The sequence below is a fragment of the Pelobates fuscus genome, chromosome 9 (genome assembly GCF_036172605.1).
Source record: "Pelobates fuscus isolate aPelFus1 chromosome 9, aPelFus1.pri, whole genome shotgun sequence".
Taxonomy (NCBI): domain Eukaryota; kingdom Metazoa; phylum Chordata; class Amphibia; order Anura; family Pelobatidae; genus Pelobates; species Pelobates fuscus.
Window position 1 is genome coordinate 86,357,596 of NC_086325.1, and position 144,179 is coordinate 86,501,774.

At 41.6% G+C, this 144,179-nt stretch overlaps 1 protein-coding gene and 1 pseudogene across 1 annotated transcript; one reads left to right on the plus strand and one right to left on the minus strand.

The window, feature by feature from the left end:
• Positions 1-34,022: 34,022 nt before the first annotated feature.
• On the minus strand, positions 34,023-39,702 carry LOC134573658 (uncharacterized; annotated as a pseudogene).
• Positions 39,703-54,790: 15,088 nt separating this feature from the next.
• On the plus strand, positions 54,791-116,407 carry TMEM164 (transmembrane protein 164). The gene is made up of 6 exons (XM_063432148.1): positions 54,791-55,291; positions 88,286-88,335; positions 90,749-90,815; positions 109,739-109,817; positions 113,004-113,104; positions 113,819-116,407. Exons 1-6 carry the CDS (start codon positions 54,884-54,886, stop codon positions 114,023-114,025), a joined length of 912 nt encoding a protein of 303 aa, XP_063288218.1. The 5' UTR covers positions 54,791-54,883; the 3' UTR covers positions 114,026-116,407.
• The last annotated feature ends 27,772 nt before the right edge of the window (positions 116,408-144,179 follow it).

The following is a 144,179-nucleotide window of genomic DNA, read 5'->3' on the forward strand; positions in this document are numbered from 1 at the left end:
TCAGGCCGTGCATGCGCATTCGGAGCTGACATCGGCAGAGGAGGAGAGGTCACCAGCGCTGAGGGAGCCCGGTGCTGGATTAAGGTAAGTGGCTGAAGGGATTTTAATAGTGCTCCTTTAATAATTCAGAGCACTGACTGTGGGGCTCTGAGCCATGGAGAAACGCCAGAGGTCTGCAGAGGAACTCCTAAAGTGATCTGTACCTGATAGAGTAACAGACCACATTGCTCCCTCAAGCATGTGAGAGAGCTCAGGGTCGAGCATAGTGCTATTTTTGATCTTCCTGCTTTATCAAGAAGGGAACCCTCACAGCCAGAGCCAGAGTTTAAGGTCCAGACTTCCAGTTACAGACAAGGGCCCAACAGCCGGGCTCCTGTCGGAGTCCAGGCTCTAGGTTGCCACGCCCCGCCGCCATCTTATGGACAACCTGGCTTGGTAACCACTACAGTCTCCCAGTGTCGGCAGGTTAAGGTCACCTGCCGCAACTTCAATGGGTGAAGTTGAAAAAGTGCATAATTTAGCATAGAAGTGAAAGGAAAAAATAAATGTTAGTATTAGGAACTATACTTTAACAGAGGTATAAAAATACATACTTGAGTCTGATTAAAGCCATACAGTCAGAAAAGAAAATGTTACAATCCTTAACAAAACTACCAGTTTGAATACATTTCCAGAAAAAAAAAACAAACAAAAAAAAAAAACACTACTAAACCACTACTGCCTAAACTACTGGAAAAGATTAGAACAGCAAGATATTTAAAGAGATCACAGAAGATCCAGCAGAGGGCAGGCTTGAGCAAACTCTTTGGTTGTCACTAATAAGTCAAGTTAAAAATACTGATAGGTCTACTTACCAAAGTGAGAATTGAAAGTGAATTTCAAATTTAAGGGCAAAATAACTAAACTGGAAAAAAAAAATTCAAAGTCACCTATGCTTTCAGTTCAACTACTCTGGCCTTAAATTTGAAATTCGCTTTGAATTCTCACTTTAGTAAATAAATCTATATGTGTGAAATTAAGAGGAACAAGGCTGATTTGAAGAGATGGAAGATATACTTAACTATAAGTATTTCATTACTGGTTAATGACAAAGAGGATTTCAATAATCTACTACATAGCTGATACAACAGTTCATGAAAAGAGCTTTAATTGGCTGGATAAGTATTCACAGGTTTTATTTTGCAATCTGTTCAATTATAGAAAGAGAAATTAACCCACGGGTGGCCCACAATGAGTAGGTTTGCGGCCCTGTGAGCCGCTAGTTTGACATGCTTACTAAGGCAGGTGCCTACTCGGCTAAAATGTATCCGGCCAGGGAGGAGAGGTCACTGGCGGCAGCAAATAAGTCTTTCTGCTCCTCACACACGCCCTCTGTAATGATGCCGGAATATGATGTCATTCTGATCTGGCATCACTAAACTGCTTGCGTGAGGAGCAGGAAGGGAGACCCCAGAGAGAGGCCCCAAACCAGCTCCCAAAGGTAGGGAGCAATAAATAAAATGATGTGAGTGTGTGCAAGAATGTGTAAATGTGTGTGTGTGTGTGTGTGTGCCTGTCAGTGAGTGTGTGTCTGTCAGTGTGTCTGTCTCTCAGTGAGTGAGTGTGTGTCTGTCAGAGAATGAGTGTGTGTCCTGTCAGTGAGTGAGTGTGTGTGTCTCCCAGTAAGTGTGTGTTGGTCAGTGTTGCGATGGCCGCGGCTGGACAGTGGAGGACCTGGAGGTGCATGGAGGCACGCATCGCCACATCACATTCCGATGTAACATCAACATGCTCCACTTTCACAGTGTTTCAAGGAGTAGCGTGAGGTTCCGTTTTGGCTCAGGGTGCAGACGGCGGCATTGGGAGTATACCAGAGGCTGGACTCCGGAGTCGCATACTAGCAGCAGCAATGTGAGTATAGTCTGCTTGTTGGCTAATATATATATATTTTTTTTTAAACAAGGGCCGGGGTTTAGTAGAGGGGGGTGCTGGGATTTAGTAGAGGGGAGGGACTGGGAATTAGTATAGAGGGGGAGACTGGGGTTTAGTGGAAGGGGGTGCTGTTTTTTTTTTATATACTGCACTTTTCAAAAGAAACCTATGTTTCTATGAAAATGTTTTTTGTTTTTTTTTGCAGCCCAAATGAACTTAAACCTTGTTTATTTGGCCCACGCTAGCCTTTGAGTTTGACATGCTTGCTTTAAAAGAACACTCCACTGCCTAAATGTATGTTGTTTTTTTAACTATTCAGTAGATATACCTGTGACGGACAGCCTGGCACCCCGACTGGGTGCCTCTGCCAATCGATGCTCCTAGTGCTCACCGAGGACTCCAAGCACTTCACCAGACACCATAAGCACCGTATACCCCACAAACCGACGCAGATTGCTTGGGGTTTTGCCGTCCTCCACCCACCCTGGACCCAAGACCAGAATCCAGCTTCCAGTGGGTGAACCTCTCCTACTCCAGAGAGTACCGCAGGAACAGCATTTATAAGAGCTAGTGATTATAATCCAAGGAAGTATAATGAGTATAGCAATTCCCAGAGTGATTATAGCTGTCCCCTCCACACATGAGACAAGGCTCTATGTTGAGGGTGAAGATTAACTGATTTTAATGGTGCCTTTTATGACAATCCCCATGCAAGGGTCACTCCCACATGGACCTTGTGGGGAACTCCGTTACAAAGTCACAGACCAATAATAACAGTGTTACAATGCATGACACTCCAATATACAATACAATAAGCCTTCCCCTTTACTTAGGAGATAATTGAGTCAAGCACTATACTAAACTCAATTATCTCCAAACACAAAAAACACTTTTTTATAAAAAACCCAAAATACATTAAAACACATACAATCTCTACAACAGTTACATCCCCTGATAACCCTGATCTGGGTGACCAACATAAAATTCTGTCAAGTTTAAACAATTAATAGCATATTCAGTGGGTTTTCAAAATACAATTTTATTGTAAACTTGTAGCCTGAATGGAATTTTTTCCTAATAGGGCAGAAAAACACTGGCCATATTATAAAGTTTGATTAGGGGATGGATTTTCATAGGTTTTGAAACCCAGAGAGACATGATAGTAATTAAAGTGACAATACATCGTTGTGATCTAAATACAAGACATCTCTAGAGTAGCAATCACAGGATATAAGGGATAGCTTGAAAGTCATCATTCACATAGATCACCAATAACTATTGGGCTTGCGGCGACTGTGGAACAGGACGCTGACAGGCTACATTTTCCAAAACACGCAGCACGAACAATACGTGCTGTTACAACACAGATTAACAGTCACAACGAAATATGTCATATGCTTTATTACACATCCACGTGGCCTGATGTATGGTGGGAAACAATTACATATACGCAATCATTAAGCTTTTTGATTTTGGTGAAGTGAAGGTGAATGTATTTAGACTGAAGGAAGAATGGGAGTGAGTGCCTAATCACCTCTGATGGAGCAGGGATTCTGTGGACCCCTGCATTGTTTTTTTTAAAACCACCATCCCTATAGAATGGGGACAAGAGAGGAGTGATAATTGGATACTCACTGGTGTATATGGGAAACTGGCAATGATATAAATTTGTAGTTGTAGTCATGGGCGTCCGCAGGAATTTTTCCAGGGGGGGGGGCATAATTGTAATGACATCTATGCTTGGCCCCTTTTGGACAGTGTCATGAAGGGGAGGAGCATAGTGATTATCCCATAAAGCCAGGGTGAATAGCGTTTTCACAACTATGGTGTCAGGAATACATGTTTGTATTCCTGACACTATAGTGTTCCTTTAAGCAAATTAAAGGAACATTCTGGTCACCATAACAACTTCATCTAAATGAAAATGCTATGATGCCAGGAAGCCCCTGGGTGCTCTTTCCTTAAAGGCTTCCTCCAGCTCCAGGTCCCTCAGTGGTATTCGGCATCTGAAATGGAGTGTCAGGAAGTGCAGATTGACGTCAGGAATGGGTGCCGCTGATTGGCTAGAGTTGACAGTTGACGCTCTAAGCCAATCGCTAGTTCCCGGTTCATAATTTTTTATAACTTTTTTATGAATGGGGAGCTACTGATTGGCTTAGAGTGCCAGCTGACCGCTCTAGTCAATCAGCAACACTTCTACCCAGCGGCACTCTGTGCTTCCTGACACTCAGTAAATAAAAGTGAACACATTAACACTGATATTTTTTTTTTACCTGGGGAGATGAGAAGGTCCAGAGTTTCCCGGCCAGGCCCAGGTACCAAAGCCTTATGATGTGGTGTCCAGAATAAAGTGGAGGGTTCACTTCATTTGTCCTTCCTGCTTCAATCTCCTTTTCTTGTCCTTCATTTGACAGTCTTCTTTTTCTTCTGACACTGTCTTCTATATTTGGCTCCTTCTGCTTTCTGCTTATTTTGCACCCTTCTGCTCCTTTCTCATTCTGATTCCTTTCTGCTCCTTGCAGACCCTTTCTGCTCCTTGTTCAACTTTACCTTTGTGCTCCTTCTGATTCTTTATGCTCCTTTACCTTTGTGCTCCTTCTGTCCATTTCTGCTCCTTGCAGACCCTTCCTGCCCCTTGCTGCCCCTGCTCCTTGCATACCCTTCCTGCTCCTTGCTGCCCCTGCTCCTTGCATACCCTTCCTGCTCCTTGCTGCCCCTGCTCCTTGCATACCCTTCCTGCTCCTTGCTGCCCCTGCTCCTTGCATTCCCTTCCTGCTCCTTGCAGACCCTTCCTGCTCCTTGCTGCCCCTGCTCCTTGCTGACTCTTCATTTAGCCCCTCCCCCCATGCCTCACTTGTCTAATCTATAGGCTGCCCCCCCATGCCTCACTTGCCTAATATATAGGCTGCCCCCCATGCCTTACTCCCCTAATATATAGGCTGCCCCCCATGCCTTACTCCCCTAATATATAGGCTGCCCCCATGCCTTACTCCTCTAATATATAGGCTGCCCCCCATGCCTTACTCCCCTAATATATAGGCTGCCCCCCATCCCTTACTCCCCTAATATATAGGCTGCCCCCCCATGCCTTACTCCCCTAATATATAGGCTGCCCCCATGCCTTACTCCCCTAATATATAGGCTGCCCCCCATCCCTCACTCCCCTAATATATAGGCTGCCCCCCATCCCTCACTCCCCTAATCTATAGGTTGCCCCCCATCCCTCACTCCCCTAATATATAGGCTGCCCCCATCCCTCAATCCCCTAATATATAGGCTGCCCCCCCCCATCCCTCACTCCCCTAATATATAGGCTGCCCCCCATCCCTCACTCCCCTAATATATAGGCTGCCCCCCCCATGCCTCACTCCCCTAATATATAGGCTGACCCCCATGCCTTACTCCCCTAATAAATAGGCTGCCCCCCCCATCCCTCACTCCCCTAATATATAGGCTGCCCCCCATCCCTCACTCCCCTAATATATAGGCTGCCCCCCATCCCTCACTCCCCTAATATATAGGCTGCCCCCCATCCCTCACTCCCCTAATATATAGGCTGCCCCCCATCCCTCACTCCCCTAATATATAGGCTGCCCCCCCCATCCCTCACTCCCCTAATCTATAGGTTATTTTAACACCCCCCCATCCCTCACTTGCCTAATCTATAGGTTATTTTAACCCCCCCACCACCACCACCACCACCCCAGCCCTCACTTACCTGATCTGTAGGCTGTCTCTGGCTGCATGTGTTGCTCCCCTGCGGTTTCAAACAGCAGAGAGAAGCAGGGATAGATGCAGCTTCCTGTCCCTGTCTCTCTCTTGCAGTTCATTTTAAATCTCACACGGAAAATAGCAGAACAAGCTGAAAAATCCAGGGGGGGGGCAAGTGCCCCCCCTTGACCCCCCCTGCGGACGACCATGGTTGTAGTAGTTATAGGTTATGCCCTATTAGGGTATGGTGGGGCTAGGTGGTGGTGATGAAAGTTGAGTGTGCCAAAAACCAACATGATGAAGCATGGAATGTGACGGCAGATAAGAACCATTTGGCCCATCTAGTCAAATAATTATATAGATCTAAAAGAGGGCCGACTGGCACAAAATTAGTCAAGGATCTAAAAAATGGAGAGAATACTGTTGCGGTCATATCTGCCTACAAGCTGACCTCATAGAAAGCAGGCAATTAGACTTGAAACCTACAAGTAAATGTTTTGGTATGTATTTCATTTTCTTTTAATAAAACATACCCACTGCACCATAAAATATTTGTTTTAAATTAAATCTTACCCGTGATATATATTTATTATTTTTGTTAGTAAAACCAGTCAGTTTGTTGGAAATTGAAAGTGCTGAATGTATAAACAAACAGCTCTGACCACTTCACCTCTGTTTGCTTTAAGAAGCATATAATGAATGATAAGGATGATGGTAATTCATATAATCTGATTAACAGAAGATAAGTCTCTGAACTGATGACAAGAACATGTTGAGTTCTAATGTCAGCGATTATCAGCTATAGGTGTTATCAGTTGTTTTATGATACATTTCACAAGCACACCTAGATAATCTGGACAGGTTCCAAATAAAAAAAAACAAAAAAAACAGACAGGGTCTGTATAGAAATGTAAAGGCAGTAATGTATGCTATTTACCTTCACCGTGAATATGTTGTCAGATTAACCATTTCAATGCTTTGTTTTTATAGAGAGTTAAGAATAAGGTTAAGAATAAGGAAAATCAAAAGGCAGGAAAAAAATGAATTTTAAAGCAGAATAATTTTCCTTTTAACAGAACAATTGCAGATCGGAAAAAAATATATATAATAGAATGCTCTCCCATGGAACATTAGTTTTAGCAGCAGTGTTTTATGGGGGAGCATTCTGTCCCACATCCGGTAGAGTACACGCAGAATTTGGTTAGTTTCCTGACGTGTAACAATATACAGCTATAATAGAAAATTAATGTGTATGCTTCATATTGTACATATTTCAGACAATTATTGAATAGTTGATATTTTTTTTTTTACCAGATTTCAGATTTAGAAAATGATCAGACTGTCTCTCTGTGAGCTGAGAGAGGCTGGGAAAGTGTAAATAGTGTAAAGTTTAAACTTGCTAATCCTGGTTAAATATACCTGGCCTGTATATTTCGGTAGCACCAGCGTATACTATATAAACAATGCATAATGCTTTAGTAAAATCTAACAGACATGGTAAACCAATTACACATAGACAGCATAGGGATTGTACAGATAGTGATGAGTTGGTGCGCAGTGTACCAAATCACAACTAGGCAAAATATAAAATCTTATATATCAAGTTTAAAACTTAAAGTGCCCATAGTGCTCACTATTTAGTGAATACGTGCCCAAGTGGTAATGTCATATGGGTGTATCTTAAAACAATATAGTGATAATTGTGACACCCTCAGACACTAACACACAATGGTATACTTGCACAATAATCGCAATAAACAAATCTAGAGGATAAAAACAAATAGTGCAATATTGTCCGGAAAGCATAAATACCGTATATACTCGAGTATAAGCCGACCCGAATATAAGCCGAGGCCCCTAATTTTACCCCAAAAAACTGGGAAAACGTATTGACTCGAGTATAAGACTAGGGTGGGAAATGCAGCAGCTACTGGTAAATTTCTAAATAAAATTAGATCCTCAAAAAATTATATTAATTGAATATTTATTTACAGTGTGCGTATGAGTGCAGTGTGCGTATGAGTGCAGTGTGCGTATGAGTGCAGTGTGCGAGTGCAGTGTGTGTGTGTGAGTGCAGTGTGTGTGTGCAGTGCGTGTATGAGTGCAGTGCGTGTATGAGTGCAGTGTGTGTGTGTATGAGTGCAGTGTGTGTGCGTATATATTAATTGAATATTTATTTTCAGTGTGTGTATATAATGAATGCAGTGTGTGTGTATGAGTGCAGTGCGCGTATGAGTGCAGTGCGCGTATGAGTGCAGTGCGCGTATGAGTGCAGTGCGCGTATGAGTGCAGTGTACGTGTATGAGTGCAGTGTGCGTGTATGAGTGCAGTGTGCGTGTATGAGTGCAGTGTGTGTGTGTGTATGAGTGCAGTGTGAGTGCAGTGTGTGTGTATGAGTGCAGTGTGTGTGCGTATATATTAATTGAATATTTATTTCCAGTGTGTGTATATAATGAATGCAGTGTGTGTATGAGTGCAGTGTGTGTATGAGTGCAGTGTGTGTATGAGTGCAGTGTGTGTATGAGTGCAGTGTGTGCATGAGTGCAGTGTGTGTATGAGTGCAGTGTGTGTATATGAATGAAGTGTGAGTGTGTGATGCAGTGTGTGTTTGTGTATGTGTTGGTGGGGGTGGGGGTGGGCATTTGATATATTATTAATTATAATTTTTTTTTATTATATTATTATTTTTTTATTATTATTATTTATTATTTAATTATTATTCATTTTTTTTTAATTATCTTTTTTTTTCGTCCCCCCTCCCTGCTTGCTAGCTGGCCAGGGAGGGGGGCTCCTTCCATGGTGGTCCAGTGTCATTGGTAGGTCAGTGGGGGGAGAGGGGTGCTGGCAGAGCTGTACTTACCTTTCCTGCAGCTCCTGTCAGCTCCCTCTGTCAGCTCCCAGTGTAAGTCTTGCGAGAGCCGCGGCTCTCGCGAGACTTACACTGGGAGCTGACCGAGGTGCTGAACGGACGGCGCGGAGGAGGAGAGAGCTGACAGGAGCTGCAGGAAAGGTAAGTACAGCTCTGCCAGCACCCCTCTCCCCCCAGTCTGTATTATGGCAATGCAAATTGCCATAATACAGACTCTGACTCGAGTATAAGCCGAGTTGGGGTTTTTCAGCACAAAAAATGTGCTGAAAAACTCGGCTTATACTCGAGTATATACGGTAATTATAAAAGCTAATGCAAAAGCACTCACAAACAGAGAGTGGGTAAAGTACCACTCTGAACTATCCAGCTCAGGCGGCTGGAAGTGTATCGATAGGATCCTACGCACACCAGGGACCAGTCCATGGTGTACGTAGCATCCTATCGATACACTTCCAGCCGTGAGGTACAATATGAAAATATTTATAGTAAAAATACAAATTAAAAACTTCTCAGCATCAGTGAGTGTCCCATCACAGCTCACCAGCCTTGTCTGCACTTAAGAGAGCCTCCAGGGGTGTTATCACGCCGCCTGCTGGGTCCACTCCTGCCAGAGAGCGGCATTGGTCCTGGCGGGCGCGCATCGTTGTGGCGGCATTCCCACACGTCAAGGGTGATTCTTACCTGTCCTGCAGACACCCGCCGGATCCGCTCATGCCCGGGCATGAGCGGACTGGGACGCGGCGGGCACATCTCGGTCTGGCAGCATTCCCATTTGGTAATGGGAATGCCGCCAATCACTCACCTGAACTCTTGGTGGGAGCTCCTCCTCCTCACACAGAGAAGCCTAAAGAATCCTTTGGTGGGGATGATACCACCCGAGCGCCTACATTGAGCAGTACAAGTCTGCTCTGTATATTGTGAGTAGTATATTTATTCTCTTTTTATACCTTTCAACTATTATACAGAGAGCACTATATACTTTATTTTTCTTCCCTGGGTCGTATAATACCAACTTGGACGTCGCATTTGAGCCAGATACTCGCCAACTAACATTACTCCGCATATCCTTGAGTGGGGATTATTCCACTTCACGTGCGTTATATCAGAGCTAGGATTTAGCTCTGAAAAATGTGAGTAAGACTACTTTTATTCTATTTTATATACTATTTTATTCATCTATATACTGTGCCATTGGAGTTCCTCTTGTATTTTTCTCCACATATTACTTCACTGGATTGCAAGTACACAATTGTGACGACACACCTCATTTTACGCCTCAGGATCCCTGTTTTTATACATGGCATCTACCATTACGGACTTATGATAAGTGTTTTGGACTATTGCCAATTATCCATTTATATTTCATTTAATATTTGATATTAAATTGTATTATTTTATATTACTTTTTATATACACTCTTATATGTTTTACTGTATATTTTAGGCGCAACCTTATTTTGTTCTATTTTATAACTGAGGAATGACTACAAGGTCACAGCAGGCTCCAGTGTTCCATGGACCCTTTAATTGTGCCATATTTCTTACAAATGTGAGTCATCCTATAGCAGTTAGAGATGTTCCAATTAGAAGCTGTTACATTCAGGAATAACCCAACACTCAAAACTTGAGGAACGATAAGAGAATGACAGAACAGGGTGTAATACCCACTTCTGTTAGAATGGCAGAGCTTAACATGGATAACCAAGGCAGGAAACAAGATATATGGACATGTGGTGGTTTAAATAGATAGGAAAGTTTCCCATTGGTTGGCATCATGTTCCTGCACCAATGTGTACGATCATAGTGACTCTGGATTGAAGCCATGGAGACTGGCTTCTTAGAATGACGCAGTGTGCAGGCGTCTATATAAGTATTTTGAGTTAAGTGAGTAGAGTCAAAATTGATACCAGACTGAGTAGGTGTACTGGTGTCATTTGTGTAACTGAATCTAGCATCTCAATTACCACTGGAATGTCGCAAAGCCATGGAACAAGGAATGCTTAGGGGGTGCAATATGGCCTTTTCTTATTCCATAAACCAGGTCCAGCAGTAGTAGTTAATCCCTAAATAGCAGTTCCCTTCACCACATAGGATGAGTGTAAGTGTTCGGTAGAGCATGTATAGCATATCATGGCATCTCTCAGTTTACACAAAGTACTGTAGAGCAAGCTGGACTATTGACAACCACTGACCATGGACTGCTGAGGCCCAGCTTTCTCTTCAGGTAGAACAGTCCAAGTCATGTGTGCAGCAAGTGAGTACTGTAATTCTAAGACACTCTCAGAATTGAGAATAGGCTGAGCGTGTGCTCCATGCCCCATCATTTTTGCAATAATGCCAGGATGTTGTGGTATTTAGAGTGACCTTTTAAAGTGGAGCATATTAATGGCATAATAGCTTCATGAACATGCTTGAAATACCTTTTCACCCCACCATGCCACCAAATTTTTGGTTGTCTTGTAGCGCATAATTTAAGAGGTCTTCTACTTTTTGAAACCAAGATGTGGTCATAAAATACACCAAAAGGTTATTTATTTATTTCTTAGAGTGGTGATGCATTTAGCTTTTTTGCTTAGTTTGAGAATATTTGTATTTTGAGACCCAGCCCAAATCACCTGACTGTTCAAATGTCCCATTATTGTTAACCTATGACTAAGCAACCGGAGCGCCAATATTAGCTTTTTGCTGGTATTTGTTCTATTACATTTTAAAAGTTTAAAATAAATATTGATTGTATCCAACGATGGAGTCCCAGAGCTTACATCATGACATTAGAATATCCTCTTATTATGGAAACTGACAAAACCTTCAGTTCTCCACATCTACATAATATACACAAGGAAAATGCTTTCTTTACACAGAGACACAAAGGTATTTGATGACATAAGTCCAATTAATACCGTCTGTAAATGATAAATACAAATCTAATCTGTTATATAAACATATTTTTAAAAACAACATCAGATTGCATTCTTTTTATTGTTAGCATTTACAGAGCACCAAAATGTTCTGCAACGCTTTACAAATTACAGAATGGGAATATGTGACAACGAGTAATTCAAATACTGAATATAACCAAGACAGAAGGTGAAGAAGGCCCTGTTCAAACAAGCTCACAATCTATAAAAATGGGGTTAAGACACACAAAAGGAAGAAAAGCATGTCAGAGGGGAGGAGGGATTCATGGATAAGATACTTCCCAAATCCATAGAATTGGGACGCTGTTCGGGGCTAGTGGGGACAGATCAGTGACAAGGCGGGTAGAGGGGTGGGCGGACCTGCCTATCTTGTTAGGTCAGTCCACTCAGGGGCGCAAAATCAGGCTGACCGGAAGGAGGGAAGCGCACTGCGCTCCCCTCCAGCGGGTTAATACTTGTATCGTGGCCGAGCGCAGCCCTTATCGTTCCGCCCGCAGATCCCAGCCTCCGCCCGCCCACCTCTTACCCTGCTGTCTGCCACAGGCTGTGTGGAGGGGGCGGGGATATGACATCATATCCCTGCTCCCTGTGGATCACACAGCGCGGCTGGCGCACAGTGATGAGGCTGCGCTGCAGGACAGGACTCCAAGGAGCCGGACAGCACGCACCCCAGGGACACGCTTTAACAGATGTAAGTATGTAATTTTGTATGTATGTTTGTATGTAACTGGATGTATGTTTGTATGTAACTGGATGTATGTTTGTCTCTGAATGTCTGTATATATGTCTCTGTATTCATGTATGTAACTGTATGCCTTTATGTTTCTGTATGTTTGTATGTATGTGTATGTATGTGCCTGAATGTCTTTGTATCTATGTTTCTGTATGCCTGTCTGTATGACGGTATGCCTCTGTATGTATGTATCTATATGCCTGTATGTCTTGTACGTATGTTTCTGTATGTCTCTGTATGCATGTATGTAACTGGATGTATGTTTGTCTCTGAATGTCTGTATACATGTCTCTGTATGGATGTATGTAACTGTATACCTTTATGTCTCTGTATGTACGTATGTGTGTGTCTGTGTGTCTCTGTATGTCTTTGTATGCATGTTCTGTATGTATGTATGTATGTGCCTGTATGCCTGTATGTCTTGTACGTATGTTTCTGTATGTCTCTGTATGCATGTATGTAACTGGATGTATGTTTGTCTCTGAATGTCTGTATATATGTCTCTGTATGCATGTAAGTAACTGTATGCCTTTATGTCTCTGTATGTACGTATGTGTGTGTCTGTGTGTCTCTGTATGCCTGTATGTCTTTGTATTCATGTTTCTGTATGTATGTATGTGTCTGTATGACGGTATGCCTCTGTATGTATGTATGTGTCTGTATGCCTGTATATATGTATGTGTCTGTATGACGTTATGTCTCTGTATGCATGCATGTATCTGTATGTGTGTATGTCTTTGTATGCCTGTATGTATGTATGTATGTGTCTGCATGCCTGTATGTCTCTGTATGTATGTTTCTTTATGCCTGTATGTCTGTATGTATGTGTCTGAATGTATTTGTATGTATGTTTCAGTATGCCTGTCTGTATGTATGTGTTTGTATGACGGTATGCCTCTGTATGCATGTATGTCTTTATATGCCTGCATGTCTCTGTATGCATGTATGTCTCTGCTTGTATGTCTCTGACTGTATGTGTCTGTATGTCTCTGTATGATTATTTCTGTCTTTGTATGACAGTGTACCTGTATGACTTTGACTGTGTGACTGAAAAATGATGCCTGTGTGCCTGTGGCTTGGGAGGAAAGACACACAGGTGAAGATGCATTTTTTTTTTTTAATGAGGGTTGGGGGCGCCAAAATGCATCTTCGCCTGTGTAACTAAAAATCCTAGCACCGGCCCTGAGTCCTCTGATGGCATACTGCGCAGTAAGCACTGTTTGAGAGCTCTCTGCAGGGTCCTAGAGCCCTGAACACAAGCCTGACTTATGATGCACTCACACTACGCTTGTTAGGGACAGTCCCCTGATGTCCCAACACTAGGCAGGGACAGAGGGGCAGGACCCAGAAATTGTGACTGTCCTGCCGAATCAGGACGGTTGGGAGGCATGCAAATGAGATAAGCGTGCCCTAGGAAGATAATAGCCTATCTCACAGAGGTGTGTTTACAATGTTTTCTGAAAGGACTGCAGGCTAGGGGAGAGTCTGATGCCTACCGATATGGGAATTCTATGGGAATGGGGCAGCCATTGAAGAATCCAGCAGATAGGAGCTAGCAGTGCATGAACCAGCAGATGACAGAAGAAGGTCGCTGGCAGAGTGAAGGGAATTAGAAGGGTGCTGGATTTTAGGCACCTGTTAGCAGTGAGTCAGTCTGAAACACCTGAACTAGAGTTGACACCTGGCTGGTATTTTACCAGCATAGCTGGCACATTATATTGCATGGCCGGTTCTGGTATTGCAAAAATACCAGCAAAATACATGCTAGTATTTTTTGCTGGCAACAAGAGTAGGGGTTATATATATCTAGCCAGTGGTCAATCAACTGCCCCTTTGTAAGCATGTGAGAACACAGAGACCTACTGAACTATCAGTGCTAAGCTCCATATTCTCTTATATTATATTTATATATATTTATATATTGTAATATACACTGATAAAATTATGAACGCAACACTCTTGTTTTTGCCCCTATTTTTTATGAGATGAACTCAAAGATCTAAGACTTTTTCTATGTATGCAAAATGCCTATTTCTCTCAAATATTGTTCACAAATCTGTCTAAATCTGTGTTAGTGAGCACTTCTCCTTTGCCGAGACAATCCATCCACCTCACAGGTGTGGCATATCAAGATGCTGATTAGACAGCATGATTATTGCACAGGTGTGGCTTAGGCTGGCCAAAATAAAAGTCCACTCTAAAGTGTGCAGTTTTACTGTATTGGGGTATCTAGAGGGGTGAGGGTGGCAACATTTTAGCTGATACCAGCAAGGTGATTTGTATGTTTTATAGCCCTATTTAAGATTAATAAGTATGTAGGGGTTTATAAAACACCTCTTCATGTCTCATTTGAGATGTTTACCTTTGTCTAATGCCAGCAACGTTTATTGTATGTGTAGAAGCCCTATAAAGGGTTAAATGTGAAAATGTTTAAAAAATACCCCTTCCTGTCTCATTGGAGATTCTTGGTTGATATCAGCAAATCTAATGGCAAGTGTAGGACTCACCTATTGAGGCTTGCCTTGACGTGGCAGGTGAGCTTATATTCAAATGGCCATTGGAATGAAACTAAAGAGCCTCCATTTTGTTTAATTGTACATAGGGATTTAAGCCAGAGCGCAGGTAACTTTCTCTTTGTTTTTACACCTGTGCAATAATCATGCTGTCTAATCAGCATCTTGATATGCCACACCTGTGAGGTGGATGGATTGTCTCGGCAAAGGAGAAGTGCTCACTAACACAGATTTGGACAGATTTGTGAACAATATTTGAGAGAAATAGGCCCTTTGTGTACATAGAAAAAGTCTTAGACCTTTGAGTTCAGCTCCTGAAAAGTGGGGTCAAAAAGAAAAGTGTTGCGTTTATAATTTTGTTCAGTGTATTAATAAAAAAAAAAAATGTTTTATTTCTGGTTGCATGCATTTGGTAGATATCTACACACTGTCTACATACCTGACCATATAATGACATAATTATGTTTCTGTTACCTAAAATGAACATTGAAATAATATCGGGTGTATATCAATTATATATGATTTGCATTGGCACAAACACATTGACACACACTGCTGTAGTGTACACACATAAACACAGTACACACATTGTTTTATGTCACTAGTACTAGAGATGTTCCGAGCAGTTCACCGGGAACATAACTTGTTCGCGGTCGCCGCGGCGGGCGAACATATGCGATGTTCGGTCCGCCCCCTATTCGTCATCATTGAGTAAACTTTGACCCTGTACCTCACAGTCAGCAGACACATTCCAGCCAATCAGCAGCAGACCCTCCCTCCCAGACCCTCCCACCTCCATGACGAATAGGGGGCGGACCGAACATCGCATATGTTCGCCCGCCGCGGCGACCGCGAACAAGCTATGTTCGCCTGCGAACAGTTCCCGGCGAACTGTTCGGGACATCTCTAGTCACTACCTGTGATGTTATGGGACATCTGGTGACATCATGTCCAGTGATGTCATGTATGTACAATTAATTATGCAAATTAGCTTAGAATTTTTTCTCTCATTGCCATACACCGTATACTGTCAAAGTATGTAACTTAAATAAAAAATAAAAATACATCACAAAAAAAAGGTTACCACAGTCAAAAAATAGTTAGCTGCCATAAAAGGAGAAGTAACAGTCCCTCTTTAAAGGTACACTCCAAACACCATAATCACTACAGCATGCCCTGGCAACCCCTCCCTCTCCCCTCAGTATAAGTAGTAAAACTGTTTTCCAATGGGCACAGCCTTCTGCCTCTTTGACTACTTATATTGTGGAGGCAACCAGGGCACTCCTGGCACCATAACCACTACAGCAAGCTCTATCATTTTTGGTATTAAAGTTTTCTTTAAATGTGGCAACGCGGAGGGGGCGGAGCCTGAACGCCGATGAAGACGGACGTGTGATCTCTGAGCTCCCTCACCCCGAGCACTCAATCAGCCAGCATCAGCGGTAAAACTTAGCCATCCGACCCTAAAAACGAACATTATACATCGCATACACTGCCCCCACAACCTTTACACCATGGGTGGCACTAAAAAAAAGAAGGAACAAACCCCTTCAGTAGCCACGTTGTTCCGCACCTCGGAACAGGGGCGGCCATCTTTGACTCAATCAGCACGACAATCCGACTCTGAATCGGACGACAGCGATGTCCCTGCGGACACCGCGGCCCCCATCACGATGGGCAACCTAAGACGACTCCTTAAGGAAACGTCCGAAGACATCAAGGCCCACACAGCTGCGGAACTTGAGAAGCAAATGGCGGGCCTCAGGACAGATATGGACGCACTGGCGGAACGCACTACACAGGCTGAGGCCGACATCTCAGACCTAACAGCGACCACTAAATCGTACGATCATGAACTATTGCTCATGCAGGACAGAATAGTCAAACTGGAAGATGGCCTGGAGGATCTCAACAACAGATCCCGCCGGAGCAACATTCGAATCAGGGGCCTTCCAGAAACGGTGACCGCGGAGACCATCCTCCCAGCCGTCCAGGAAATTTTCTCCAGCCTCTGGCCAGAAGCCTCGGCCAACGACCTCCAAATAGAGAGAGCACATCGAGCGCTTCGGCCTCCCACGCCAACCCTTACTAGGGATGTAATCGTAAAACTGCTCCTATTCACCACGAAAGAGAAGCTGATGGCAGCGGCCCGCACAAATCCACCAAGGTACCAGGGACACCAACTACAACTATTTCAAGACCTGGCGCCAGTAACTCTGCGCAAAAGGAGGGAACTTAAACCCCTCACAACCGCCCTAGCACAAAACGGTTGGAAATATATGTGGGGCCACCCCTTCAAGCTAATGGTCCGAAAAGAAAACCACTCTTACACACTCCACTACCCAGCCGACATGCTAGACTTCGCCAAGCACATCGGGGTGCCACTTACCCACACAACAGCTCCTCATACCAGAGCCGCCTCACAACAAGGCCGCCAAGCAATGGAAGACGACACTATTACACATCGCCAGTCCCAGAGAAACCGACCGATGCAGACACCCAAGAAGTGAGCAAGAAAGGGCTCATGAAGACACAGACCGGGGACACCGGTAATCCTGCCTGGACTTTCCTCCACACAGGGCCGCAACACAGGTTTGAAAACCCCACGGAACAATTTCCCTGACATTTGGTCCCCCCCCTCTTTCCCGCTTTCCTGAACTTCCAACCCTGTTGGGGACACTCACCGACATAGGGGATCCAACCCTCCACCCAACAGGGATCACTCAATGGGACCTAATGACCCTTTCCCTAAACACCACTTGCCTGAAAGGACAACCAACAGGCTGTACTAAGATCTCCTGGGCGAGCCTGAGAAGTCACGACACCCCCCCCCCCCCCCCCCCCCCCCGTTGGTTATCTCACCATGGACACTGAACAAGAAGGCAACGAAGACCCACGGGTTCCTGGCCCTGACGGCACAGGACCGCTGTACTTCGGTCTAGGGACAATTTATGTTAAGATGGACCTGCATTACCTGTATACTGCTAACCTTATCTGCCGGCCCTTGGTCTAACCTTGAACCGCCTGCCTAACCTTCGTTTTTGGTAACTGTATGCTATTGTTTTCTGCATGTCATGTAACAGGCTAACAGGGCCATAGCGACATACGGCATATAACCTAGGTGATACTAGACAGGGGACGGTAGGCCCGACGCACACAGTAAGTGCAGATACAAAGGGGACTGGACAGGGGAGGCTCCCCCCCCGACAACACTAATCAATAATGTAGCCTCACATTGAATGCATACCTCACCCCGTTGACCTACAGTTGTATAAACAATAGATGGGCCCCTAACTATGTACCCAGGAGCAGGGGGCACACAATTAGCAGTATGCCAGCCCTTCGCCTACACACCAACGACCTGCCAACCCGATAGAACCCAGAGCAACATCAGCGGGTCCGGGAGTTGGCACATACACAAAACAAAAGTTAACAGGGACCACCCACACTTACTTAATGGGACGTGATCTCTCCCTTTTCCTTCACTAGAGACCAGGTATCACTCAATTAGACTACGGAGATATAGTTTATAATGTGTTTTTTTTCTCTTTCATGTTTTTTCTATATTGTTGAAATGCTAATATGTTACTATGATATAATGATGAACTGTCATTTTGTTCTTCTGCACGTGTACCATATCACAGAGATAGGCGCTGCCCTCCATCTGCCACAGACCGACCGCCCACTACTACAGGGACACCACAGGTCCTCCCGCACACAACGCTAGCGAGGGAAACCCATCCTCACAGGAAGGGAACACCGAACAGAGATGCTACACTAAGACAACAAGTAAGCTACACCATTGTCCCCTCCACGCCCACACCACCCGACACCCAGAAGTACGTCCCTAGCTACACCACCCACACCCCCACAGACCCCTTCTTTACCCTGAGTAAGCACTGACAATCGCCCTTGAGGCTAAGATCCGCTCCCCCACCTGACTCTTAACCCCTCCCCACAGGACTACTCAGACAGACTCATAGGACCCAACCCGCTGCAAACACCGCACTGCCATAATAACACCCAATAACCCCATCCCCACCTGTGTCAGACATAGATCACTTTGGCTCACATCTGGGACGAACATAGACCTCCAGGAAGCCCCACCACCGATGAAACACATAAAGACCCAACACAAATATAGTAATAAACAACCGAGGAACATGACCAAAACACATAGACCCACGACAAACCCCATAGGAGATAGTAAGACAACCTAACTCCTCCCAGTATTATGATCACAAGGACCGCGACTACACACCAATACTCATGGACACTACTCAAGCAATCAATCAAACCCACAGTACACTTAGGTGCTCGGGGGAAGGCTCGAATCCTACCGACCTTCTTGACCCCCACCACCACCAAACCCGGCTCCGACACCTCACCCTTGACTTCCCACTCCCTCAACGAGTCAAGGGGACTAGCTCCGCTCTCCACACTCCTGGCTGGCTACTTGTAAGACCAGGAATTCCCCAATACCTTCCATACTCACACACTCCTGAATAACACTACCACCCACACCAGACACACCACCACATCCCAACACTACATCACCCATCCCAATCCTCCCCACCCCAACCACTGGTACGGCTCGCCCGCCAGGTCCTCACGCGCCTAAAATCTAGACCGTCAGACTCCCATCACAATCGTAAGAAAGGGAGTAATAACAATGTCACCTCCACTAACATGTATCTCGATCAATTGCAAAGGACTTAATAACCCTCTCAAAAGGCACCAAACGATGCGCTGGGCAAGCAGAACCCACGCTCAAATTATTCTGCTACAGGAAACACATTTCCCACACAATAAGACATTCCCGCTGCTTAACCGGAACTTTAACAGATATTTTTTAGCAAATTCGCCGACGGGAAAGCAAAATGGGGTTGCAATCCTACTCCACAAAGCATGCCCTCTCACAGTCAACAAGACAATTGCTGACCCCCAGGGGAGATACCTCACGGTCGCAGGAAATATGGGCCCCCAAAGATTCGCATTCACATCGCTTTATGCCCCCACGGTCCCATCAGCCTCCTTTTGGCAATCACTACAGGCACACTTAGCGCTTTTCTCCTCACACCACCACATCATGGGGGAGACTGCAACGCCACACCTTCCCCGGCGATAGACAGGCACAGAAGGGGCACAAACCCTCGAAACCGTGGACAGATTTCACAATCCGACAAACTGCTCCAAAACTTCCTCACACGCACCCGCTTAGTCGATGCGTGGAGAACCCAAAACCCAACCACCCGGGACTATACTTTCTACTCCCATCCTCACCGATCCCACTCACGTATAGATTTATTCCTGACATCCCCATCCACTCTACCTTTAATCACAAACACCTCGATTGGCTCAATCACATGGTCGGATCATGCGGAAATCTCACTCACACTGACCCCACCTCTAACCACCCGCCAGTGGTCATGGCGCTTGAATCCCAAACTACTCCATGACCCCATAATTAGAAACACCACGTCTCAAGCCATCGCAGATTACTTCGCCCTAAATACGCACTCGGTTACCTCACCGGGCGTCCTATGGGCAGCACATAAAACAGTGATTAGGGGCACCCTAATTAGTCAAGCCGCCCATCACAAAAAACAACGCTTAGCAAAACTGGAACAGAACCTTAAAGAACTTCGCCTCTTAGAAGGTGACTTCAAAACCCAACCTACCCCAGACCTAGAAACCAAAATACATCAACTCCAAATCGCGATAAAAGACTTCATGTCCACAGACACCACCAAAGCCCTCCAATGGACACGCCAACTCTTCTATGAAAAATCCAATAAAGCGGATACACTACTCGCCCACAAACTCAAACGTAGAACAGCCCATAAAAATATTACTAAACTCAACGCTAAAGACGGGACACCACAAGAGTCACCAGATAAAATTGCCACCATATTCCAGGAATACTTCACGGACCTATATGACCATAGCCCTCAGCACAGACGCGATCCCACCCTCCTGACCACTAAAATTAACAAATATCTAGACGCACTTACCCTACCCTCACTAACACCCGAAGGAGCTCAACGACTATCAACAGAAATCACAGCAGAAGAAATTGCAAACGCACTCAAAACCCTCAAACCTAACAAATGCCCAGGTCCAGACGGGTTCACAGGCCTTTACTATAAAACCTTTGCGACAGCGCTCATCCCACAACTAAGTAAACTCTTCAACTCACTCATGCGTGGAGACCCTCTCCCCCCCGACATGCTACGAGCAAACATATGCCTTCTCCCAAAACCTGGTAAATCACACCTAGACCCAGGTCACTTCAGACCGATCTCCCTACTGAATGTTGATGTCAAACTATTCACAAAAGTAATGGCCGAAAGACTAAACCCCCTACTCCCCCTCCTTATACATCCGGATCAAGTGGGATTTATCCCCCACAGACAAGCCAGTGATAACACCCGACGCACCTTCGACCTCATCTGGTATGCCGACCACAATCGCCTCCCGACCCTCCTACTATCCCTTGACGCAGAAAAAGCCTTCGACAGACTACTCTGGCCCTTCCTTTTTGCGACATTACATAAATTCGGCTTCCCAACACCCTTCATTGACGCACTAGGATCCCTTTACTCATCACCCACAGCCACCCTCCTCCTTCACTCTACCACACCCCCCACCTTTCCCATTAAGAATGGAACAAGACAAGGATGCCCATTATCCCCAATACTATTCGCCCTTTCGCTCGAACCCCTCCTCCAGACCCTCAGACACCACCAAGACATTCAAGGACTTAACATCAAGGGGGAAACATACAAAATCGCTGCATATGCAGATGACGTTCTCCTCACAATCACGGACCCACTACAATCCCTCCCACCCCTATCGACCGAATTAACGAACTACGCTGAAGTCTCGGGCTACAAACTTAACCTGGAAAAAACAGAAGCCCTCCCGATCCAAATGGACAAAACTACACTACAAATACTCAAATCGCGACACCCTTTCACTTACCAACATACAGCCATTAAATATCTGGGCATCACACTCCCAACAGACCTCGCACAAACCTACAACCTTAACTACTCTCCCCTGATAGATACCGCCTCACAAGACCTTGAAAAGTGGAATACCATGGCAATATCATGGATAGGCAGAATGACGTCCATTAAAATGAACCTACTGCCTCGGTTCTTATACCTGTTTCAAACGCTCCCGATCCCGATCAATATCCCAGACTTCAAACGACTGCAAACCAAAATAGACAAATTTATATGGGCAGGTAAAAGAGCAAGGATAGCTCGCAAGACTCTATATATCCCAAACAAACAAGGAGGACTCGGACTCCCCAACCTCACCCAGTACTTCCAATCCACCCAAATATCGCAAACAATCCAAATCCACGCCAACCCGGGTAGTAAGAGATGGGTGGACTTGGAACACATCATATTTGGATCAGATTTTCCCTCCTTGCGAATATGGCTCCCAAAAGAAGCCAGACCACCGATCCCCCCCACCTCCCCAGCGATACTAACCATGTTCAAAACATGGGACAAAGTCACTGCAAAACACAAACTTATCTCAAACCCCTCCCCACTAATGCCCATCCTCAGGAACACAAACTTTGAACCAGGTATGTCCCCAAGGGACTTCTCCCATTTCGAGGACAATAACCTGACGCGCATCCACCACTTCTACAAAAATCAAACCATCGTACCCTTCGCTGACCTCCCCCAGCAAACTCCCCTCACAACTAAAGACCTGTTCCGCTATCTACAAATCCGCAGCTATGTAGAAACCCCACACATACGACAAGCAAGTATTACCCCACTCACACCACTAGAAACTGCATGCATTAACCACCCACTCCAGAAGGGACAAATATCGAAAATATACTCCTTACTGAGCAGACATTCAAGAGAAGGCTCAATGCCTTATGTTGCCGCCTGGGAAAGAGACCTAGGCCCCATAAGTGATCAAAGCGACTGGACAGACATATGGGAAGCCACCGCGACAATATCCATATGTGTCCAACACAAAGAGCAAGCCTACAAAACCCTTTTTAGATGGTACCTCACCCCATTACGCTTAAAACAAATGAAACAAACAAACTCAGACCTATGCTGGAAAGGCTGTGGAAGTAAAGGCACATACCTACACACATGGTGGGACTGCCCTAAAGTAACCATAGTATGGCAGCAAATGGCACAAAAAGCGACACAAGCACTTCACACAACCATTCCGATGGACCCATGGCTTTGGCTATTATCCAGACCCCTACACGATATCCCTAGAGCTCAGAATAAACTCATAGCCAAACTGGCACTAGCCACCAGGAGAGCAATAGCTGAAAAATGGGGCAGTCCTGACACCCCCACCATGACCCAGAATACACGAAAAATACATGAAGCCATGACCATGGATAAACTCACAGCCCTCGTACATGACACTACTAAACATTTCAATAAAATCTGGGATCCGTGGATATACGAATTTCCACCTAACTAAAACAACTCAACATAGTACTGGCGGACCAGGCGTGCGAGCCCACCTGGGTTGCAAAACCCCGTACACACCAAAACCCGCTTCCCTACCTCTGACCGGCGCTACCTCACCCCAAACTTCACCCCATACCAAACCCCTCACCCCCTCACTTACATGCACTACACTCACACCACAACACACCCAACCTACCTCACCCCGGCAAACTAGCTGCACATCCCCTAAAGACCAATCCGACCACCTTAAATAGCTAACACGCATACCACATCACAGTAAAAGCCCGAGACTACATACCTAGGGAATCTATGAGAAAAACTTACACTCACGGCTATCGACACACACACACCCAGACGGACATAGGATAACTACTACCCGTGCAACACCTCCGGGTCAGAAGAAGACAAAACCCACGTCATGACCCTATACACCCGACCAATTGAAACCATAACCTACAGTGGTCACTTACCCAATACAGAGACTGCCTCACCACACGGACCATCCCATCCCACTCTCTACTCCCTGTCCCACCCCTCTCGATACTACCCTCTCACTCTGGATAAAAAACAACACGAACCAAGACAGAGATAGAGCCCAGAAGACAAAAACCCTAGGGATACTTTAGAGCTCATTGTAAGACTCTTCTACCATCCTAAAAAGCAGACAAACCTCCACTGGAAGATATACATCACAAACTTACCCGAATCCAGACCAGAAAGTGGACTCAACCCCCCATTACACCACTAGGACCCACCACACAAACAACAGAATAAGCAAATAACACGGTCACAGGCAATTCAACTAACTACCACGCAAAACTCCCCGACAGACTTCAATCTGTTAGGCTTATAACAAATAGGGAAAGTCTACATGTAAATACGAACAGCCATATGGGTATAACACAATTGTCACAGTCGAACATGAGAAAGTATAACCGCTAAGCTTATATCTGATGTCTAACTTATGTAAATGTGCACGTATATCCGGTAATTACAGTATTACGAATTAACCCCCAATTTTTTCTTCTGTACCCCCACCCCTTATTACAAAACCTCTCAAAACAAGGAATTTATAAAAACCAACTTCCCGGGGCAAAGGCACGAACAACAAGGTACTACAGCCCGGCCTTTGACCCCCTTCCCTTTTTACCCTACCCGTAACCCCACACTTCCACGCGATACCCCTAATATTGGTTATAGACACAAAAAGGCAAGTAATCACCATTGGTACAATGCTTGATACGCAAAGTTAAGGACTATGCACCCTACCCCCCACCCTTCTCATTTCTGTTCCCCACCCCAATCCCTAAACAAAAACAACAGACATCGACCAAATGTAGAAAATGTTTATTTGCAATCAAAGCAGGTGGAAACCACCAACAGATAAATTATATACATGCTTGAACTGTTTGCCTACTGTTAAACGCACAAGTCTGTTCTGTGAAATTTGTACTACAAACCTTAACCTCCCGTTTTCTTTTCCGTACCCCCACCCCATAAAACAAAAATCTTTCAAAATAAAGAATTTATAAAAAAAAAAAAATGTGGCAACGCCTAGGTCTTATACCAATTACATTAGGGAAGACCAAAAAGAAGATCTCCAGAACTACAACTCCCATGAAACTTTGCATGCTTTTAGAATGACAAAGCATCATGGAAGCAGTAGTTTAAAAACTTCTGGGGATCTACTTTTTGGGCACCCCTGAATTAGGTCAATTAATACTAGGAGACTCTCCAAACACCCTGTTTCATCCTACCATTATTATAATTGTAAGCCTTGAGCAAATATCAAGAAAGGTGAGCTTGGGATACAATGCCAATGTTACCATTATGTTGTAATTCATTCTATTTTGTAATCGTTTAAAGTAAATATTGATGCTATCTGTGTCGGATATCTGGAGCTGTCACTGTTTAATTTGGACATACTCCCATTATTAATCATTGAGATGCACCCTTCTCTCCATAGTAATGCTGTGTACATACACAGGGGAAATATGTCTTGCTTACACAGAGATGTAAAAAGATTTAATACTATGTCAACAAGCAAATAATATTTACACAGGTAAAAAAAAAAAAAACATTTATAACTAGTAATTAGATTAGTCTGTTAGATTAAAATGGTTTGAGACTGATGTTGCAAGTACATTTCCCTTGTACTCTGCTGAAAATAAAACATTATTGTCTGGAAAGAGAAAGAGGAAGAAGTGTACAATAGACTTTGGATGCAAAAGGAAGAGAAAACACGGAACATTAAAAAAGTCATGTATAGGTCCAAGTCAACGCAAAACTGAAGCAGCAACATTAATTTTGAACTTTTAAAATGTCGACCAGTCTTGTTCACATGAACTGGATATTTGGTTGCTGCAATGTCTGACCTCTATTCAGTTAAAGTATAATTTGGTTTCATCATTCAGAGCTCCCTCTTTGATGAATTATCTCAATTTCTCCATTTTAGCTGATCCCCAGATTCAGTTCTAAGTTGTACAACCCCTCGAGTGGCCCTTCTTTTATTATTGTCTTCAACTGGTTCTCTACAACAGTTAGAGAATATAAGAACCCCCAAAACATTTGAACCCTGAAACAGTGACATTGCTTTATGCAGGGCCGTCTTTAGCGCGGGGCAAACGGGGCAGCTGCCCCGGGCCCAGTTGCTCCTGGGGGGCCCCAGAGCAGCTGCTCCGTGGGCCCCGCAATTTGCGCAGCCACCCTTGGACCCGGCAGTGCGGCTGCACAGAGCCGCACCATCCCGCATGCTAAAGAGGGCCCCCGGGTGGCCCATGCACAAAGGGCCACCCGGGGGGCATGTGCCAGCAGGGGCCCAGTCGGGCGCTGTTACGCTTAAACAGCGCGACCGGGCCCCTTCCTGTTCGGCAGCCGGATGGGAGGAAGTGAGTGCCGCGCGTCACTTCCTCCCACCGGAGATTAGAGCTGCACAGGAGGAGAAAGGCAGGGAGGAGGGGAGTTTCAGAGTGGAACTCCCAACTACCTCAGCCTGCCACTGGACTCCAGGGAAACCACCCTCCAGAAAAGGTAAGGGTGGTTGGAGGGTGGCTAAATGTATGTTAGTATGTTTGTGTGTGTATGTCTGTGTCAGTATTTCTGTCTGTGTGTCAGTATTTCTGTCTGTGTGTGTCAGTATTTCTGTCTGTGTGTGTCAGTATGTGTGTGTCAGTATGTCTGTCTGTGTTTCAGTGTGTCTGTGTGTGTGTCAATACTTCTGTTAGTGTGTGTGTGTCAGCATGTCTGTGTGTGTCAGTATTTCTTTGTGTGTCAATACTTCTGTCAGTGTGTGTGTCACTATTTATGTGTGTGTCAGTATGTCTGTCTGTGTGTGTGTGTGTCAGTACGTCTGTCTGTGTTTCAGTGTGTCTGTGTGTATATCAGTATGCCTGTGTGTGTCAGCATGTCTGTGTGTGTGTCAATACTTCTGTCAGTGTATGTGTGTCAGTATTTCTGTCAGTGTATGTGTCTGTGTGTGTGTCAGTACATCTGTCAGTGTATGTGTCTGTGTGTCAGTATGTCTGTGTGTGTGTCAGTGTGTCTGTGTGTATGTCAGTGTGTCTGTGTGTATGTCAGTATGCCTGTGTGTGTCAGCATGTCTGTGTGTGTGTGTGTCAATACGTCTGTCAGTGTATGTGTCTGTATGTGTGTCAGTATATCTGTCAGTGTATGTGTCTGTGTGTGTATGTATGTGCGTCTGTGTGTGTGTCAGTATGTCTGAATGTGTGTCAATATGTCGGCCAGTATATATTTGTGTGTCAGTGTATGTGTGTGTCAGTATGTATCTGTGAATGTTTTAATATGTCTGTCTGTGTGTGTATGTGTCAATATGTCAGTGATTGGGGGTTGGGCGTAATTGGGGGGTTGGTGGATTGAGAGGGTCGCAGGGCCGAGGGGGCCCAACAAAATTCTTTGCCCAGGGTCCTATTCATATTATAGACGGCCCTGGCTTTATGTACACCCTGTGGTCATTGGCTAAAGTCATTATTTTGTCACTAGCTTGAAAACTCACTCCCTGGTCTCCCAGTCATCTTCCAGTGTTCTGATTCAATGGGCAAATTATTTAATCCTTTTGATAGTAACTGAAGCACTTGCTTCCATTTTCTTTTTTTATTACATCATTATAACATTTTCAAAATACCTTTTTGGCATTCATTAAATTTGCAAATTATTAATTTATTCCTACGAAATCTGCATACAGTATAACGACTATACAAGTCCAAATGCCAATTAAAATAAAAATGAAATACATTAAAACAAAATGATTTAAATAAATTGCCTAAAACAGTTTTAGATAAACTATGTATAACAAGCGATTGCTTTCTGGGAGCTTTCTGGGCCAATTGTATATCATACATCTTCATTTACTCTCACACAGTTAAACGCTATGTTTTTCCATTTGATCTGTATTTAGCAGATTATCCCCTACTCTATTTTGTATTTATGCTGAAGACAAGAGGAAGTCTTTGGGGACCTTTTCTGGATACTTCACCTAACACAGGGAAGTTCAGTTTTGTTTACAAATTATCACTATTTTCACTGGGGTTGTGTTCACACATTTTGTTTGTTTGTATACATGCATGTAAGTACAGATCCAGTACATGGCCCAATAAGCTAGACAAAACACCCCAAGCAAGAGCTTTGGACATAAGTTATATCAATATCACAATCATGCACCAAAAGAGTTCTAAAACTCCTCCAATGCCCAAATAACTGCTAATCAAAATCAATAAACCATCACTAAACAAGAAGCAAATGATGTAACATAGGAAAATCAATGTTTCTATGGCTAATATTTACGCTTACTGTTGGTAAAGGTAGAGTGTTTGGTGGGCTGTGCACATCAAACCATTATATTGGGGGGCGGAGCCTGGAGCCGGAGCTGAATGGACGCCATATCCATTCACTCCTGAGACAGCTGCCGATAATCTACAAATATCTCCTCACCACAACACCATCCGGCCCTATAACTGGGAGAACCGGCACTGGGACTCTCACCCGCACAGTTAGATGCCTTTCTTCCAGAGCCCGAAGACCGGGAGAACGAAACGGAAGACTCGGGCCTACCTTCCAGCAGCTTACCACGACCTGGATTTCCTCCTCGGTGGGACGCCTGAGCAGAGCAGCCCTGAAATAAAGAGGAAACCTACCTCTCCCTGCGACAAGACTCCGGTAAATATGGGGCGCCGCACGCAAAAAATGCAATCAGGCCCCTCAGCTGAGCACCCAGACATTGGAGCCATGCTCCAGCGGCAGGCACAACCAAAGATGGCCGCCGCAGAGGCCCACAACCCCACTCGGGGACCCATCCTACCACTCAGCCCAGACCTGACCCAATACAGGTCCAAGTACCATCACTGGTGACCCCACATGACAACTCCCTAGCAAGAAAAAGGGACTTACAAAACTGGGTGCAAGACATACAGAAAATGCTCTCTGCTGACATAGGGATCCTCAAGGCTGACATGCAAAACGTTACAGACCGCGTCAAGGCGACAGAGGATGAAATATTAGACATCCACAACAGCCTGTCCAACATTAAGGATCATATGCAACATCTACACACAGCACAACAAACACTCACGCTGCAGATGTCCACCCAGGAAGACCGCTCACAACGTAACCACATTAAAATTTGCGGTATACCAGGCGACATAACGGCGGACGAACTGTCACACTACACAAGGAGACTCCTGGCCACCATCGTGCCCCCGGCGACAGCCCGGAAAATCACCCTGGATGGGATATATCGCCTCCCGACTCCACCGAACGCACCTGCCGACGATGCCAGAGACGTAATCCTCCGCTGCACCACATCTTATGACAAGACTCAAATCATGACAGCGCTTCGAGGTAAAACATCTCTCACATTTGAGAATTCACATTTATCCTTCTTTCAAGACCTAACCCGAGCCACACTCCAGTGGCGAAAGTCTCTGAGCCACCTTACTAACCAGCTACGAACCAAAGGGATACAATACCGCTGGGGACTACCAAGATTCCTCACAATCACCCACGCCGGAATTGTCCACAAGATCTCCACTGTTGCAGACGTCCCCGCTCTGATGTCCAAACTAGGACTCACACCTACATCCACAGAGTCACCGCAGCAGACCACCTCCTGGAACCCTGACACCTCAGTGCCTTTTGTCCCACAGGCAACAACATCCCTAGACTCGGCTACATGACTGGACTCAAAGACAACCAAACCTAAGGCAGCAACGAGAGCTGCAGCACAGTTTCTACTGTTCATGTTTTGTGTTACTGTTTAATATTGATGCATGTTCACAATAGGAGAGGCCAACATAGAATCCAGGCCCCCAGAGAAGGTATTACTAACTGTCAAGGGCAGTCTCTGCCCACCTCTTGGAGCCAAATTTGTAAGCACCACAAGCAGCTGACTACATAAATAAGTACACCGCAGACAGCTGCTCCATCAACCCCTCCACCCCCCCGCTATCCCCTTGGTTAGGGGTAACCACAACCCCACAAATGTCCTAGACACTACATAAATAGCACCAACAATCTGGGACACACATTAACAGGTACATGTGGGCCCACTCACACAAGAGAGACCATACACATCACCCCAAATCCCCACCTGGAGCATTAGGGACCCACAGCAAGCAACCCATAGACACCAACTGTCAAAAGGATCCACCCTACACCAGGAACATGAGCAAACACACCGACGCCTAAAGCTCCCAACTAGTAATATACAGCAATACATCTCCATAAGGGGACACGGTAGTGCCTACATATATGTCTCTACTCCAGTAGATAGCTTAACTTGTTAATTTTTGTTCAACTTTCAATGTCGTAATGTGGCATGTGCTTCATGACCGTCGACCTCTAAACATAACCACCTTACCACGTACGGCATGTCTAACCTGTAGCCTACTCCCATAAAAAGAGGCTGGACCGCATATGTATGAAAACATGTCCGATATCAGGTTGTTACAACTGCAAATGTCCTATGTACCATGCATATTTTCTGATAATTCTGTTAACTCTTATGCCTCACAAATAAAACAACATTATATTGGAAGACAAAAACAATTGTTGTCTCCAGAGTATGTACACTTGGAGACAGAAGCCAGACATCTCCATGAGAGGAGGCTGTTGTGCCTAATCATTAAATTAATGAAGCACCAATATCCAAAAAGTAATAATCAATACCTAATAAGGTTTATAGTGATATTGGCGGGCACACAACCCAGTTCGGATAGAGTACATTGAGTTATAGGAAAGAAAAATCACACAGAGACCAAGTTGAATATAAGAATTCACACTACACTTTATTATCCACAAAGGGATCTAAGCAAAGTAAGGTTTACTCTCATTTAAGTAGTTGCATGCATTTACTTCAAACAGCTTAGTATCTAGATATATCAGCTTAAGTATACATCACCATTAGAGAAGCTTGGTTGTCTCCTTGCCACACATGACTGGGGAGAACTCAGGCAGTCACTCGGAGAGACCCTCTCTTCTGGGAACAGCAGAAACCAGTAACACGCGTCCGCATTACAGGTGGGTAGTTCTCCAAGTGAGCGCAAGATTCCCTTAGTCTTATATACCTGTCTTCAAGGACAGACAGTAGTTCCTTATCAGTGCAGCCCAACAAAAGACCTTGATACAAGTAGCTGGATGGACCTGGCAGTTGGCCAGACTGTTCAGGACCACCAGAACTTATGCCAAGTCTTGTGCGGTTAATTATCGCTTATCTACAAGCTTTCTTTGTACGGTTCTAGAGATGGCAACATAAGTTTTTGTTGGCAACATAAGTTTCTCAAACTGCTGAAATGCTGTGTCAGCTTATAGTGCTGTGTCAGCTTAGTAAACAGGTGTAGTGCTGTGTCAGCTCTTAATAGCTGTGTCATAAGGCCTTCAAGTCTGCATCTAGTAATTGTGGCCTTGAAGCCTGCATCTAGTAATATGTGCTATGTGTGCTTAAATGCTTACCGGTGCCATCTTAACTATCTATAAATGTTTGAGTTGCTCAATAGTGATCAATCAATCATACTTAATTAATATGAAATATTATTATCACATTCCATCCCTTGATCACTCAGTGAGCAAAACCTCACACATTTACACATACCATTCAGGTTATCAGCAGGGGGAAAACCCATTTACCCACTGATTCCCATTATGCTCCACTCACACCTGGAACCGATTCAAGCCTAATTAAACTCTTCTAGCGCTACACTATGACTTATTTTTAAAGCTAGCAACGCTTTGAATGCAGAAAACTGTAATTTTGTAGCACATATAAATACAAAGTATAATAAAAACACACCATGCAATACCTTTTATTATTTTCAACCCAAGCCCTCCTATCCAGGAGTATTTTGTAGCATTAGCTAACCAGTGTATAATAGTGTAGGTTCTCTTTGTGCTCTGCTGATTTGCATAACTTTCCCAATATTGGGTAAGCTCTTAGAGCTTACAGGTGTATACAGTATGCGGCAGCCAAAGGGCGTTGTAGATTCTAACGTTAACAAATCAAATGATTCATTTGGTAACTTAATATAGGTCATTGACTCAGTTTCATTGTGGCTAAAATAGCCTTCTCCTTCTCCATAGAGGTTTGCTCTCATGTTTGGACAGTTAATGGTCAGGCAGGTTACTCTTATTCACTATCTCTTTCCATCTCATCTCTGCGGAATCACTCTGGTCCCAATCTCATTGTTGGTATCTGAGCCGACGAAAGGGTGTAGAGTAAGCACCAGGGCCGCCACCAGAAATTTTGGGGCCCCTGACAAAGCACAAGGTCTGGGCCCCCCCGCCCCACCCCCCCGGCCCGCCCCACCCCCCCGGCCCGCCCCATCCCCCCAGGCCCGCCCACGAGTCCGCCCACAGGACTCTTACCTAGTCCGCAGACAATGATGCAGGACTGAATGTGGTGTGTATAGTGGAAGTGAATTAGAATGTGTGTAATGGATGTAGTGTTTGTGTGTATTAGATACTGTTTGTGCAGTGAATGCAGAGTGTGTGTTTGTGTAGCGGATGCAGTGTGTGTAGTGGATGTAGTGTGTTTGTGTAGTGGATGTAGTTTTTGTGTGTACTAGATGCAATGTGTTTAGTGGATGTAGTTTGTGTTTTAGACGCAGTGTCTCTGTATAGTGAATGCAGAATGTTTAAATGTGTGGTGGATGTAGTGCGTGTACTGTGAATACAGGATGTTTGTGTAGTGGATGCTGTGTGTATAGTTAATGCAGAGTGTGTGTCAGTGTAGTGAATGCAGAGTGTGTGTCAGTGTAGTGAATGCAGAGTGTGTGTTAGTGTAATAAATTCAGTGTGTGTGTCAGTGTAGTGAATGCAGAGTGTGTGTGTCAGTGTAGTGAATGCAGAGTGTGTGTGTCAGTGTAGTGAATGCAGAGTGTGTGTGTTAGTGTAGTGGATGCAGTGTGTGTGTCAGTGTAGTGAATGCAGAGTGTGTCAGTGTAGTGAATACAGTATGTGTGTGTCAGTGTAATGAATACAGTATGTGTGTGTTAGTGTAGTGGATGCAGTGTGTGTGTTAGTGTAGTGAATAAAGCATGTGTGTTAGTGTAGTGAATAAAGCGTGTGTCAGTGTAGTGAATAAAGCGTGTGTGTCAGTGTAGTGAATACAGCGTGTGTGTTAGTGTAGTGAATACAGTGTGTGTGTCAGTGTAGTGAATACAGTGTGTTAGTGTAGTGAATACAGTGTGTTTAGTAGATGCAGTGTGTGTTAGTGTAGTGAATGCAGTGTGTGTGTTAGTGTAGTGGATGCAGAGTGTGTGTCAGTGTAGTGAATACAGTGTGTGTGTCAGTGTAGTGGATGCAGTGTGTGTGTTAATGTAGTGGATGCAGTGTGTGTGTTAGTGTAGTGAATGCAGTGTGTGTGTTAGTGTTGTGGATGCAGAGTGTGTGTTAGTGTAATGAATGCAGAGTGTGTGTTAGTGTAGTGGATGCAGTGTGTGTCAGTGTAGTGGATGCAGTGTGTGTGTTAATGTAGTGGATGCAGTGTGTGTGTTAGTGTAGTGGATGCAGTGTGTGTGTTAGTGTAGTGAATGCAGTGTGTGTGTTAGTGTTGTGGATGCAGAGTGTGTGTTAGTGTAATGAATGCAGAGTGTGTGTTAGTGTAGTGGATGCAGTGTGTGTTAGTCTAGTGGATGCAGTGTGTGTGTTAGTGCAGTGGATGCAGTGTGTGTGTTAGTGTAGTGGATGCAGTGTGTGTGTTAGTGCAGTGGATGCAGTGTGTGTGTTAGTGCAGTGGATGCAGTGTGTGTGTTAGTGCAGTGGATGCAGTGTGTGTGTTAGTGTAGTGGATGCAGTGTGTGTGTTAGTGCAGTGGATGCAGTGTGTGTGTTAGTGTAGTGGATGCAGTGTGTGTTAGTGAGTGTAGTGGATGCAGTGTGTGTTAGTTAGTGTGTTTAGTAGTGCATGTATGAATGTAATGAAAGTTATTCCCCCCTCCCTGTTTCTTACTTGGTTCAGGGAGGGGGGAAGATCCTTTGATCCCTGGTGGTCCGATGGCATTCTGGGGCCCCCCGGCTCCCTGTATTTGCAGAGGGGGCCCAGCGGACTGCAGAAGCACTTTCCAGCATTTGCCTGTCTCTAACTCCCGCGAGACGTGGTTTGCGCGTCGCGCGGAGCGTTGCCATGGTAACCCATGGCAACGCTCTACCGACCGCACATCTCGCGGGAGTTAGAGACAGGCAAATGCTGGAAAGTGCTTCTGCAGTCCGCTGGGCCCCCTCTGCAAATACAGGGAGCCGGGGGGCCCGCGGCTGCACATATATATAGCGATGATCGCTATATATATGTGCAGAGTGTAATTGTGGGGCCCTGGACTGCCAAAGCAGTCCGGGCCCCCCAGGACCGCCGGGCCCGTGACAACCGTCACGGTTGTCATCCCCTGATGGCGGCCCTGGTAAGCACGGTCATCACAATAACAGCCGGACCAATGAGCTTCGCCTGTAAAGATACAACTCATTTTACTCTCTCAAATAACATTTGCCCGAAGGCACATATTCCCATTTATCATGACCTGACTTGGAAAGTATCACGGTATTGTCATTGCCTATTGCAATAATGTCTGCTGGTTCTGGGGGACCTTTCTCTGTCCTCACCCAGACTTTGGCCCCTGGATTTAGGTTACTAGAGCCAAATCCCTTATCTCCTCTTACTGTTTGTAAGGTGGGGGCTGTTCCTTTGTGTAACTGTCCCTGGTAAATGGGGATGATAACCAATTGGGCTATTCTGTCCCCTTCTTGCACTAGCAAGTCTTGTGGTTCCTGATTTAACAAAATGACCTTTATTTCTCCTTGGTAATCAGCGTCTATGACCCCTCCCATTACATGTATCCCTTTAAGGGCGAGGCTAGACCTAGGTGCAATTAGTCCAAAGTGTCCCGGGGGTATCTGTATTCCTATACCTGTGGGGAACATCTGAACCTGCCCTGTTTTAAGTCTTTCTTCCTTTCTGGCTCTATTCCAGTCTATTCCTGCAGCCTCTGGGGTAGCCCTGTATGGTGCCAAGGCTCCCTCCTCTGTTTCCCAATATGTGATGGTGTTAGTTGCTACATATGGTTTAGCTTGTATATTGGGTGCGATCATTCTAGTGAGGGGGGTGTCATGATCTGAGAGTGGCCTATTGTTTAAGATGTTCACAGCTGTAGGCAAGTTATCTCTCCATTTGACCATTGTCCCTTCACCAAGTTTTCTCAATTGTTGTTTCAACAACCCATTCATCCTTTCAATCAGACCAGCTGCTTGAGGATAATAAGGCATGTGAAATATCCATTCAACATTGTTTTCATTACAAAAATCTTGTACCGGGGGGCGGAGCCTGCTAGCACACGGCACCAGACGCCATTTTCCATCTCTCCCGATCCTAAAACTTAATCCAGGCAAAATCCGCAAAACGGGCACCCATCCAGCCCCACAACCCACATAATCGGAACCAGCAAGGCAAGAGGCACCGGCAGATGCCTTTTTTGCAGCCCCACAAGCTCCCCAAGCGGAAACGCAAAACCGGGGCCTACACCTCGCCGGCGATCCGGGACCTGGAGGAATTTCTGTTCCGGCCGCGAGCAGAGAGGGTAGGACCTCCACCACCCCCCTCACCCACTGAAACGCCAGCGCTCATACCTGCAATGGGACGCAGATCCCAAAAACCAGCACCTGATGGAGGGGATATCGGCGCGCTGCTGCAACGCCCGGCGCCACCGCGCCCCGCTCCCATGCCCGTGGGCGGAGAACAGGAGCCAGCTCACGCTCCCCAACAGGAGCGGAGGGGACAGGAGACCCCCCAGGCCACATGGCCAGCGCAGGTACAGCAGCCTGAATCCCCTGCAGATGCAGCACCAGCCACTAAGGGGGACCTTAAACTCCTGCTTGCTGATATTCACAAGCTTTTAGCAGCTGACACTGCCCTCCTCAAGACAGAGGTACAACTGGTTACAGATAGGGTAACTACCACAGAGCAAGAAGTAGGGGAGGTTAAAACACACCTGACAACACTAGATGAACAAGTCCTCACTATACAGCATCACCAAAAACTTATGGCACTTAAAATGGCGACCATAGAAGACAGACAAAGGAGAATGCACATCAAAATCAGGGGAATTCCAAATGCAATCACTGCAGAAGAACTGCCTCATTACGTAAGGCGTCTTCTAGCCAGCATACTCCCCCACGCAGCTGCAAAGAAAATCGCCATAGACGGCATCTACCGGCTCCCAACATACACTCATCTGAAAACACCGGCAGCACGAGATGTCATCTTAAGGTGCGTCACAGTTCAGGACAAGCTCCATATTATGGCAGCGCTTAAAGACCGAACGCCACTGCCCTTTGAAGGCACAGAGCTAACCTTCTATCAGGACTTATCTAGGGCCACACTACTGTGGCGCAAATCATACGGCCCAACAGCAACACAGCTACGTGCCGCAGGCATAGCCTACAAGTGGGGAGCAGGAGGGTCTATGGAAGTCACCCGCGCAGGGACAACACACGTCCTCTCATCGCCTGAGGAAGCCTCCAAATTTTTGAAAACCCTCGGCTTGCAGCACCAGACCCCGAAACAGCAAGGAGAACGCACGGAACGCATGACCGCCTCTCCCGATACCCCGGGAACAAGTGAACTGGGGGCATTGGGCACATGAACACTAACCGGTTGATAAAACACAAGATTTAAGATTTAATTACGATGGACTTTAAGTTCTATTATGTTTATTATGCCTTTTACTTTAAGTTACTATATCGTTACCTGTAGGACGGATTACTCCGCTGACGCTACTTGAGTTATACTACCACTAAGACTGGTAGCCTTAAAAGCACCCAACTCTTTTATTTGACCTCGTACCAACTTTTTATTTGACCTCGTACCATCCCTGGTACATGTCTATTCTGCTCATGCTGACACACTGGACATTGCAAAATTACTGTTTTAATTAAATCAAGTGGCACTAAAATGCCTCGCTGTTGTGCCCACCTGTGAGTGGCTTTCTCTCCCAAGTGTCCACATTTCTGATGGGCCCAAGTAGCCAATCCCAAAAGTGAGTTAGAATTTTCAACAGACGCCTCTGAGATCTTGGCTTTCTCGTCTGCAACAGAGTTAAACAGACGATCCAATGAGTCAGTATTGCAGTGAGCATCAACATGAAAGACTGTTACCTCATTTTGATGTACCATCTCCCATATCTGCTCCCACAAATCTTTTCCCCAGACTTCCTTTGTATGAATCATGAACTGATGTGACTGCCATGTAGGCAACCACGTGGCCAGTCCATTGGCAACAGACCAGGAATCTGTGTATATATGACAACTTCCAGGCATCTCTTGTTTCAAAGCCTGAAACACTGCATATAACTCTGCATACTGGCTACTTTTTCCTGTTCCTGTTGTAGTCAGAATTTTCTTGGTTTCTGGATTGTAAGACACTGCTTTCCATTGTCTTTCATTACCAATGTATTTTGCTGAACCATCAGTAAACCAAGCATGCTTTGCTTGATCTTGTGTTAGTTGCGCAAAAGACTTTCCCCACTTTACTGGAGATTCCACTGGCTTGTCTGCGTCTGGCAGATAACCAGGTTCTTGTATCGGTGCATCTGCAATTTTCTCATGTAGTACAGCCGTACCACTATTTCCTGTTTTAGCTCTACCCTGTATGTACCACTTCCATTTTATGATACTGGACTCTTGTGCATGACCTATCCTATGTGTCTTAGGGGAACTAAGTACCCATTGCATGATAGGTATCTCTGGGCGTAAGAACACAGTATGTCCTACTGTCATCTGTTCAGTATCTACCAAGGCCCAATAACAGGCCAAGGGCTGTCTCTCAAAGGGTGTGTACCTCTCTCCTGCCTCAGGTAACTTCCTTGTCCAGAAACCAAGGGGAACCTTAGTCCTTCCTTGTTTCTGCCAAAGGCTCCAATTAGCCCATTGCTGATTTACTGATACATTTAAGTCTATGTCTCCATCTTGTATGGGCCATAGATCAAGGGCTTGTTGGATAGCCTGTTTAGCTCCCTCAAATGCATTCTGTTGTTCATCTCCCCATTCAAAATCATGTTTTTTCCTGGTTACTTTGTACAAAGGGGAGAGTAACTAACTCAGGCGTGGTATGTGTTGTCTCCAGAAACCAAAGAGACCTATAAAGCTTTGAGCTTGTTTCTTGCTTTTGGGAGTTTGAAACTATAGCACTTTTTGCTTAGCTTTTGGAAGGATTTCTCTGTGTCCTTTGTTCCACTGTATTCCTAAGAATTTTACTGTTTGAGCAGGTCCCTGTATTTTACTGGGATTTATCTCCCACCCTTTGCTCTTCATGTGCTCCATGATCTCTTCAAGAATCTGCTGACACTGTTCTTCACACTGTCCCTGAATCATAATGTCATCTATATAATGGGATATTTTCACCTCTTACGGTATTTTTACCCCATCAAGATGTTCTGCCACCAGCCGATGACAGATGGTGGGACTATGCAAGTATCCCTGTGGCAACCTGGTGAATGTGTATTTCCTCCCTAACCATGTAAAAGCAAACTGCTCTTGATTTTCTTCAGCTATTGGAATAGTGAAGAAGGCATTAGCCAAATCTATAACTGCATACCAGATCCCTGGATGCTTCTGTATATTTTCTATAAGAGTGACGGTGTCTGGGACAGCAGCAGTCAGTGGAGGTGTGTGTTTGTTAAATTCTCTGTAGTCTACCGTCATTCTCCATGTATGGTCTGTTTTACGTATTGGCCACACGGGATTGTTCCAAGCAGTAGTGACCCCTCGTAGGACCCCAGCTTTTAATAAGTCATCTATGGTTTCTCCAATTTCTTTGTGGCCTCCTGGGATCCTGTACTGCTTTATATGTACTACTTTAGTAGCGGGTGGTAGTTGCACTGGGGGCATTAACAATTTTCCTACCACCACTGGTCTGGCTGATATATAGGGTTTAGTTCGAAAACTGTAACAGCCATCCCCCAAATGTAAGGTCAATCCTTTAAGGATATCAATTCCAATTATGTATTCGGGTATGGGGACAATTAAAACCGAATACTTCTTTTTTGGCAACTGTCCAATTTTCAGTTCTACCCAGGTCTGGACTGCTTCTGTCCTCTTACCTCCCAGGCCTGTGATTACATAGGGTAATCCAGCAAATTTCTTAGGGTTACCATGAATCAAAGTGGCTTCGGCTCCAGTGTCCACAAGGGCAGTAACCCTTTCAACATTTTTATTTTTCCAGTAAATTTCAACTTTTACATGGGGTCTATGGTCTTTTACTGAAAAGTCAATCACTGGAGCCTGCCTCACTAGTCAATTCCTATCGTCTAGGTCTGTCAAATCCAAGTCTCCCAGGTCGGGCAATTCCCTGTGTGCATACTCGTCAAGTGTTTTAAGTATTACCCAACCTCTTTTCTGCCACTTATCTTTTGGAAACTTTTTCAGACAAGCAAGAAGGTTAGTAGGCATGTCAATTTCACTTTTTTCACATTCACAATCACATTTACAAGCTGAACGGGCCCATTCACTGGCAATGGATGCATATGGCTCATCTTCCCATCCGGGAATGTTTTTAAACATTGTGCAAAGTTCTTATGGTTTATTTAGAATATACTTGCACTCCTTGGGGATGTGTGTACTATGTGTTTTATTTAATTTCACTTGAATATGTACTAATCCAGACACCTAGTGTCTGGCTTATTGTTTTATTCTTCACTCAATAAACTTGCACTCCTTGGGGATGTGTGTTCTATGTGTTTTATTTAATTTCACTTGAATATGTACTAATCCAGACACCTAGTGTCTGGTTTATTGTTTTATTCTTCACTCATTCGTGTCAGAATCACCCCAAACAATCTTGTGGTTTTGGTGACCTTATCTCAATACCTGGTATTGAGCTTATTAAATTAGCAGCAATTCAGCCTCATTCAGGACGCTAGCCTGTTTGAGGGTAACGCTCCCCAGAAGGCACTGGCGTTCTACACACCCTCAAGGTGTATAGGTGCGTCTACCAACTGAGCACAACATACATTCTTGAATCAATCTTCAGAAGCACTCCTCAATCTTATTAGATTGAGCATTCACTCACCAATCTTGCTCTTGCAACGTCATGTAACTATTTTCAAGTTTACACAATGTTCAAAGAATCTCTAGAAACCGTAATATTTGTTATCTACGACTGCAGCGCGCGGCAGAAACTGATAGCTTTTAAAAAGCTTTTTTCCTCCGTGACGCAGCAGAAATTAAACCTCGTACAATGTTAGTTTCACTTTCCCTTTTACTCAAGATTTACATAGACAGTTCTAACAATTTCTAAACACAATTTTCTTATCTTAACTATTCTTAACAACGTTTTAAACACACTATTATTATTTTAAACTATTTTAACTTGTTGATTTCAAGTTCCCTTGCTCAATTAATACTCAACGCTCGCAGCGCCAAAATGTTGTGCCTAATCATTAAATTCATGAAGCACCAATATCCAAAAAGTAATAATCAATACCTAATAAGGTTTATAGTGATATTGGCGGGCACACAACCCAGTTCGGATAGAGTACATTGAGTTATAGGAAAGAAAAATCACACAGAGACCAAGTTGAATATAAGAATTCACACTACACTGTATTATCCACAAAGGAATCTAAGCAAAGTAAGTTTTACTCTCATTTAAGTAGTTGCATGCATTTACTTCAAACAGCTTAGTATCTAGATATATCAGCTTAAGTATACATCACCATTAGAGAAGCTTGGTTGTCTCCTTGCCACACATGACTGGGGAGAACTCAGGCAGTCATTCGGAGAGACCCTCTCTTCTGGGAACAGCAGAAACCAGTAACACGCGTCCGCATTACAGGTGGGTAGTTCTCCAAGTGAGCGCAAGATTCCCTTAGTCTTATATACCTGTCTTCAAGGACAGACAGTAGTTCCTTATCAGTGCAGCCCAGCAAAAGACCTTGATACAAGCAGCTGGATGTACCTGGCAGTTGGCCAGACTGTTCAGGACCACCAGAACTTATGCCAAGTCTTGTGCGGTTAATTATCGCTTATCTACAAGCTTTCTTTGTACGGTTCTAGAGATGGCAACATAAGTTTTTGTTGGCAACATAAGTTTCTCAAACTGCTGAATTGCTGTGTCAGCTTATAGTGCTGTGTCAGCTTAGTAAACAGGTGTAGTGCTGTGTCAGCTCTTAATAGCTGTGGCATAAGGCCTTCAAGCCTGCATCTAGTAATTGTGGCCTTCAAACCTTCATCTAGTAATATGTGCTATGTGTGCTTATATGCTTACCGGTGCCATCTTAACTATCTATAAATGTTTGAGTTGCTCAATAGTGATCAATCAATCATACTTAATTAATATGAAATATTATTATCACAGAGGCTTAGTGGTCGATCACACCCTTGGGTCAGCCCATATGCCATGATAGTTCCTTGTCCAGTTGCATGGCAGAGAGAATCCATCTTCCTTGAAGTAAAAGTTGTTATGACTGACTTGTTATGGCGTACCATATCACTCTTCAATTAGGCCAAAACAGAACGCTGCAAGGCACCCACCATGGTATAGCTTCTGCTTGTGTGTTTGTAAAGTATATGCAGTGTGTGTGTAGTGGATGATGTGTGTTTGTATAGTGAATGCAGTGTGCTTGTGTGTGTGTGTGTGTGTGAATTTGTAGGGGTTGAGACAGGAGCAGTTAAAATGTTTTAATCATTTTAACATTATCTAATGTTTTCTTCATCCCTGCCTCTTATTTGTGCCAGGGAGGGTTGACACTACATTCCTTGGTGGTCTAGTAGCACTGCACAGTCTCCTGCTTGACCATCTACTGGGTCCAGGGTGGATGCAAGGAATTCTGCTGCCTTAGGCAAAGATCCATTTTATGGCCCTGTTACGACATACAATTCAATTCACTCAGATATTTACTAAATAAACATCACATTTTTCAAATTAGATATTTTGGCATAAATTTTGCAGTTTGGGTTTCACTTTCCTACAGATTGGTGTTTAATGAATAAACCCCAAATGTCTATGTCTGATTATCCATTCTTAACTATCCCTTTCCCCATGTCCCGAACGGTTTGCTGGCGAATAGTTCCTGGCGAACATAGCTTGTTCGCGTTTGCCATGGATGGCGAACATATGCGATGTTCAGTCCGCCCCCTATTCGTCATCATTGAGTAAACTTTGACCCTGTACCTCACAGTCAGCAGACACATTCCAGCCAATCAGCAGCAGACCCTCCCTCCCAGACCCTCCCACCTCCTAGACAGCATACAATTTAGATTAATTCTGAAGCTGCATTCTTTTTTTTTTGCATTTTTTTTTGTGTTTGTATTTATTAATTATACATTATCCTCTATAGCCAGTAACCTGTGTTTATTATACATTATTCTCAATAGCCAGTAACCTGTGCCTATTATACATTATCTCCCCCATAGCCAGTAACCTGTGTTTATTATACATTATCCCCCATAGCCAGTAACCTGTGTTTATTATACATTATCCCCCCACAACCAGTAACCTGTGTTTACTATACATTATCCCCCCCACAACCAGTAACCTGTGTTTATTATACATTATCCCCCCATAGCCAGTAACCTGTGTTTATTATACATTATCCCCCCCCATAGCCAGTAACCTGTGTTTTTTATACATTATCCCCCCCCCCCCCCCATAGCCAGTAACCTGTGTTTATTATACATTATCCCCCATAGTCATTTATCGTTGGACCTAGGCAGCATGATGTCTTAGGCCGGCCCAGAGAGTGAGTGAGTGAGTGAGTGAATAATTAGTAATATATGTAAATCGGGTTCATGCAAAGAGGGTGAAAAGGTATTAAAGAAAAACACACTTATTGCATCAAATTTACAAAGCCAAACTTTTAAAAGCTTTCCTCATTTCTTTCTCGGGATGAGGAATATATCGGTTGTAGACTGAGGATTTCCATCTGCCCAATCTTTTAATAATATGCACTGGAGTGTCAGTGTTGAAGGAGACCGAAGCTGCCCCTTTTCTAAATAAATGACCCGAGACATGGATACAACCCAATCTTAGGAGTAGTGTTCTGGTGTAACAGTAGTGTACATTTAAAAAAAAATACAGGGGGCTTGTTGTCACCTTTCGGGGGACCCTTGGTGTTGTACGTGGCTGGGTGGAGGAAGAGACCTTCAATGACATCAGTGGAACGGGACATGGCTAGCTTGGTATCCAACCTTGTGCAAATGGGGAGTTTGCGGTTGTGCAAATGGACTGTTTGCGGTTGTTTGCGGTGCGTTAAACGGGGAGTTTGGTCTGTCACTGTGAAGCGGGCGTAACCCTTACACTACCTGATCGATACAACATCATACCTGATGTTTTAAAGCACGTTATTCCAAGCAATTTAGGAATGTTAGGTGATTTATGCCCTTTATGGATTAAAACCAGACTCTGCATCAACTATGTAATTTTCCATGGGAGTTTTGCCATGGATCCCCCTCCGGCATGCCACAGTCCAGGTGTTAGTCCCCTTGAAACAACTTTTCCATCACTATTGTGGCCAGAAAGAGTCCCTGTGGGTTTTAAAATTCGCCTGCCTATTGAAGTCTATGGTGGTTTGCCCGTTCACAAACATTTGAGGAAGTTTGCGTTCGCCGTTCGCGAACGGAAAATTTCATGTTCGCGACATCACTATTTATACACGCTCGTTCTCATCACTTTTTCTTCATTTTTTCCCCTTTACTTGCATCTTCCATATCTGCCTACCCTTTTCTACTTCATCTTTCCAGTTTGTCACTTTTTTGGTAGTGTCCGTTGCTCTTTTCACAGTGTTCCCTGTGTGTCTTTTCCCAAATGGGTCTATTCATTAAACAGTTGAAAAATGAGGCCAAAAAAGAAAAGTTGGAAAAAGTCTCTATGTTGTCTACATTAAAAGGTATTTATTAGAAGGCAACAACACAATACTATAAATTCATCACAAACACGCAGCCCAGCCCCACAGAGCAACAATACCTTTAATCGCTCTATCTCTATGTGTGTTTATATCAGTATATAGTAATCCCTTTCCCCACATGTTTGATCTCCCCCACAGTTAGGCCTTCACATCTAGTAATGTTAAACATTACATCCACCAAGGAAGAAAAGGTAACAACAGACTGATTTTCTGCCTGGCAATATCTTATATACCCTTAGTTGAAATTATGTGTTTTACATCACATCCTGGTTTTCAACGTATTTATGCATCACTTTAACCCCTTAAGGACACACGACGTGTGTGACATGTCATGATTCCCTTTTATTCCAGAAGCTTGGTCCTTAAGGGGTTAAGCAAATTGTTGTTAGGGAAGGAAAGATTCTTAGCCCTCCTACCTAGGCCCATTTCTTTGTTTACCATGAAAGGAAGACAAGTTACCACACAAAAGCCCACTGCTTAATATGTACATACACATACAAACTGCCTAATACTTAAATACACACACGGAAACTGCTTTTATTACAAATTGCGCTGTGTGTGTATGTACGTACACACAAAAAAAAATTGCTTAATTTGTACATACAAATTGCCTAATACATACATACGTACACTCACACAGTCTAATACCTAATACACACAGACACACACAAACTCTTTCTGCTTAATTCATACGGACGCACTGCTTAGTACATACAAACAGAAACGGCTAATACCCAGTATATACACATACACACTGTAACAAACTCATTGTATTTCGTATACTCCGTTCGTTCGCACACTCCCAAAATGGTAGAGGCTTAAGTGATTATAGCTCGTTCGCATAGTAGGCTGGTACGTACTCTCCCGACATCCTAAGGTAGTGGGAAAAATCAATTGGTTCGCCGTTTGCATACCCAAACATCAGACGAGACTTGATGAAGGGTACAACTGTAATGTTTTATTCTGGTCAAATGGCCCACTTATATAAACATACCCTCAGCATGGGGTCTTAAGCATAGACATAGTAAAACACGCCCAAAACATTCCCACAACACGCTCAGGAGTCTCTGTATCGGGGAGATAATTTAGTGTACTTTGCTTAAAGTAATTATCTCCCAGGCACTAGAGGTACACAGTATAAAACATAAAATACCTCAAAATACATATAACATATATAGGAACCACCACAAATATTATAGCCCAGGATAGCCTGGATCTGAGCGTCTAACATATCCAAAATGGCGCTCAGATCCCACGAACACAGCCAAATTGCCACTGGGGTAAAGATTGTATTGACCGCACACGTGGTGTCTGCCAAAATCAGTTCCAGAGAATCAGGGGTAGCGGTCGGTCACGCTTGGGAGTTCCCAAATGAACAAAAAGTCGAAAGGTTCACCTGGCTCATAGGTAGCGATTGTTCGCCTTGTTCTTGCGAACAATCCTACCGAACAGCGCTCTCCTGGCTTGTCATGAAAGAAGCAGGCGTTCCTACCAAATCACCGGTGTTCGTGGGGGTCAAGTGTCGGCTTTACAGTTCCAGACACTCGATGGCCAGGTACCGCTGCCTGCTTTTGGGAGACAAGATGGTTTTTCAACGCACGTGTTGTTCAGTTATATGAACGGCAGCCACACAGCCAGAGCACTTAAGTTTGTGACTTCATTGGAGTTAAATGAGCCAGGGGGGTGGTCGGTAGATTAGTCTACAAAATTTAGGGAAAATTAAATATGGGACACACACACTTTCTTTCTCTCTCTCTCCATATTTGAAGGCAGTATTTCTTCATATATTCTCTGTATGAAAAAGCGCAGCAGAATTTCTCCTGTATCCCATAAGGTAGTTACAGCCATTCCATCTGCCCTGGAGATAGTTGCTATGGTTATTCTCCACAGTCATCAGCGGCAGAATTTTCTCTGATGCATCCATTATGTGAGGTTGACATTACAACTTTCCTAATGTCAGACCAACGTCTGTGTCTCTATAAAGCAGATCTGCTGTGACATATGTTCTCAGATTTGTTGTTAACAATGTGGAGTTATAGCCTTTCAATATGATTAAGTCTGTATTCTCATCTCCCCATCCGACATACTGTAACTGTCACACAGCTGTGCCCTCCAAGACTAACACTGTTGAGAACTTCATATTGTATTGATCTGTGCTGTTGGAGTGAAAGATTGGTTAAGCTGTTCTGTTCCACAGAATTCAGGAGATTTGATCAAAGGTAAAGCCAAATACTAGTACTTATGTTATTACTTTTATAATTTATAAAGCACAGAGATATTCCGCAGTGCTTTATATTGGATTAATAAGACATATTTAAACCCAGCACGTGCCCCAGTAGTTGCCTGGTTGTTCTATGTGTTCTGTTGCATTTGCGTTCCTTACCACTAACAGGCTCCTCACAAGCATGGGTCGTCAAAAGCATGATGGTAGTATTAGAACCCACTTAAACTTATTAAATTGCTGTCAGAGTTCTGGGACTGGTAGAATGAGAACCAAGACAGAAAACACCAAGGTTATGGGCTAGAGGGCAGGTGAGAACAAACACTTCTAGTCTTCAGTGCTAAAGGCAGCATAAATATCAAGACTAGTTCATTCTGTCCAAACAACTTCTTGCTGTTGGTGCCTCTCGTGACAGCTACTGAAGGTGGTTTTAACCCTGCAATTTAAACATTGCAATTTCGAAAAGGACAGGGACACTGCAGCCAGACCACCCCGCTGAAAAGCAATGGCCTGGGTGACTTTAGTGACCCTTTAATTCAAAATCTTATCTATTGAATATGTTCCCTGACAATGTATTAATTTATCTCAGTTATTATGTTAGAGCTCCAGCTCTGTGGTTCAGTATTGCATCATAAAGTAAATGCTTTCAGACTCCCTAAGGTTCAAGTTGCCTCTAGACTGGGTGTATGTCACCCTGCTCATTATTGAAATACAATTTTTCTTTGTATCTGAACAGGAGTTTGAAGACGCTCACCCTCTCTACTGGACTGAAAAAAAGTTCTCAATATTATGGTTCTGCTCAGAATCTTATATCTGCGTACATCCTCTCTTATTACTGTCCTAAATAAATTCTCGAAGGCTATGCAATCCTACCTCTCCAAAAAAAAGTCTAGAATTTACTTATGTACCCTTCAAGTACTCTCCAAGCAGGGTGGATTGAGCTGTTTGTAAAAAATATGTGCCTACCATCCTTAAAGGGTCATTCTAAGCACCAAAAGCCCTTTGTCTTTCTGAAGTGGTTATGGCGCAAAGACCCTATAAATGAAGTAACAAAGAGTCAGCTACAAGGGAAAGACATGAATTGAGAGAAGATTAAAAAACATAAAAAGTGATGGAGTATAGATTGGTGGGTTTTTAGGACTGTAGATGCAACTATCTTGACCTTCAATTTAGCAATGGATCGATAAACAAGGCCCCCAGACTATAAGAATTATTCTTTGGACCAGTTAAAGTATTAATTTATACTACCACTTTCATTTTTCAGATGTTCTTTGGTATCTGAGGGATATATGATGTTTTACAAACTTCTGCCATTCTATTCAGAAGGGCAATTTTAACAATTGATATATTTTCTGCTCTGGTGTAAGGATGAGATGTATGGGATATAAGCAACAACCAAGGATGCATTGGGAATGTATTTTGATGGACCCTGGATAACAGGTTTGCAATCTCCTGCTATAAAAGTTGTAGCTTAGGATATGTCCACCAGACATGAAGATATGTATATATCTCTATCCCTTCATGTCCAAAACATGCAAGACATTATCCCTCTATTAGGACTATCCTTTGTTGAATACATATTTTCCTGCACTGTTATGTTGTATGCATTGTTTTGAGTGTGTCACCAGTGGTGGAACTAATGTAGAGAGGGCCCTGATATAACCAAAAGGTAGATCCCCATCTGTCGTACAACTCCCACGATACTATGCTGGCAGGAGATCTACCATTTGCTCATCCTTGCAGGGTTTTATTTGAGAGCAGTGTTTGTGCATTTGAATGTAAGCATGTTTTTGTGTAGAGTATATGTGTGCATGTAGAGGTATATGTATGTACCGTTGCCATTGGAATGCAGTGCTGCGCTTCTGTGTAGTGTTTGCATTTGAATGCAAGTGCACATTTCTATGTAGTGTTGGTATGTGAATGAAGGGAGGTTTGTATACAATTTTGGTGTCTTTATAGAGAGGAGTAAGTTTGTTTGTAATGCTTGCTTTTTCAGGGGTGTGTTGGTGTTTGATAGTTCCGCCGCTGTGGGTCACCATAAGTTGAATGTAATGTTGTTAAAGGTTATTCCTAGATTTCAATAAAGCACTAGGGTGGTCTTGCCCAGTGGCAGATCCAGAGCCTGATCTCGGGAGGAGGGGCACATGTAGATTATTTAAATAAATAATCCAGACACAATAACCACTACAGCTCAGTGTAGTGGTTATTGTGCCAATAGTGCCGAGACCCCCCTCCCAGAGTAAGTAGTCAAACTGTTTAAGAACAGTTTGACAACTTACCTGAGGTCCTCTGGGAAATGGGGCTGTAGTAGGGCAGAGGAGCAGTGGTATGTGTGAGTGGTGCAATGTGTGAGGGGTGCAGTGTGTGTGTGTGAGGGGGACAGTGTGTTAGCAGTGTGTGTGTGAAGGTTGCAGTGTATAAGTGAGGGTGGCAGTATATGTCAGGGGTGCAGTGTGTGTGTGGGTCATTATGTGTGTGTGACAGTTACAGTGTGTGTGTGTATTGCAGTGTATGTATGTATGGGGGGCAGTGTATGTGTGGGGCTATGTGTGGGGCAATGTATGTGTATGGGGGGCAGTGTATGTGTGTGGGTGCAATGTGTGTATGTGGGGGCAACGTGTGTGTATGGGGGGCAGTGTGTGTGTATGGGGCAGTGTATGTGTGTGGGGGCAATGTGTGTATGGGGGCCAGTGTGTGGGGGGGGCAGTGTATGTGTGTGGGGGGGCAGTGTGTGTATGGGGGGCAGTGTATGTGTGTGTGGGGAACTATGTGTGTGTATATGGGGGCTGTGTATATGGGGGCAGTATGTATATGGGGGCAGTGTGTGTATGGGGGCAGTGTGTGTATGGGGGGCAGGGGCAATGTGTGTGTATGGGGAGCAGGGGCAATGTGTGTGTATATGGGGGCAGGGGCAATGTGTGTGTATGGGGGCAGGGGCAATGTGTGTGTATGGGGGGGCAGTGTGTGTATGGGGGGCAGGGGCAATGTGTGTGTATGGGGGCAGGTGCAATGTGTGTGTGTATATGGGGGCAGTGTGTGTATGGGGGGCAGGGGCAATGTGTGTGTATATGGGCGCAGTGTGTGTATGGGGGCAGGGGCAATGTGTGTGTATATGGGGCAGTGTGTGTATGGGGGGCAGGGCCAACGTGTGTGTATATGGGGGCAGTGTGTATATGGGGGGCAGGGGCAATGTCTGTGTATATGGGGGGAAGGGGCAATGTGTGTGTATATGGGGGCAGTGTGTGTATGGGGGGCAGGGGCAATGTGTGTGTATATGGGGGCAGTGTGTGTATGGGGGGCAGGGGCAATGTGTGTGTATATGGGGGCAGTGTGTGTATGGGGGGCAGGGGCAATGTGTGTGTGTATATGGGGGCAGGGGCAATGTGTGTGTATATGGGGGCAGTGTGTGTATGGGGGACAGGGGCAATGTGTGTGTATATGGGGCAGTGTGTGTATATGGGGGCAGTGTGTGTATGGGGGGCAGGGGCAATGTGTGTGTATGGGGGCAGGTGCAATGTGTGTGTATATGGGGCAGTGTGTGTATGGGGGGCAGGGGCAATGTGTGTGTATATGGGCGCAGTGTGTGTATGGGGGCAGGGGCAATGTGTGTGTATATGGGGCAGTGTGTGTATGGGGGGCAGGGCCAACGTGTGTGTATATGGGGGCAGTGTGTATATGGGGGGCAGGGGCAATGTCTGTGTATATGGGGGGAAGGGGCAATGTGTGTGTATATGGGGGCAGTGTGTGTATGGGGGGCAGGGGCAATGTGTGTGTATATGGGGGCAGTGTGTGTGTATATGGGGCAGTGTGTGTATATGGGGGCAGTGTGTGTATGGGGGGCAGGGGCAATGTGTGTGCATATGGGGGCAGTGTGTGTGTATATGGGGGCAGTGTGTGTATGGGGGGCAGGGGCAATGTGTGTGTATATGGGGGCAGGGGCAATGTGTGTGTATATGGGGGCAGTGTGTGTATGGGGGACAGGGGCAATGTGTGTGTATATGGGGGCAGTGTGTGTGTATATGGGGGCAGTGTGTGTATGGGGGGGCAGGGGCAATGTGTGTGTATATGGGGGCAGGGGCAATGTGTGTGTATATGGGGGCAGTGTGTGTATGGGGGACAGGGGCAATGTGTGTGTATATGGGGGCAGTGTGTGTGTATATGGGGCAGTGTGTGTATATGGGGGCAGTGTGTGTATGGGGGGCAGGGGCAATGTGTGTGCATATGGGGGCAGTGTGTGTGTATATGGGGGCAGTGTGTGTATGGGGGGCAGGGGCAATGTGTGTGTATATGGGGGCAGGGGCAATGTGTGTGTATATGGGGGCAGTGTGTGTATGGGGGACAGGGGCAATGTGTGTGTATATGGGGGCAGTGTGTGTGTATATGGGGGCAGTGTGTGTATGGGGGGCAGGGGCAATGTGTGTGTATATGGGGGCAGTGGCAAAGTGTGTGTGTGTATGATAAGAAGGATAGGGGGGCTTTTTTTTTATAATATGTGTGTGTTTTTTTAAAATTTAATTAAAACAAATATATTTATGTCCCCCCTCCATTCTTACCTTTACTGGGAGGAGGGGGGACATATTTGGTGGTTCCAGTGGTAGGAGGGAACTCTAGCCCGCGCTCCAGGGCTAGAGTTCACTCTCGCGAGATTTGGAGCGTTGCCGTGGTAACCGCGGCAACGCTCCAAATCTCGCGAGAGGAGGACCCGGAGGAGCTGCAGGCTCCTCACTCTCTCCCCTGTCATCTGCCGGCACAGTGCCTGCGGCCCGGTCCGCAGGCACATTGCAGGGCTGGCACTTGGGTAATGCCAGCCCTGCATTAGCCGGCAGGGGAGAATCTCGGGGGGGGAGGGGCGGCAATTGCCCAGTTGCCCCCCCCCCCCCCGGATGTGCCACTGGTCTTGCCCCTCTTAAACAATATTGTCTCTATTATTTAGAGGGCATGGGAGATGCAAGAGAGACTGTGGACCTGTTGGCAGAAAGTGTAGTTTCTTGGGTCTGTGAGCCAAAATGAGCATGTTTGTAAAGACAGTTTTAAGAGCAGGCTGGGGGGACTATACCTACCAGAGAATTGGGTGGAGGGCAAGACCCTGGAGAATTTCTGTGGTGCAACTGACATAGTGGGACAGGAAAAATGCCAAGTTGGGATCTAATCATTCCTGTTTACATTGAAACCAACTTACTCTCAATTGCAAGGAATCAAATGGTCATATCCCACTTGTAAGAGACAACAAAAGCTGCACAGCTGGTTACTAGATTCTTTAAACAAAGTGTGATGCAAGCTTTTAGCAGCCATGGTGTATAGAGACAGCATACCTGGGGGAGAGAGTGGAACCATAATTATCTTCATTTAGCTGCTGCTCACTAATTAACAGTTGACCTAATTATATGTAATTATGGTAAAATCTTGGTGGCTTTTTTGGTCAGAATGTAAATGTATTGTATTGTAGTAGAGTGTCATTTCTTTAGTGTTGTCACATGAAAAGATAAAATAAAATATTTACAAAAATGTGAGGGGTGTACTCACTTTTGTGAGATACTGTAAATGTATTAGTGTTATATGTATCACAACAGAAATCACAAAGTCAAAAGTGTATAGCTGTATCTTAACACATCTTTGGGTATTTTAAAAACACAGAATGGGACTAGATGTGATTATTATTATTTTATTATGTATATAGCGCAGACAACTTCTGTAGCGCTGTACAATGGGATTATAATTATGTAAACAAGGCCTAAGAAGGCAGCTTTAAGAAAGTCCATTATATTGATTATATCGATCATACTTTATTTTAACTTTTTTGTTTTTTAAAAAAGGATTTATCACTTTTAAAATGTTAGCGCAAGTAATAGCAAATTAGAAAAATATCTATTGGTTGTGTTAAAATATTTTTTACATTCTCTGTATATTCATTTTCATGTTAATATGCATGTGATTCCAGTAATTTTTTGCTAACACATTTAATACAGTCCCACACAAAATGTTACTGAAATCTGTTGTTTTAGATGAAAAATATTTTTCTTGGATAGAATATTGGCTTAAAGATAGAATGCAACTTGTAATTGGAAAATGTTCAAATTGAACAACAGTGGTAAGTTGAGTGCCTCAAGGTTCTGCCCTGTGTCCACTTTTCTTTAATCATTTAATAAATTATCTTGAAGTGGTTATTGAAAGTCATGTGTCACAGACGACACATAACTAGGTAAGATAATACAGTCTGACAGCCTCTCTGACAATCAGAAGCTCTCTGCCTGAGCTAAACCCGGAGGTGCAGGGTCAGTTTGTTGGCTCAGAGTAATCAACTGACAGTCTCAGCCAGTGAGCTGGCCATGTGTGTCATGGTTTATCTCAGGAGACCTAATGGTGGAAGGGACCGACCCCAGATAAGAAGCCATATAGAAACGCTGTAGTGATGCTTGAAGTGTTCCTTTAAAGTCACTTGCACTGCACTAAACAAAGTTGGAGTAACTTCCATATGTGCAAGTGCTTCAGTAGACCTCTGTGCACGTGCTGCTCTGGATGCCAAAACAACAGACAACCCCACTTTTGGAGCTTATGTGTTATTGGTGACGACACAACATGACCCCTCTTGCCCTACGCCCCTCAAATTGGGCAGCTCTGCCTTTAAATGCCATGGCCAACTGTCTGTCCCAGTCAGGCCCTGTGCACCACCCGTGCCAAATCACACAAATAGTACCATACAATTAAAACAGTATTGCTTGTTGGAGGTGGTGTAGCTGTATCAGTGAACTGGCTGTGCAGGGAATTACTGTCTGCCTGCCATCCACCCCCTGACTCTTAGCCAATGAGCATGGCACTGTAGGAGCTTTTAATTGCAGAATAAGCAATTGCGGGCGCCTGAGGAACCACAGGTAAGTTGTACTTTTTAAATGGTTTGACTACTTCCTGTGAGAGGGCTCGAGAGCCCTAGTGGCACCATAACCACTACAGCAGGCTGTTATGGTTCCTTTAACACTATATAGCTAGATAGCGAAAGTATTGTCTTGATTCTGTTTGTCTGTGACACTTTCTTAGGATATGATAAGGATGTGATTCAGAGGGCAGAATGCACCATGTGTTTTAATTTGAACTATTCATCTTATAATGGTACTACTTCTCAACTTTTGACCTTAAGATGAAGTTGTTATTTAAAGTATGCATAAAAGCTGTACCGTGGTATGCATAGGATCATCTTTCACAGCATATGACTTTTCACTGGCCTCAATGAGGCCTGCTTTTCGCATGTACCCTAAGCTTGTAAAAGGTTAATCGCCCGATGTGCCCCAAATAGACAGCTATTACATTACATCAGGGAGAGGTTGGCAGGGGTTGCTGTGATTGTAAGGATTATGTCACAATGTCACTCTCCAAAGTCTTCTAAACACTTTGCCTGGTAAATCGCCTTATAACAAGTTAACTGATCAGCAATCACTGTGCGACAAGGCTCACGTCTTGGGAGAACCAAGAGGAACTGAAATTGGATAGACATAAATTAGCCTTGTAAACAGCAACATTTTGCATGAGGGTAGTGAAAGGTTATGATGTAAAAAATATTTGTGGATTTTCAGTCCTACTGGTTTATGGAACACTCCAAGCACCATAATCACTACATCATAATGTGGTAGTTTTGGTGTTAGGAGTGCACTGGCACCCACCCAATGTAAGTAGTAAAACCATTTGCTAAAGGTTTAACATATTACCTTGGGTCCGTTCACCACTAAATTGCGTAGTGGTGTAGTAATCTCGTGGTTATAGTATTTGGAGTATTTCTTTCTACTTTTCTAAAACAACTCACGGGCAGAAGATTGTTTTATTCAAGTCACCAATATGCTAGACAGCTATTTATCAATGAAGCATGCCATGCAGTGACTTTGGGATTAAATATGGAGTAAATTCTATTGCTACTGACTGAAAATTAAAGATAAAGGGACCAATAGTACAGTCAATCACATTGTTTCTATGCACTTTACACCTGTGTTCCTGTGCACTTGCTTTGTATTCTCATAGAGAATCACTGTTGGGAGATAGTGGTAATTGTTGCGCATGCGCCATATTCCAATGCTTCTGTATGAGGAGCATCTGAGTGGACCCTGTAGCCAGAGCTGCTGACCACTTGTTCTTCCCTGTCCCAGCACCAAGGCCCATCCCTGTAATAGCCCTGCCATACAGGCCTAAAGGCAGTAAATAAATTGCCAGATTGGCATCCAGAACTACATGTCCTGGGTGTCAAGCAATAGAAATTCCACATCCTTGTGACACCACAGGTGGCAGATCAGTGTTCCTTTAAATCTGAAAAATGAATTAGCTTTTGCATTTCCAACTTGTTGTCTAAGGCACCAAGATAAAATAAGACAAATTGACAAGAGAACTAGTATAATAAAATAAAATAAGAAATATATAATAAAAAAAAAAAAAGATTAGAAGAGACTAAAACCTAGCCATCTTTCCAGCTCTGCTTTTTTTTTAGCCTAGCATTTGCAACTTTATTGTCAATTCAACAGAACTCTCTGAATATTGAGTACCGTTTTACTAAGCGACAAACAGCAGTCAATTGCAAAACATTATCAAAATAGCTGATTTGGAAAAATTCTCCATCTGAGCTGCTGCAGCCACATAATTTTGGTCTGATTTTTCGTAGTTTTGTTTTAAATTCCATAATAAACCTCTATGGTACCGTAGCAGCCTGATGTATTTCATCATAATTAGTATTTTAGTGATATTCCAATCTCCCAAATTGTAAAACCTCCTTCTGTAGGGGTTCTCTCCCCCTCTTCTATCTCACTTTTCTTTTGCCTCACAATTATTTACTGTTCCATATCCCTGATTGTAAAGCACTGCAGAATATATTGGCGCTGTATAAATAATAATAATAATAATAATAATGGATAATATCTTAGTTTTCCAGATGGTGATGCTTACATTGAAGCCAGTGGCTTACTGATCAAGAAGGGAGGCAGTAGCTTGCCACACACCGTTTGTTGGTCACACTGATGTCATGTAGGGCTTATTGTTATTATGATGTGAGTGCAATTTAATGTATTCCCCCTCTATGCCCTGGACACCCCTCCATCCCTCCTCCCCTCCCCCTGCCGCCATGTTTGTCCGCCCCGTGCCTTCCCCTCCCTGACAGATAACTCGGGCTGTGCACTTCATGTTCCGCCAGGAAGGCAGCAGTGGTGGTGGCGGTGTGCTGGCTCTGCTCGGGGGAGGCAGCATGTCCCGGTACACGGACTGGCTGTATGGGGGGGTGGACCCCAGCCTGGAGGGCAATGGGGGTCCGCTCTGCGCCTCCTTCCTGCCCGGCCGCCAGAGGCTGCTAGAGAGCATCGTGCTGCTGGCCGTGTCCGTGCTGGAGATCGGGCTGTCCCTGCGGAGGATCACCCGCTGCCCGCTGCAGGATGGGGGGCTGCCCGCACCGTGTGCCCGCCCGGAGAGCCTGGGGAAGAACCTGCTGCTGGTAGCGCTCTGCCTGACCTTTGGGGTGGAGGTCGGATTCAAGTTTGCTACTAGGACTGTCATCTATCTGCTGAACCCCTGTCATGTGGTCACTATGTTACAGGTATGGCCCAGCACTGGCACTAAGAGTATATACATATATATGGCACTGAGGGTAGATGCATATATATGGCACTGAGGGGGGGGGGAGGGGGTGTGTGTGCGTGTGTGTGTAGAGAGAAATATAATATAGAGAGAAATGTGTGTTTGTGTATATATCAGCATTGGACACTCCAGGTGCTGTGCACTATATTTATTAGAATCAGGCAACAATTGGGTTTGTCATAGCGTTGAATAATGCATAGCAGTCATATGCATAGTTCATTATACTATTTAGTGCTATCGAGATACCTATTATATATTTATAGACATACGTGAAACTAAATCTTTGATAAATCTATTATTTGACCCATCTGGTAATGGACAATTCTTTATCAATAAATGTGATTGTATGTCTGTTGTAGGAATCTTTGCCAATGTGGCACACAAATGGTCAATAGATACCCCAGATGCCAGTCTGGCAAGTTAATGGATTGCATTCACTGTTGCCCATCTTGCAGTGGTGAATTGTAACCCTTTTATGTAACAATGCATCTTTAACAGGCAGTGGAGTGGAGTGTGCCAATTCAGCATTAGAGTTTATCTATGAGAGAATCCAACATTCTAAATTCAGAATGATAAAGCTAAATAAAATGACATTCTGAAACAAAAACACTGAAATTAGAATTTAGTCATAGATGAATTGACATTAGCATTGCTGTGATGTTCGCTGCAAAATCTGACATCATAGATAATATGCAGTGACACTTTTCTACTTGTAACTATTTTAAAGGACCACTATAGTGCCAGGAAAACATACTCGTTTTCCTGGCACTATAGTGCCCTGAGGGTGCCCCCACCCTCAGGGTCCCCCTCCCGCCCGGCTCTGGAAAGGGGAAAAGGGGTAAAACTTACCTTTTTCCAGCGCTGGGCGGGGAGATCTCTGTCTCCGATCCTCCTCCGTTCCGCCCCGTCGGCTGAATGCGCACGTGCAGCAAGAGCTGCGCGCGCATTCAGCCGGTCGCATAGGAAAGCATTTACAATGCTTTCCTATGGACGCTTGCGTGCTCTCACTGTGATTTTCACAGTGAGAATCACGCAAGCGCCTCTAGCGGCTGTCAATGAGACAGCCACTAGAGGATTTGGGGGAAGGCTTAACCCATTAATAAACATAGCAGTTTCTCTGAAACTGCTATGTTTATAAAAAAAAAAAATGGGTTAACCCAAATGAGTTAACCCAAGTTAGAATAAGCAAGTGTATACAGTTCTCTGCTGAGGCCTCCATCTGGTTGTTGATTGCTAGCATTGGTTGATTTTGTTTCCCAAGTGGGTTTCTGAAAGTAGTTCTAAAGATTGTATATTAAAAAAAATCTCATACAATTTTGGTTACCTTTGAGGCTACTTGATAAAATACAGACTTTGGCCTTGTGTGTTTATTTGCTAAGGAATACAATCTTTATCAGTATACCTTTTACTGTAAATATTGATTAGATATTCTTAGTGTATGACCCTTGCTCACCTCTAGTTACGGCCGTATCCGGTTTCATTCAGTTTTTTTGTTCAGATAGATGTAGTCTAGTTCTCTGGGTTTTAACAATTCCTTATGGGTTAATGATTCAGGCATTATTGTTATAGATTTTTGAAACTAATTGGGTTATCCCTAAATGATGGATCATTAGTGCTCTCTAAGGACTGGTTTTTAAGACCGATGGGATAAGTCTAGTACTTTGAAACGGGTGTATACAATACGTTTTCTCTTTTTAATTACACGTTCACTGAGGCACATCCTATATCTTCCTATATACATTTGCAAGTAATGCATTCTTACGGAAATATTATTTACGTACATAAGACTGGTTTTAGGATGGCTTTAAGTGAAGGTTTGTGGGAAACCTCACCATTTCTATTATGCGGGGTTAGCATGCTCCTTTTTTATAATTTTTTATTTTTGACGTGCATACAAGTACATTATGACATTAAAAGCCACAACTGCGTACAATTTAGCATACAATGTTTAAGGCACAGGCGCGTGAAACAGCGCATTTTGTTTTAAATTGTGGAACAAGCTAGGCTGGCATGTCTATAACTAACAGTAGTGTGGGGAAAATTCACAAGAGTATATAGACATGTGTATAAGATGCATATCTAGATGGGATAGGGTATAACATAGTAAACTGGCAGCGTGGCAGAGCCTGTTTGTGGATAAAATTAGGATTACTCCATGACATGCCTTAGATATGACTATAGAGTGGAACCACTTTGGCTATACTTTGTATATCGTCACCATACATCAAGCGGTTAAATTAAAAGATAAAAATGAGAAATTATATAGACGGAAAAGTAATATCACAAGAATGAAGGGCTGGTATACGTCCGTTTTTGGTTGAGAAGATGGTGCTTCACTTGTGTGGCTTGTTGCCCGACTCATTTGATTCCCATAAGCGGCATAGATTGAGCACCTGTAAGAGGGTCTGTCAGTTTGGCCGCACAGTGGTTTCCATGAGGTTTGATCTTGCAGACACTCATGATCACCCAGATGTTTTTTCACTGGGGAGACTCTGAGGTTTGACTGACGTTCCTCCTCAGGTAGGGTCACTGCTTTGGCTAATGGTGCCATGTGGTCCTGACCGCCGGATAGGTAGCCGATCAGGCAGGTTCGGCGTCTGGGTACCTCGAGGGGGCTTTCGCATCCTTTGTATGCTGCCGCTCTGTGCTCCCGCTCTGGGTGTGGGAGGAGTGGGCTCCATATACTTTTGGAGCTACATCCAGAATCGCCTGAAGGTTTCCTCAAGCCGCAGTAAACAGGTATCTATTATGTGTCCTGCTTGTCATGCCTAGCTCTAATGTGTCTAGAGGGATTGGAGCCGCCATCTTGGTTCGCTCTGGCCTTCGCAGGTAACAGCTGGAATCGGGAGGTGGGTACAGTTAGGGCTGCATATAGTTGCCCAGTGGGGACCAGGATGACCCCTGCCGGTCCGGAGGGGGCAGAGGAGTCGGAGGTCAGTGGGGCCACGCTGTGGAGCGAGGAGAGCGGGCGTTTCCCCCCCAGCTCGAGTCCCAGTACACCGCAGTTAGTCTGCTCCAGTTCCCGGAGGTCGGGTTTTTTTAGGTAAGGTCTCAATAGAGTCCCCTTGGTACCCTGGACGTGGGTGGTGCACCTTGGTAGGTATATCTGCTCAAAAGTCGGGTTATTTCCCCAGGATTATTTGAATTAGCAGGAGCTCGTGTTTCATGCGTCTAGTCAGCTGCACGTCCAGGCTCTGCCCCCTGCATGCTCCTTTTCAAGGGACACTATAGTCACCAGAACCACTACAGTATACCCGCAGGCTTTTTAATGTAAACACAGCCTTTTCAGAGAAAAGGCAGTGTGTACTTTGGCGAGAACATCTCTAGTGGCTGTCAATTAGACAGCCACTAGACGTGCTTCCTAGTCCAGTGACTGTCTGAGTGACTGCCACTGGCGTTCATTGTCTCCACGCTCTGCATGGAGGTGCTGAATGTTCCTCTATAGAGATGCATCGATTCAATGAATCTCTGAGAAGATGCAGCTTGGAGCAACATTTTGCTGTGCATGTGCAATAGCCTCCCAATGCTTTTCTATGGTGATGCATTGGATTGGCTGTGATCATAAAGTCTGATAATCTTTGCCACGGAGGCAGAGCCAGTCGCTGCTAGTCTGGCACAGCGTTGTAGAAAAGGTGAGTTTAAACTCCTTTCCACTGCTCTAAGAGTGGGGCTGAGGACCTAAATTTTCACACCAGCACTATGGTGTCAGGAATGCATCTTTGTATTACTGACACTATATTGTTCCTTAAAGTTGGTTAAAAAAAACAAATTGGTGATGGGAATTTGAGAAATTATGTTTAGATAATGGTCAGGAAATTCAAAGTGAATTCAAAGTTTTAGCCCCAAATAGCCAACTAACTGACCTAAACTTCACTCTCAATCCACTTTCAGTACCGGACAGGTCACTCTTTATGGATTAAACAAGTCAGTACATGCTACAAACTGTGGCACAAAGTTTGATAATTTAGTCTTGTTCCAAAAACTCAAGAATATTGCAGATTTCAGTAACTGTTTAGATACGTAAAATTAAGGGACTTGCGTCAAAGCCTGAAGTAAAAGGGACAGCAGTAACGACCCCTACCCTGTTTGATAAATTATGATTAACTGAAAACCTGCAGAGGGGACTCATCGCCACGCTATAAAGTTACATGGGCTCAGAATCTAGGGAAGGGTGAGACCTGAAATACACTCTGCGATAGTCCGATCTAGAGGGTACGATGGAAGGAGGAGAATAGTAGCATTGCAAGGCCTAGCGCAGACAGAGCGTTTCCATCTCTCTGAAAGCTGTAGTTGAAGTAGGGGAGTGGTGCCTGGTCGACCCCAGGTAAGAAAGCCAACTGTTCTAAAACGGTTTGACTACTTACATTGGAGGGAAGCCACAACACTCCTGGTACCTTAACCACTGCAGTGTGCTGTAGTTGTTATGGTGCTTGTAGTGTTCCTTTTTATGTGGCACTATAGGCACCCAGACCACTTCAGCTCATTGAAGTGGTCTGGGTGCAGTGTTCCAGGCCCCTTGTCACAGCAAAGGTAATCATTGCAGTTTTTAATAAACTGCAATAATTGTCTTTTGATGGTTAACTCCACCTCTACCACACAGCCACTAGAGGGTCCTGGTCGTTGGGCAATGCATGAGGACATTCAGGGTCACACACCCGTAGCAAAGCATTATATAATGGGGGAAGTCCTAATGAGAGTGCAGCCATCGCTGCACATGCGCATTAGGTCTACCCAGTCGGCACAGGTGGAGTGGAGGCGGAGCTTGAACCAGCGACGAGAGACATCAGTGCTGGGATCAGGTGAGTGACAGAAGTTTTTTTTTTATTTTTTATTATTATTTTTTTTAACCCCTTCTGCACCCTGGGGTGAAGGGGGGGGGGGGGGGGGGGGGGGCAAAGGCAGACACTATAGCAAGCTATAGTGTCAGGAAAACAACTTTCCTGGCACTATAGCTTCCCTATAAGTACAGAAAATATCGAGAGAGAAGAGAGAGTGTGTGTGGCTTTTTTTCCCCCTTATATTTACAAAGAATGGCTTCCTCCCCCCCCCCCCCCCCTTTTTATATTTACAAAGAATCCCATTTTGTATAACCACTCTTTTCTCTGGGAAGGGAGGTGTGTTGTAAAAACTATTGTGTGTGTTGATTGTGCCAGTTATGTAATATCTAGGATTAAAATTAAAACCTGAAAGATGCATATAGTGACAGGAGGATAATGGGGACACAGCTAAAACTGGAGGCCGAGCAACAGAATCCAGGTCAATCGGCAGGAACGTCTCTTTATAGATGTACATAGAAAAAAAAATTGGGAGCACACCTGGAACATGCATTTCTTAGCAGTGGTGCTGCCATAGGGACAGTAATTTATGCAAAACTCAGGTTAAGGAACAGCACTCCAACAAAACTAGTTCTACATTTTACCAGGTTTAAAAAAAAAATAAAAAAATCCTGTGTTAGCAAAAAAATATGAAGATTCGGTTCCACCATATGGCTATATTGTGTTAAGCCCACCACTGCGCCACAGTACAGCAATACTTGTTAAAATTAGTGTAAGTCCCACTGATATTGGAGTACTGTGGCATAGGGTAGGCTTAACAATAGCAATGCCACTGTAATAATGATTTTTATTTGATGTAGCGCAGATATATTCATTGTTAATGATATTTTTATTTGATATGGAGCAGATATGATATGCATTGTGAGTATATCTGTACATATCAAAGCACTGTCACTTTAATTGTTTAGTTTTTACACTGCATTGTTATTAATTGCGTTTATCACTTTAACTGTGCATTATATATATTATATTCACAATGCTCTTATAGATTAATTAAATTCACTTTAGTTTATTTAGCACAGGCGCTATTTATCTCACGTTGGAATTAGTGTAGGACCCCTGATATTAAGGATCTGTGAAGTAGTGGTGGGCTTAGCATAATATGGCCATATGGTGTAACTGAATTCCCGCATTTCTTTGCTAAGATCGGTGATTTTAAGTAGCCGTATAAAATTGAAAACTGTATTTTTGTGTGTGCTGCTCCTTAATCTGTATTCTTTATAGTTGTATGTGATTAATTTGTGCGGTTTCACTAGCATGTAAGGTAATTAGTATCACAGCATGGATACCTAAGAAAGTTGGCTATCATGCAGTGCTTTGTTGTGGGTTAACTAACTAGCAGATTTATTCACTAAATTGTGTCTTGCTGGTAAATGAAATTCAAGTTTAAGCCAAAATGATCACATTGGGGGGAAAAAATGCTCTGTCGGCCATGTTTTTAGTTTGGCTATATTGTCCTAATTGTGAAATTCACTTTCAATTCCTGGCACCACTTCACATTTAAAGGACATATCTGACTCCAGTTTGACTCTTGATGAACCACATAGAGAAGCATTAAGGGCACACAATGCTTGCGCTGCAATAGCTGTGATCCACATAGCACCCACAGGGGTGTTTGCTAAAGTGAATTCCAAATTTAAAGGGACACTATATTCACCAAAATAACAACAGCTTATTGTATTCTGGTGAGCCCTTCAGGCTTTTTGCAGTAAACACTGTTTGTTTTTCAGAGAAAATGCAGTGTTTACATTACAGCCTAATGATAACTCCACTTGTCACTCCTCAGATGGCTGCTAGAAGAGCTTCCCGGGGCAGTGCTGCACAGTCAGTGTCTCCACCCTCTTCATGCAGACACAGAACTTTCCTCATAGACATACATTGATTCAAGGCATTTCCATGAGGAGATGATGATTGACCAGGGCTGTGTTTGATGAGTGCTGGCTCTGCCTCTGTGAAGTCACAATATCAAGGACTTTCTGCTAGTTGCAGCTTATCATTGTAAAATTTTTCTTACATTTCATTTCTTTTTTTAAAGGGCAAAGGTAATTGCTGGATAATTACTTCAATTTTTTTGTGTTGTGCATCGGGGTACGCAACTTTTAGCATTCCAGATGTGAACTACATCGCCCGTAATGCTTTCCCAGTGTTATGGCTGTATGAGCATTATGGGAGACGTAGTCCAACACATCTGAAATACTGAAGATTGCCTATGCCGGAACTAGACGGCACTTGTTATCTGTGAGACTGGTTTTGGGCATTACGGTGCTGTTTTAATGAAGGAAGCTTTTAAACTATGCGTGTTTCAGGGCTCTTGTTTGTAGGGGAAAGACTGCTTCTAGTTGACGGTCAGGAAACCTCTATTCCTATCAGAGCGCTCTGGGAACAAGTAAGGAACAGACCAATACGATTCCAAACGAGTTCTGGGCACATTTCGTAATTTTGAGCAGTCTTGTTTTATAAGCACCTCTATTTTAGGATTGCAACAGCGTTACTTAAATCAAATTATGCAGTTTGGGTGTGGCCATATGTTAAGCAATGGATTAAATATTAAACTGTAAATGTGACTCATAACAGAGCTTGCTATAAACTGTTCTAATGACTTATTATCTGTGCCCTCTTTCATTAAATAAGTCTAATAAATAGTTTTTTTGCTGATGTGGCCAGATACCAATGCCTCGGAATGTTTGGTACAGGTGTGGTCAGAACGTTTTAAAAGGGTTTGATTTTGTGTGGCATATGCCAGATATCTTTCCAAACCAACATATATGTACATTAGGTCTGTTGACGGTAAAACGGCACCTACCTCAAATTGTTGCTGCTGATTTGAAGGATGAATTCTGTTTAATAATCTGTCAAAGCACCTTTATGTTGTACTTATGAACTGTTTGCACAGGAGCTAACATGTGTAAAGCAAACATATTTCTCAATGCAGTGTGGCTTGCCAATGTTTTATTAATATTTTATGGTGACAATATGAAATATTCTAAAATGCATTGTTTTTTACATTAAAGGGATGCTATAGTCACCAAATCCGCTTTAGCTTAATGAAGCAGTTTGTGTGTATAGATCATGCCTCTGAAGTTTTGCTTCTCAAGTCTCTGCCATTTCGGAGTTAAATCACCTGTTTCTGTTTATGCAGCCCTGAGCACGTCTCCCCTGACTGACTGAATTAAAACTAAACGGTTTCATTTTGAATCAGATGTAACTTAATTTATATCTCCTGCTTTGTTAATTGAACTTAAATTACCTAAAGGAGGGTACTGCAGGGTCTATCAAGCAATTCACAGAGCAGGAGATAAGAAATTCTTAATTAAATAGGTGTTGCAATAAAGAAAGTGTAAACATTAGATTACTCTTTACAGGAAGTGTTTAGGAAAGCTGTGCACATGCAGTCACATGCAGGGAGGTGTTTCTAGGGCTGCATAAACAAAGTGATTTAACTCCTAAAATGGCAAAGCATTTCAGCGACTATGGAGGTCCTCACAAAGCGTGAGGACGTCCAGCGACGGTAAAGCACAGAAAATCTATGCTATAAACCAGGAAGTACCCTCTTGTGGCTGTCTAGACAGCCACTAGAGGAGGAGTTAACCCTGCAATGTAAATATTGCAGTTTATGAAAACTGCAATATTTACAGTTGCAGGGTTATGGGTAGTGGGAGTTGGTACCTAGACCACTCCAATGGGCAGAAGTGGTCTGGGTGCCCGGAGTGTCCCTTTAAGCTAAAGTTGTTTTGATGACGTGTGTGTGTGTGTGTGTGTGTATATATATATATATATATAGGAAACATGGGGGGATGGTTGCACTCACCTAAACATGCTTAAATGGGGTGCTGCTGGGGGCCATATTATATTGAAGTTGCTGTTTAGTAGATAGGAGAGTGCGCTGGATCTTGTGTATTTATTATATATATATATATATATATATATATATATATATATAATTTTGTGTATGCATCAATATAATCCTAAAATCTATCACAAAATACACTTATTTGGGCTGGAGGGAGGGTAAGATAAAGCCCTCTTTTTGTGAGGTGGCATAACACGCCCTAGCGTCGAGATGGAGTTAATTTTACTCTAACTGGGCCAGGTTTGTTTTTGCTTGAAGATGAAGTAAACCCATTTGCTGTCTCACAAAGGAATACCAACTGGTAAAAGGCACATTGTCTGATGAAACTGTGCAATGCTACCCCTGGGATATAATTAAACCTAATTGAAAAAACACCCAGGTGTTCTTCTCTTTCTTTAAATTATATAGTCCTTTTAATCTCCATCTGAAAATCCATAGGGCCGTGCTATTCTAACCCTCAGTAGCAGCTTTTTAATATAGCTTCTATTTGCCTCCTCATTCCTTTTTGTTTTTTAGTTAACTGTTGCTTAGCAACAAACATCACTTATTGCAATATTGTCTCCTGTCCATTCACAGAGAATTTTCATTGACGAAAAAAGATCTGCAAAAATTGTATGAACAGGAGTTTTTTTTGTGTAATTCCCCTCTACAGTGGAACATGCAGATTTGTCCTAACAAATACATTGTTTTTATGCCATTAATGAACCTGTAAAGCCTAGTTAATTCAAATACATAAATCTGCAGATACTCTAAACAAATTATTTCAGTGTCTTCCTAAAGCTCTTTCCCTTTAACTGATTTTATTATGTGTTATGGAAGGGAAACTAAATAATGAGCTGAATAAATGAACATGCAGAGACACTTAAAGGGACACTATAGTCACCAGAACAACTACAGTTTAATGTCGCTCTTCTGATGTCTGTAGCATCCCTTCGGGCATTTTTTTTTATGTAAATACTGCCTTTTGAGATGGTCTGGGTGCACTGTCCCTGTCCAATTGCCCCTAAAGCTGAAAACATTGCAGTTTTAGAGACACTGCAAAACATTGATTCAATGCTTTCCTGTGGGGAAGGCCTAATGCTCGTGTGGTGCTTGTTGCGCATGCGCATTAGGTGCCTCCTTGCGATGACATCGGAGGAGACAGAGATGGAATAACGTGAGCTTTTAAAGGGTTTTTAACCCTCTAATTGCTTGGGGCGGGGGGGGGGAAGGTGCGTGGGGGCAAAGGTATTGAAACAATATCTTTTATTGTTGCTATGATTATTTGTAGTTTATTGATATCTGGTGTGGATAACCAGGACATCATCTGATTCTATTGGTAAAATTGCTAGTGAAGAAAGCCATACTGGTGATTTTATTTTTTTTGCCTATCTATGTGCCAATGGCAAAGGCTAATTGAGCATAAGTGTCACGACTACTAGTGTGGTCCAGCACGCAGAAACTATGTAAACATATACATATACAAGGAAAGGGAAATAAAAGGACCGAGCGTAAACCGGACCTTAGAATGGCCGGACTAATACGCTAGAGACAGAGAATGGTCAAAGGGAAAGCAGGGAAGCCAGAAAATACACAATACCGTAAACACAAGCCAAGTCAGGGAAACCAGAATATAGAATAACCAGGGAAAAGCCATGATCAGGATACCAGGAAATCAGAAACACGAAAAATGAGCACTCTCAGGAAACCAGGAAACGGAAACCACGACAGGGCAAAGTACTGGGGTGAGTTAGGGATTTAAATATCCCTCTCTATGCTCTGATTGGTCAGAGGGCGACCTCTGACCCCAAAACGTGCGTGTGTGTTGACGTTGTGACGTCACGCACACGTTGGTATAATTCCCGGGGGCGGGGCTAGTGATAGACGCGACCACGCTGTCGGCGCCATCTTGGATTTGGGCGTGATGCCCAGAAGACCTGGGGAGCGGTTCCCGGCTCGCCGACGAGCAGGTAAACTTGTGTTGTCGGCGAGGCTGTGCCGGTCAGGCACGGCCGTGAGACTCGGCGGGCCGGCGACCGCAACAATAAGAATATAATCAAAATTCTGCATTTGCTAGTATTCTCTGTTGTGTCACCAAGTTATTTTTGCATGGTAAGTTCACCTTAAAAAGCATATGGAAAAATACAAGCGATTTAGTGACCAGACTGAGTCCATCTTTTCATATGTTGTATGATGCATGCCAATGTGACCATTTGTGGAGCTCAGTGATTAATTTTGATTCATGAAAGCTGCAATGTGACTGGTTTACTGCCTCAGGCAATTGCCTGATATGTGTATTGCTGTTCTGCCAGTCAGGCAGCATTTTTATTTTAAAGGGACAACTTCAAGCAGCTAAGCAGGATTTATGTGAACTCTGACAAAAACTTGGTATCTTACTTGTGTGTTACAGCCAGCTCTGGTTTCAAACAAGTATTGGTAAATACGGCAGATCAAAACCGTCCTACTGCCGCTATCCCCTGTGTGGCCGTGAGTAGGGACATGTCTACTAAACAGTAAGCAGCTTACTGGGTAACCATTGGCGGGTGGGTGATAATTGTAAAAATAACGACCCAAGCCAATATAATTTTTTTTTTTAGACCCAAATAAAACTCCATAAAGTCCCGTTGAACTAAGAAAATAAACCCAGATTGCAATTAAAAAATAAAAAGAATCCTTTTTCACCCGGCGAGGGCTTCACGCAGACTGATCTTTTCAGAGCGGGGAAAGGCTTATAAATCTTCCCCACACTGTGAAATTTGACTCAGAGTGCTCTTGCAGGTAAAGCTCAAAATTTACCCTTCCGAGCACTCTGATTGGTTAGCTTTTTGAAATTCGGTCAAGCGAATGCTCAAGTCTGTAACTGGGCATGTGTGTGAATTTCACAGACCGAGCTAGTGTGGACAGACTAAGGACCTGCAGGTCACAGTCATCTGAGAATGGTAAGATGGACATAAATCCTAAAAACAATTTAAAAAAGGTGAAATGTGTGGTTAAGGGGCATTTGGGTGTGACTAGGGGCACAATAAAATGTAGAGTCGTCTGGAGTGGGGGGTGGTTAGAAAAAAACTAAAACCGCAATAAAAAAATGGATGAAAAATGTATGGTCTCGCCTCGGAGACTGCAAATACTGCAGATTTACATTAAATGCAGATTCTAAGGAGGGCTCATCTCCTCCTAAATTAATGTTTTAGTGATTTTCAGACACTTCCTTTTTTTTCCCTTAAATTTTTTGTTGCAGCCTTAGGCCTACAATGTTTTTAAATTATTTTTCTTCACTGCGGTTTAGACTTAATGCCCCATAATGGGGGGAAAAAAACTGATTTTAAGAGAACCTGAAATATTGCATTGACAGAAGCAGGATTCATAATTTCCAGTCGTCATTCGATATTTGCAAACGGAAATTTAGCCCTTGCACGTAGAAATTCACCCCTCTTGATTATGCTCTGGCTTATTGTGGCAAGTAACTCTTAAGGCCTGAATAGTAGCCTAGGACTTCAAATTTTAAGCTCTGACAGAAGTATTCAGACCATTGCTATGACACTTGAAATTTAGCTCGGATGCATCACATTTCTTTTTTTTTTATAATTCTTTATTTTATTCGTGCATAGTGGTAACAATCGTTTGCACTGCCACAACAGCTGGTGCAGACATATACGTAAACATCTTGAAACATTGGTATGGCATCAAAAACAGTGCACATTTTTAGATTTTTGAAAGTCAAGACATACAGATTACAAGCACGATTTTTTAGTTTGCGCATGCGTAGTTACTTAGATCATTCTTTAATTTTATATTACGAAGTTTCCTCAAGCTATAGAGCAACCTGTCAGTTATAAGTGACTATTCATTAGGTACACAGTGTGATTTCCCGACTGACTATGGCGTATAATTAGAGGGTTACAAGCTTATTAGAGTACGTTTAGAGTAGGTTTCCACCAGGCATAGTGCGCCATCGGCATCTTAGTGCAGGAAGTCCGCACCAAAGTGGCATTCACATTGAACATTAGCTTAAGCATTAACATTATCCTGAACATTAGCTTTAACTTTAGCTCTATCAGAGAGGGTGTGTGCGTGTCGATGTCTGCAGCTTGCTTACGGTCTAAAATGCCTATATAGGTCAACGCACGCTGTAAAAATAAATGCCCAATTGAGTGAGACAAAACTTAAACTTAGCATATAGGGCGAATGGTGCATATAAGCCATTGGGTTTCCGCTGGCAACCTAACAATAAGGATGAAATTGATTGCAAGTATCACGCTGGAAGATATATAAGTGAGTACAGTGTGCTATGTAATTAAGCAGGCTAAAGCAGGTGAGTTAGGTAGGCTATACATAACATTAACCACACAGGCTATGATATATTTGCACGTAACAATACAGTCTCGTGGGTGGTCTGCTGCGGTGTGCTATTTAGGGTTTACCCCTCACGGATCAGTCTCAGGGACAGACTCAGCCCATACCAGTAGGGGACACAACACAGTCTCTGAGTTCAGGGGCCCGTTGCCTGTCATCTTGCCACAACATGCTCCGGTAGGTTGGGGCTCTCAGCCTGTGTGTCGCTCTGGTCAGCCATTTAGGTGTCTTCGATGCCGTTTCGAGGCTCGGCACTGAGCATCTCCTTCTCCGCCGCCATGTTGGGAATCGCGTGGCCGGGGAGCAGTACCTCGTGGTTTGGAGTGTGTTCCTGATGAGTGCTATCTCGAGGCTCGTGTCTCCACTTGCTGTTTCGCCAGCTCCCTCCAGGTGGCCGCAGACATGGTATCCAGCCGTGGGAGAGCGGCAGGTCGCTTGATAGCTGCTCTGTGTCCCCGCCATACTGTGCGTGTGTTAGGTGCTGGTCGGCCATCTTGGGACACGCTGACCGGACCGCAATGCTCGGCGGGACCGGGGTGGAGGTGTTTCAGCATACAGTGATGGCAGCCTGTGGGGACCGGGATGACCCCCCCGGTCCAGGGGGGGGGGGGCTGGCAGAGCGCCGGTCGGAGAACCGGGCGAGCGGCCGTCTCACCCAGGCTTAAGCTTGTAGGCCTCAGGCCTCTTCCGGGTTACGTTGGTGCCGTTGGTGCTCTTTTCGGGTATCTCCGGATTCTTCATCGCCTGAACAATGCTATAGTCGCATTTTCGGGTCAGTTTCTGTTTGTGGCCCGCCGTTGGCTCCGATATTGCAGCTCAGAAGCAGGAGCTCAGACGAGGCACGTCTGATCCGACCGGCGGTCAGGCCCCGCCCCCCGCATCACATTTCTTAATCGTCTTTGAGATGTTTCTACACTTTGAAGTCCACCTGTGGCATATTCAATTGATTGGACATGATTTGGAAAGGCTCACGGCTGTAAATGCATGAGGTCAAAGTAACAAATGTTAAAGGGACACTCCAGGCACCCAGACCACTTCTGCCCATTGGAGTGGTCTGGGTGCCAACTCCCACTACTCCTAACCCTGCAACTGTAATTATTGCAGCTTTTTAGACAGCCACTAGAGGTCACTTCCTGACTTCTAGCAAGGATTTTCCTTGCAAGTGCGTCGCTGGACGTCCTCACGCTATGTGAGGACCTCCAGCGTCGCTCATTTCCCCATTTGAAAGCATTGAAAATCTTTTTCAATGCTTTCCTATGGGGAGCGCTAATGCGCATGCGCGGCAATGCCGCGCATGCGCATAAAGTCTCCTCGGCCGGTGGGCGAGATCAGTCTCGCCCACCGGCCGACGGAATCAGAAGAAGGAGCGGCGCGGAGGAGGAGACAGTGACGAGGGACATCGCCGCTGCCTCAGGTAAGTGACTGAAGGGGTTTTCACCCCTTCAGTAACCGGGGATTGGTGGGTGGGAGGGAGAGGGAGCCTCCAGTGCCAGGAAAATGGATTGTTTTCCTGGCACTGGAGTTTCCTTTTTAAGCTCCATTGAAAGTTCCCAAAAGCACAGTGGTCTTCATAATTCTTAAAGCGGCTCTTGCACTGTATAGGGACTTTGCCAAATTCGCAAAGGCCTCCAATGGTGACATTGCTGCTGGGAGCCTGGAAATATGGGGAGCGTGAGGGGGGAGGGGTTTATACTAATATATTTGCATTGGTGTTATCAAATCTGTCTTATTTGCTTTGTCATTATGAGATATTGCATGAAGATTGATGTGGAAAAAAAAAAATTGTAGTATAAGGCTGTAAGATAAAAAATAAAAATATGGAGGGGTTTGAATACTTTCTGAATGCACTATAATTTTGTAATAAAGATAAATAAAATATTGCATTTGCGTTATTACTCACCCTCTCTCCAGTGCTGTTCTGCTGTGATCCCAGGTTTGTGGGTGTTACATTAGTTTAATACCCTCTCACTTAATGACCCTGGTTCGGGAGATAGCAAAGTATGTCCCAAAGCCGGGTAAACTCACTCTATCTACTATGTAGACGTGACCGGGTTATTGTTAGTGCATCATGTCATTGACTAGATTATTTTTTATCAATCCTCATCCTCTTCCTCTTTAAAAAGCTAGATTGTTTAGATTTTTCCCCCGGTAAGCTGGGTGCTGCATAGTGAAACTGTGGTTAATAATGTTGTTAATTTTCCCGCATTGCCTCACATAGGGTTGTGTTTGTACTGTGAACATTCATACAAACATTAATATTCCTTTCACTCTGGGTGCAATGTCTCTAACCAGCAGCACTCTCCGTTATTGGGTAACCTATTTTTGGATTGTTCACAGAAAAGCCGTTATGGGTCTGTGCTATATATATATGTCAAGCTAATGATCGCTTTGCCTTCTTGTGAATGGAGGAGGGATTACTTGGTTAAATATTCTGCATTAAAAGCCACAGGAAATGTTGTTATGGCAACAGGAGAGATAATTTATTCAAAAAGGTCTACTGATCTGTAATCCAAATGGGACTGCAGGTGACAAAATGACATTTTCCATATTCAGTGGAAATGATCTTGAAAAATTAATGAAACGATATCCAGTTTTGGAACGAAATTGCTATTTTAAAATAAGTTGAAGGGAGTTGCTGTAAACATTTAGTTTTTAAATACATTCAGTGATGTTTTGAGGTAAGTGGCGACTTGTCCTTGGTGAGTCAAAATGTAATGTACCACTGCCAGCTGTCATATTCCTTGCTGGAATATCTGCAAGGCTGTCTGAGATATATAAACACAAAACAAAATGTCCCCACTAGATAAACACAAAAATAAAATCTGTGATTTTGCTTATGTATGATACATATTCCTGAGAAAAGATTGCATCCAGTCACCGTGACCACCACTGTCAGCCAAAAAGAATCTGCACTTCCCATGAGAGGGGAACTGCTAAATGCAGTGGTTTCCATATAAATGCTTTCCGTTGTATGGTGAGACAAGGTCGTCAATGGATGGGTCCCTGGATATTTGCCTCTGTTATGGGATAAAAAGCTTACTTGGCCAAGGCAATGTCTTCTTGAATTCCTAATAAATGAGGACCAACCATGGTTCCTTCCAGTATCCTCCCTGTATATGTGTTTGGGTGAGGTTTGGTGGCTCCCCATGACTCTGTCTTCTTCTCAAACATTGGACTGTGAGCTGAGATAAGTGGAGCTGACAAATGCCCTTTACTTTTTATAGGTCACAATTAAATGGCTTCTAGTACAGAGTGGGGGTTTAGACTTATAAGGGGGGGGGGGGGGGGGCGGGGGGCATGCCAATACAGTGGTTCATGTATATATTTATCCCCACTACCTGGCAGATGGGAGCCCAATATTACCATCTCCGTTATATAGCTGAAAAGAGACTTGCATCCATCAGCCTTCCTCACATATATTTTTGCTGTTGATCCAAAAGAAGGCAAAAAAACCTAGTCTGAAGTGCTTCCAATTTTGCAACAAACTAGGAAAAAATTCCTTCTTGACCCCAAAATAGCAGTCCGATATCTCCTTGGATCAAGCAGCTATTACCCCACTAATTAGAAATTATATCCTGTATGTTGTGTTTTTGCAAGTATTTATCCAATTGCAGTTTAAACATCTGTATAGACTCTGACAAAACCACCTATTCAGGCAGAGAATTCCATATCCTTATTGCTCTTATTGCTCTTATATATATATATATATTCGATCATGGTGGGGTTTCTTCTCTAACATTACCCCTATAATTAAAAACATAAAGATGTATTTTTTTGTTTATATTGACTAGTACCCTTTGTCCAAAAAAGTCCCTCATTTTGATGCCTTCTGAAAATATGACTGTGATGCTGACAAATCCTCATCTTTTGCATAAGGAATTAAAGTAACACTCCAAACATCATAACGACTACAGACCGGTGTACAGGTTATGGTGTTAGGAGTCTCTGGCGCCATCCCTTGGTAAGTTGTCAAGCTGTTTTTAGTACGGTTGGACAGGTTACCTGGGAGCCTGTGACTGCATTCTCAGCATCCAGGAGAATCCAGTTGGCTCTACAGCACTAAGCAGGACCGTGCTCATTGGCTGATAGTGCTCACAGTCAAAGAACCCGGTTTGCATCAGCCAGGCTTAACTTTGCAGGGACAACTGGCGTCTCCGAATACCGGATTGGGCATGGGCACATGGGAAACACAAGTCATTTATCAACACGTACTAAAATCGCTTGATTACTTAGCCTGGCAAGGTGAGAGCACTGCCGTAACCACTGCACGAGGATGTATTGGTTATTTATGGTGCTTGGGGGTATTTATTTAAAGGCTTACGTCAACCACCATAACCCCTTGTGGGACTTGTGAAAATATGTGTTGGGATCTGACAAGAACAAACTTCTGTTAAATCCCAGAGCAACGTATTTGTGTACGGTATATTAACCTAGCTGTGTTCATAAGTAAACAGATGGGTTTTTTTTCTCTCCTTATTTACAGCTAGCTCCCTTAGGCTTTGTTGTTCAAATCACAATTCACCTTTGCGCTACTGCTTTAAAAAGTGAAGTATCGTGTGTTTTTTTTTGTTTGTTTTTTGGGCAGTTCAATAACGTTGCACTGTAGCCGATCTGTTCAACAATTCTTAATATATAAAAGCAGGCTGTTACAAAGTTAGGCACATTTGTCATAAATCTCTTAAATCTCAAAACTGACTTTTTTTTTTTTTAGGAAACGTGATTTAATTTATTTTTTATAACTCTGTGATTAAAAAAAATATTAAACTATTTTGTGCTCTGCATGTTCCCAAGAACACGGTTCTTCTACTCGTGCACAAGAAAACATACCTTGCAAATTTTCAATAAATAAGCTAATAGTTTATTATAATGCTTTATAATACAAATCTTTATTTTGGTACGTAAGGCACAGTCAAATAATCATCACAATCTTTATAAACATTTTATTATTTCATTATTTATATAGCGCCAGCAAATTCCATAGCGCTGTACAATGCTTTTTTTTGTCGCACGTTTCCTAAATATGCCACCAGTTCCGTAGCAAGGTAGGTTCCATTCAATTTTTTTTTTTTTTTTTAAATTCTTTCTTTTATTGAGGCATTTGTGAAGGGGTACAAAAGAAAGAGAGGGAAATGCAATAACAGTTTACAGTTGGGGTAGGTACATTCAACTTGAAGAGATTACATTTTCCTGACAAGTGATGCCTCTTTTTTTTTTTTTTTCATCTTATAACAAAAACTTGACATAACCATATGCAATGCCTGTCTTGCTAAACTATGAAAAGAGAATCATTAGGCTATGCAGTATTTTAGTCACGTATTAGGTAGATAAATTGTCAGGCTGTAGTTTCAAGGTGATGGCAAGCTAGGTAACTATCTGATTATGCTTCAGTAGAAAAATACACATTTATGTGCAGTCCGTCGATTGTGTAGGTATTAGGTTAGATTGACTTGGAGTTGCAAAGGGTGTATAGGCTATAAGTAATAGTGAAGTATGAGTAGGTCAGGTACAATAGGCATATTATTTATACAATTGCTGAGTGTGAATTAAATGTCGAGGGATATATTAGCCTGGACATAGCCTTGCTTAGTAATGTATTAGTCTGTGTGACAGGTGGTACTATGCCTGGCTTTGAGTCTCAGTCCTTTTGGGGGATCAGCTGATGCCTTGTTGGGGCTGTGTATGTGCCTCATGTGGTGGTCGGTGCAGCTGGTGCAGTCTCCTCGGTGTGAAGGCGCTGACATCCCCTGGGCCATGTATAGTTGCTGAAGGCACTGAGTGTAGCTCCGACCAAGCTGTGTGTCGGGTAAGGTTCGCCTGTCTTGGGCTGAGGTAGCATTGTATGTACCTATGGCATCTAGGTGTAGTGCCCTCGAGGGGGTGTTATAGTTGGTTATTGGGAGCTAGACCTGTCTGTTTAGGGCCAGTGTGTTCCCTATGGTCTACGTCTCCTGCTGTGGGGCATGTATGTGTTTAGTGAGACCTGGTGAGTGCGTGGGAACCCAAAACCTATATCCACTGGGTAGTATGCAATGGTTGCTGTCAGAGTGTAAAGGCCTTAGAGTGTGTCCCAGTGTGCATAGGCTTTTGCATAGTGCCCCACCACAGGGGGTGTCTGGGGGGGGGAGGAAAGTGTTGTGAGGTCATTTTGCGGTTAACACCCTGAGTGTCGTCGCTAGGGTTTGGACTATCTTTAGCACAGGTTATTCTGGAGCTCCAGTCAGGGCAGTGTAGTCAAGGTGTTGGGAGCAGGTGTGAACGGGGTGGCGAGTGTAAAACAAAAGGAACAAAAATCTGAACTTAGCAATTTGTAACAAAGTGTAAAGTAGAGTAAGGTGTCACATTATGTAACTGCTCCCTGTCCATTCCGGGGAGTAAAAGGGGTTATATTGTCCACGTCCCAAGTCCCAGAAGTGTGTCTGGCCCTCCGCTCCTGCGGGTCATCGCTTATACTGACCGCTGCCAGGAAGGTGGCTGCCTCTGCCACGTCTGTGGCCTTGAGTTGTCCTCCTTCTGTGAGTGCTGTAAGGGTTCTGGGCGTAGTCCAGCGGTATGGTATGCCAGCCTCTTGTAGCCGTTGGGTGATGGGTTTCATAGAATTTCTCCATAGTAGGGTGGAGCGGTGGAGATCCTGAAACAGTGAGATCTTGTGGTTCTCAAAGTCCAGAGGTGACTGCTTATGCATAGCTCTTAGTAAGGCTTGTTTGTCTTGTCTCGTGCCACAGCGCAATATTATGTCTCTTGGAGCTGTGGGTGGTGCCCTAGGGGACTTGGCGATGCGGTATGCCCCATCTTGTGTGAATTGCTTGGCTAGTTTCGCTGGGAGTAACTTAGTCACCATTCTCCTGATGAGGTGTGGTAGTTCCTCGTTTGACACCGTTTCGGCTACTCCCCTGACCTTTAGATTTTTCTGGCGTGTCCTTTCGTCAAGTGCATCTATTCTGTGGGAGGTGTCAGAGTGCTGTGTCTGCAGCCGAGCGACAGAGTCTCCTACTGCCGCAATTTGGCGTTGTAAGTCGGCTATAGTTGCGTCTGTTGCCTGGACCCGGGCGGTTACTGCCCGTACTTCAGTCCGCACCACGGCTATGTCGGCAGCAAAGAGCTTTTGGATGCGGTCAAACAGGTTGTCTATGTCCTGCCTGGTCGCAGGTTCTGAGGTAGTCGGGGTATGCGTGGTTTGGGTCTCCGCTGGGGGTGACTTTTGTGCAGTGTCACTCACCCCTTCCTGCCCCTGGTGGGCACAGGCCTCTGTCTCGGTCTGTTCCTGCTCTCTGTGTGGCCGTGGACGTTGGAGCAGCATGCCTATGTCCTGTGTATCTTGGGGGGCATGTGCCTGTGATTTATGGGATTTTCTGCCCATCTCTCCTGTCCCTCGTACCTCTGTTTGTTGGAGGTCGGGTATGAGCCAGTCCTGGTCCCACCAGGCTGCTGAAGTGTGCGGCGTGGTTCTCAGGCCGACTGTGTGAAAGGCCTTGGGAGGCCGTCGTTTTGATTTTGTGCCCGTTGGTAGAAAAAAAGGCATCGGAGCGTGCCTCTCGGGTTCCTGCAGCCGATGGAGGTGTGCCCATCGGTGTTTGCCCGGTGGGTTAGCGGGTAAGTCCCGTTTTCGGTGCGCGGCTCGTGGAGCTCCAGAAATGGCGCCTGTGCTGAGCACCCGCTAAGCCCCGCCCCCCCATTCAATTTTTATTCTTTCAGTCCAGACAAAAATATCTGCTGCGTCTGTGTAGTTTACTAACTGTATTGATCATTTCAGTTCCAAAGAATATTACATCAATTTCTGCCAGTATGATGATCTGTTAATTACATCACTTAAAACCACATGATAGAGGAGACACTGATGAGCTAAACCAGTGATGAATAACCAGGGTTCTTGTTGCTGGGGTGTTCGTAATATTTTGTAGAAAATAATAAAATACATAAAAAAAATAATAATAATATTTTTTTTTTTTTTTTTTTCTAAATATTTTAAGTTGTACCTTGTAGAAAAGCTAGTAGGATCAAAAAGGTGTTTAATTGCTTGATTCTGATTTCCACAAATACTTGTAGTTTTAAACTGCCCAGATCTACCTTAAATGGACACTATAAGTACCAAAACAACTTATGCGTATTGCCTATGTCAGGGGTACGCAACCTTTTAGTAGTACTGTGCCAAAACAAGGTCCTAAAGTACATTGGCGTGCCCGTCCTAATTTTATTTTATTTTTTTTAAATTGAGGTGTGTATGCTACCATACCTTGCTTGTGTTATTTATAGGTGCTGTAGTTGCTTTGCAGTGTTTTATATGTGTGTATGTGGGCTGTTCTATTGTATATGTTCATGAGTAGTTTGTGTTAATGTGTATGATGCCTATGAATGGGGGCGTGTGTGATATGTCACATTGTGTATTTGATACTGTGTGTATGTATGGGGCTGCTTTGTTATTGCATATGAGATGCTGCTTGGGGGGTAGTGTGTATGTGGATTGTCTGTGATGTTAGAGGTGACTTTGTGTGTGCAATGCATAAATTGAGTATTGTCTCTTACTACATTTTAACACTAGCAGATATCTAAAGTTTGACTAAGACTCCTCATAGGCCAGAGCCTATTTGTTGGCTCTAGCAGTTTTGAGTGCCGTGCCATAGATTGCTGAGCCCTGGCCTATGTTCTGATGGAATTTAAGTTTTCAAAGAACAGTCTTCCCCCATATTTCAAATATATTATATTTTTTAGTACTTTACATGATGGATGTGAACCCCCCATTTTGTAATGTCCTCTTAAAGATTATAGATTGCTCATTTATTCCCACGAATGAAGTCTTGAGAAATAATAAAATGGTGTGAAACAGCTATAAAATTAACATGGGGATAGAGGACAGGAAACTTGGCAGCTCTTCTACGAATAACTTTTCTTGGTAGTAACTTGGCATTAACCGATTGGCACGTTCTCTCTTTATCAAGGTTGAGAAACACAGATGTATAGTAGTTGTGTGATTCTTGATGTAATTAGTTATTTTAATATGTTGTCTCTGGTACTCCAGTGAAGCCCATATCTACTGATCCAATCGCTAAATCTGATTAACATATATGATACTGTAATTGCATGAAATAGACCATAAAGAGAATTTGGTCATTTCCACACTTTTTTTTTTTTTTTTCTTGATTACTGAAAATTAGCTAGAACGTCAGAACACATTCATATTTCAATCTCCTTTGACCATTTCATCATCTCTTGCTGTTTGACTTGTATTTGGTCACAATTGGTAGAGCAGGTTTAAGATTTAATGCATGCCAAGTTCAACTAAATAGCAATGCAAAATATCATTTGTTTGCAGAGGTTTTTACTGCCTTGAGGGCCACAACTTTATTATATAATGCTAGACCACATTTACACTAAATTGAGTTATACATCATAGTACATGGGTGTCCTAGAATAACAAAAAGGAACAGTTCCTCTTGCTGTCATTTTAATGCTTTCCATTCACAATTTTTATTCTTTTCCCAATGGGCTAATGTCCCATACATAGCACACCTAGAATCGGCTTTTTCTGCCTGACCGGTGTAATTGTATTGACACATCTGAAAGAATGTGTTTTGCACTTGCTGAGGTTTAGGACTTGGCAGGGGTGTCACGGCAAGGGTGCATAATTTATTATTACACTATGAAATATCCTTTAATGTAATTTGTGTAGTAAATGGCACAAATTACATAGATGCTATTGCTGAGGTCAACAGGGGTTGCATCTTTTGAAGCTGGGACCCCCACAGAGGTCAGCTGACAGTTGGCTCCCAGACTGGGTGTCGTCCAGTCCTTGGGGAAGAGGGATTATTATTACGCTGCCTGTGTTTTTACCTGCTTTATCCTGACTACCAGCGGAGATACCGTGATTATACTGCTACTCCGCTACAGTGAGTAATTAGGACTTCTGTATTTTATCCTTTTTGGTTTTATCTGTTGTTGGTGTAAATAACTTGTTTATCATATATTGTTATATGCACTGTGACTATTCTTTGTTCATGATAAACATTCATTTATTAAGTTCTGCCTTTGTCTGGTTAAGAATCACGTTACCTGAAGAGACTAGTTAGTACTTTTGTAATTCCTTAAATATTGTAATAAGTAATATTTGGTGGGATAGTAATAGTTATATTATTAAGTTTAAGTGTGGGTGGTGTTAAAAAGGGGGATTTTGTCATTATTTCCGGTCTAGTGCAGACAGATAGTGAACTTTAAACCTTTCACCACCACAACTACGTCACGCACACTCTTGTAGCAGGGTGCGTTCGTGACAAGTTCTTGTCATATTATGTGTGCGATCAGTCCTTTGAGTGTCATTAGCAAGAACTTGGTTTTCTCAATCAGTGTGCTTTGTTTCTTTCTCACAATGTGTGTTGCCACATGAATAAGGGCACTTTGTGACTACATACTGTTCATTAAGTCCGTTATCTAGCGTGCCGAGTGATGAGCACACTTGCTCTATTGCTCAAAGTCTCTTCATACTCCTAGGTCCAAGTAATATATATATATATATATATATATATATATATATATATATATATAATATATCTCCTGGATTTGCAACACGTTCAGTGTAGCCTTTTTGTCCTGCTCAGGTCGATTTTAAAAAGTGCTATTGAGTTGGGTAGTAACATACCTCCTACACTCTTAATTTGGATTTGCTGCCACACCATCCTAGGTTTTTTTCAGGTGTTTCATCTTATGGTGACAACAGACAAAATTCCCCAAAACTGGTAGCCCACAACTCCATTACAAAACATCCAATAACCAATATGTAAAAACAAAGGGCAGTCAGCAAGAGCTCTCTCTTCTACCGTAGGATGCCCCTCGTATGTAGCCTATTTGTGCTAGTCTTTGATCTCCCATGAAGACCAGGGAGACACATTCTCATTACCAGGTTCCATTTCTGTGTTGCCATAGCAACTTGGCATCCTGGATTTGTTAGTTCTTGATTACAGATATGTGTTATTTTCCTGTAGGGTCTGTTGAAACTTGTTTTGAATTTTAATTTTATTTATTGCTTGCTTGCTTTTGCAAGTACAAGGTGTATGTGCTGTAGGGTTGCAGAGCCCAAGTCTGAACAGCTAATGAATATTGGTTTAAGCAGCTGGAACAACAGCTTATAAAAATAGGTCAGTGTTCTTTGCTGCGATCAACTGTATTTCTGATATTTAGTTTTTTTTTGTATATGATTTGTCTTTTACCATATTTCACTGTGCTGTTTGAGAACAGTGGTAACCTTAAAACCTGACCCATAAGGCTATTGGAATGCACTATGGTAGGTAGTTAATCCTTTGCTTAACAGAATGGTGAGAGCACTCAAAGAAATTAAAATATTACCCAAAATTTAGTAAATCTCTGAAATTAAACAGAAAACATCATAGGGTAATAACGTTATGAATAAGGCACTTTTAAAATTCTGTGTTAGTCTCACTCACATACGTGGAGCCACCTATAAAGCTGGCTCGGACTGCACGCCTTGAGCAAATCACTGCTTGGACTTAAGCTGGGTTCTTCCCAAAATCTGATGTGCCACCAGGAACGCAGGTTCAGGGGGTTACACAATTCTTTATTACTTTAAAATTCAATAAAAATCCCAAAAAAACTCTAAATAAAATTATAGGAAAGTCCCTTAGAATAGTCCAAAATAGTACACCTAACGCGTTTCGGCGATGTTCCTTCGTCAGAGGTGATACAAATAACTCTGGCGTGCAGTCTTTTAAAGTCCGTTCTTTTCGCCGCATTCGCAGCACTTCATTTCTGGGTTTGACGGCAGGATGCGTCCTGCGTCATCACGTCCGGACGTCTCTCTTTACTTCCGGTTTCGGTTGTCAAGATGTGTTGGAACCGTCATAATACTAGAAAGTCCAGTCTTGTGGGATATAAATGTAAAAATCCACAGCAAACAAAAATAATATTAACAAGATAAATAATTAAGATATCGGACTACTATATAACTATATATTAAAATACATTTAAAAACATACACTTTGTGTTTACGATATTGTAACTTATGTTTCTACTTAAAACATTAATTCTCATTTTATATTAAAACTGAGAAATGAGATCTAAAATCATACATATATTAAATGGAGATTCAATTCATGAAGAGATGAAAAATTAGAAAAAAATTAGAAAAAATAAATAGTAAAATTGGATTAACAACTATACATTACACTAAAAAAAAAAAAAAATGTTTTTCAAATTAAAGGAACACTATAGTCACCTAAATTACTTTAGCTAAATAAAGCAGTTTTAGTGTATAGATCATTCCCCTGCAATTTCACTGCTCAATTCACTGTCATTTAGGAGTTAAATCACTTTGTTTCTGTTTATGCAGCCCTAGCCACACCCCCCCTGGCTATGATTGACAGAGCCTGCATTAAAAAAAAAAAAAACTGGTTTCACTTTCAAACATATGTAATTTACCTTAAATAATTGTATCTCAATCTCTAAATTGAACTTTAACCCCTTAAGGACACAGCTTCAGAAGCTTGTCTTACGCTTAATGACACAAGCAATTTTTGCATTTTCTTGCTGGATGCGTTCAACTTTAATTTGCATCTCGTTTATTGCACCGACTCATATTATATACTGTTTTCTTTTTTGTTTTTTTTAGAGGACAGAAAGGGCTTTAATTTGATCTAATATATATATATATATATATATATATATACTTATTTATTATTAAATAAAATACAGAAAAATGCAAAAAAAAAGATAAATTTTACATTTTTGCTCTGCATTTTGTATATTTCATATGTGCCACTAAGTTCAAAACCCCCAAATTATGCTCAGCTAAGCCTTCTGAGTAAAACAATATGCCCAATGTATGACCTAGACACTATTTTGTGAAGTTACACTGCTGTAAAAGAAACTTAACAAGTTAGGTTTTTTAAGTGTGAATTTTCATGGAGGCTTTTGATGCGTCCGTGTCCCACTTTGGAGCACTTGAGCAGGCTACATATTACAACTACACTATAAAGGCCTACCATTTCTTAAAGAAGACATCCCAAGGCAATTCAAAAGGCATATTTTGAACCTTGGTGTGGGATAATTTTTCCGCTAGCTTGTACCAAGTGTAGTGGTAAAACGCATTTTTTCTGCTTTTTTGACACACAAAGTGAGTTTGCGCAGTATATTTTTCAAACCTTATGTGTACTACGACTGTATAATACTTCATATGTTGCTCAGCTATGTCAGCTGAGTACAGCAATATCCCCATATGTACCTTTGCCAGGTATATGTGGACATTGAAGGGGCACATTTGAGACACAGCCATTCCAGTTTTTTTTCAAACTTTGAATTTTTACGCTGTGTCCATGTCCCATTTTAGACTATTTTACAAGGCTATAATCCAATTACTCCATAAAGGCATACCATTTCTTAAAGAAGACATCCCAGGGTAATTCAAAAGGCATATTTTGAACCTTAGCGTGGGATCATTTTTCCGCTAGCTTGTAATGAGCATTTTTTAATGTCTTTTTTTACTTTGTAAAACCCGTTTTTAAACTTTTTTTTTTTTTACTTATTAAATGTTTTAAATTTTCTTAACTTTTTTTTTTCTAAATTTTTCTTTTAACGTTAACCCCTAGTTAGCCTAACGCCAAATTCCCCACTAACTTCCACCCATCCCAGCTAGCTAAATATAACATTTTTTAAATATTTAAATTAATTAATACAATAAATTTTAACCCCTGAGGGTTAAAAAAAAAATTAACCCTCAGGGGTTAAAAAAATAAATAAAAATCAGATGACATTAAAATGTATACCCTGCCAATTGATCACTGTAGTCAGTGATCACTTGGCAGGGAAGGGGTTAATTTTATTAAAACAGGGGAAAGGGGGGGTGGGATTTAATTGTAATTTTTTTTTTCCACCAGGGGGCAGGATCAGTGAAGATCCGTCTCCCTGCACTTCACACAGAACCCGGAAGTGCAGGGAGGCGGAAGGTAAGTACATTGAGCACATGTGCTCGCTCTGACATGCTGTCAGAGCGGGCACATAAGCTGGGGCAGCCTGATCGGGTGCTCCCGGTCTGCCTCTAATACAGAGGCAGACCGGAGCACCGTTAACCCCGCGATTGCGGCGATCTGGGGTTAACTTTAGTAAATGACGGAAATTTTCCGTCAACGGTCCTTAACTGAAGGACAAGGTTGACGGATAATTTCCGTCACCGGTCGGGAAGGGGTTAATCACATACAGGAGGCTCTTGCAGGGTCTAGCAAGCTATTAACATAGCAGGGGATAAGAAAATCTTGTGTTTATGGAAGGCTGTGCAAGTCACATGCAGGGAGGTGTGACTAGGGTTCATAAACAAAGGGATTTAACTCCTAAATGGCAGAGGATTGAGCAGTGAGGCTGCAGGGGCATGTTCTATACACCAAAACTGCTTCATTAAGCTAAAGTTGTTCAGGTGACTATAGTGTCCCTTTAAGTATAAAACCTTTATACATATTTATTAATTTCCAAATCAACGTTCAATCCACCTGGTTATCTTGTTCAAACATCCATTTCATTTCAGCTAGACCTAGGATATGATCCTTGTCACCACCTCTCCAGTGGACTTTCACCTGGTCTATCCCTATACATTCTATGCCTTTTGGATTTCCATTATGGGCTTCTAAAAAATGTTTGGATACACTATGATTGATGAATTTACGCTGTATATTATACACATGTTCCCTAATCCTGGTTTTTAAAGTGGTGTCGTCTTGCCTATGTATTGGAACCCACGTTAACAGATTAACAAGTAAATTACATCTTTGCTAGAACAAGTAATACATGTCTTTATCTGATATTCCTTTTTGGTAACTGAAGACAAAAATTGAGTGAGTAATCTTATTATTTTTATTAGATCTAAAAGAACATCCTCGACACGCACCACAGTAATGAAAACCTTTTACTACCTTTTAAAAAATTACCATCTTGTTCTATTTTTTCTTTATCTAAAAAGCTTTTAGTTAAAATCTGTTTAAAATTATTTGCTCCTCTAAAAACAAATTTCGTTTTAAATCTAAAAACGGGAGTACCTCTGGATCTTCTTTAAGAACATGCCAATGTTTTTTAATTACCTTTTGCAATGCCCCATTATTAGAACTAAAATAAAAACGAGAGGGATTTTTTTATTTTTATTTTATTTTCAAATTCCTGGTTATCCTTAACTTTATATTTCAAAAGTGGTTGTCTTTCTTTATCTGCAATTTCTTTGTCAATTATTTCTAAATCTTCCTTTATATAACCCTTTTCTATAAATTTTCCTTTTAAAATATCTGCTTGTTTAAAATACTCTTCTTTAGTGCAATTCCTTTTCAACCTTAAAAACTGACCTATTGGGGGTGGGGCCTGGACATCATGGCGGCTGGACGCACATCGTGTGAGCTCCGAGCTCAATTCCCCAGCTAAACTTGATTACAGCCAACCGGCCAGCCATAAAGCTACCAAGAGGGACTTACCCACCTCTGGAGCCAGCGGAGGAACCCCGGGTCTGACGCCCGCGGGTACACCACAACGCCGACGGAGGTCGGAGGAGCGAGGCCTAGTACGGCCGTCGGGCGGGGGCTGCGGCCGATCCCCCGCTAGATGTGAAGCTGTGCGACCCCAAGCTCTTCTCACAGCCCTGTCTCCCCCCCCTTTGGACCGGTGGGGGTCATCCCGGTCCGACCTGGCTAGTCTTCAGCACGCAAGAGCCCCACTAAACTTCACTCCAGCAGAGCTCACAAATGGAGGCCTGTATTGCCCAGCGGGAACCAGCCATTCCGCAGCCGGAAACAACACTGCTAACTCCCGCGCAAATTACGCAGAAGAAGCTGGATGATATCTTCGACCGCTTCTGGGCGAAGCTGGAAGCCCGTCAAGCTGCAGCCACAATCCAGCACAGGGAAGTACACAGTATGGCGGTGAGTTGGCCCCCTCTGATCCCCCACACTTTAAAGCTACGCAAGCCTATTAGCCAGAGATCACCTAGGCCGAGGGCCGAAACGGGCAAAACCCCACGGCATCACCCACAAAGACGGAGGATCGCCTGCATCCAGCGGCAGCATACCATCACGACCTCCCGTCTGCCCCATGCAGGGAAGGACTGGGATCCTAGGAGCCCCCACGTCCGTGGCAAGAGGATGCTGGCCTACCAACCGGCCTGGGGCGAGAGGGACACCCGACGGAACCACCCGAATGCTGCAACCTCCCTAGCACCCTTAATGCAGGACTTTCAATTTCCTACTGCGGGCATTGGTTGAATGCAGGCAAGCTTCTTGCAGCCGCACCGTCCTTGGAGACCTGACCATAAGCGGCAGCTGCCACGATGGGACTCACACACACTAATGCCAGCTTTACTGTAACTCCCCACATGATTGCGATCAATATTTCTGTTAATGGTCTATTTCGGATTGGTCTGTGTTTTAATTGTTAGGTACTTCCTCTGTGCCTCAGATTTACCTGTACATTAGACTACCACCTGACATGTGGCACATAACACAATCACACATACTCATGCACCTATACACGTAAGAGACCTGCATAGATACCACGACTACTCATATTATGTACACATCTTAAGCTCAGCATAATTAGCGAGGGCTACTACTGAAAAGTCGAATAGGCACAAGCAGTTGAGACAGCCAGGCTTAGCAACTAGCCGAATCTTTGTTAAAATCAACAACCATTTCACCTGTATTTCCACAGCACTGTAGTTAGCAATAGACACGCCTGATAAAGCTTGCATGGATACTTACCTCATTGTACTGATTAAACTTTACTGAACCATCTTGTTTAAAATATAAAAATGTGCTAGATAATCTCATACCCCGCATGTTAAGCGAGGATAAACGCTTGAGGACTGCTCTTGGGGCACCCCGAGCCTGCATGTAACTTTTATTTGCACTGCAAAAAGAAAAATTAAAAAGAAAAACTGACCTATTGGTATGTTACTTAGCCAGGGCCTAAAATGACAACTCTTTTTAAATCTATAAAACATCAACAGTTTTTAAAAAAAGTTTTACTCTTTATTTTATTGTTGTCCACATAAATTAAAAGGTCTAAAAAATGTATTTGTTCCGTGCTGATTTCATAAGATAAATCAATATTATACATATTCTGATTAAGAGAAATAATAAACTGTTCCAAAGACTTCATGTTACCTCTCAAGATAATAATCCTTTGCGTGTCTGTGCAGTTTTACAATTTATTTATTTTGCCCTCACTTTTTTAAAGGGTACTGTCACTTTCAGGATTTTTTTTTTAATACTATGTGTTTATTCATTGGGGGTATATCTTAAAAGACCTTGCAAAAGCCGCAGTTCTTATCTACTGTAGTCTGAATCTGTCCGCGTGCCTGGTGTGAGGTCTGGAGAAGCGTTAGATGCAGGTCTGAAGTCTGTTGGGGAGGAGGCAAGCACGTTGTAGTAGAGCGCACCTGCCACTTCCGGTAGCTCAGGGTTGCCAATGGAAGGAGAATGCAAACCCCCTGGCTGTTAGTTTGTCATCCAGTTTGGTGTTCCATAATCAGTGGGGTACACACAATCCATGCCCTCCTCCCCCACCCCCCTTTTTAGGTACAGGAGGGTGACTTTCCCTGGGGTCCACTGGTGGCTCAGGCTGGTGGGAGTCAGAGTTCCCACCAAGTTTAAGTTTGTTAAACTAATTTGCATATGCCCACCCAGAATCCTTCACGTTAGTAAGCAAGTCTTATGGCTTTACTGGTGTGCACGGACATAGGAACCAGGGGACAGCGGGGGGGGGGGGGGGGAGGGGAGAGACAGGTAATGGAGAAATCTAAATTTGGCATATATCGTTTTGCAGAGGCAGCAGACAGTGGAGCAATAACCATTGAACTTACATTGCATGTTCTCTGCACACTTCTCCTGCTCAGGGCCTGGGGGCGCAAATGTCCGGGTGATTTGTAGGAGGGAAGCGCACAGCGCTCCTCTCCTGCAGGTTATTTCTTGTAGTGTGGTCGAGCGCCTGTTGCTCGGCTGCCTGGCATCAGAGCGGGAGGGGGCGGCAAGTCAGGGAGCTTCGCTCTACATGCACTCTCTTCCTGTATAGTGCCCCGCAGTGGTGTCTGGAAACCAGAATGTGACGTCACATTACAGCTCCCAGGACCTGTACACGGCGTGTGAGGGCGCTATACAGGAAGAGAGTGCATGTAAAGCGGAGCTCCCTCAGATGAGTGCAGCGCCAGTCCACTGGACCCCAGGATCCACCACAGTACTCAAACAGGTAGGGAGACTGGGTGGCGTGTATGTATTCTCTAAGCCTCATTTTCCACAATACTGCCCCTGCCCCATAATGCTGTCCCTATCTCCCCACAATACTGCCCTATAATACTGTCCCTATCCCCCACAGTACTGCACCGCCCCTCAATACTGCCCCTGCCCTGTAATATTGTTCCTATCCCCCACAATTCTGCCCCTGCCCCATAATATTGTTCCTACCCCCCCACACAATACTGCCCATGACCCCCAATACTGTCCCTATCCCCCACACAATGCTGCCCTAACCACCCACAAAACTGTCCCTGTCCCCCAATACTGTCTTGTTCCCCTAACCTACATCAATGCTGCACTAACCACCACACAATACTGCCCCTAATACTGTTCCTATCCCCCACCATAGCCCCAGTCCTCCACAATACTGTCCCTATTCACCACAGCCCCAGTCTCCCACAATACTGTCTCTACCCCCCACTTAGCCCCAATCCCCAACAATACTGTTCCCATCTCCTCACTAATGCCTCAATCCCCCGAAATACTGCCCCTGTCCTACCACACTAGAGAATCAATCCGCCACAATACAGCCCCCGTCACCATCAGATTAAAGCCCCAATCCCTCACAATACTGCTCCTAGTATTAATGTTCTATTTATTTTGTGCAAGCGCCAAATAAAATGTATTTATACAAGATCTTTTGTTTTGTTAAAATCAGGCAATAGTGTATTACTTAAAGTATTACCAGTGGTTTTAAGTGAAATAACTTAAATATATATGCCAAACTTTTGGTTAATTTCTGTGACCTGATAAAGAACCTTTAAATAAATTTAAAAAAAAATAAATATATATAATTTTTTTTTTCATTTTTTTTTTTTTTCATTCTTCATTTTTGTAGTGCATTGCAGGGATAACAGCGTCTTAAAGACATTTCAGGACAACACATTAGAAAATATCAGTATTCAAAGCTTATGCATGTCTGAGTAACCACGTTTTAAAAAGTTTTAATAGGTAACAGTAAGCATGGTAGATAGGTGTAGTAGAGCAAAACAATGACAGGGATTCAATCCATGCTAGCTATGATATTGTCATAGTAATGCTTGAATACCATACAAAATTGAAAATCCTGTCAAAATACTGTGGTTGCAGAATTGTGGCCTTAGTGAAATATGAGTCCATAATCAGTGGCTTTGCCTCAATTACTATGGAAACAGGCCTGTGTTTAGAGTCCCGATCAGCCCATGCCTGTTCTGGGCGGCACATAGCCCCCTGGTAGATCCTGTAGCCAAAGAGCCAGCGGCCCAGACCGAGATGTACCAGTGAGTCAAACAGGGTACCTCCAGGTTAGAAGGTCCATTCACTGTGGCGCCATTCCTGCGCTAGGTACATCCTGGATCGTGCACGGCAGTTCCCTGGGGGGAGAATAGCCCCAGGCAGGCACTACTGATCAGAAAATTTAGCCATGTCAAGTAGAAATCCATCCCTGGAGCGTATGCTACGGCTTGCAGTAGAGTTTAGGTGAGATGAGCTGTGGTACAGCAGGATGCTATATAACCCCAGTGCGATTTTTTTTTTTATTTTTATTTTTTTTATTTATTTTTTTTCAGGCACTGGTGTTGCAGATTATGTCTTACTAAATGTTCCCAATTCACATCCTAAATCATTGGCTTTTTATGATTCATGTTAACCTAATTTATAGACTAATTTTTTTTTATTTTTTTTGTGTATTGTTTTCGTAGATATTTCTTCTGGCTTGTCCACCCTGCAAGCTGTCCACAGTGGTATTCAGGTAAGATTTTAAAACTAAATGATTTCACTTATCGTTCTCATTGTAGATTACAAAAATAATGGTTATTTGCAGAATACTGTGAGATATACATAATACAGATTTAGTTTTAAGGTACTTGTTTTTGTTAATTCGTCATGTAAAATAAATATAAAGGTAGATTAAAACTTTCAGTGTTTTTTTTTTATTTTTTTAAAACAAATTTTATTGCTGGAAATGTCATTTGAATATGCTTATTTTGTTAACGTCGCACTGCAGCCACCCAACCACCTCTGCTTCTTACATAGTGTATGGTGCAGAGAGATCATCTCTTCATTTACCCTATGGTCGATTGCTTATAAAGCAATTTTGCAAACATTTTTTATTATATTAAAGGAACACTATAGTCACCTAAATTACTTTAGCTAAATAAAGCAGTTTTAGTGTATAGATCATTCCCCTGCAATTTCACTGCTCAATTCACTGTCATTTAGGAGTTAAATCACTTTTTCTGTTTATGCAGCCCTAGCCACACCTCCCCTGGCTATGATTGACAGAGCCTGCATGAAAAAAAAATACTGGTTTCACTTTCAAACAGATATACCGTATTTATCGGCGTATAACACGCACCGGCGTATAACACGCACCTCATTACCCCTCCCATAGTATTCTCCCCCCCTCCCCTCCCATAGTATTCTCCCCCCCCTCCCCTCCCATAGTATTCTCCCCCCCTCCCCTCCCATAGTATTCTCCCCCCCTCCCCTCCCATAGTATTTCCCCCCCCTCCCCTCCCATAGTATTTCCCCCCTCCCCTCCCATAGTATTTCCCCCCCTCCCATAGTATTTCCCCCCCTCCCCTCCCATAGTATTTCCCCCCCCCCCTCCCCTCCCATAGTATTTCCCCCCCCTCCCCTCCCATAGTATTTCCCCCCCCCTCCCCTCCCATAGTATTTCCCCCCCCTCCCCTCCCATAGTATTTTCCCCCCCCTCCCCTCCCATAGTATTTTCCCCCCCCTCCCCTCCCATAGTATTTTCCCCCCCTCCCCTCCCATAGTATTTCCCCCCCCTCCCCTCCCATAGTATTTCCCCCCCCCTCCCATAGTATTTCCCCCCTCCCCTCCCATAGTATTTCCCCCTCCCATAGTATTTCCCCCCTCCCCTCCCATAGTATTCCCCCCCCCTCCCCTCCCATAGTATTCCCCCCCCCTCCCCTCCCATAGTATTCCCCCCCCTCCCCTCCCATAGTATTCCCCCCCCTCCCCTCCCATAGTATTCCCCCCCCTCCCCTCCCATAGTGTACTTCCCCCCCCTCCCCTCCCATAGTGTACTTCCCCCCCCCCTCCCCTCCCATAGTGTACTTCCCCCCCCTCCCCTCCCATAGTGTACTTCCCCCCCCTCCCCTCCCATAGTGTACTTCCCCCCTCCCCTCCCATAGTGTACTTCCCCCCCCCCCCTCCCATAGTGTACTTCCCCCCCCCTCCCCTCCCATAGTGTACTTCCCCCCCTCCCCTCCCATAGTGTACTTCCCCCCCTCCCCTCCCATAGTGTACTTCCCCCCCCCCCTCCCCTCCCATAGTGTACTTCCCCTCCCATAGTGTACTTTCCTCCCCCTCCCCTCCCATAGTGTACTTTCCTCCCCCTCCCCTCCCATAGTGTACTTTCCTCCCCCTCCCATAGTGTACTTTCCTCCCCCTCCCATAGTGTACTTTCCTCCCCCTCCCATAGTGTACTTTCCTCCCCCTCCCATAGTGTACTTTCCTCCCCCTCCCATAGTGTACTTTCCTCCCCCTCCCATAGTGTACTTTCCTCCCCCTCCCATAGTGTACTTTCCTCCCCCTCCCATAGTGTACTTTCCTCCCCCTCCCATAGTGTACTTTCCTCCCCCTCCCATAATTACTTACCTGTCCTGAAGCGTGGGCCGGCTTCACAGCGCGCACCGCGGTACAGGAACTTTAATTTAAGGTTCCGGTTTCCGGCGGGACTGAAAGGAAGTGTGCACACTATTGTGCACACTTCCTTTCAGTCCCGCCGGAAACCGGAACCTGAAATTAAAGTTCCTGTACTGCGGTGCACGCTGTGAAGCCGGACCACGCTTCAGGACAGGTAAGTAATTATGGGATATCGGCGTATAACACGCACCCACGATTTTCCCACGACTTTCAGGGGAAAAAAGTGCGTGTTATACGCCGATAAATACGGTAATTTACCTTAAATAATTGTATCTCAATCTCTAAATTGAACTTTAATCATATACAGGAGGCTCTTGCAGGGTCTAGCAAGCTCTTAACATAGCAGGGGATAAGAAAATCTTAATTAAACAGAATAAAAATATTACTGAAATGGTTGAAGGGCAGTTCTGTCCGTTTGTCACTGGTATGTAAAATGTTTACATATTGATCTAAGATCAAATAATATTGTTTTCCTCTTTCCTTGGAAGGTTACAAATGCACATGTTGAATGGGGCCCTTCTTGCTCTGCTGTTCCCTGTGCTGAATACTCGAATGGTGAGTAAGTCCAACATGCTGTTAATCTGACAAGTGTACTACATTCCCTAACTGAAATGTAATGCATTTACTCTGACATATTATTAGAACTGAAATAATTAATTTATTCCTTTTTGAAAAGACCGTAAGTTGTCTTTCACAAATTCTAGTAGTCATTTTCTTTTTTCCCCCTTCTTCTCTGGCAGCTCAAGGTAGTGTTGTTTTTCTTAAAAAAGAGAACAAAACCCATTGCCTTGCTATGAAAAAATGTGCTGTAAAATTAAATTTGTCTGATTTTTAATTTCGAGTATTGTGCATCAAAAACACAGATTTATATATAATTACGCCTAATCCATATTCTGGTATCTGACACATGGAGAAGTAAAGCTGGTAGTAACTGGGTAAGCTCCAGGTTTTATTACATTTCTACAAGATAATTTGATGCAAACTGAGATGTTGCACCTGCTGACTGTTTGCACCATAACGACTGTAATGAGCTGTAGTATATATGATGTTTAGTGTGCTCTTTAAAAAGTAAAACTACTTTCATTTTTCTTATTATTTACATTCATTGCCTTCTTGCTAATGAGACTTCTTCCTTATCTCCTTTGATGGCTTTACTGTAGAAGTAAAGAGGAGAATTGTAGTACAATATGCATTCAGACCAATACATTTAGTTTACGCCAGTGTAATTACTTCCAGTATAAACGACATTTCTCAAGGTGAAAGAGTGACATTTAACAGCTAATCACATAATCTAAAGCTATTTTTATGGCAATTTTATTGCACGGTTAAATAGAATATTATTTTCTTGTTTGTGTAACCGAGATACATGTATCAGTAAGAACCGTTTTGATGCGGTTTGTTCTGTAAAATTGAACTTATGAGGCTGTTTGGGTGGTACCATAAACATACACATGGTGTTTTTTTTTTTTGTTTTTTTTTTTAATTCTTTATTTTTGTTGTGCATGAATAACAACCGTTTGTCAGCAATGCCACAACAGCATATTACATCATATTGAGCATACAGATTTGTCAACTGTTATATAGCATTTAAATGGAACAAGCACAATTTTTATGTTAAGGCAGGCTTGGTACACATAGGTTATTCGCATTAGTTATAGTAAGTTACATCATCGCTCGGTAACAGTAGCTTAGGGTGAACGTTGCTGTTGCATATCTTCGCTTATCAGTAGATTGTATGTTAATGTATGCTTTGCTACGCTTAAGTCTGATGTGTCAGGGAGGATTGCACATGCAGGAGTACATACAGATAGACTTAATGACATATATCAAAATAGTATGGTAACTAGCGTAACTGAATCAGGTATTTAAAGGTATACAATGCCAAAAGTGATTTCGTCTATAAGCAGCCTGAGCGCAATTTAGTTTATAGCAATACAGGGCTGAGAAGGGGAGAAGATGAGAAGAGAAGAGAAGGCATATTAGCAGAGACATGTTTCAACATATTCAACTTGCGGTCTAAAATGCCGATATAAGCCAATGCACGTTGGTAAAAAATAAACGCCTATCTGGGAGAGACACAAATAGCGTGGAAAGTTCTAAGAGAGCTAGGTAGCCTATTGGTTTTGCACAGTGTCATACTATTATGCCATCTAGAGGCAAATGTCCCCAAATGTCCCCTTTTACCCTACGCCCGTGGGCGGCAGGCTGATGGCGTGGGTTTGAAAGCGGTCCGAGGCTTGCCACATGGGGGACACCACTTGTGTTGGGGTTGTACTTTGCCGGCTGAGAGCAGTCTCTTGAGCTGGCCCCTTAGCTTGTCTGCTTGCTTCGGGATATTGTTGGGGCTGGGTTGTTGCTCGTCCGCAGGCTTTCTTTGCTGGTTGTGGACGCTTGAAAAAGTGAGTGTTGGCGTCTGAGATGTGAGCCATCGCTGCTCGCTGCTTCGCCTTCTGTCTTTGTCCCTTACCAGAGGCCGCCCTGGGGGCTCGTTGCGGATACTCACACAGGTGCCGCCGGGTAGCTGGTCTTATCCATGCTGCCACCGCTCGAGCTGCCTGTTTGAAGGCCCGGTCCTTGTAGCGAAGTTGTGGCCAAAAGCTGGAGCAGATTTGGTCAAAGAACTCCTGGGGGTGTCTGGGTGGGGTGACTAGGGTGTCCCTTGTGCCATGTTTCGTCTCCCTTATCTTCTTCGTTGCGTGTCTGTCAGTGCTGCGTTGTGGTTGCAGCAGGCCACGTGTAGTGGTATTTGGCTTGTCCGCCATCTTGGGCTCTACAGCTTCCATACTGCTTGGGGGAGCATCTGCTTTGATGTCTCCGTTTGGCGTATCTCGTGCTGGTGCAGACCGGGATATCCCCCACCGGTCCATAGGGGGGGGGGAAGCGGTGCGTGAGTGTCCCCTCTTTAGCCTGAGAACCGGGAGAGCGGCCGTCTCTCCACGGCTCCCACCCGTGCAGGCCGCGGGTTGTGAAGCGGCCGATTCTGAGGCGGGGAGTCCCGAACCGGGTATCTCCAGACTCCGCTTGACCTCTTGGGTGTGAAGGTGGCTGTCCGCCGCGGGCACGTTGCGGTGGTCGGGCGCAATGCCCAGAATCAGGGCCTCAGATGCGGGAGCTCCCGCCATGTGCGACTTGCTCGTTCGGCTGGTAAGCTCCGCCCCTTTTTGTGTTTTTTTTTAACAAAATCATTCTAAAAATAAAATAAAATAAAATATCCCAGTGCTTTTTCTATAAACAGAAGATATGTCACTTTACCATATTTTAGGAAGCAGGAGTTCCCCAAAACGTTTTAGAACTACATGTTTTTAACGATAATTTTGTCATTTTTAAAGCAAATAATTATGTAAAATAAAGTTTTACATTATTTTCTAATCAAATTTAGGGCAGCCACCCCAGTCCACAAGAAGAAAATAACTTTTTGTTTTTGTTTTTATTTTTTTATATTGTTCTAGTTCTGTGTAGCCGTCAAATCTATAGACTCATGTGGTTTTCACCATGAACCTCATAGCCTTGCTGTAAAATTTAACTTTCTTCTATTTTTTTTTTTATATACAAAAAAGTCCAAAGTCTGTAAAACCTGCATAAGATTATAAGCAGAGAGCTTCTAGGAAACTCACTGACACGTGAAAATGATCTTCGAGAAACACTACAGGGTCAAGCTATAGTGTTAAAATCACCAACTGGAAAAGACAATGTTTAAAACAAAAAGCCTGCAGTGACTTACAATAGACACCAGAATAGCTATATGTTCTGGTGACTATAGTGTCCCTTTAATAAAGACTTGTGTTCTTGTAATATAATTTTAAATAAAACTAAAGTTAGTTTTCTTTGGTATACAGTATTTTTTAATCTGCTGGTATATCCTGTCCCCCAACCTCTATTAGGATTGGCCCTGATTTGGATTGCTTCCCCCCCATTACATTTGTAACTCTGTTACATCAGGATATTTTTTAAACATTTTATTAAAATAATATACTTATTAGTATTTTACTCCACCTGAAGCCCCGAGCCTCACCAGGCACTATATATATATACACACACACACACACACACACACACACACACACAACTGTACCTGTACATACATAGAAACACAGACCCTATACATATGCGTAAATTACAGCCTCTAGATACATGTATACTATAGCCACTAGAGAGAGAGAGAGAGACACACACACACACACACACACACACACACACACTATACAGCCACTATATACATACTACACCCTATAGACAAGTACATACATTACAACCTCTAGAAACACACTCTCCCTGTACAGCCCCTAGACACACACACTTTACAGACACTTTACACAAACAGCTGCCTCTACGCACAGGCAATTCCACAAAACATTTTTAAACACTTACACAACCAAATGCATCCTTCCCCAAATACCCTTTTTTTGGCCCTGTCCCATTGGTATCCTGGACACCAGAGACAATTTCACCAGTAAACACTGAGAAAGCTTGTCCTAACATTTTGCTTGTGCTGCATCAAACAGACACTGGGCATTTCCCTGAAAGGGGTATGAAACAAACATGTTCACTTTTAGTGTGTGTGTGTCATTAGTGATAACATAGCCTCCGCCCCTCTTATCAGGCTGCTCATCCTAAATGCTCAGGCCAAATTTATTTTTCCAGTCCAGTCCTGGTCACCAAGCTAATCCCATGAGCATAGTTAGTTAGAGTATCTGAGAATAGAGGGGGAAAAATAAAAGTTGTTTTTTTAAGAACCCTACTGACTTAGAGGAAGCTATAGTGCACAACATTGGTGGTTGTTGTTTTTTTGTTTTTTAACCCCTTAAGGACGCAGGACGGTTCAGGACCGTCATCGGCATTTTTCCATTGCCGACCGACGACCGTCCTAAATGTAAGATGTACTTACCCGATCGCCGTCGTTCCCCCGGCGGCGATCGGCAGTGCTCCCGTTGTGGGGAGACTGCCTGCAGCCCAGACAGTCTCCCCATGGCGGATTAGGACCCCTGTGACCATGTGATCGCCCAACAGGGCGACCACATGGTCACAATAGGTGTCCATGTGTCTGCCTGCAGGGGGACTGTCTGTGCTGACAGGCAGTCTCCCTGCAAAGGTACATGTTAATAAAAAAAATAATTATTATATATGTGTGTGTGTATATATGTGTGTGTGTATATATATATATATATATATATATATATATATATATATATATATATATATATTATACCTATATAATATGTCTATATATCATATATATATAATGTCATGCTAAGTGTATTTTTATATTAATATGTACATATATTAATATAAAAAACACTTATAATTAAATTACACACGTGTATATATATAATATATATATTATAATATATATATATATATATTGTGTATATATATTATAAAATACAAATAAGTAATTTAAATTAAATTAAACATGTAAAAATAATAAAAATTAAAAAAATTATATCTATACGAAATTTTATTCTAACTGTATTTTGATATTAATATATATATATTTATATCAAAATACACTTAGAATGAAATTGTATATATAAATAGAATACGAACTATTCATATGTCCATATACAAAATTACATAAATAAATATATAAATATACATGTAGACTTCAAATATATAAATATGCATATATATTTAAATTCTACGTGCGTATTTATGTAATATTTTTACATAATTAAGTTATTTTATTGATTGCAATTTAAGGGACCTGCCTGCCAACCCAGGCTGAAAGTCCAGAGAATTTAATTTGCTATCACTGTGTTTTACCCTGTAACGTTCTACGACACCCTAAAACCTGTACATGGGGGGGTACTGTTTTACTCGGGAGACTTTGCTGAACACATATTAGTGATTCAAAACAGTAAAACATATCACAGCGATGATATTGTCAGTGAAAGTGACTTTTTTTGCATTTTTCACACACAAACAGCACTTTTACTGATGATATAATTGTTGTGATACATTTTCCAGTTTTGAAACACTAATATTTGTGTTCAGCAAAGTCTCCTGAGTATAACAGTACCCCCCATGTACAGGTTTTATAGCGTTTTTGAAAGTTACAGGGTCAAATATATGGGTCAAATATTTTTACATTGAAAATGGCCAGGTTGGTTACGTTGCCTTTGAGAGCGTATGGTAGCCCAGGAATGAGAATTACCCCCATGATGGCATACCATTTGCAAAAGAAGACAACCCAAGGTATTGCAAATGGGGTATGTCCAGTCTTTTTTAGTAGCCACTTAGTCACAAACACTGGCCAAAATTAGCGTTCAATTTAGTTTTTTACTTTTTTCACACACAAACAAATATGAACGCTAACTTTGGCCAGTGTTTGCGACTAAGTGGCTACTAAAAAAGTCTGGACATACCCCATATTGAATACCCTGGGTTGTCTACTTTAAAAAAAATATGTACATGTGGGGTGTTATTCAACGATTTTATGACAGATAATAGTGTTACAATGTCACTATTGATACATTTTAAAAATTTATGTTTTGAAACCGCAATATCCTACTTGTACTTATAGCCCAATAACATGCAATAAAATAGCAAAAAGCATGTAAACACTGGGTATTTTTAAACTCAGGACAACATTTTTAATCTATTTAGCAGTTTTTTTCATTCGCTTTTGTAGATGAGTAAAAGATTTTTCACATAAAAGTCAAAAAACATGTATTTTTTTCAATTTTTCTTCATATTTTTTCATTTTTTAAAAATTAAATTACATGAGATTATATAAATAATGGTATGTAAAGAAAGCCCATTTTGTCCTGAAAAAAACAATATATCATTTGTATGGGAACAGTAAATGAGAGAGCGGAAAATTACAGCTAAACACAAACACCACAAAAGTGTAAAACGATGCCTGGTCGCAAATGTACAACATCGCAAAAACAGTCCAGTCCTTAAGGGGTTAAAGATGCTGTAATCTTCTTCTGTTGTTCATTTCCTCAATTTTCGCATAGTATCAGCAGTTGTTCTTCAGTGTGGCAACAATCATGATTAGTTAACTACCACCATGTCATAGTTACACATATTGTACTGTGGTTTATCTGACATTGTCATTTGAACCAGTCTGTAGCCCATTTGATAGCCATATGAAAAAATGATGGGCACAATATTGGTATCCAGCCTTTTTTAAATTGGATAAATTGCCCATTAACGCCATTGGAGCGTAATATGCTGCCCTGCAAAAGCAGGGCTTTAACGCCATTTGGGTGGCCTAGCACAACAATCATACCCTGCACGGAGCTTGGATAATTATCATTCACGGCGCTCCCGATCAGGGGGAGCTGCCGGACAACCCAGGCATTTGCTCAATGGCAAATCTGACCCTTCCTGGCCATGTGATCACGATGTCAGGCAGACATGATATTTAATTTGTTTTTAATTTAAATAATTGTTTTTTTCCAAAGTAATATATAAACACGCAAATATATAATTTCATTCTAAGTGCATTTTGATATCAATATATGTACATGTCATTATAGATGTCCCTTTAATACTGTATTCTTTGCCATAGAATTAGGTCATTGCCTCATTGTTTCCAGTTACAGTTGTGTCTTTATTTCTAAATAAACACTTTCACAAAAAACAACAATGCTTAATTCAGCCCCATCACATAAAGTGAGTTATGCTTTCTTGGAACAAACTGGCCCCCGGATTAAAATAGAATGTAACGAAACACTGCTGGATTATTCTTAAAAATAAATATTTTTCTCAAAGAATAAAGAAATTGTATAGGACACTGTACAGACATAATACAACACAACAATCAAAACCAAACGGCCATGAATGAAGCCTTGTGCTGGATGCTATTTTTGTTCTTATTTGTCCTTAATACAATGGCAAAAAAATAAGAGATCGTGTTAGATTGCCATGCAGTCAACATATTGAAAAGGTGTTTGACCTCAAATACAGCTTGGCTATGCACACAATGTATTTGTTGAAAGTTAATACTACCTTTTAAATCACTTTGTTTATTTTGATTAAACATGTGCATAGATAGGCATGCAACATGTACAAATATATTGTTAAATAAACTTGCGCAATATGTCAAACGAAGTCATTTGGATTTAACATTGCCAAATCGCTAGGAAATTTAACTATAAAAGTCTCAGCATTGCTGTAAAAGCTGCATTTATGAGTGTGGCGAGCTGTTCAAGGCGTTATCCCATCCTCAAATGATGTGGTGGCATTCTACAACTGCTTGCATGTACTTGCTTCCTATGGATTGTGAGTTGTAGATTATGTCCTAAAGAAAAGGTGTGACAACATGGCATCCTTCAGCGGATGCAGTATGTAGAGGAAACTGGTATAAGGCAATCTTCGGGTAAGAAAATCTGTAAATATATAAGATTTGACCTCTTTTATAAAATGTGTAATTCAATATATTTATGCCTCAATGTGAATTGGGCCTGATCACAATTGGTGGTTAACAGGTTCACTATATCCAGAATTTGTAGAGAACGGGCACATTTGCAATTGCCATTGTAGTAAATGACCTTTGTTATTGAGTAATGTGGGGAGATACTAGCCACAAATCTCAAATGGGACATGAATCTATCTGTGAGTTTATAATGAGATAAACAGATTGGGTCTATATTCTTCTGCAAATCACAGTTTGTAGATTTGTAGCAAAACATGCTTATAGATCCGATAAAGTGCCTCTAATATATTCAATTACAGGTTCACCGTCCAGTTACATAAGCTTTCATTAAAAAATGGTTTCTTGTTCTTCACGATATCTTTCAACATATGAGAAGGACATTAGCATTGAGAAAGGGCTGCTGTGTAATTGATGGGCTATTTTGGGTATCTGCTGCCTGACATGTTTGCTGCTGCTAGAGCGTCACTGGACGTCATCACGCTATGTGAGGACCTCCAGCGTCGCTCAATTCCCCATAGGAAAGCATTGAAAGCATATTCAATGCTTTCCTATGGAGAGCTCTAATGTGCGTCCGCGGCATTTCCTTAGATATGCCTCCCATATGTTTCTGGCTTCCACTATGTGGTTTGTTGGGTGTGTCAGCTGGCTAGTCTTCGTTCATATGCTAGGTTTAGGGAGATCTGTTGGATAAGGCTGGATCTCTCTGGCGGCTGTGTTTGTTTCCAACCTCTGGCTATCAATAAGTTGGCAGCTATCAATATATGATATATTAGGCCGGCATGTGCTTTTGGGTAGGGGTCAATTGATATGAAAAGTAGGGCGTTTTCTGGCCTCAGATTGGTTCCTGTGTCCAGTGCCCCTTGCATCACCTCCTCAACTTCCTTCCAGTATCCCCTGATGGCCGAGCAGGTCCACCAGATATGGAACATTGTGCCCTCATCTTTTAAACATCTCCAGCATAGCCTTGAGGTGTTGGGCTATATGGTTGCCAGTCTGGTTGGCACCAAGTACCATCTATATTGTATCTTGCGCATTTGGATCTACCTTTATGGGCTATGAAGGCCTGGTTCCATTGTTCTTCTGAGAAGACTGTACGCAAATCCCTATGCTACGCCTCTCTAAATTTGTCGGGCTGTGGTTGTGGCTGTTGAGTTGGGTTATTGAGTATTGCATACATGAGTGAAAGCGGTTTCTTGGGCATTGTCATGGATTCACATGCTTTCTCTATACATTGCGTATGGGTCGGGGTTGTCAGGACAATGGAGTTTGTCAGTATTCCCTTTAGCTGTAGGTAAGAAAATATCGCCCTTTGTGGTAGATCGTAACTTTGTTGCAAGTCGGGGAATTGTCTCGGCTTTCCGTGATTATATAGGTGTCTAACTATCGTGCAACCTCGCTCGGTCCAAATACGGTGGTCAAATGCGGGATTTGCCATGTGTATGCAGTATATTGGCGTGGCAATCGCCCATTTATCCGTATATCCTAGCTGTGCTTTGACCAGATCCCAAGTTTTTAGTAGGATTGCCGTGGTGGCGGGTGTGTCTGGGGATTGCGGGTGATACCTATGTGGGACCCAGAATAGGTATGAGGCCCTTGGGGCAAGCCCACGTTGATTCCATCTCCACCCACTGTGGTGGGTTATGGGCTGTTTGTGGCTGCAGGGCGGTGGTCATCAGTGCTGCTCTATAGTATGTTCTCACCTCCGGTAGGCCTAGCCCTCCCTGCGCTAGGGGTTTGGTGAGTATGCTTGTGGCTACTCTGACTTTCTTATGTGCCCACACGAAGCTAGTGAGGGTTCTTTGTAGTCGTCTCAAGTATGTGTTGGGTAGTGGGATCTGTAATTTTCTAGTTAGGTACTGGAATTTCGGTAGCAGCATCATCTTCACTGCCGCCAGCCTTCCCAGGACATAAACTTGCTATCCCAGTTCTTCAAGGTATTGCTAAATTCGTCTAGTAACCATACAAAAGAAAACAGAAATATATACAGATAATTGTGCAGTATGTTAAATACTATAGTGAAGAATTAAGTGAGTAACAGATATATGTACACTCACATTTTATACAGCCTTTTCAAGTAAATTAGGCTCTAAACTTCCACACGTCTGTGTCTTTAAGAGTAGATCACACGACCCCTCTCTCCAAGGTAAAGTGTGTGTTTTCCTCTCCACAGCGTATATAAAAGACACAGAATTTTCAAACTAAGTGTAGCATCCATTGTAATATTTCCATACATTTAAAAATAGGTTAAAGTGCTCACCTTGTTTAGAGCCTTTTGGTAACTGGCTCTAAGTATATAGGCCTAATGTAAATTTGTGGGGTGACACTGCCCCTTCCCTGGAATCACTTGTGCTGGATACAGTGGATTGTATAAAGTAAGGGAATTTATTACAGAGTATATAAAATCAATATAAAAGTATTTCTAGAAAATAAAAAATAAATAAGAACAAAATATTGCAAGTATTAGTGGTTTAAGAAAAAAATGATGAGTCCACTTTAAAAGCCAAAACGCGTTTCGCCGGTAAAAACGGCTTCCTCAGTCAGCTTGTGGATGTCCTCTTGGTATCCTGTGTTTTAAGCGTCCAAAATCCCGCCCAAAATGCCTTTCTCCAATCAATAGGGTCCTTTGTGACACGGCTAAAAAGCCGTCGCGTCACTTCCGGGTTTTCGGCACTACGAGATCCATAGTGCTTTGCGCTCAGCGCGTCACTTCCGGTTATTTGTGGGAAATGTAGTCCGCAAGAGGAGATTATTAAGTCCATATAAGAGCCTACTTAAGGTCATAAACAATTAAAATGGAAATAAAAGAGACATTTGTAGTTAAATGGTATTATATGAGGCTTATATTTAAAATGTACATCTTTATAAAATCCTACTTATACATTCATATTTCACCATATATATACAAATTTATTCTGGAAAACAACAACTGCTATTTATTCAAGTTAATAAAAAATTGTTAATTATGCATAAATTAATAAATATGTATATCTAATTGCCTACTGTTAAAAACAGTGGTGCCCCATATAAAAAAATAAATAGAAAAAATTAGACCCAGTGGAAAAAAAGGTGTTGATGACTGGTATATTATAAACCTATACATATAGTCTGATTTATAGAAAATGACATAACTCAAAATCCGCATTTAGACCTGTAGGGGCTAGAGTATTGAGATTGAAAATCCATTTTGTTTAAATTTTTCCTAATTTTCGAATTTCATCTTCCCCTCGCCAGTTAAGTGTGATCTTTTGGATTGCCATGAATTCTAAAAATTGGGGGTCTTTATTATGTACTGTACTAAAGTGTTCTGAAACACTGTGTTTAAATAAATAAATAAATATGTTCATTTATTCGTGTTTGTAAGGGACGTTTTGTTCTGCCTACATAGAATAAATTACAAGAACACTTTAGAACGTATATAACCCGTTATGAGAAACAAGTAATCATTTGGCGTATTTTGTATTTCTTTTGCCCTTTCGGGTCATAGAATTCTGTAATGTGCCTTTTTGTGCTTCTACAAGCTGACACTGTCCACAGCCCAAAAAAAACTTATTTCTGAAAAAAGGGGGTGGGTGTATTTTCTTTAATGTGGTTGTGTGTTAATTTTTGTTTTAGGTTCGGGGCTCCTCCTATTTACTAATTTCGGTAGTATGGAGTGTAACATAGGATCGTTCCTTACCATGGGCCAATGTTTATTTATTATTTGTTTAATTTTATGACTCTCTTGATTAAAATTACAAATAAAAGGCAAATTATTATTTTCATTACTGCTTTTAGGTTTATATTTCAACAAAGAGGATCTTTCCATGGTCTTTACTTCTTTAATGGTGTTTATGAGGGAGGTTTCTTCATACCCCTTTTCCATGAAATCTTGTTTGATTTTAATGGCTTGAATCTCAAAGGTGCTTTGGTCTGTGCAGTTTCTACGAATCCTCATGAGTTGTGCTTTAGGTATGTTTTTCAACCAAGGAGAAACAAAGGACAACTATTTAGGTAGATGTAATTGTTTACATCTACCGGTTTAAAAAAAGTTTTAGTTTTAATATTATTGTTTTCTATAAAAATAGTTAAATCTAAAAAAATAACGCTTTCTTTACTATATTCTGTAGTTAATATCACTCCCCAGTCATTTGTGTTTAACCCCTTAAGGACACATGACGTGTGTGACACGTCATGATTCCATTTTATTCCAGAAGTTTGGTCCTTAAGGGGTTAAAAACGTTAAAAATGTTTTTAAGGGGGCGGAGCCTGACCAGCATCCTGATCACACGCATGGCTGCAGAGCTCCTGCAGCTAAATCGAGAAAACTGCCCTAAAACTAGGCAAAAGCGACTCTCACCAGCATCAGAATACCCTGCCTGAGCTCAGTGTGCCCCACTGAACACAAAGATACCTGTCTTGTGAAAATCGATACACATAATCCACGGATGCATGCAGGCGGCCTACTGACGCGGGAACAGGGGAGAGGCGGCCGATCTCCCCGTCCTCTCGTCGACAGCACCGGCGGAATGATGCTCCCCCCCCCCCCCCCCCGGATCGGTGGGGGTTATCCCGATCCAAGCATGGTCGCCCAGGCAACAAGCGATGAACCCGCACAGCGAGACTGCAACGCTAACACCCAAGGCAACAAGGGACTGCTCAGGCCCAAACAAAATGGCGACACGGTCGCGGCAAGCCACAAGCCACGCACCAATCAAACCTCCTGGGCGAACACAGGAGTTTTATAAGCGGATTTACTCTACCCTCTGGACACAGTTTCATGCCCAAAGGAGACTCTTTCAAGTGGCAATTAAAATGGTGGCGGCCTGGATTCGCCCGGCACTCAGGCGCCGACTGGGCGGATGTCCCCCCCGTACCTCCAAGGAGCCTCCCCGCCGGGGACCGGCACGGCGAGAATCGACAACAGGTACCCTGGGCACCAGCATTTGCGCCCCTTCGCCACAAGCGAGGTCACACCAACATGCCCCACCTGCTAGCGAATCAGCAGCCCCAGCCACCCCCCTCACACAAGGCGCTGCTTCACCCATACATTCCTACTCACCTCGACCGCAGAGCTCCAGACTCACCCGTCGGGGGCAGCGCAACCCTGGGAAAGTCCCCTCAAGACGCATGGCAGACGAGACCGACGGCAAACGGAGGACACACCTGCCCCTGCCGCTGCACCGCACACAGAGAGAGCAAGTGGGGGACACAGGGACTGGTATCAGGCACCCTCATTGTACCTGGACTTTAAGCGGCATAGGTTGAACGCCATGAACGGACTCACACCAGACCCAGTAAAACAAGGCTATCAGCCAGTTACAGTTATATTTTCTGGGATTTAACGTTCCTTTTTCTGTTTGTCCATATTTGTTTTACTGTTAATTACTATACTGCCTATATAGAACCTAGCAGCCCTACTTGGACCACCCTTAGGTGATTGAAATATTATCCTGAACAGCAAAATTTTGTTTTTCTCATTGTCTTTCTAACTGTTTTTATTTTTCATGTCCTGCTGTCACTCCTCTCATGACTCACACTGTCTCTCCCTGGTAAAAGCCTAGAATATTTACACCGCCACTCTTCACTCAAGCAGGGCAATATATTATTATTACGCATAGTTGAATCGTATTAAGCAAAGTTAACCTCGAAGTGACATGGATCAATCTTATTGAGCAGTTAGCACCCTACTGGGTGTTGATAATGTATAGCCTGTATGATGAAAACCACATAACTACCGTAGTGACTTAAGCCTGTTTATATAAAAAAAAAGTGCAGTGTTTCTTATGCCACATTACTATTACCGCATGATTCTTTTGTGTTTGTACCAGCTGTCGTGGCAGTACAAAACTGATTGTTCATTCTATGCACAAATAAAATAAAGAATTAAAAAAAAAAAAAAAATGTTTTTAAAAGATCCACTGAACCATTCCAGATTAAAAATATATCGTCTATGTACCGCTTATAGGAGACCAGTTCGCTCCCCACTCCAGATTGTTATCTATAAATTGGGTCTCCCAATAGGCCATGAATAAATTGGCGTAGCTTGGAGCGAACCTAGTCCCCATAGTGGTACCGACTTTCTGTAAAAAGAATTCATTGTTAAACCAAAAATAGTTGTTATGAAGGATAAGATTTATTCCTTCCATAATAAAACTTATTTGTTCTTCTGGGTAGGTGTTGTCCTTTTTAAGAAAAAATTCCACTGCTTCTAGAGCTTTCGTGTGTGAGATGATAGTGTAAAGGGAACTAACATCAGCTGCTACTAGGATATAGTTAGGTTCCCATTGTATATGTTGTAATGTTTGTATGATATTTAATGTATCTTTAAGGTAGTTTGGAGTTTTTTGAACCAGAGGTTGTAGACATTTGTCCAGGTATTCCGATAGCCTACTGGATACAGAATCTATCCCTGAGACTATTGGTCTACCTGGAGGATTGGTTAAATGTTTATGGATTTTGGGAAGATGGTGGAAGACAGGGATTTTTGGTTTGATGATCTTGAGGTACCTATATTCCTTTTTATTTAGTATTTCCATTTCTTTCCCTTTGCTCAGTAGATTGTCAAATTTATTTTGTATGCTGATTGTTGGGTCTCCAATCAATTTGTGATATGTCACAGTATCTTCTACTAATCTAAGTCCCTCTTTGAGGTAATCCTCTGTTTTCATAATGACAATCCCTCCACCTGCTGGTTTTATGACCTTATTTTTATCTTTCTGTAGTGTTTTTAAGGCTAACCATTCTTCTTTGCTTAAGTTCATATGTTTTTTATTTTTAGGTTTTATTTTATTTATGTCTTGCATTACAGATTTTTCAAAGGTGATCATTTCTTTAGATATGAAGTTATTCGGGGAAAAAAGTGGATTTTGCTTTAAAGTCTGTGTGTATGTATTTAGAGTTACTAGTTGGATTAATTGGTTTGTCTATTCTCATGAAACACTTTTTTAGGCATAATTGTCTTTTGTATCTGTTGAGATCTATAAATATGTCAAACTTGTTTAGTGGTTGTGTGGGTACAAATTTTAATCCTTTATTGAGGATTTTTTGTTGTGCCTGTGGTAAAGGGTTGCCTGTTAAGTTGAAAATAATGGATTTGGTCTGAGTGATTGCTATGTTTATCTTCCTAAGTGTCTTTCCTCCCTGAGTTCCTCTCCCCTTAAATTCCTTTCTTTTGGGGGGGCGGGGTGGAGGGTGTAGAGGTGAGTAAACATCTTGAGGGGATTGTACTACTTTGTATTTGCCTTTCTGGCGTCCCTACTGAAAAAAATCATCCTTTTCATGTCTATCTGTTAAACTGTCAAATCTGTTTGAAGTGGTGGCATAGTTCTTGTGGATTTCCTTTCTATTCCTAGTGAGGATTGGTGACCTCTCCCTTCCTCTTCTTGTTATACCATTTCTCTCATGATCCTGTGTCTGTGTAGTCCTTATGGGTTGTGTTTGTTGTGTGGGGAACCGTACATGGGGTGATCTTACTTTAGAATGGTGTCTCTCATATGGTGATGTTTCTTGTCTTTGCCGTGAGTTGGTCCTATTTCTATGGTATTGGTTGCCCTGTCTAACGACATCTGAATAGCTTTTGATTGGTTGATATTGTGAATGACCTCTATTGTATTGGTACCTTGGGTTTGCATGTGATGGTGTATCTACAGGTCTCTTTTTTGTGACATAAGTAGTGACTTGATTATTGTCATCGTATTTGTCCCTTTTGTCATAAAACCAGCAGATAAAGGTGGAGGGATTGTCATTATGAAAAGAGGATTACCTCAAAGAGGGACTTAGATTAGTAGAAGATACTGCAACATATCACAAATTGATTGGAGACCCAACAATCAGCATAAAAAATTTAACAATCTACTGAGCAAAGGGAAAGAAATGGAAATACTAAATGAAAAGGAATATAGGTACCTCAATATCATCAAACCAAAAATCCCTGTCTTCTACCTGTCAGGGTACCTGTGGTCTCTACCTCCGAAAGAGGTAGAGACTTAGCTGTTCCTCCATCCAGACGGTCTGATGGCTCCCTTCCCCGCAGTCTATCCGGTCATGCTAGGCCGGCCGCGAGGGAGTGACTGCCTTTTACAGCATCTAGGCAGGAAGTAGTCATCAGGACACTCTCCCGGAACAACCTGTCAGTCAATGGCTGCAGGACCAATCAGGACGCCTTGGAGGCGTGGTTACTGCTCTGAACAGGGTATTTAACAGAGCTTCTTTCATTAGCTCATTGCCCTGTCGTGGTTCTAGCTTGTTCTAGTCACTCAGTGCTTGTGTATTCTATTATCCCTTTTGGTTTTGACCCGGCTTGTTTACCTTACTCTGCTTATCTCTGTTACCCTTGATTCGGCTTGTCTCTCGCTTACCTGTCTTCTGTTACCCTCGACCTCGGCTTGTCTTTGACCATTCTATACTGTACTACTTACGTTAGTCCGGCCATTCTAAGGTCCGGTATACGTATCTGGCTACTGTTTGTACTCTGCGTGTTGGATCCCTGTCCCGATCCTGACACTACCATCTTCCCAAAATCCATAAACATTTAACCAATCCTCCAGGTAGACCGATAGTCTCAGGGAAAGATTCTGTATCCAGTAGGCTATCGGAATACCTGGACAAATGTCTACAACTTCTGGTTCAAAAAACTCCAAACTACCTTAAAGATACATTACAACATATACAATGGGAACCTAACTATATCCTAGTAACAGCTGATGTTGGTTCCCTTTACACTATCATCTCACACACGAAAGCTCTAGAAGCAGTGGAATTTTTTCTTAAAAAGGACAACACCTACCCAGAAGAACAAATAAGTTTTATTATGGAAGGAATAAATCTTATCCTTCATAACAACTATTTTTGGTTTAACAATTAATTCTTTTTACAGAAAGTCGGTACCGCTATGGGGACGAGGTTCGCTCCAAGCTACGCTAATTTATTCATGGCCTATTGGGAGACCCAATTTATAGATAACAATCTGGAGTGGGGAGCGAACCTGGTCTCCTATAAGCGGTACATAGATGATTTTTTTAAAATCTGGAATGGTTCAGTGGATCTTTTAAAAACATTTTTAACGTTTTTAAACACAAATGACTGGGGAGTGATATTAACTACAGAATATAGTAAAGAAAGCGTTAATTTTTTAGATTTAACTATTTTTATAGAAAGCAATATTATTAAAACTTTTTTTAAACCGGTAGATGTAAACAATTACATCTACCTAAATAGTTGTCCTTGGTTTCTCCTTTGTTGAAAAACATACCTAAAGCACAACTCATGAGGATTCATAGAAACTGCACAGACCAAAGCACTTTTGAGATTCAAGCCATTAAAATCAAACAAGATTTCATGGAAAAGGGGTATGAAGAAACCTCCCTCATAAACACCAAAGAAGTAAAGACCATGGAAAGATCCTCGTTGTTGAAATATAAACCTAAAAGCAGTAATGAAAATAATAATTTGCCTTTTTATTTGTAATTTTAATCAAAAAACTGGCGAGGGGAAGATGAAATTGGAAAATTAGGGAAAATTTAAACAAAATGGATTTTCAATCTCAATACTCTAGCCCCTACAGGTCTAAATGCGGATTTTGAGTTATGTCATTTTCTATAAATCAGACTATATGTATATGTTTATAATATACCAGTCATCAACACCTTTTTTCCACTGGGTCTAATTTTTATTTTTTATTACATTTTTTTTTAATATATATGGGACACCACTGTTTTTAACAGTAGGCAATTAGATATACTTATTTATTAATTTATGCATAATTAACAATTTTTTATTAACTTGAATAAATAGCAGTTGTTGTTTTCCAGAATTAATTAGTATATATATGGTGAAATATGAATGTATAAGTAGGATTTTATAAAGATGTACATTTTAAATATAAGCCACATATAATACCATTTAACTACAAATGTCTCTTTTATTTCCATTTTAATTGTTTATGACCCTAAGTAGGCTCTAATATGGACTTAATAATCTCCTCTTGCGGACTATATTTCCCACAAATAACCGGACGAAAACTGGAAGTGAAGCGCTGAGCGCAAAGCACTATGGATCTCGTAGTGCCGAAAAAACGGAAGTGACGCAACGGCTTTTTAGCCGCGTCACGTGTCACAAAGGACCTTGTTGATTGGAGGAAGGCATTTTGGGCGGGATTTTGGACGCTTAAAACATAGGATACCAAGAGGACATCCACAAGCTGACTGAGGAAGCCGTTTTTACCGGCGAAACGCGTTTTGGCTTTTAAAGTGGACTCATCATTTTTTTCTTAAACCACTAATACTTGCAATATTTTGTTCTTATTTATTTTTTATTTTCTAGAAATACTTTTATATTGATTTTATATAAATTCCCTTACTTTATACAATCCACTGTATCCAGCACAAGTGATTCCAGGGAAGGGGCAGTGTCACCCCACAAATTTACATTAGGCCTATATACTTAGAGCTAGTTACCAAAAGGCTCTAAACAAGGTGAGCACTTTAACCTATTTTTAAGTGTATGGAAATATTACAAGGATGCTACACTTAGTTTGAAAATTCTGTGTCTTTTATAGACGCTGTGGAGAGGAAAACACACACTTTACCTTGGAGAGAGGGGTCGTGTGATCTACCCATAACCCTTTAAGGACCAAACTTCTGATATAAAAGGGAATCATGACATGTCACACATGTCATGTGTCCTTAAGGGGTTAAAGACACAGACGTGTACAAGTTTAGAGCCTAATTTACTTGAAAAGGCTGTATAAAATGTGAGTGTAGATATCTGTTATTCACTTAATTCTTCACTATAGTATTTAACATACTGCAAAATTATCTGTATATATTTGTTTTCTTTTGTATGTACATTACATCGGAGAATATAAAGGATACCGTAATTGTCTTTGAATCACAGGTAATTTACTGTGCTCTCACATAATATACAGCGCTGCAGTCTTAAAGACAGAAGACCTAAGGGGTGGCAACACCCATTAGGCCTGAAGTCTTTTCTGTTTCTTGGTGATTTATTTTGGATTTTACCTGAATCATTGCTTTGAATGTTTGTTGTAATACACTGTGCATGTTGTTTGTGTAAAAGATGCACCTCATTAACATAGGTGTTATTTTTGTCTTTACAGCTTCCTTTTGAGGTGGAGGTATACTATATTCAGCATATTATGCTATACGTGGTTCCGATCTACCTACTGAAGAAAGGAGGTATGACCCCAGAAATGCCTATCATTCTTTATATATAACAATTTGTACCACTTGCATAATGATGTCTCTAGGCATTGTATTAATCCCTTAGTGACCAGACTGTTTTTCAAATTTCTTACCATTAAGAAATGTGTTTGTGTTTAGCTACAATTTTCCTCTTACTCATTTACTGTACCCACACATATTACATACTGTTTTTCTCGCCATTAAATGGTCTTTCTGAGGATACCATTATTTGTATCATATAATTTACTATGAAAAAATGTTAAAAAACAACCACACTTTTTCTAAACCTGGTATGCATCTACAACCACCAAAAAACACCCATGCTAAATAGTTTCTAAATTTTGTCCTCTGTTTAGAAATGCTCAATGTTAACATGTTCTTATTTTTTTTTGGAAAGTTATAGGGCTATAAGTACAAGTAGCACGTTCAGGAATCCCTGAATAACCCTTCACATGTATGTATTTTTAAAAAGACAACCCAAGGTATTACACTTGGGGTATTTTGACTCTTTTTTTTTTTTTTTTTAAATGCTCTTTTCATGCAACCATTTTACCACCAATCTATGCCAAATTGAAAACAAAATAAAAAATTGGTGATTTTTTGACACACATAGCAATTTAAGAATACATGTACTGAGAACATTAAGGGTTACTGCCCAAAAACACTCCAATATGTGTTCAGCAACATCTCCCAAGTACAGTGATACCTCCCATGTATAGGTGTGTCGGGTTCTCTGGGGGCTAAAAGACCTTATTTGGAGGGCGTGCATTCCAGTTTTCCAACCTGGAATTTTCACAGCTGGTCATTATGCACCCATGTCCTACTTGGGACATTTACCCCCATCAAACCATATATTTTTGAAAAGTAGACACCCTATGGTATTTCAAATGGGGGTATTTAATACTTTCCATGCACTAATTCTACCACCAGTCTTTGTCAATCTTTGGGTAGTCATGTTTTTGTTCACACACATTGTACTTTAAGCATGGATTATCAGTTCCTGTTATGTGTTACTGACAAAGAACACCCCAATATGTGTTCAGCAACCTCTCCGAAGTTCAACAGTGCCCCCAATGTACAGGTTTTATGAGTTTTTGCAAACTTACAAGGGCTTTCCCCTTTTCCATATTTGCACATTGAAATTTGCCAGATAACCCCATAAGGCTTTGCGGCCAGCCTATGATGACGTGATTATTACACACATCACCTGTTTCGGCAAATTATGCCAAAAATTGACCAATATAATCCGCATTTTCCACCTATCTACATAAAGTAAAACACCCCAGTACTATTTCTACACAAACTTTGGTGTTTTAAGCTGTTTCTCACATGCAATCACTTACTGCTCTTTCATTGGACGGACCAATTTTGGAGCCTATTTTAATTAATCCCATACCCATAAAAACTCAAACAATGCCAGGTTGAAAGTTTCCATTGATAAAGCCATCACGGCAAAATGCGTTTGGATATTTGTAATTGTTTTTTACTAATAGATTTTGGTCCCCTATTATTGTGCCATTATCTTTTATTTTTTATTATTTTATTACTTTCTTTTTATTTTTCTAATTACTTGGCACCCTCAGTTTCTATCCCTGCCTACTCCAAATAATCCCAGGTGGGGATCATACCACCGATGTTGTTATCACAGAGCAGTTAGTCTGCTCCATCTTTGTGAGTATATATTTTTTATTGGATCATACCAACTATTTATATTTTATTGAGAGCACTATTGCTGCCCTTTACTTTTGTCGGTTTGGGTTTCCCGACTTTTTTTCATCTCTGAGGACACTCACATCCTTTAAGTGGGGATTATGCTATACATACCAGAGCTGGCTTAAGCTCTACTAAATGTGAGTGTAACCCTATTATTATTATTATCACTAACTGTTCATATTTTATTGAGAGCACTATCGTTGCCTTTTATTTTTGTAATCTTGGGTTCCCGACATCTTTTACTCTGAGGAAATACTCACATCATATCCTTTTAAGTAAGGGTTCATACCGCTGTATGCTATACACACCAGAGCTGGCTTAAGCTCTACCAAATGTGAGTGCAACCTTATTATGCTATTGTTTGATCCACAATTAGTGAGATTTAGCAGAGTTGATTGAGGTCAGCTGGTAAATATCCATGAGGGGAAAAAAAGGAGAATCACAAGAAAAAAGATCAATATACGTTATTATGGATTTTCAAAGTTTTATTCATGGTGTATTTTCCAGAAAAGTGACCGTTCATGTTTGGCACCTTGCAGCTGTACAATTCATTAATGATGCCATGTGATACTTGTTCAAAATAAATGCAGACACTTTATCTATTTACATACATGGTTAGCTTGTCCAAAGTTTCAGAATTTTCTGGAGAAAGTTTGGAAGACAGGATTATTACATTATCTGATTGATTTAGAAAAAAATAAAAAAAAAACTGGACCCTTCTATCTTATCCGTTTTAGTCCAAGTACATCATACCCAGAACATTATTCTTTTTACTGGTTGTTTGCTGCCACCTATTGTTGTACTTGGTGCTGCGCAAGCCTACTTTTTTTCACAATAATAAACTGTAGAGATAGAAGAAGAGTGATCTTAGTCTTAGAGTTATTTACTAAAGTGAGAATGCAAAGTGAATTTAAAATTCATGTGCAGGGTAGCCAAACTGAAAACATGGCTAAGAGAGAGAATTCTTTCATTTTGGCTATTTTCCTCTTTTGAACACTTAAAAAAAATAAAAAAATAATAAAAAAAAAAGGTTATAGCACATCTTGTGCAGTGTATTTCAAGATCATATAGATGACAAAAATCTCGCATTAGCCAACTACCACATTTTTATCATATTGAGGTTTGGAAATAGTCAGTCCAGATTTACCAGATATGTCTATATTGAGTAGGTGTATTGTTAAAGTCCTTCCATATATCTGTCTTCATCCGTACATTTTTTTTGGCTTGTGGGTTTTTGTTTTCTTGCTTGGTGTCTGAGAATAAGCAAGAAACTTTTTTGCTTTGTTTTTGCCGTACTGTCAACACTGGAAGAAAGGGGGGGGGGGGGGGGGGGGAAACTGCATTGGGTTCTATCTATCTAGTTTTAGAAATATATATTGTTTGTTTTATTTTTGTTTTGTTTTTCACTGTAAAGTTGATTTCGTAGATGTGGTTATAATGTATTTTTCTGTTATTCTGGTTTTGTAGGGGTATACACTCCAGAGCCTCTCTCGAACTTCTGGTGGGCAATGTTGGCAACTGGGCTCATGTTTTTCTACCACTTCAGCCTGCTCCAGACCCTCGGCCTGGTAAGTATAAAGTCATGCATTCAAACATACCAGTACCCGAAGATCACAGACGTCTGTTGATTTGGCATTAGATGAGGTCCTTTTGGGGATTACCTCTAATACCTGCAGCATTATGTAATTGAGTTGCCAACACAATAAATATTGATTTTCAGAAGATGAGACACATTGCTCAATGATATTCCCTCTTTAAAAGCATGCCATAGCCTAATGCAAATTGCTGTTCTAACATAATGTAGGTGTTTTATAAAACTTTATAAAGTCTGTCCTGTTTAAAAAATTATTTTAATTTTTTTTTTTCTGGAAGACTTATTGCAATTTACAGAGTTGATGGGAGAGCTGCCGAGAAGCAGATATAAATCAGCCAAGCCACTGGGAGAGAAAAAAAAGCAATGCTTAAACTGTGCAAATTAATGTAAAAATAGACTACCTTTATTTCTTCATATTTAGATTTGTTTCTTTTACCTAGCGAGCCCAAAACAGGGGACACTGCTCTTGCTCATGCCAATGTTTGGAGAAAAGGCTGCTGCTTTGTAGAAATGGGTGGCTTTGTGACATGACCCCAGTTCAGCCATTTTGTTTGACATATTATTTAGTGTTAATACCCTTTCTTTATTCCAGCACACTCTCCTCACCCATTAACAATTACATCTATGTACTCTAAAACACTTTTTTTTTTTTCCTAACAATTCTTTGTTTTTCCTTTCTTTTTCACAGTTCACAGAGGTAAACTTGAATAACATGCTCTGCCCAGCTGTCTCTGACCCTTTTTATGGACCCTGGTATCGTATTTGGGCCTCAGGACATCAAACCCTCATGACAATGATCCATGGGAAACTTATAGTCTTCCTGTTTACCTCTGGCCTCCCAGGCTGCCGCTTCCTGATGGATTTAATTCCTGTGTCCAGCAAAAAAGTGGACTGAGCAGACACGTCACCTCTGGAGAGGCTTTTTAGCTTAGCCCTTTAAATGCTTTCATACCACATTTTCGTTTGTATCAATTTTAAAGACGAACAGTGTTAATGACTTCCAATTGGCACAAACAAGTGACCTTACAGTATGGGCCCGGCTGTCCAAGCTTTCTCTTTTTTTTCTTTCTTTTTATAATACTGACCATACTGATAGCCAGACTGTTAACATATACCAGTCACCTAAAACCTGGAGAAACAGGGAGGCATTAGTTGGCTCATGGACTAACTATGCCAGTAGCATAGGGAGTTACAAAGCAGCCAGGTATATTAAATCTGGTCATCTATAGGAAAACCTATGAACAGATTAATATTTTTATTATTATTTACAAATTATATAAAATTACCTTCTTTTCAGTTGACAAGTCCACGTGAATGACTTGAGCGTTACAGCAAACTCGCATTTTGCACAGGATATAGTACAGAAATTGGTGTAGGGAGAAAGTCTTCCTTCATATTTTTTCCCTTTCTATCCAGTGGACCCACAGATTTGTGGTGCTTTTATTTATGTGGTGGTGTTTTTTTTTTTTTTTTTTTTATCTTTATTTTATTGTTATACTAAAATCGTAAAGTTGCCTGGTTTTACATATGGATATACGTTTTGAAAGGCTGGGTACTTCCCTGGTGCCTTCTCGTACATGCTTTTAAAAATGTACCAACAAAGAAGGAAATTTTTTTTGTCAGATGAAAGCACATTAATCTCCACTATAACCTTTCTGCCAGCATTGTTCGCCATTGAGTCTGTAAGTGGCCGATACGCAGTTACATATTACAGGTTATATTACACTACTTTTGCGGCACCCCCAATATAAGTGGTGCTGTACTCAAGTGTATAAGTTCTGAAGTTTTGCACTCCTTTTCAATAAAGCCGCTCGTTTGCTTATTCCCCAATTAAAACTTGTACAGGGAAAAAAAATTTTTAAAAAAAAGTTGGCCCTTCATAGCGAGTCAGTTGGAGAATTATTTTTATGACCTTAATTTAACAAAATTTGGTTAAATTCATTGTTTAGAGAATAACCCTTTTATCTGAGTTTTGAAAGTCAGGCAAGAGTCATTGGATTTTCTTGTTTAATTGCTGAACAGTACAAATCCATCTCACATACATGTTCTTATTGTATTCGTTACGTAGCCACTGCTGCGGATTCCCCTTTCTATGCTCCTGATGGACACTCGATTATTTTGTAATGGCATATTACTGCAGTTATTTTAATACTAAAATGCTCTTAAATTTTCATGGTGAGGACCAGTATTTGCGTTCTGTGTAATCTCACTATTACATAGAATTTCACAGTTAAATTAGTTTCTTTTCTTTTTTCATATCTCCTTGTGCCAACATGTTCTAGTGTTCTGCCAAACTATACACATTAAATTATGGGTGCAAGTTCCTCACCAGCAGAAAATGTCCAAATTCTTACATTGCCACCTTACCCGGCTAGGTAATCTAGAGGTAGATTTGCCTTCTCAATAATTAATTCTGTTGCTGCAGCTGTTTTTCTAGACTACAAAATCCTATAATCCAGTCAAGGTGGTGTATAAAGGAACACTGCACACTTATAAATAAATACATGGATTTATTTGTAATGCCATAGTGTTGTTTAGTTTCCTGGGCCTCTTGTCGTCCGCCCCACTTTACTCTTAAATAGAGCGTTGCTTATATGTGATACAATAAGGTCTCCTCGTAACAACTCTGCTCTACTTTGGTATACATTATTTCCTGAATAAGAGGGGGTTTACTCTAGCCTGGAATGTCCCTTTAATTTTTAGTCACATGTCTTCCCCATATCAGCTAGGTGTTCAGTATACAAAGTCATTTGAGGTCTTTGTCTAGGACATAATAAACCGTATTAAGTGCCATAAATAAACACTGTTCTCTGACACATTCCATGCATTAGACCAAACCATTGATTTGTAGAAGCTGCAATGGTCTACTCTAGATGTGTGCATTAGGGAAGATTTATCAAAGTGTCATTTAAAGATGTAAAAGGCAATTGTCACCAGTGGATTGCGCCTGCTGCTTCCACTGGTTTCCATGGTGATTGCACCACGTAATACCTTGCATCATTTTCAAACTATGAACACTTTGATAGGTCTCTCCCATTGTACATTTGCTGTAGAGATTTCTCAATCAATGGAATACATTCATCTAATGCGTTCTGAGTTAGCTCAAACATTCCTTGGATCCCGTTTCCCTACGCAGTTTGTTGTATCGCCTGTTGAACACTGAAGAACTCTTGTATACTACATTTTGTAAGTACACCTATATTGATGTGTCTGTGTGTTTGTAAAAAGACATTGGATACTGATTTACTGCTCTCTATCATAAACTTTTGTATCAATACTTTTTTCTGTGTTTAGTTTGTTTACATTATCTCTGATGTAATGAAATGTATAGCCAAATTTATCAGTAATAGCACTTTTGGCAGTCTGATATTTGACTTGTTACATTACGCTAAATGGATTTAGATGTAAAGCGTTGTGTGTTCCGATCACAGGAAAGGCACTCCTATCTACATACCATTTATTTACTCTCTATGTTTGCACCACAAAAAGGAAGCATTTTCTATGCCTTTTCTATCCATCTGAAGGACAGGGTTTGATGTCTAAATGTTCAATAGATTTGATATGTATATATTTTTAGGTTCTCATTTATTTTTTAAAGGTTTAGTTGAATTTTCAACTTTATATATGTAAACATGGATTTCATACATGTTTTTTTTTACATGGTGTGTTAAAAGTCATGTACAATGTTAGTAAATATAGTATTTGCAAATATTAGCACACAGGCTTAATTCCTACATTTATCAAAGCTGTATAGCCATTGTGCTATAAAGAATTTCAGGTTTCTAAAGATCATTCTTTCACAATATTTGCATAAGTCATTCTAATCTGTGTCAGTACGAGTTGTTTAATTTATTTTAACCACTTTACTTACAGATGTATTTTGCAGAATGAAATATAGTAAATAAAATCTAATTTATACTCTAGGAGTGGTTACCAGTCTGTAGAGGAATTAATTTGTCTGCCTGAAGCCACTTGACACTGACCTAATGCTTCTCGTTATGCTAAAAATGTAAGCTCACCCCCTCCTGCTTCCAAACCGTAAAGGAAATTTCAGTGGGTCATAACATTCCTACAATAAGAAATGGTGTATGGTGTATGGACTGGGCCATTTCACTGTTGGTATTACATTAGCATTCTGAAAGGGATGAAGATTGCTATAGCGGTTGTGAATACCTTTTTATTCTAGAAATATTTCTCTGTATTTACTGTATGCGGGCATTATGCTCAAATGCAGACCTTCTTTTTACATTCTGTTGCCATTTTAGTAAGCTGCACTGGTAGTATTGCCTTCAGGGGCCTTGCAAATACCTATAAGCTAAATATTTGACCATTTCTATTTATTTTGTGTCACACCTAGTGTAAGAGATTACATTTTTGTTTATATACCAACATTGCAGACACTGAGTGAAATAGGGCAAGATAAAGTACATAGTGTCTAAAGCTTTTCATTTCCCAAATATTTATAAAAGGCCTACAAAATTATAGAAAATTGTGTAAATTTACATATTTGTATATTAGTATGCAAAGCACTCTATACACAACATTGCTGTGTTATAATCGGTTTATATTCTAGCTATGGGTCCTTTGCTTCTAATAAATGTGATGCTAATGTCAGAGGACTAAATTAGAGTGCTGATAGGTTGTGAACGCCACTTCTTCAGTCTCTACGCAACGTATTTTTATGTCCTAATAAAGAAACAAAAATCACTGCTAAACTTGTCCCATGGATTTTGAGTTGGTTCAAACATTCCTCATATTAATAGTTCAGGGGGCAAAGTATGGGAACCAGATTAGGCTACTTTAACAATTTCTTATTCAGACGAATAATGGCCACTCGCTACAGTGCCAACCTCATATCCAGGCATATGTAGAGCTTGTTTAATTTATCATAAGCCTGCAACTGAGAGTACATCAATGCAGCTTTCTTTACTCTTTTGAAACTCCCCTTTACTGAGTGGGGCATACTGTGAATTTTAGATTATATTCTTTTGTGGTGGTTAAATGCTACTAAAATAGGTTAAGCATACATCTACTTGTTTACTTGTTTTCCTTCTTTTTACCTGTCATTAGAGTTTAGTTAGCCAAGATTGCAAGTTGAAATTTTGTTCAGTGAAAGTCACCTCTAAAGCTGTCATTTTAAATTATACCATGTCAATTGGGTGCCAAATAGCTGAAATCAATTCCTTCACCTGTAGCACAATGTTTCAGGTATGTAGTTAGAAGCAGAACCACCAGGATGCCATCATATTATACAGTTTCCATGGGTCATCGACTTACACATTACCTAGAACTTACATGCTGTGGCTAATCCACACCACTGCATCACTGACATTACATTGTTGATGCATAAGCCTTTGGTCCCCAACATGACCCTTAAGGCACAACAATGGGGCAAACTTTGTCAGTGTTTGGAAAAAGAATCTTAAAATTCCAAAATCCAGTACTGTTGATGTGCCTTGAGTACTGGATTGTGAACCAATTGCCTAGGTTTGTTTGTTTGCAGCATCTAAGCAGCAAACCTAGCTATTTTTTTTTTTTTATTATTTTTTTTTACAGAAGACACCAGAATAGAATGCTGTGTTTAAAAGAAAATAGAATGATTTACTTGTGATAACTTCCCCTTTAGAATTTTATTGTAAGCCAGATTCTACTTTTCTATATGTGAACATTGTGCTATCTGATGTGTGTGAGGTATTTCTAACCTTTATTTTTCTAGCTTTCCAATGTGAGAAAAAAGTGTTTTTGGTAATAACTGAAATTGAAATGTTTGTGGAATTAAAGTTTGTGTAAGTTTTTAATAAAGCAAATGTCTTGACAATTATAAATACAGTCTGCACTCTTCTTTTTGTCCGTTATTCTCTTTCCCCTTTTTGCTTTTTTGGAGGAGTCCATTGAATGTGAAAATAAAAGCCAATGTCTGGTATACTTGGAGTTGAAATGCTTATCCAATCCAATGCTTAGGATTTTCTCAGATGTACTGCTCTTGATGCAGATAAATGTATGTGCTAAATAATGAGCCAAGAAAAAGGGCAGGATTTGTGTCTGGTTTGAGAAGGGATTGGAAAAGCAGTGGCTGTCAATCGCAGCGAGTTTGATTCATTGTAGAAATATTTTCAATTAATGTGATGTGTGTAGTTCATGCATGACATGGTTACCTATTGGGGGTGGTAAGACTTCTCAACATATTCTAGCACATATCATCTGTGTTGAGCTGCTCTATATTAAGTTATAAGTTCTCCAAATCTCTCCTTTATCGTGATCTTCCTTTTGGGTAATATTGTCCCTTTGTGGATAGGAAGTGTATGCAGAATCTCAGCGTTTGAAATTTAACGTTTTGGAGATCAGCTCCAAAGGAGCTGTAACCGTGGGCGGTTCCCTTATTTACCTCTATAATGTCTTAAAGCATAGAACTTAGCAGGGCTAACCATACAGATATCTTAGCCATAATGTTATATAGTTAGTAAGAGATCCTCTATTTAACGTATGTAAATAATTGAGAATACAATATAAAATAAGGATTGTCTTGGAAGCAATAGTTTTGTCTTTTATATATTTATTATATAAAAATATAAATATAAAATCCATTATAGCAGAGTTTATAAGATGAAATTAAATGCTTGCAAATACCATTAATAGGTTAACATACCCTTCTGAACATGTCATCATGTCAGCCTCTCAGTCATTTTAAGATGGAGCAGCGTCTGTCTCCAAGTCTCTCCTCCGTGTGTTAACATTTAAAAGTACACCTATTTATACCTTAAGTGTCGTCATTTTAGAGTCACCATAGTTCAATATGAAAAACTCCATAACTAAAAGCAAGTGCACACGTCATGTGAAACTCCCGAACCTGGGGAACTTCCATCAAGTTCAAGAGACAAGATGGCTTCCCAAAGTCTGAATAGCTTATCTGTTGATTATACTAAGACGTAAGTGCACAGTCGTGGGAGATTCCCGGATTTGGGGAAGTTCCATTAACTTGGGGTTACCACAGTATATTGTGTACTGAAAGAGTCGTAGTATAGCCTTGAAGCTTGTTTATGCATTATTGTTATTGTAATTCGTCTCGGGCAAAATGGCGCAAACATGTAATGACCTGGGGTTATTGCTTAAAGAAACATCTATGAAAAACAATATGTTCCATTTCTAACACCTTGTCAGTTTGCAATATCTCTTAAAGACAAAGTACACAGTTTAAGAAATACAACATTTCATTCTAAAACTTGTAATATTTGCATTTGCCCATAACACCCTCTCCATTAAACTGTGGGCATTGTAGACCATTTCTTCCTTAAATTAGTGAACCAAAGAACACCAAGTTCCAGAGTAAGATATTCTTGGATGGATCCAGATACGAATTGTAATCCAAAGTTAAAAGTAGTAATTGTATTTGTAATCCAAAGTCTGTAAAGGCCTGTAGAAGTTTACATTCCTTAGATATATTGCTGGAGGTTGTGTTTGTAGAATACCCGGGTATTTGTTGTAGAGTATAGGTTGTAGAGTCCAGCTTTCCAAATATTTGGCTAGAATTGGTTGCAGATTTTGAATCAGCATTATCTGTTATCACTGTGGTGATGGTGTTGGTATTTGTCTTTGTCTTTTGTTTTTTTATTTTGTTTTTTTCATGAAACATTTTTACACCGTTTATGATGTGTATAGATTGGATACTCTCCAATATTCTTTTACGGAATAAATTAATTTACAGCATTTCCAAGACATTGTCTTAAGTGACATGGTTCCCATTATAGTAAATGTTATGTTGATACAGCAATCGAAGTGGATTCTCAAGAACGCCTCTTTTTGCTGGATTGGAATCTTTGTAACATCTTAGTGATAGACATCTCAATGACATCAGGTGCTGTTGTGCTAAAAATGTTAACAGGTAAAATCTGTGGAAAAATCTTTACATTTGTTGTTATACTTTGTATAATAATGATGATAGATGAAATAGTAACATAGTTAATCTTTGTAGTGTTTTGTTTTAAAGATAAACCATTGTATATGATTTAGAGATATAAGGATACTTTGAAACAGTATTTACCGCCTTTGTTCACAATGGTATGCAAAATTACATTATCTTTAAATGATAAAAATACTCTTTTATTCAAAATGTCTCAATATATTTAGAATAGTTGATAATTGGAAATATGACATTATTTATCTTTCTTTGTCCTGTTAGGGAGAAGACAACTTATTCCCTAAGTTATGGTTAGATAATATAATAACTACAGTTATTAGTGGCTTAAAATACCAGAAACACCCAAATATTGAATTTTATTTTTATTTTTACAAAGATCTGACAGCCATTATGGAAAGATTGGATGCTTAACAATGAGAATCTTAATTGTTTAAGTATATTTTTCAGTGGCTGTTGGGTGTGGCTTAAGATGATTTGGATATTTATTATTTCTAAAAGTGAGTTAAGAAAGCACTCGGATACAATATTGAAGGTATTTATATTTTATCTCTACCTTTGTATAGGTGGCTTTATGTACCTTTAACCATCAAAACCAAATAACATTTCCCTGGTATTTGAAAAACCGATAAAATATTTGATTACGTGTATTTTAATATATATACATAGAGTGGTATGGATGTTGAATTTATATCTTTGACATCTTTTCACCTGTTTGCAATAGGTGACCTAAATGATCAATTTCCAAAATCATCATGTATATCACCTGGACGGGTTAATCCATAATACTCTTTGATTTCCATTGACTGGCCTTGGCTCTGGCAGAATGAATATGTTGATCATTATAAATAAACTTTATGATAGTTGAAGTAAAGTTTCTGCCTGTCTTTCAGTTACATTTTAACTGTTGAAGTACTTCACATATATTAATTAGATTGTATTAATTATACCACTCTGTAAACTTAAACGAATATCGAGTAGTTTCTGATTTAAAAGAACAGATCACATTTTCTTCTAAAGTTTAAACGTTATTGCAGTTGTTATTGTAATCATATGATCTTTAACTATCATGATTCAATTATTTATCTGGGTAATTAGCTGTTATGCTCTTATACTTTATCTAATATATTTGTTTGTAGGCCATACTGCAGCTGCATATGGCATTTTAGCAATAATTTTCAATTGCGTTTCAGATATTCACAAAGTCTATCCACCTTTGTAATTAACACATTATGTGTTTATTTTATACCATTAATTATAGTATCTGTATTATATTACACATTGTCACTGACACATTTCTGATACAGGGAAAAAAATAGCATGATTGCTTTAGTAATTATAATTTTTCTGTCCATGCACCACATTCCTGGAAGTCCAGAATATAGCAAAAATCCTTTGTCGTTTGATTCTATGGAGCCATTTAACGTTTTGATTGGTATAGTTATACCAAAAGAGCAAGGAGTACATCGGTAGATCACATCTGCAACAGAACCATTACAGATTCCTTGTTGTATCAATGTCTCTGTGTTTATGTTTACAGGGGTTCCTTGCTTTGCAGGTATGTACATAATATGTAGAGTTTAAGAAAAGCTGCAAACCGTGCTTTAGTACAAGTGTCCCATGATGTCAGGTTTCTGACAGATTTTGCTGGCCTTTTATATTCCATTCTCTTTGCAGGGCATCTGCTCTTAGTAGGCCTGTGTTGTTATTATTTATTAATTGCATCAAGGTTTCTTTCGTTAATTGATATGTTTCTTCCGACTTCAAATTTATATGCCACCAAATGTCATAATAAAGTTCATTGTTACAGAATATTGTTCCAGGATGGTTTTTTCACTCCAGTAGGAAATCTATATTCCTCTTCTTCTGCTCCTTCCTATTATCCACGTTTCCTGAGTTATAGGCAACAATCTGTGTCTTGTACTGTGAGGCGCTTTGATAGTCAATCAGGTTTTCTCAGTACCATGTTCCATCTTTAGAAACAGCTGGGTGTTGACAATTATCAGCCTTTATTTCTTTTTCCGATTATCTTCTGTCTGGAAACATAATAGCAATGTCCAGAATTAACATAGCACTTCTTTTCAGCATAAGAAGGCTGTTTGCGGTAGTCATTCAATGATAAACTATATTGCATAGTCTTTTCTTACATCACCTTCATAGGTGCATCCAAAGTCTTTCACAAGCATCTGTCCCATCTTTTTCTGTTTTCAGCATGCTTTGCCATCATCGTTGAGTCCATTATTAGGATTTGAAATAGTCCAATCACATCTTTCTCATGTATAATCAGTTTTTGGAATGATCTCAATAGGTTCCTTGTGAAATACCAGTGTATTCATTTCACTGTGAGCTGTGTCTCTCCTTTTGAGAAGGTTCTTGGAGGTAGTCCTCACGATCAAAGAACTTGTATAGTGTGCAGTCCAATTCAGTTCAGGTGCTTCCTGCTTGTTAACATAATCCCAATGCAGTTTTAAAACGACAGCTAGGGTTGATGTTATGATGATGCTGCAGATTGAGAAGGAGACACCATAACCAATTTTCTAGTATCCTTTTGCTTATATCTTTGCATTTCTTTCTTACTGTATAAGATAATTCAGGTTCAGTCTGTTTTCTCCAGTCTTTCTTATAATGATGTTGATGATTCATTTTTCATACATTCCATGTTCACTGGAATCTGTCTGTTCATCCTTCTCCTTCACATTTGCAGGTTCAGATGTCAGATCACGATTCAGTCTGTTACGTGGCTATGATTCTGGTGACTTTTCTGTCGTCCTCTATTTGTCAGCAGTCAGTGGTTCTGTGAACGTCCTGTTAGTAAAATATCAAAACTTACTGTTCTCTGTTGGCTCTGATTGTTCTCTGTAGTAAAAGTTCTCGGAGTCACCCTCTCCAGGACAAACTGGCCAACAGTAAGAAAAAGTTGGTGGTGCATGGTGAGATGGGCTGAAAAAAAAAATTCCCTAAATTTCTCTAATAGAACCAATGGTTCTAAGCTCTCCCTGGTGCAGAAATATGTTTGTCAGTAAAAAACATGTAACATTTCATATGGTGTCTCACCATTTGTATCATCAGGTATGTTGTGAATGCTCACCTGTACCATAGGAATAAATAGATACTACCACTGTGTGGGGCAAGCAACTAGTAACTTGGTTAATAATCATTTAACCTCAGCATTTTCCCAGACCACAACCCCACTACTTTGGGGGTGGCTGGGGCACTGAAATCCCAAAGTAACCCAAATGTGGTTGCCCAGTTTTAGGATTCCTTTGCAGTAACTGCAGGACCACCATCCAAATGGATGGTCCTGGGATTATCAAATGCATACTAAGGAAGTGAGACTAGAAAACGTGGTATCAGAGGTTGCACTTCGCACAGGATTATCCAAGTAAACCTGGTACATGCATCAACACATACAAAAACATATTTATAACCATGAGATGTTGGCAAACTTCCAATATATAGTAATTCAAAAAGTACGTTGGATATTAATATTTCAATAAACAGTACATCAGTAATGTGACAATAAGCAAATGCTTGCGATTACTAAACACATGAATTACAGTATTTCCCATATTGGACCACCAATATTCCTTTTCAGGAGTCAGAAGTACATTACCTCTCTCTATAAGAGCTTGTCCTAGCCATGAAAAAGCTTTTAGGGCAAGTCTATCTTTCCTCTATAGGAAGAACAACTAACATATTGCCTTCAATGGTTATTATGTAATTAACCCCTCTAAACGATAGGAGTATTTATACGGATACCAGGTGGATAAGGTCTGGATATCCTTGCAAGCATAAACTCTGCATCATGACTGAGAGATAGGGTATGCTTTTGTGATCCTGTGACCACAGACACATTGCATCAAAGTGCCTGTTGACGGCCAACTATATGAGGAGAGGGCCCATGCTTTGTTATAAGCATGTCCATACACGTATTACAATGCCAGGCTTTCAATTTGTTTCCACAAAGCAACATGCAGTTGTGGATATAAACACACGACGTAGCGTAAGAAAAACTATTTGAACACCAGACTGAGACTCGAGATCAGTGGACCAAAATAGATAAATTAAATCCTATCAATTAATATACTTTCAATATACTTTCTCTAAATTACTTTATCCTCTGTATTAACTATGAAATATTAAAGTTAAAACAATAACATTTAAAAGCCAACTTTTAGTGTGCATAGGAATTACAAGGCCGTTCGTAGCGTGAGATAAAGAACAGCTTTTTTAAAATCCGAATAGTCTGTGAACACAAAATGACCTTGCGCTGAATATTCACTTGCAGGGGAAAAAAACAAAACCTTTTTTTCTTTTCTTTAGTAAATTAATTATTTAATTAAACATAGTTAGAAACTCCCTCAAAGTCCCGATGACTTTGCAAGAAACATGTCGTCTTTAAATACTGGGTAAGTCTATTAAACAATGAAATAGCATTTTTACCCTGTATATCATGTTGTCACAGCTATACTGTGCAGTATTACAAACTATTTTATGAGTGTTGTGCAAACTGTTCATTAAAAGCCAGTGGTCTAGCGAGCTATAGAACATTTATTTATTTATTCTTTAAAGCTCTGACCTCAATTGGCAAAGCAATATTGTAATGGTGTCCATTGCAATCTGCGATCTGTACTTGCTGCTCTCAAAAATTCTGAATATGTTCAGAGATTTCTCGGGCAATAATAAATCCCCCACTTTTCATTTATGCTAAACCTGCCTGTTGTAAATGGATTCGGTATATTTCTTGACATAAGTACTTGTACTTAAATCTGTTTAACAAAGCTGTTTATATTGTGGTAAAATATATATATTTTTTATTATTATTATTTATTTTATTTTTTAACATTGCTTAATTTTTTAAAAAGATACCTGCATATTTCATTAAATATCCTTTATATGTCTTTAAGGCATAAAATATCTGCAAATTAAGATTATATACAAAAATGCATGTTCTGGATATTCCCACAATACCTCTTCTATTATTATACATTTTTTTATTTTATTTTTTTGTGTGAAATCTGATTCCTTTTAGGATGAGCACCCCAGTTTCAGAGGCTTCTTTGGAGGTGACCACAGAAAAGTATAGATTCTATAAAATAGATGTGAGGGGGCTTTGGACAGTAAAGTCACTTTAATTATACTTTTCATATAGCATATATGATATGTGATATTCAATGGGATTTACTATATCAGAGCATTATCACTTTAATTGGCATTGCATTTTTTATGCATTCTTATTTATGCATTATGATTTTTCTTTTTTTCTTAATTGTTAATGTCTGTTTACAATATTGCAGGCTTTGCAATATCACATTAATTTTGCAGTATATATATTCACAATGCTCTTACAACATATTATTAAAATTAGCCTCTTTCAGACTTGTAGAATATGTGGTGGAACTGAATCCCCATATATGAGATTTGAAACTGTATTTTTATTTCTACTCTGTGCCCTAATCTGTATTTCTATACATAATTGCGGGCAGTATATAGCTTTTAAAGAAGCAATTATTTCACCCATCATGTGTGGTTGACTGTGGACTTTTTAAAACCTATTTTTTAAAAAATGTTATAAATCCGTTTCTGGCTCTGAGAGAACAGGCTGCTGAATGCATGTAAATGCTCTTATTGCCTATATACATTTATTTATAAACAACATTGGTGTATTTATTTTATGTTATTTTATGAAAACCTAGTTTATGAAATTCACTGAGATTACATGTGTCTGATCTGATTACAGTCAGTAGTACAATATCATTGTTCTAATTTCCTTACTGCTAGCAATACAGGTACAGTGGGATAGTACCACTTATTTAAGTAAGCTTTCCCTTTTAAAATTGGTGGATTTTAATCCTGTCATTGCAATAGACTAAAGACTGTACCTGAGTAAGCAAAGTCATTATGTGCAGGAATTGTGCACTTTAAATAGTAGAATACTTATGCTATTCTAGTGAATTGGGCTGGCTGCTTAACACATCATTTAGTATCTTTTGGTCACATTTAAAGCTGTAAATGTATATAACATTTTATTTAAATAAGCCTTAAATAATTTCAGTTTAAAAGTTATCATATCCTGTATAATTACAATTTTATTTTGCCCTGATTTATCTTACATATATATTAGTTTTAATCATTTTATAAATATTTATTTTTGCAGAGCATTTAGGGAAGCAAAGGATGTATAACCACCGGTTGCATTTTTTCTAGGAGGGTAGTATAATTTCAACTCTGTTTAGGAACAAATATGAGCTAGTTAGCATATATTATACAAAATATATGCTGCAGTGTACTGCATTGTACTGCACTGAATGTATTAAAAGCCATGTCTTTCTCTTTATGGCTATATGTAATAATGTTGTTCATAATTTGGAATATAAACCAACGACTTCTCAATTCCTTGGAATGTTTACATGTCTCTGTATCTCCGCAACCTTGGCTGGAAACTCCAGACTCCAAAAATAGTTATGCTGTTATAATTCCTGATTTTCAATCAACAGCTAGCGTAACTGACAATATGGAAATTATCACTGTTTTATAAAACTTTTCATATATAGTGGACATTAGAATCCAGAACGCAGTAATTCAATAATTAAAAGTCCTGTCTGTCTGTTGCATGAATGTTTTCATTAAGCCATAATGCAATTTTCTATGCATTCTTGGAATTAGACTTCAAATTCATCGCTCTGTCTTATCACTTTTCTTTTGACAACATTTTGCATTAATCTTTTTCCTGCGCATGCATACTACGCAGCTACAAAGAGAACATACCCCTCTGCCTGCAATCCACTGTCCTGGAACTAATGGGCAATGCTGTGCTGGTGTATTAGGCATATCAGGGAGTTTACCAAATATGTATATTTGCTCTCTTATGATATTAAGATCCACAATTTCAGCATTGTATGCTAATTACAATGTACCTGTCACCAGAACTTAAAGTGCATTGTACAAGTTCACATTAAAATCATCTCTAATGATGAAGATCTCTCTCTGAGTCTGGGCTGCAAATAGCTCAATAGATTCTTGATATTTCAAGACTTGTGCCATGACAAAGTATTGTGTCTTCTCTTACGTATAAGAGGTTACCTAGGTATTTGTTATTTTATAGTTAAAGCTTCCAAGTACAAGTCCCTTCGTGGTCGCCAATTGTAACCGTGGGCGGTTCCCTTATTTACCTCTATAATGTCTTAAAGCATAGAACTTAGCAGGGCTAACCATACAGATATCTTAGCCATAATGTTATATAGTTAGTAAGAGATCCTCTATTTAACATATGTAAATAATTGAGAATACAATATAAAATAAGGATTGTCTTGGAAGCAATAGTTTTGTCTTTTATATATTTATTATATAAAAATATAAATATAAAATCCATTATAGCAGAGTTTATAAGATGAAATTAAATGCTTGCAAATACCATTAATAGGTTAACATACCCTTCTGAACATGTCATCATGTCAGCCTCTCAGTCATTTTAAGATGGAGCAGCGTCTGTCTCCAAGTCTCTCCTCCGTGTGTTAACATTTAAAAGTACACCTATTTATACCTTAAGTGTCGTCATTTTAGAGTCACCATAGTTCAATATGAAAAAGTCCATAACTAAAAGCAAGTGCACACGTCATGTGAAACTCCCGAACCTGGGGAACTTCCATCAAGTTCAAGAGACAAGATGGCTTCCCAAAGTCTGAATAGCTTATCTGTTGTTTATACTAAGACGTAAGTGCACAGTCGTGGGAGATTCCCGGATTTGGGGAAGTTCCATTAACTTGGGGTTACCACAGTATATTGTGTACTGAAAGAGTCGTAGTATAGCCTTGAAGCTTGTTTATGCGTTATTGTTATTGTAATTCGTCTGGGGCAAAATGGCGCAAACATGTAATGACCTGGGGTTATTGCTTAAAGAAACATCTATGAAAAACAATATGTTCCATTTCTAACACCTTGTCAGTTTGCAATATCTCTTAAAGACAAAGTACACAGTTTAAGAAATACAACATTTCATTCTAAAACTTGTAATATTTGCATTTGCCCATAACAGAGCAATCTGTCGACACTAACTGTAATCCTCGTACACAATGTGACCGGGTCTCTCATCACCTTTCTTTCTTTTTTTTTTTTTTTGTATTAGAATATATCCTAACACAAACATGTGAGACTCGTGTGGAGCGTTCTCTACATCAAGCTATATGCTTCATAAATTCACAGCAGAATTACGATCCTGTTTCGCATTCCGGACTGATAAAAATATCCTTATAAACCTGTCTGAGTGAAATATTAAGAACCTTTATTATTCCAGTCTGCTCTGATCCCTATTGCTCTTAATATAAGAGACATTGTGTAAACTACAACAAACTTTGACTTTACTTTCTTGTTAACAACACCTTATAGGGTTAAAGACCCTTTCCATTCCAACCATACTTTACGTCACTTACTACCTGTATCTGTGATAGGGCAATCTGAAACAGCGGGTTTTTCAAACCCTCCTATCAGCAGGATCCATGCCCTTTAAATAGTCGGTTACTCACCACACATCGGTTCCCCTCTGATTTGTGGGCGAAATGCGCACGTCAGGGGCCATCGGAGATTCGCAGTAACAACTTTGTGTGGTCTTCTGACCGGCATTACCACACTCCTTCATGAATCCCGAGCAGTATTTCTGTTAGTACTGGAGCAGACTTATAGGGCTAGATTCCCTTCTTTTTAGTTCATTAGACTGGCGGTCAAGATCTTCTGACCGGCAGCTGTATTATTCATATACTCACTACCGTTATCTAGCTTCTCTTTAGCCGGCTCCCTCTGTTTCTAACAGATTTAGTGATCCATTCTGAGCTACCAAGGCTCCACAATTTATCTGTATTATCAGCTAATATAACTAAAGTACAAATTGCAACATTGTTTTGTTGCAACTAATATGTACCAGAGGCACTCTGAAAACTTTTGAACAGGTCCTCTGAGTTTTACATTTACTTTAAAGCTATATGTAGAGATTTATTTTTGTTCCACTTGCATTGTGTTATATCAATAGCGGCACATATACCTAGCATTATACCATTACACAGCCTTTTTTACAGTCACGGATATTCACATGTGTTATGACTGCGACACTGTGCTGTCTTAGATATGCGGTGATAAGAATTTGATACTCATACATTTTTCACCTCATCTATATATGCTGATATATATTTTTGGCGCACCACGCACCCAGCTAGTATACTGCTATCAGACTCTCTCTCACTGATGCTGATAACCTTAGTACATTCAGCACTCAGTTATTAATTTATTATTTTTTATCAATAAAAGTTAATTTTTAATTGCTATTCTATGCAGACTTTTTTGTGCACCGCGCATTCAGCCAGTAACATTGCTATTAGACTATTTTGCACTGTTACTGATCACCTGTGTACACTCAGAACTCAGTTACTAGATTACCCAAGTTTATTCAGTACTCAGTTACTTTTTACCATTTATTCTTATCAATAAAAGTTAATTTTTAATTAATTCTCCTAAGGGCACTTTAAGTTTCTCTCTTTGTCTGTCACTACTTTGGTAGTTTATTGTGGGTTAAACCCACTTATGAGTGTTTCTCTTTAGCTTCCATCCTTCATCCCGGTCCACACTGGGAAAGACCCAGGCAGACTGAGGGGCGCCAAACACCCAAGGCCCGCTGGGTAAGATGGCGGCTCCTCAGCACATCCTACTCACCACTCTGGCGATATGGATCCACTGCGACAAGACCACCGCTGATCCCAACCGATGAGAGTGGGGGCCTCCAGACGGTCTGCCTGCAACGCGTGCGCCCCCTCCATGATGCCCATCTTGTTTCTTTCATTTTGTCTATGTATAAAATATAAATAAAAAGCGCAACATTCTTGACATACCACACATTGTATTTTTGAAACTTCCATTGTCATACCAACTCATGTGGTATTGCCTACAAAAGCTTGTCTGTTTTTTATTGCGCTGCTAAAATAAAGAATAAAAAATAACATGGATAAGCCTGTGTTCCCAAAGCCTTACCTCTTGGAAACTTGTTACTGTAAATCAATACATTTTACAATGTCCTGTCTTGACTGGGAGAGAGACTGATTGTGGTGTAAATAGAACCAGTTCTCTCCTTAAACAATATATAGCCTTCCCTGAACTGGATAGTCAGCATTATTTTAACTTCTTGATATACATTTTTTTTTTTTTAAACCTTGAGCTATAGTTTTAACTCTAATTGCATGCATATCCAATGATTTTAAGAGGTACCATTTACAATGCATCCTGAGATAGTCTATTATGCCATATCTACAAACTGCACCAGCGACAAACTGTGTAAACTTTCTTTGTATTGTGAAAGGGTCACCCCAGACCCCTAAACCGCTTTAGCATGCTGAACAGCTTTATGTGAAGAGTATAGTAGTAAAAACCAGAAAATAGGTCGCGCCAAAATTGTAATACAATAATAGTAAAAACAATGCGTACTTACATAAAAATTGATAAATAGAATAAAGTCCTGAAAACAGTATAAAATAAACAGTAGTCCAAGTTTGATTGAAGAGATAAGTAGGTGGAATCGATGGGGCTTGTGGGATCCAAAGAAATCAGGTATCCGGATAATGTGGAAGCATGCGAATAAGAGAGATTGCAATAGTGTAAAACTGTACTGGAAAGAGGATGATGGCAATAAAATACAATCCTTGTCATTCACCTATTGTAGAGCTTTAAACTGCTATTTTATTTTTTTATTTAAAATCCTTTAAAATGCTCGTTTTTAAGAATAAAAATGTAAAAAAACCCTGTAAATTCTATTAAATATGTACATATGTTTATTGTCCTGTTTAATATCATATGTAAATTGCAATTGATGTCATTTTGGCGCCAAAATTTGAATAATTTAGTGTTTGTAAATACATACAGTATAAGGCGGAGTTTCTTTTCTTTAAAATGACTGGACCAATATTATCTATAGATAAAATAAAACCAGACACAATATAGTGCAATATAGCCTATATACAATTTTGAAGTGCAATAGTGGGTAGAAAAGCACTCACAAGCGCAGAGCCTTAAATAAAGATCGTCTCAAATTTCCAGCCTCGTGGGATTTAAAGGTGCCCACTACTCCCTTCTTTGTGCTGATTTATGTTTTCAAGCAAGAGGATGTCCTCACAATAATCAGTAAAAATGTAGGGTGCTTGATAGTAAAGTGCACAAAATATAAAAAATAAAGTAAAAAACCTTACAATTTGGAAGGTAAGTCCTTTGTAATAGTCCTTTTACGGTGCAAAACGTGTTTCGCCTCATTCAGAGGCTTCCTCAGTTGCTGCTGTGTCTTGTCCGTGGGTTCCTTTTGAATGGTGCTTAATTGACTGTGGTTTCTCCCCTCTTTCCATTTCGGACGTCCTTTTGCTTCCACTTCCTGATTTTGCGTTCCAGCCTTGGAACGCATGTACCACGTGATGTGTATCGGTGGTACAATTTCTCGGAGCTTTCGGCTCAATTACATAGAGGGTAATAGAGAAGAACATACACATGTATTCATTTGTCCACAAACTCATGTGGTATACATAAATAAAGGTAGTGTTAAGACATTATACACTTATTCTCAAGTGATATATATCAATAAAAGTGATCTACTGAAAGGAGAAATATAGGGAGAGGGAAATATATATGCATATTTAACAGGTGGAAAAGAGGGCATGTGACTATGGATATATGATGCAATATAATTTATAAGTAAACTGTTAAAAATTTTATGAAATCATAATCTCTATAAAAACTCAAATAAGAGAAAAGATAAATACATTGAATATAATGTTGTAAATATATATATATATATATATATATATATATATATACTGTTATGTACCAGGTTTGTTTCTATTGCCACTTGAGGAAGCCTTCTTTGGTGAAACACGTTTGGCTGTTTTTTCTATGTATTTTATTATTTATTATTAAAGGAATATTGGCCCCTAATATTGTGCTAGTGCCATATACCTTTATTTTTATTGTTTTTATACCTGGTTGTTGCATACGTTGGAATATTCACTCACTCAAGAATCCCAGGTGGGGATTATACCACCTACGCCTATAAAGTGAGCAGTATATTCCTGCTCACTTATATGTGAGTAGTATACCTTTCTAATATTTTTATCCGTTATTGCTATATACAGAGAGCACTATTTGTTTTTATCTTTTTCTTCATACAGAGGACCTGTACCCACCAACACCTATTCCTACCAGTGGGGGATAAATGCCACTGAATGCTATACACTCCTGAGCTGGCTAAAGCTCTACAATAGGTGAGTGACAAGGATTGTTTTTTATTGCCATCATCCTCTTTCCAGTACAGTTTTACACTATTGCAATCTCTCTTATTCGCATGCTTCCACATTATCTGGATACCTGATTTCTTTGAATCCCACAAGCCCCATCGATTTCACCTACTTATCTCTTCAATCAAACTTGGACTACTGTTTATTTTATACTGTTTTCAGGACTTTATTCTATTTTTTATCAATTTGTATGTAAGTACACATTGTTTTTACTATTATTGTATTACAATTTTTTGTTGATGTATTGTGTACTTTTTGTTGATGTATTGTGAGGGAACATCATACCCCTAGATTGCGGCCCATACTTTATTAGTATTTAGCTGTTTATTGGTCTCTAAGCGCTGATCCAACTGCCACCTGTGTGAAGAGTATGTCTGGTTTTTATTTTTCTCATTTTGGAAAAAGTGCAGGTTTCCATAGAAATTGACACTTGTATGTTATAAAATATTTAAGATAACTTGGAGTCCATATTAGTCAGCTCTAACCTATGCTGGTGTTTTCATCAATATGATGATGTTGAAATGAAGATATTTTCATCACCCAGTCCTCTAAAAGCAGCAACGTTCTACTGTCTCAGAAGTCCGGAACCATGTGAGTTAATACAGACTTTTATTAACAAATCAAATTTAAAAAAGCACGTGTTTCAACCATAAACATAGGTCTTAATCAGATGCATGTTGCTATAAATATGAACAAATGTCCTTATATACCCTTACATATTACTAAAATAAATACAGGTTTAATTATTTAACTGAAAACCCACCCCTTTCTATATATGGGCTATATCCTGCGGTTTTCCACCCAACCCTACATGGAGAATAGATTATCCCTTTCTAGATGTGTGTGTGACCACCCAAGATGGCCGTGCATCTATTCCGAATCGCAATAGTCACATATTACCATCCATGGTGTCAAATTCCGGTGATGCGATATCTGTGCGTCCATGGCTTCTCTCCCTGGCGATGCTTGATGATGCCATCTGTCTTCTACCTGCAGCATCCTTAGAAGTCTACCACAAGTAAAATGTCTGAGACTCCTCTTCCTGTGGAGTACGGATGTCTAATGGGCTCATATCACCGCAAGTCCCTTATTGAGTTCATAGGTTGCCATGTTAGTTATGGGTATAGTATGGATAAACAGAAATACTATAAGAAAAAGTGAATAATGAAATTTTAAAGAACAGGGGACATCAGTGGAATCATTACATATTATCCATGTATTTATGTAAATGTGTGTCAAGCATGCCTGGACTGGCCATTGCAAATGCCTGGTGGGCCGCGATGGCCATGGGCTGAGGCAGAGAAGGATCTCCCCTGTCGGCCCATGCAGAGCTGGCGTTATCCATGCGCCGGCCTTGCTGTGTGCCTTCATGGGCCAGTGGGGAGATCAAAGATCTCCCTCACTGGCCCACAGGCAGGTGCTGGCTGGGGAGGGAGGGAGAGATCAGAAGAGAGAGGACCCAGGGAGCTCAGGGTTGAAGCTCCGCCGGGTTCCTCTTGCGAGGTCGGAGCATTGCTGCGATTACCATGGCAACGATCCAATCTCGTGAGAGCGAACTCTAAAACTGCAGGCTAGAGTACACTCCCATCACTAGGACCACCATGTTGTCTAGCCCTCACTCTCACTCTCTAGAGCCCCTAGCCACACATTACCCCACAAACACAACACAACTGAAACCGACCTTTTTACACAACAATCACACCACAATCTGCTCACTCTACACACACGCAATCCCACAAGCAGGCTCCAAACACATGCGCAATCCTTTTTCCTGGCCCTTTTGTCTCCTGGTATCCCACTTCTGGAGACACCAGAGACAAGTTACTAGCAAACACAGCGCAAGCATGTTAATAAAAATGCTTGCGCTGCGCAGAACAAATACAGGGCCTATTTCTCATGCTAGGGCTCTCCAGCCGAGCTCTGCCCTGGAAAAGTGTTGAACCAACATGCTCACTTTGAGAGGGGGTGTACTTGCCATTGGTGATGACAAAACACAACCCTTTCTCAGTGGGCCGCTGTGATTAAAAAATGCTCTTGCTAAAAAAAAAATTTCCAGTCCGGCCCTGGTGTCAAGGTGTGTGTATCTGTGTCAGTGTGTTTGTTTGTACATGTACTGCCACATACATACTTACACATGAACAGACAACCCAGCAATCAAACACCAACACTCCTGCAAACACAAACATGACATAAAAAGATACTGTGGCAAACCTGGCCACTTAAGACTATGTTATATAAAAGGGTTGCCTACAGGTTATTTTATGTGTAAGGGTTGTCTCCAAGTGATGTGTGTAACCGTATGTTATGTTATATTATTATTATTGCGATTTATAAAGCGCCAACAGATTCCGCAGTATGGTTTGTATGTACTAGATAGCATTCGTATGCTGGCGGCACGAAAACCGCCAGCATTCATATGGCAGTTTCACAAACCGTGTATTTCAATACTGTTTGTGAAACGAACGAAGTACCGAATGGGAGACCACACAAATAGGGTCGTGTCCCCCCCATTAATTCTGGCAACAATTTATCCACCACTTGTTAATAGGTTTCCAGGTGGTCGCCGTTCGTGTACAGAACGCGTGGCGACGGCCATATTTGATCACTCCAGCCCAGTGGTGTTTGGTCGTCGAGTGCCTGGAACTAAAATCGGGTACTCGATGGCATGAACACTGCTGGACTTCCATACCGTTCGGGACAATAATTATTTCGTATTTTCATATAACCAGTCCATTCGTGAATTTCCATGTGTGTTCATATTAAACTGTATTTCGTATGGCGTTCGGTTAATTGTGCAGGGATGTGAGCAGTATTTCACCAGATGGTGCGCTCAGATCCCAGCTATGTAAAAAGGTGTCATTTGGTTAACTGTAACGAATGGTGTGGAATTTATGTATTTTTCTGTAACAAGTCATTCTGCTGTACAGACAGATAATTTAACGAACAGTGCATTCTGAGGTGATTATCTCTCTAGTACAGCAGTGCATGATAGGAAATCAGCCTGTAAGCCAAGTCCCCCAAGTAGTCCACTACTGGACAACCCCTGCAAGTTCACTTTGGAAACCCCTTGAATGGGGAACCGCATAAATACTGTAACCTGTGAATAAAAGCTCAGTTGACTCCCAGACTATGTGTCGTCTGGTTCTTGGGTGAATGGGATTATTATCACGCTACTTGGATTTCTGTACCTGTCTACCAGTGGAGATATCGTGGATTATACTGCCTCTCCGCTACAGATACCCCTGAACTTCATGACAGTCTATTTCCAAAAATTGGAACCCTCAGATTAGCTAAATGTTTGTAAATAATATTGTTGCTGTTATTTCAATTGTATACGTTTTTTTTTCTGCCCCAGGCTCTCTCTGCTTCTACATCTCTGCCCAAGGCTCCCTGCTCTCCCTCTTCCCCAGGCTACCCGGTTTCTCCTCCTCCTCCCCAGGCTCTCCCTGCTCCCCCTTGTCTGCCCCAGGCTCTACTATTTCTCCTCCTCACTCCCCCAGTCTCCCTCGTTTTTCCTCCTCTGCCCCAAGCTTCCCCCTGTCCCCAGGCTCTCTGGTTCTCCTCTCCCCCTACTTTTCCTCTGCCATAGGCTGCCATGCTTCTCCTTGCATTTCCTCTTCTGCCCCAGGCTCCCCCTGAATTTCCTCTGCCCCAAGCTGCCCTGCTTCTCCTCTCCCCAGGCTTCCCTGCTCCTCCTTTCCCCCAGGCTCTACCTGCGCATTCTCTGCCCCAGGGGAGGATAATTGTGTGTGTGTGTGTGTGTGTGTGTGTGTGTGTGTGGGGGGGAGTTTGACAGTTCGTGTGGGATGACAGTGTGCTAAGAGGATGACTGTGTGTGTGGGATGACAGCAATGTGGGGAAGGTGACAGTGTGTGTGGGGTGTTGGTAGGGGGACAGTGTGTGTGGGGTGTTGGTAGGGGGACAGTGTTTTTTGGGGCACTGTGGGGACAGTAGGGAGGGCAGTGTGTGGGGATGGGGCAGTGTGACAGTGGTGAAGGCAGTGTGACAGTGTGTGGAGAGTGGGCAGGGTGTGGGACTGATGTAGAATTATTAAAAAACCTGTATTGAATTTTTGTACTAACTCCATCTTAACTTCATTTCATGACAGATTCTCCATTTTAACTACATTACATGACAGAATTTCCTAACAGCATTTAGTATAATGAATAGAGACTGTATTTTCTAGAAGGACATGACTAACACCAGACCTATTGAGTTCCTGTAATATGTAACAAAGTATAGCCAAGGCCATGAGTAAGCTGCTCTAATGAAATGTTCTTTTCATAAAAAAGAACACTGAATCTGACCACGAGTCTGACATCACTAACTACCCAAAATGACGCCCAAGCCCCCCTTCCCACCGAGTAAGCCTCGTGCTGGGTAAGATGTCGCCTGAGCCATATGTCCACACCCGTGTCAAGAATAACGCCACCTCCCGGTGGGAGGACACCTAGCTAACCACTTAGTTCTTGAGCCAATTAATAATATTGATGGGTGGACATTGACATAACCACTTAACACTTAATCCAATTAATGATGTTTATTTACTGTTATCTTGATATGCAATGATGATGTAATTTTGCTCTTATAAGGGTCTACGAGCCTGCTTTTAATCAGATGCCATTACATTTTCTCGAAGTGCTTTTAACCTGAACTCCGTGTGTCAGTGTGAACTTACTTCTGCGTATACGCAATTTAATCATCTCAGATTTGGACAGGAACAGATAGACATTTAAACATATTTGTTTATTTCTAAATTAATCTACATCAATTGTAGTGTATGGGGAGGGCGGGCAGTGTGACAGTGGGGAAGGCAGTGTGTGGAGAGGGAGCTGGCAAAAGGAGATCTCATCTCTTACCTTCCTGTGATTACACCATGTGGACCAGGTGTGGTCTGCTCTGTCCCAGCCTGCCTGTCTGAATCCTATGCGGTGTGCTATGTCCAGGCAAGGGGGCAGGGCCATGAGATGGGGGACGGGGCAGCCGCGCGATTAGCCAATCACAAAAGAGAACATTGAGACATTAGCATGCATATTACACACATACTGTAAGGCCCCAACAGGTGATCAGCCAGATGCCCCGGATTCGCCCTGCGGAAGTTAGTTCCATCATTAGAGAATTTTTTGCGAGTACCACAGGTTGGGAACTCCTGCTCTAAGGAATTGTTTTTACTACGTTTAGTTTACATATTTGTTAATACTACTCTTAAGTGACATATCTTGACTATTTATTCTCCTCTCTTTAATGTCTATATTTTGTTTATAAATATTATATGTAATGTTTTTGGCCACTGTCCCTTCTTGAAATTTTTATTATTGACTATTGCTTATATTTTTATTATAGTATTTATTTTTATCCTTACTATACCCATAACTAACATGGCAACCTATTGTTAAGACCTTCAGTGGTTATGGTACTGAGGTCTACTATTCCTTTCCCAATAGCTGAGCATAAGTGATTATAACTGCAGTTAGGGTGTAGAGGAATAGTGTAGATGAATGCAGCTTCCAAGACGATTCTCCCCAGCAAGTAAAATATTCCCCAAGCCTGAGCCTAGACTTCATGAAGGGTTCAACAGGAATAATGTTTTATTGATGCCACACTGGCTTTTATGGAAATCCTCCTGCAAGAGGACCTCCCACAGTAAACAAAAGGAACAACCAATCATAATACAGATTTACAGTAAAACCCTCCCTTCCTCTGCCTGGGAGATTCTGAGATAAGTTAAGGAATAACCCAATAATCTCCAGGCAGAGGACACACAATTTCCCCAAAACTTTCAACATCATCATATTGATGAAAACACCAGCATAGGTTAGAGCTGACTAATATGGGCTCTAAATATTGTGAATGTTCCAAGTTATCTTAAATATTTTATAATATACATATTGCCCCATGATGGTTGTTTATGTTCACAGTGGATATGAATTACCTATTAAATATCCAGAACACTACATACCATTGTGTACACGATCACCTTATTCATATTTCTACAAACTAGGATAAACTGATGTGTTGATGCAAACCAGTTTATTTCCTGATTAGCCTCATTTATGTTGCCTCTTTGATACATGCACACACAAACACACTGATTAATAGACATATGTGTATCTCTCGGTCTATAGAGTGTATGTGTGATGGGAAGCAGCTTGCAGTGTGTTGTGTATGGGGGCTGCCTGTGGTTGTGATTTGTGTTCATGGAAAGGCTGTGTTGTGTGTATGAGAGCTACTCTCTGTTTGGAGTGCCTGTGTTAAGGAAAACTGTGGGGGGTGATTGTGGGGGATGAGTGTGGCAGGCGGAGTAGAGGACTACTGTGTCTACAGGCAGGCACATGCCTTTGGAGAGAAAAAACTAAAATTCATGCGTAACCCTGACATAATGTATTAGACAGACCATCCACTAAACAGTGCTTGTAACTAGGAGTCCTGCTTAACCCCTAAAGGACACATTACATGTGTGACATGTCATGATTCCCTTTTATTCCAGAAGTTTGGTCCTTAAGGGGTTAATGGAGGGACCTCTAGAGGCTGCACATCACTATAGGTCACATACCGTGGCATGCATCATTTTTCAAAGATTTTAATGCAACATTTTAACTGTCCTAACATCAGGTTTTGTGAGAGGTCTTTGTGACATTAGGCATTATTATTTGTAGATAATTCAATATACTATTAATGACATATAGATGCATAGTGTAGTGTAGTGTGAGCTCCTAGATTGGCATTTCATTAACAGCTTTCTTGACAAATGAGGTAAAGTTTATTTTAATGGAGGTTTGTTGTGGCATTCATCATTTCAAAATTAGGTGATATGAATGTTCATCTCACCATTGTATTCATCTTGGCCCACTTGAACTACTGTTCATTCACTTAGAAATTATAGGTCCATTTGAAATCTGCATAAAATAATCTATAATGTGTTGCTTATGAGCACATTATCAATAAAACTAGTGCAAGACTTGCCACTTTGTTGGATAACACACAGAAAAATGAAATGTGATGACATTTAAAATGTATTTCCCAGCCAAATGTATTTGTGTTCTTCAAAATGAGAAAAACCTCTCCAGAAAGCAACTTCACACACTATACCAGGATAATCACACATTTATTAAGACAGTATAACATGCATGTAACAATATTTACAAAACATTAATAAAAAATAAATATTTCCATTTGTTCCATTGGAAAGGAACTCGAAGGGACACTGTAGTTAGTCACCAGAACAACTACAGCTTATTGCATTTGTTCTGGTGTGTAGAATCATTCCCTTCAGGCTTTTTGCGGTAAACTATGTCTTTTCAGAGAAAATGCAGTGTTTACATTACAGCCTAGTGATACCTCCACTGGCCACTCCTCAGATGGCTGCCTAAAATGCATCCAAACATTCAGTATCTCCTCCCTCTGCATGCAGACACTGAACTTTCTTCATAGCGATTAATTGATTCAATTCATCTATGTGAGGATATGCTGACTGGCCAGGGCTGTGTTTGAATCATGCTGGCTCTGCCCCTGATATGCCTCTTTGTCAGTCTCAGACAATCCTATGGGGAAAACATTGTGATTGGATCAGGGTACCACTTCTGATGTCAGCAGACTGCTTTTTTTTTTTTTTTTTTTTTTTAGGCAAACAGCATACAGAGTTACAGCTTCTGGCTTGAATACAGAAAGATTTTGCTATATTCATGGAGGCATGAGGTGCCCAGGGGGGCTAGGTGGTGGTTTTAACACTACAGGGTCAGGAATACATGTTTGTGTTCCTGATCCTATAGTGATCCTTTAAGTCTTTTGTTAACCCAAATCACTATAACTTTATATTATATATGTGATTTAAACCACAGCCTGGAGTGGCCAGTCCTTTCTTGAGAAAGCCCACCTGTTGAGGGCATGATGGTGTGCTATGGGGACTCCTGTATAAGTTACTGACTAAGCAGACAGTGTGTTAAATACTTTTAAATCGAACCTAACTGCTTTTTCATGTTAAGAATTTTAATCCTGTACTGCACTATGTACTTTACATCTTTATTTCATTTAAAAGAGCAGCAGTTCAAAAAATTTCCATGTATTCGCTTTCATTTCCATTTAATGAGATCTACAAAAGCAGAGGCTCTCCAAACTGAACCACCATACAACAGCATGAATTGGGGAGGGGCCAGGGGGGAAACTTTAGGAAGAAGTAACCAAATTATTTTGGGCTCAAGCCCCAGGTTTGTTTTGACCCCAGCAACACCCTTGGACCCAACTGAATTGTACAAATTTGGCTAATCGTACAGGGCAGAGGGACACCGTAGTGTTAGTAATACAATACAATTTTGTATTCTTTATACTATAGTGTTCCTTTAAATGGCCATTCGGAAATACTAAAGGAAGACTCTTCAAGAGTCAGGAGCAGGGCGGGTGCAAGGAGTTGCTCTGCCCACCATGTGACATCACAATACTCCACCCGTATGATCTGCTATATGAGCCAACGCCAGTGCTGCTTTACATTTAAAAGCCCTGCAGGGACATGCTATAGACAACAGAACCACTACATTGAGCTGTAGTGGTTCTGGTTACTATAGGGTCACTTTAATGTGAGGTAAATTAGGTATTATTCTAGCCCAGTGACTGAATAATCTAAATTTTATTAACGACATGAGGCGAATATTTGCTTATTTTTCTTGACTGAACCTCCCAGCAGCAAAGAAATAGTTAATAAAGTGAAAACAATTCAACCAGAGTGTATAACAGTATTATATAATGTCATCAAGCTCCTCCCAAATCCTCTTTCTTGCTGTAGTCGATGATATCCGAGTATCAACCATGTAAATGATAACTATGAACCATGGACCAATCCGAGGTCCTGATGTAGTCAACCATGTAAACTTATAACGGGATTGACAAATCCATATATCAAAGATGTAGGGAATTCTTCACACTAAAAGGAAGTAGAGAAAAAACCATGAGAGTATAGGTTCTCATACTAGTTGAAGGCAAGTTTATGGCATGCATACTAGAGAGCAATGTCAGTGCATTTCATGTGAAATGGTATTAAAGGACCACTATAGTGCCAGGAACACTAGTTTTCCTGGTGCTATTGTGCCCTGAGGGTGCCCCTCCCGACGGGCTCTAAGGGGAGGAAGGGGTTAAACGCACCTCTTTCTCCAGCGCCGGGCGGGGAGCTCTCCTCCTCCTCAGCTGAATGCGTGGCAAGAGCCGCGCGCGCGCGCATTCAGCCAGTCTCATAGGAAAGCATTTACAATGCTTTCCTATGGACGCTGGCGTCTTCTCACTGTGATTTTCACAGTGAGAAGCACGCAAGCGCCTCCAGCGGCTCGATTAACCCTAATATAAACATAGCAGTTTCTCATTAAGTTTCTTCATTAAGCTGAAGTGGTCTAGGTGCCTATAGTGGTCCTTTAAGTATATCAAACTCTTGGTTAGAGTGTTGTGGTGTAAACCTATGACAGATGATTTGTGAATGTGTTGAAAGAGATCAACCTTGAAAATATGTAGTAACTTACCTTACGGCGGGTATAGATGATAATGAAAACACAAAGAAGGGAGGGAAAATAATCACCTCCTATCGTTAATAAAATTTAGATTATTCAGCCACTGGGCTAGAATAATCCCTAATTTTAAGGCAAGACAGGAGGCTTCATATTTGCTGTTTTAACGCCCCTATATGATAGAAGATGCAGCATGTGGCCTAGGTTTAAAATAGAATGCAGATTGGTCCAGGGAGTCTACTTTTCGTACAGACGACAAGACATCTGAGAGGGAACTACCCGCACAAAAGGCTGAAGATGTGGCTGCTCCTCTGACTGGATATGCTCCAAAAGCTGAGTCAATACCTGCTTGGGTTAGTATCCATCTGATGCACTGCGCGATGGTGGGAGTGGACACCGGTTTGTGTAGAGGAGGGGTCTGGCTAGACAGATCCCCGAAGAAGTCTACAAACCGAATGGTGTTTCCCTATTGATGCATTGTCAATAGGGTTGTGGGCAGTGGTGTATCCTGGTTTTGTGCTGCTCTAGGTAATAGAATTGGGCAATTCACAGATAGTTCTAGCAGAGTTGGAAACCACATCTGGGCTCTCCATAGAGGGGTGACAATAACTATCGTCACTACTAGGGCTTTGACCTGGTAAAGGGTGCATTGGATCATGGAGAAGGGCGGGAACGCATAAGCTCCTGTCTCCGGCCAAGGGTGTAGGAAGGCATCGATTGCCCAGGACTGGGGATCTGGGAGCCAGCTGAAAAAGGCCTCCGTCTGTTAGATAGATTTACTGGTCGTAGGAGGTGGACCGGTGTAGGTAATATGTCTTGAGCCGTTGCATGGCTCTGTAGTGTAAGGTTCCCGGGTAAATGGCTTGGATAGAGACAGACAGTAGGCCTATGGTATGAGCCAGATCGCGTAGGCAAATCTGGTGGGCTGATAGCAATTTGCAAATGTCTGATAGTTTTGACTTTTGCGGAGGGTAGTTGCAAAATTGCCTGTACGGAATCTATTAGAAATCCGAGAAACTGAACCTTCTGAGAAGGTTTCAGGGCCGATTTCTGAAAATTGATTACAAAACCTAGGTTTTGTAGTAAGGCTGTCGTCATGTCTGTGTGTTGGCGTAAAAGGTCTGAGTCTTGAGCCATTATCAGGATGTCGTCCAAGTATATAATGGACCGAATCCCCTGTGATCGAACTAGCGCCATCACCTGTTTCATCAGCTTTGTGAAACACCATGGTGTGGAGGAGCACAGACCGAACGGGAGGCATGTAAACTGCCAAATTTCCTCTTGAAAAAAAATTGAAGAAAAAGAAATTGACGAAAAGCCTGATGGTTGCGAGCAACA

Coding starts and splice junctions, on each gene's coding strand:
- TMEM164 (XM_063432148.1), top strand. CDS start 54,884: ATGTTCCGCCAGGAAGGCAGCAGTGGTGGTGGCGGTGTGCTGGCTCTG. Junction 88,336..90,748: donor CTGTCCACAGTGGTATTCAG/GTAAGATTTTAA, acceptor TTTCCTTGGAAG/GTTACAAATGCACATGTTGA. Junction 109,818..113,003: donor CTACCTACTGAAGAAAGGAG/GTATGACCCCAG, acceptor CTGGTTTTGTAG/GGGTATACACTCCAGAGCCT.